This window comes from Homo sapiens, chromosome 1, assembly GCF_000001405.40.
Source record: "Homo sapiens chromosome 1, GRCh38.p14 Primary Assembly".
In the NCBI taxonomy this organism is placed as follows: domain Eukaryota; kingdom Metazoa; phylum Chordata; class Mammalia; order Primates; family Hominidae; genus Homo; species Homo sapiens.
In genome coordinates this window covers 157,216,947-157,361,125 of record NC_000001.11, presented here as the reverse complement: position 1 = coordinate 157,361,125, position 144,179 = coordinate 157,216,947, and the positions used below count along the sequence as shown (strand labels likewise).

The following is a 144,179-nucleotide window of genomic DNA, read 5'->3' as shown; positions in this document are numbered from 1 at the left end:
ACCTCCCTGGGGCATCCTAATCCCCCTAATTGGCTGTATTTCTTCTTTTTCACAGCACATGCTACCTTCTAAATTCTGACATAAGTTACATATTTATCATGTTTACTGTTCACTGTTTGTTTCCCCTGCTAGAATGTTGGCTCCTTGAGGGCACAATTTTTTTTATTTGCCTTGTTTACCAGTGTATTCCAAGTACTTAGTACAGCAAGCACCTGGCTCAGTTGTAGGTACAGAATATGAATACATATGAATAAGAATTCTCAGTTGTAGGCAAAACTGAGGATGTGCATAGTGGCAAGGTGGGTCTTCTTGATGACTTCTCAACAATTCTCAGTTGTAGGCACTGAATATGAATTCATACTAAATAAGAACACATACTCAGTGAAGGAATTTGCAAATGATAGTGAGGAGAGTGGAGAAGCTCCCACACTGCCTTGCCCCACGGTTTAGCTATTGAAGGTGACACCTGAAGGAGGCAGTTTGGCTAATAAGTACAGGGGGAAGACTCTCCTTAAGGGTAAGAGTGACAGGGAGGTCACTTTCAGAGTGCAAGAAGGGTGACAGGAAACATGAGCATGAGCAGGGCCTGAGGGTCTCAAGAGTCCCTTCCAGCTCTAACTTTCGGTGATTTCAGGCCAGGTGAGGTGCTGAGCTCCCTGGCCCCAGAGGCATTCCAGCATAGGCTGGCTGATGTCTCAGCAGGGATGCTGTGGAGGGCCCAAGCATGAGAAAAGTACAAGAAGTTGATTCCCTTCAAGGTCTTCTCTAATAATAAGACATGAAAATTAAACAACTCACCCCTCCCTGACCACTCCCACACCCCAAATCCTGAGGCCTGGAGTCCCTGGGCCAGCTGGGGAGGGTCCTCCTGTGCCATTCTCTGACCCTCCCTATGCACCTGTTACCTCATGGCTATGGCCACAGCACCTCCTCCTCCTTCCCTTCCCATGCAGAGCTCATTCTATTTTTGGTGAGGCCAGGTGACAGTGGTCTTGACAGAGAGCACAGCCTGGTCAGATGGAAGGAAGGCAAGTGAGGGGCACCTGCCTCTCAGCCTTACTCTCCCATGTCTTCTGCCATGTAATCCCTGAAATGCTGAATTTATGTATTCTCACACCTCCCATTCCTCTCACATTAAAAAGAATACCAGGTTATTTTCCATCATTTTCTTCTGAAGTATGCTTTTGCAATTCAGCAGCTGCTCCACTGTAATGATGGGGGAGGGACCAACAAAGGCAAACAGAAAGCAATGCAAACTTTGTAACAAACACAGGCACCTCCCCACCTGCTTCCATGAACACCTGTATGGTGTTTACTCAAACCTTACCTCCTTCCATACGTAATCCAGTCAAGTAGCTGTTATTTCTTTTCCAGTTTTACAGACAAGATAACCAGAGCTCAGAGAGGCTAAACAGCAATGGGTAGTGGCCTGTACAGGAGCCAGGCCTTCTGGCTCCAAGTCTGGTGCACTCTTTTCCTGCTTCACAGTTGCCTCTCCCCAAATAGGACTCTGTGGCCCATGATACTCACTGAGGACATTTGGTGAAGTGACTAAGCGTGGACTCCGGGGATGCACAGTCCTAGCTCTGACTTACTGTTGTGTGGCCTTAGGCTAAACTAATTTATTTATGTTTCAGTTTCCTCATCTGTAAAATATGGACAGTAATGGATATGTATTGCATAAGCCTGTTGTGCACGCTAAGTAAGATGATTTTGCAAAAAGCTTAACATAAGATCTGACACATTAATTCTTTAATAAGTAGTAGCAGTTTCCCATTTTTATTAAAAGAAAAATTATTGTAGGACTGGTTTGCTTTATTATACTTGGCCTAATTATTTGTATAAAGTGTAGCAAGAATAATTATTTTTACATAGGCCTTTTAAATTGGCTTTGATGGAACTTCGTTCCATAAAAGGAATCTGATATAGGACATTTTTAAAGCCAAGCCCAGCCATGGATTTATACCATCAATACCTATGAGTTGGGTGAATTCTTCTCCTCTTGAGGTTCCAAGATAACTTGGGGTTCGCAGCCTGTCAGAAAGTGACATTCATTACTTACCACAGATCAGAAACCCTGTACAGGGACTGTGTACACAAAATATGAGGCCTGTTTCCCAAGGGCTTTATTGGCTTCATAAGTCAAGTTTAATTCCTTAAAGGAAAGCATACCATCCCAGTAAAAGCCTTGGTAAAAATAACCAGTTTTTCTAATTGTGTCCTGTTACAAAAAAAACAGATTCTTATTGCACTTATGCAAATAACTATATTGCCACAACTTAAGAATACTCACAGATAGTTTCCAAATTCTGGAGAAAATCAGGCAGAGAGAAACAAGTATGCTTCAAATTTTGTTCAAAGGAGTATACTAAATTGTTAAAAGCTGTCAATAGCTCAAAAGAAAAGTTTATTTGACTCTGAGAAGCAAAATAAAGGATTAGTTATATTTTGAGCAAAAAGTCAAAAAGATGACTCCTGTCTCCTGTTAGCTCAGTTCATGCAGTTAATTCCTGCCCCACTTGATGTTGATGAACATTTTTAGCTCGTCAAGAGTCCTGAACATTTTTCCTCTCTTCTGCTGTCACAATCTCCAAAGTTATCAGAAACCTGCATTCAACAGCACCTGTTAGAGTTTTATAGCTGCTTATAAAACCACCTTCTAAAGAGGTACAAAACAAGAAAACATTTGTTTATGGATGACAAAAAGCTTTAGGAAGTAGCCATAGTTAAAGACATAATTGACAAGGAAATCTGTTACCTCTGTGGCACACAATAATTTAACATAACAATTATAATTATTACTGACAACAAACACTAAAATATCTGAGAATCACAGGAGTTTCCCATAATTTTGGAACACATACCAATAACATATTTATACAAATATAGCCCAAAGAAAGCCAAACACAATTTCGTATTTGACAATGCTTCCTGTATGATTTTTATACCAAATAAGCCAAATTTTACCTTTACATTAGTGTGCTATTGATGTTAAACCCAATTCTTAATAAAACCTTATAGACATATTTACCCAATTTTAATGTTTGACCATAAGGCAAGATTTTTATAGACTTTGTATAATCCTTTACAATTTTTGTTAAAGAGCAGGTTAGTGCTGTAAGAGAAACCCATTGTGGTTTAGTTTAATGCTTAATTTACAGAAAAACTGGATGATACCCCTTTAACTTTAGCCAATATGTTTACACACAGAAGTTCCTTTACAATCAACCTTCTACAACTTGCCTCAACCTTAATTTTTATTTTATCTAACTTAAAAAAAATCCCTTAATCTTTTAATCTAGGCAAAAATCCACATCCTCATGCCTCCTTATAATCTTTTTACCATAAGTATATTTTATCTCAGCAGGAAGGAACCCAGTACTTCCCATTTTCAAGTTTACATGATATCAAAGGGAATAAGACAGATATACAAATAAGTGGAGACAAATTTTGGACAACACAAGGGGGAGTGCACTCAGGCAAAACTGACTCAAAACCAACTCAAAATCTGATCTCAACCAAAATGCAAAGCTGGTGTATAAGTAAGCCCTATTGCTTCCCTTGGTGGTACCGGACAAATGACTTAACAAGCCCAGATAGGAAAACAATAGGCTCCTGGCATATGATCTGGTTAACTCACCCTTTGAGCACCTCTGCTCCTGATCTTCATTATTGCCCAGTAGTGAAGGGGACATGCAGATTTGCACATGGAACAGCCCTCGGGAGGATCCCCAGGGGAAACCTTACCCGACAGCTGCCGAAATCCTCCCCGAGACTGTCTTGTCACAAGCTGCCAGCCACTGAATGCAGCACCTTCCTTATCTCCTGGCTGGCTTGCCAAATTTTGTTCCTGGACCAAATTGAAAGTCAGGCTGCTATTTCTTGTGGCCCAATAATGAGATGCAGATGAACTCCAGAAGACCTTCTTCGGGAGCCTTAGTAAGCTTACTTAATCTAAATGGGTCCAGGTGCTGGGGTGATTATCCTTGTCTTGTGATTACCCTTGTCTTGTCTCCTGCTAAATCACAGAGGTTTGGGGAGTTCCTTCAGACCCCCAATAAAACTTGTTTACTCTTAAATGGGTCCCGTTAAGAATTCCTTTTTATTTTGTCATGCTTTAAGGCCCAAGAAAGGCCTAGGCAAAACTCTTGATGGATTTTTGTGATATTCCAACCTTTGTGTAAGGGTACTGGCTTTTCTAGCTTCTAATATTTAACTTAACCACTCACTCAGTGCTAAAACAGTTGTGATAGAGGCCTGTGTTAGTGAGATCTGGCCTGCCACAAGACATCAAAGAGGAGAGTGGACTTTGAGGAGTGACAAAAGACAAAACAGAGAGGAAGTGGGCATAATCTTGGACTAGCTTTCTTTTAACCGCAAATGTGAAGGAAGCCGAGCCTCTCTTCTCTTTGATGAGACCTAAAAGTAACAGCTCAGAGTTCTGAACCAACTGAAATAACCCAAAAAATGTTGTGGAGCTGAGAGACCACCTTCATGATTGTGACGGTTAAGTTTATGTGTCAACTTGACTGGGCAACAGAGTGTCCAGACATTTGATCAAACATGATTCTGAGTGTTTTGTGAGGGTCTCTCTGGGTGAGATTAACATGTGAATAATTAGACTAAATAGAGCAGATTGCCCTCCCTAATGTGGGTGGGCCCATCCAGTTTGAACTTACAGTTCAAAGATTAAATTCCCAAGGAAAATAAAGTAAAATAGTTCAAGCTAAAATCTTCAGTCATTGCCCTCGATGTCTTGTCTGGCTCTGTCCTAGCCAGGGAGTCCCTCACTACCTGGGCCAAGTAGAGGTTCTTTCCACCCTTGTAATGGGAGAGAATGGCTTTCAGGGCTGAGTGAAGTTCTATCAGGAGCTAGGGACCCCATAAATTCAACTCAAAGTATCTCGTGTGCTCCATTTTCCTTCACACAATATTTTATTTTTAACAAGTCTAAATCTCAGAAAACTTTAAAGAAAGACTAGTACAATCAACACCAGCCTGCCCTTTTCTGCATTCACCAATTGTTAACATTTTTTGGGTCACATTTACTTTATCTTGCCCTCTCCCTGCACACGCACACTTACACACACATTTTTTTTCTTATTTTTAATGAACCATTTTAAGGTATTTCACGTATTTCAAAAGCATTTTGAAAGTAATATTGAATTATTGATTTGACAATAATACTTGGTCCGTGTTCAGTTTTCCCTAATTGTTGCCAAAATTTATCCTGTGGGTCTTAGAAAACATCCAGAATCCAGTCAAGCTTCCTATACGGTTGTCAGGTCTCGTTAGTCTCCCTGAGTCCCACTGCCCTTTTGTTTCCATCTTTCAGGACACTTAACAGTTTTGAAAAGCCTCAGTCGGAAGGGTCCATGTTCTGGATTTGTTTCTCTCCTCTTGCAGTTTCTGGGTAAGCTTTTTTGACAAAAGTACTTCACGGGTGAGATTCTATGTCCCACTGCATCACATCAGAAAGCACAGGCTGCAGGTCTCCAACTACCTAGTGATGCTACATTTGATCAATTGATTAAGAGTGATCCTGCCAGAGCTCTCCATTGTAAAGGTACATTTCCCTTTTAATTAATTAGAACCAGGGTAATGATGCATTGAGACCATGAGGATCTCCTGTTGCCCAGTAACCTCTTACCCTCTGGTTTTAACATCCATTGGTAATCCTGGATCAATTATTACTATGGGATTGCAGAGTGATGATTTTCCAACATCAGCATTCATTCTATATTGGTCATCTGTTGTCTTCTGTGAAAAGGAGATTTCCCCTGCTCCTTTGTTTTGAGAATAATTATTTCATAAATTATTTTAAATTTTAATGTATTATAGCTGGTTACTACCAATATTTAATTTTTTTTAATTTTAGTTATTTTTTAACTATATTAAGTAAAATCAAATTCTTTTTATGCTCAAATTATCCCAAGTTTAACCAATAGGTATTGTGTCTTACTATTTAAAATATTCTAGAGATTTAATAGGTCACACAGACCATGTCAGCACTGACCATAGACCCCCTGACTTTAGAAAACAACCTAATTCGAAGCTCCTAAAACAGTTATCTCAATAAAATCAAGTTCAAAGAACTCAATCCTTAGCGCTGCCAAAGAGACCTGGGTCTGAATCATGGAGGGTCAACAGAAAATCTCTTTTTAATATTAGTCTCACCAGAAAGACATTGATCTACTAACATTTGTCTGGAGACTATGACCTTTAACTTCAACTCGTGGTGGAATTTGTTCTGCCACTGTGAAGTTATCATTCTGGGATGGTGGGGGTATGGTTCTTTCCCAGTGAGAAATTTTTGATTTCCTCATTTCAGCCTGGTGCTTCTACCTTCTCAGAGCTGCATTGGGTATGAGCTTCATTTGGTTATGTGACCTCCAGAATAGACTGTGAGCAGATTTTGTTTTTCTTTAATCCTGAGCCTACCCTTGCTGCTGTCCCCTCTTGACTTTCAACTTGGCTGAAGAAAGCGTCTTTGGTGGGAATATGTTTTCCTTGTTCCACCTTGACACTAGTTGTCTATCGGTTGTGAAGACAAATGCCTTGGCCTTGTGCTCTGCAGTACAGGCTCCTGTCTCAGGTGTCTGGTTTCCTTGTTGAGAGGCTCAGCTATGGTTGGGGCAGCAGACCCCGCCCTGTCTATCTGGGAAAGGCCCTGACACTTGGAAGCATGAAAAGCCATGTGGCACACATAGAACTCAGCTGCCTTGCACTGAAGTAAAGAATATTGCTCTGGCTCCCACTATGTCCGTGGATTTAACGAAAAAAGTGATTTTTATGGTTGAGTCTTTGCTACAGCTACAACTGCTCAAGAAAGCTATGTCAGTTCAAGGAAAAGTGGGTGCCTTTTCAAGGCTCCTGGCTTTGCTGAGGCCCTCACTATGCCCTCCCAAGTGCCAAAGCCTTTGACTGCCACCCTTGCTGAGGCTGCATGTCTGGCATCTGACTGCCAGGCCTCAAGTGACAGCCATTTGGCTGAAAGTCTCTGTGGCTTGAGGCCTATGGAACCTACTGTCTTAATTCTGGTTCCCTAGAAAATAGCTTGAAGCAGAGGCCATGTGCTTGATGGGTGAGTCTAATCCCGGGAAACAGGGATGAGAGAGAATGGGAGAGAGGCTAGGAATGAAGGAGAACACATATAAGGGTGTGTGTTCCCAACTTGGCCAAAGCTTTGCAACAAGTCGATTGCTTGATCTCCCAGGATGTCCTCATATGAAGCTTTTGCATCTCTGAACAGCATTTGTGGGAGTAGGGAAGCGGGGAGGAGAAAGGGAGAAGATTTTATCCACTGGCTCCAATATTTCATTTTCAAGGTCAACTTCCTTGCACATTTGCATCTCAGCCTGGTAGGGGAGCCCCAGAGTGAAAGTGTGAGGTGCACAGTTTGCATGAGAGAGGTGTTTTTATGTCATACCCCCACATGCCAGGAGGAATTGTTAACCCTGACTGGCAGATACAGCATCTTAAGTCTAAAACCACAAGCAGCAGCCATGGCTATGGCAACTCAAACAAGAAGAGTCCAGCACACCAGCTCAGCATTACTTAATGGTCAGTATGTACATTTCCAGCCCTATAGCTCTGGGACAAAGCCTTGTCCAAGTTTTAGCTACCTGCCACAAAACACTGCAGTCTAACTTAGAGCTCCTCTTCCAGGTTCAGTAGCCAAAAGCCAACTCAGCTCCCAGCAAAATGATGGCTCCAAATAAATTGCTTTAAAGAGCCATGGTAAAAACCCAGGCAAGCACCACCAAAGTGTAAAGCCATCTGCTTGGGTTGTGGTAGGAACTCTCATCCTTATTGTGCTTTCTGATTCCCTGAATATGTCTCTATTCTATCTCTCAAGGTTTGAAACCTTGTTTACTAGATATTGCGGCTGGAGTTACATACCTAAAACCACAGGCACCTCTCTGTAGAGGCATGTCCTTTTAAAACTTAGGGCAGAGGAATACATAAGCTCCTGTGGACTGCTCCAGGCCATGAAAAGAAAGACAAAGGGCCTGGTCCCTATGCCTACCCATGCTCTCCTTCTAGACTCACCAGGGAGCTAAGTAGCTGCTCCTTCTTGGGGGATTGAGGGAGGAGGGAGAGCAGAGAGAAGCCAGAAGTATTGTGCAAATGGATTCCTTCCACATGGGGGGAAATGACAGGACTGAGGAGGAGGTGCTCCCTTCTAACATCCCCAAACTCCAAGGCACTGGTTTTGAGATCTCCTAAATGCTCTCTCACACAGCTCTGCTGAGGGGCCAATTCAGAGCCACTGGGGGGGCCTGTGAATTCCTGAGCTAGCAAATTTTCCCTAGTGGTGAAGGAGTCTTCTATTCTCTAAGCGATTATCTAGGAGTCCTGTCTTCCCCTAGCTGGGTCAGGAAGGGAGGTACAATGCCCAGGGCCCCTCACTGGATCTCCATCTACTCCCCTGTCATCTCCTTAATGAACTCTAGACTTCAGCTGATGAGGGTGCATGAGGATCATGAAGCGCTGAAGGGTGAGTGAGGCTACTTTTTAGTCAATAGCATGGGATGTCATTAGAAGCTCCTCTTTAGAACATAAGAGTACTGTCAGCTGTGGAGCTCTGCTTTAGGGCTATAAGTACTTGGCATGGTTTGGATGTTTGACTTCTCAAAATCTCATGTTGAAATGTAATTCCTGGCTGGGTGCTGTGGCTTATGCTTGTAATCTCAGCATTTTGGGAGGCTGAGGTGGAATGATCACTTGATGCCAGGATTTTGAGAACAGCCTGGGCAACATAGCAAGACCTCATATCTGCAAAAAAATTTTAAAAATTAGCCGGGTATGGTGGCATGTGCCTGTAGTTCCAGCTACTCAGGAGGCTGCCGCAGGAGGACTGCTTGAACCCGGGAGGTTGAGGCTTCAGTGAGCTGTGATCATGCCACTGCACTCCAACTCGGCAACAGAGCAAGACTGATATGGTTTGGCTGTGTCCCCACCCAAATCTTATCTTGAATTGTAACTCCCACAGTTCCCACGTGTCGTGGGAAGAACCTGGTGGGAGGTAATTGAATCATGGGGGCAGGTCTTTCCCATGCTGCTCTCATGATAGGGAATAAGTCTCAAGAGATCCAATGGTTTTCAAAATAGGAGTCTCCTTGTACATGCTGTCTCTTCTCTTTGCCTGCAGCCATTCATGTAAGATATGAATTGCTGCTCCTTGCTTTCTGCCATGATTGTGAGGCCTCCCCAGCCATGTGGAACCATAAGTCCATTAAACCTCTTTCTTTTGTAAATTGCCCAGTTTTGGGTATGTCTTTATCAGCAGCATGAGAATGAACTAATATAGTAAATTGGTACCAGTAAAGTGGGGTACTGCTGAAAAGATACCTGAAAATGTGGAAATGACTTTGGAACTGGGCAACAGGCAGAGGTTGTAACAGTTTGGAGGGCCCAAAAGAAGACAGGAAATGTGGGAAAGTCAAACTTCCTAGAGACTTGTTGAATGGCTTTGACCAAAATGCTGGTAGTAATATGAACAACGAAATTCAGGCTGAAATGGTCTCAGATGGAGATGAGGAACTTGTTGGGAACTGGAGTAAAGGTGACTCTTGCTATGTTTTAGCAAAAAGACTGGCAGCATTTTGCCCATGCCCTAGAGATTTGTGGAACTTTGAACTTGAGAGAGATGATTTAGGGTATCTGGCAGGAGAAATTTCTAAGCAGCAAAGCATTCAAGAGGTGACTTGGGTGCTGTTAAAGGCATTCAATTTTAAAAGGGAAACAGAGCATAAAAGTTTGAAAAATTTGCAGCCCGACAATGCAATAGAAAAGAAAATCCCATTTTCTGAGGAGAAATCCAAGCTGGCTGCAGAAATTTGTGTAAGTGATGAGGAGCTAAATGTTAATCCCAAGACAAAGGAGAAAATGTCTCCAGAGCATGTCAGAGGTCTTCATGGAAGCCCCTCCCATCACAGACCCAGAGGCCTAGGAGGAAAAAGTGGTTTTGTGGGACAGGCCCAGGGTCTCTGTGCTGTGTGCAGCCTAGGGACTTGGTGTTCTGCATCCCAGCCACTCCAGCCATGGCTGAAAGGGACCAATGTAAAGCTTGGGCAGTGGCTTCAGAGGGTGCAAGCTTCAAGCCTTGGCAGCTTCCATGTGGTGTTGAGCCTGCCAGTACACAGAAGTCAGGAACTGATGTTTGGGAACCTCCACCTAGATTTCAGAGGATGTATGGAAATGCCTAAATGTCCAGGCAGAATTTTGCTGCAGGGGTGAGTCTCTCATGGAGAACCACTTCTAGGGCAGTGCAAAAGGGAAATGTAGGGTCAGAGCCCCCACAAAGAGTTCCTACTGGGGCACTGCCTAGTGGAGCTATGAGAAGAGGGCCACCATCATCCAGACCACACAATGGTAGATCCACCAACAGCTTGCACTGTGTGCCTGGAAAAGCCACAGACACTCAATGCCAGCCCATGAAAGCAGCCAAGACAGAGCCTGTACCCTACAAAGCCACAGGGGCAGAGCTGCCCCAGACCATGGGAACCCACATCTTGCAATAGCATGACCTGGATATGAGACATGGAGTCAAAGGAGATCATTTTAGAGCTTTAAGATTTGACTGCCCCACTGGATTTCAGGCTTGCATGGGGCCTGTAGCCCCCTTTTTTTGGTGAATTTCTCCCATTGGGAATGGCTGTATTTACCCAGTAACTGTACCTCCATTGTATCTAGGAAGTAACTAACTTGCTTTTGATTTACAGGCTAATAGGCAGAAGTGACTTGCCTTGTCTCAGATGAGACTTTGGACTGTGGACTTCTGAGTTAATGCTGAAATGAATTGAGACTTTGGGGAACTGTTGGGAAAGCATGATTGGTTTTGATGTGTGAGGACATGAGATTTTGGAGGGTCCAGGATCAGAATGATATGGTTCGGCTCTGTCCCCACCCAAATCTCATCTGGCATTGTAACTCCCATAATTCCCATGTGTTGTGGGAGGAAACTGGTGGGAGATATTGAATCATGGGGCTGGGGCTTTCCCATGCTGTTCTCATGATAATGAATAAGTCTCATGAGATCTGATAGTTGATAATGAATAAGTCTCATGAGATCTGATTTTAAAAATGGAAGTTTTCCTGCACAAGCTCTCTTCTCCTTCCCTGCTGCCATACATGTAAGACATTACTTGCTTCTCCCTGCGTTCTGCCATGATTGTGAGGCCTCCCAGCCATGTGGAACTGTAAGTCCATTAAACTTCTTTATTTTGTAAATTGCCCAGTTTCACATGTCTTTATCAGCAGCAAGAAAATGGACTTATAAAGAGACCCTGCCTGAAAGGAAAAGAAAGAAAGAGAGAAAGAAAGAGAAAGAGAAAGAAAGAGGAAAGAAAGAAAGAGAAAGAAAAAAAGAAGAAAGAAAGAAAGAAAGAAAGAAAGAAAGAAAGAAAGAAAGAAAGAAAGAAAGAAAGAAAGAAAGAAAGAAAAAGAAAGAAAAGAAATGTGATTTCCAGTGTTAGAGGTAAGGCCTGGTGGGGTGATTAGATCATGGAGGCAGATCTCTCATAGGTCATTTAGCACCATCATCATCCCCTTGGTGATAATTGAGTTCTCATTCAGTTATTTCACATGAGATCTTGTTGTTTAAAACAGTCTGGGACCTCCCCTCCTCTCTCTTGCTCCTGCTCTTGCCATGTGATACTACCTGCTCTCCCTTTGCCTTCTGCTCTGACTGGAAATTTCCTGAGGCCCTTACCAAGAATGGATGCTGAAGCCATGCTTGTGTGGCCTGCAGAATTATGAGCAAATTAAACCTATTTGCTTTATAAATTACACAGCCTCCAGTATTTCTTTATAGTGCTATAAAGATACCTGAAGATGTGGAAGTGGCTTTAAAACTGGCTAACAGGCTGCATTCATTCATTTTAACACTGCTATAAAGAATTCAACCTGAGACTGGGTAATTACAAAGGAAAGAGGTTTAATTGACTCACAGTTCTGCAGACTTAAAAGGAAGCATGGCTAGGAGGTCTCAAGAAACTTACAACCATGGTGAAAGGCAAAGGGGAAGCAATCGTGTCTTACATAGCAACAGGTGAGAGAGAGGAGAGAAAGAGAGAGAGAAAGAAGGAGGAACTGCCAAACACTTATAAAACCATCAGATTTTGTGAGACTCACTCCCTATCACAAGAACAGCATTAGGGAAATTGCCCCCATAATCCAATCACCTTCCACAAGGTTTCTCCAATGAAACATGGGGATTATAACTTAAGATGAGATGTGGATGGGGACACAGAGGCAAACCATATCACAGGCAGTGTTGGAACAGTTTGGAGGGCTCAGAAGAAGACAGGAAGATGAGGTAAGATTTGGAACTTCAGACTGGCTAAATGGTTGTGATAAAAATGCTGATAGAAATATGGACAATAGCAGTGGCTGGCAAATGGCCAAATAGGAACAGCTTCAGTCTGCAGCTCCCAGCGAGATTAATGCAGAAGGCGGGTGATTTCTGCATTTCCAACTGAGGTACCCGGCTCATTTCATTGGGACTGGTGAGCCAGTGGATGCAGCCCATGGAGGGTGAGCTGAAGCAGGGTGGGGTGTTGCCTCACCCTGGAAGCACAAGGGGTTGGGGAACTCCCTCCCCTAGCCAAGGGAGGCTGTGAGGATCTGTGCTGTGAGGAAAGGTGCATTCTGGCCCATATACTATGCTTTTCCCATGGTCTTTGCCACCACAGACCAGGAGATTCCCTCAGTTTCCTACACCACCCAGGCCCAGGGTCTCAAGCAAAAAATTGGGCACTGTTTGGGCACACCCAAGCTAGCTGCAGTTTTTTTTCATACCCCAGTGGCACCCAGAGTGACAGTGTGAAAGAACCTTTCACTCCCCTTGAAAAAGGGATGAAACCAGGAAGCAAAGTGGTCTAGCTCAGCAGATGCCAGCCCCAAGGAGCCCACTGACTTGTGGGCTAAGTTCCACTGACTTGAAATTCTTGCTGCCAGCACAGCAGTCTGAAGTCAACCTGGGACACTGGGGCTTGGTCAGGGGAAGGGCATCCACCATCACTGAGGCTTGAGTAGGTGGTTTTCCTCTCACAATGTAAACAAAGCTGCTGGGAAGTTCGAATCGGGAGGACCCCACTGCAACTTGGCAAAGTTGTTGTAGCCAGACTGCCTCCCTAGAGTCCTCCTCTCCAGGCAGGGCATTTATGGAAGAAAGGCAGCAGCCCCAGTCAGGAACTTACAGATAAAACTTCCATCTCCTTAGGACAGAGCACCCAGAGGAAGGGGCGTCTGTGAGCACAGCTTCAGCAGACTTTAACATTCCTGCCTGCCACCTCTGAAGAGAGCAGCAGATCTCCCAGCAGACCACTTGAGCTCTGCTAAGGGACAGACTGCCTCCTCAAGTTGGTCCCTGACCTCCATGCCTCCTGTTGGGGAGACACCTGCCAGCAGGGGTCAACAGACACCTCATACAGGAGAGCTGCAGCTGGCATCTTGTGGGTGCCTCTCTGGGGTGAAGCTTCCAGAGGAAGTAATAGGCAGCAAGCTTTGCTGTTCTGCAGCCTCTGCTGGTAATACCCAGGAAAACAGCATCTGGAATGGACCTCCAGCAAACTCCAGTGGACCTGCAGCAGAGGGGCCTGAGTGTTAGAAGGAAAACTAACAAACAGAAAGGAATAGCATCAACATCAACAAAAAGGACATCCACACAGAAACCCCTTCCGAAGGTCACCAACATCAAAGCCCAAGGCAGATAAATCCATGAAGATGAGGAAAAACCAGCACAAAAAGGCTGAAAATTCCAAAACCCAGAAGCCTCTTCTCCAAAGGATCACAACTCCTCACCAGCAAGGGAACAAAACTGGACCCAGAATGAGTTTGACAAACTGACAGAAGTAGGCGTCAGAACGTGGGTAATGACAAACTCCTCCAAGCTAAAGGAGCACATGCTAACCCAAAGCAAGGAAGCCAAGAACCTTGAAAAAAGGTTAGATGAATTGCTAACTAGTATAACTAGTTTATAGAAGAACATAAATGACCTGATGGAGCTGAAAAACACAGCACAAGAACTTAGTGAAGCATACACAAGTATCAGTAGCCGAATTGATGAAGCAGAAGAAAGGATATCAGAGATTGAAGATCAACTTAATGAAATAAAGCAGGAAGACAAGATTAGAGAAAAAAGAATGAAAAGGAATGAACAAAGCCTTCAGATAATATGGAACTACGTGAAAAGACCAAACCTACATTTGATTGATATACCTAAAAGTGATGGAGAGAATGGAACCACGTTGTAAAACACTCTTCAGGATATTATCCAGGAGAATTTTGCCAACCTAGAAAGACAGGCCAACATTCAAATTCAGGAAATACAGAGAACAACACAAAGATACTATTTGAGAAGAGCAACCCCAAGACACAAAATTGTCAGATTCACCAAGGGTAAAATGGAGGAAAAAATGTTAAGGGCAGCCAGAGAGGAACGTTGGGTTACCCACAAAGGGAAGCCCATCAGACTAACAGTAGATCTCTCTGCAGAAAGACTACAAGCCAGAAGAGAGTGGGGGCCAATATTCAACATTCTTAAGGAAAAGAATTTTCAACCCAGAATTGCATATCCAGCCAAACAAAGTTTCATAAGCAAAGGAGAAAGAAAATCCTTTACAGACAAGCAAATGCTGAGAGATTTTTGTCACCACCAGGCCTGCCTTACAAGAGCTCCTGAAGGAAGCACTAAATATGGAAAGGAAAAACTGGCACCAGCCACTGCAAAAACATACCAAATGGTAAAGGCCATTGACTCAATGAAGAAACTAATTGGATAAAGAGTCAAGACCCATCAGTGTGGTGTATTCAGGAGACCCATCTCATGTGCAAAGACACACACAGCCTCAAAATAAAGGGATGGAGGAACGTTTACCAAGCAAAAGGAAGGTAACAAAAAGCAGGGGTTGCAATCCTGGTCTCTGATAAAACAGTCTTTAAACCAACAAAGATCAAAAGAGACAAAGAAGGCCATTACATAATGGTATATGGATCAATTCAACAAGAAGAGCTAACTCTCGTAAATATATATGCACCCAATACAGGAGCACCAGATTCATAAGCCAAGTTCTTAGAGACCTACAAAGAGACTTAGACTCCCACACAATAATAGTGGGAGACTTTAACACCCCACTGTCAATATTAGACAGATCAATGAGACAGAAAATTAACAAGCATATTCAGGATTTGAATTCAGCTCTGGAGCAGGCAGACCTAATAGACATCTACAGAACTCTCTGCCTCAAGTCAACAGAATATACATTCTTCTCAGCAACATATAGCACTTATTCTAAAATCGACCACATAATAGGAAGTAAAACGCTCCTCAGCAAATGAAAAAGAATGGAAATCATAGCAAACAGTCTCTCAGAAACAGTGCAATCAAATTAGAACTCAAGATTTAGAAACTCACTCAAACCACACAACTACATGGAAGATGAACAATGTGCTCCTGAATGACCACTGGGTAAATAACGAAATTAAGGCAAAAAAAGTAAGTTCTTTGAAACCAATGAGAACAAAGACACAATGTACCAGAATCTCTGGGACACAGCTAAGGCAGTGTGTAGAGGGAAATTTATAGCACTAAATGCCCACAGGAAAAAGCAGGAAAGATCTAAAATCGTCACCCTAACATCACAATTAAAAGAACTAGAGAAGCGAGATCCAGACATTTGAGGGAGGAGCCAAGACGGCCGAATAGGAACAGCTTCGGTCTACAGCTCCCAGCGTGAGCGACACAGAAGATGGGTGATTTCTGCATTTCCATCTGAGGAACGCAGTTCCTCACCAGCAACGGAACAAAGCTGGACAGAGAATGACTTTGACGAGCTGAGAGAAGGCTTCTGACGATCAAATTATTCTGAGCTACGGGAGGACATTCAAACCAAAGGCAAAGAAGTTGAAAACTTTGAAAAACATTTAGAAGAATGTATAACTAGAATAACCAATACAGAGAAGTGCTTAAAGGAGTTGATGGAGCTGAAAACCAAGGCTCAAGAACTACGTGAAGAATGCAGAAGCCTCAGGAGCCGATGCGATGAACTGGAAGAAAGGGTATCAGTGATGGAAGATGAGATGAATGAAATGAAGCAAGAAGGGAAGTTTAGAGAAAAAAGAATAAAAAGAAACGAGCAAAGCCTCCAAGAAATATGGGACTATGTGAAAAGACCAAATCTATGTCTGATTGGTGTACCTGAAAGTGACGGGAGAATGGAAACAAGTTGGAAAACACTCTGCAGGATATTATCCAGGAGAACTTCCCCAATCTAGCAAGGCAGGCTAATATTCAGATTCAGGAAATACAGAGAACGCCACAAAGATACTTCTCGAGAAGAGCAACTCCAAGACACATAATTGTCAGATTCACCAAAGTTGAAATGAAGGAAAAAATGTTAAGGGCAGCCAGAGAGAAAGGTCGAGTTACCCTCAAAGGGAAGCCCATCAGACTAACAGCGGATCTCTTGGGAGAAACTCTGCAAGCCAGAAGAGAGTGGGGGCCAATATTCAACATTCTTAAAGAAAAGAATTTTCAATCCAGAATTTCATATCCAGCCAAACTAAGCTTCATAAGTGAAGGAGAAATAAAATACCTTACAGACAAGCAAATGCTGAGAGATTTTGTCACCACCAGGCCTGCCCTGAAAGAGCTCCTGAAGGAAGCGCTAAACATGGAAAGGAACAACCGGTACCAGCCACTGCAAAATCATGCCAAAATGTAAAGACCATCGAGACTAGGAAGAAACTGCATCAACTAACGAGCAAAATAACCAGCTAACATCATAATGACAGGATCAAATTCACACATAACAATATTAACTTTAAATGTAAATGGACTAAATGCTCCAATTAAAAGACACAGACTGGCAAATTGGATAAAGAGTCAAGACCCATCAGTGCGCTGTATTCAGGAAACCCATCTCACGTGCAGAGACACACATAGGCTCAAAATAAAAGGATGGAGGAAGATCTACCAAGAAAATGGAAAACAAAAAAGGCAGGGGTTGCAATCCTAGTCTCTGATAAAACAGACTTTAAACCAACAAAGATCAAAAGAGACAAAGAAGGCCATTACATAATGGTAAAGGGATCAATTAAACAAAAAGAGCTAACTATCCTAAATATATATGCACCCAATACAAGAGCACCCAGATTCATAAAGCAAGTCCTTAGGGACCTACCAAGAGACTTAGACTCCCACACATTAATAATGGGAGACTTTAACACCCCACTGTCAACATTAGACAGATCAATGAGACAGAAAGTTAACAAGGATATCCAGGAACTGAACTCAGCTCTGCACCAAGCGGACCTAATAGACATCTACAGAACTCTCCACCCCAAATCAACAGAATATACATTTTTTTCAGCACCACACCACACCTATTCCAAAATTGACCACATACTTGGAAGTAAAGCACTCCTCAGCAAATGTAAAAAGAAAGTAATTATAACAAACTATCTCTCAGACCACAGTGCAATCAAACTAGAACTCAGGATTAAGAATCTCACTCAAAACCGCTCAACTACATGGAAACTGAACAACCTGCTCCTGAATGACTACTGGGTACATAACGAAATGAAGGCAGAAATAAAGATGTTCTTTGAAACCAACGAGAACAAAGACACAACATACCAGAATCTCTGGGACCCATTCAAAGCAGTGTGTAGAGGGAAATTTATAGCACTAAATGCCCACAAGAGAAAGCAGGAAAGATTCAAAATTGACACCCTAACATCACAATTAAAAGAACTAGAAAAGCAAGAGCAAACACATTCAAAAGCTAGCAGAAGGCAAGAAATAACTAAAATCAGAGCAGAACTGAAGGAAGTAGAGATACAAAAAACCCTTCAAAAAATCAATGAATCCAGGAGCTGGTTTTTTGAAAGGATCAACAAAATCGATAGACCGCTAGCAAGACTAATAAAGAAAAAAAGAGAGAAGAATCAAATAGACACAATAAAAAATGATAAAGGGGATATCACCACCAATCCCACAGAAATATAAACTACCATCAGAGAATACTACAAACACCTCTACGCAAATAAACTAGAAAATCTAGAAGAAATGGATAAATTCCTCAACACATACACTTTCCCAAGACTAAACCAGGAAGAAGTTGAATCTCTGAATAGACCAATAACAGGATCTGAAATTGTGGCAATAATCAATAGCTTACCAACCAAAAAGAGTCCAGGACCAGATGCATTCACAGCCAAATTCTACCAGAGGTAAAAGGAGGAACTGGTACCATTCCTTCTGAAAATATTCCAATCAACAGAAAAAGAGAGAATCCTCCCTAACTCATTTTATGAGGCCAGCATCATCCTGATGCCAAAGCCAGGCAGAGACACAACCAAAAAAGAGAATTTTAGACCAATATCCTTGATGAACATTGATGCAAAAATCCTCAATAAAATATTGGCAAACCAAATCCAGCAGCACATCAAAAAGCTTATCCACCATGATCAAGTAGGCTTCATCCCTGGGATGCAAGGCTGGTTCAATATACGCAAATCAATAAATGTAATCCAGTATATAAACAGAACCAAAGACAAAAACCACATGATTATCTCAATAGATGCAGAAAAGGCTTTTGACAAAACTCCACAACCCTTCATGCTAAAAACTCTCAATAAATTAGGTATTGATGGGACGTATTTCAAAACAATAAGAGCTATTTATGACAAACCCACAGCCAATATCATACTGAATGGGCAAAAACTGGAAGTATTACTTTGAAAACTGGCACAAGACAGGGATGCCCTCTCTCACCACTCCTATTCAACATAGTGTTGGAAGTTCTGGCCAGGGCAATCAGGCAGGAGAAGGAAATAAAGGGTATTCAATTAGGAAAAGAGGAAGTCAAATTGTCCCTGTTTGCAGATGACATGATTGTATATCTAGAAAACCCCATTGTTTCAGCCCCAAATCTCCTTAAGCTGATAAGCAACTTCAGCAAAGTTTCAGGATACAAAATCAATGTACAAAAATCACAAGCATTCTTATACACCAACAACAGACAAACAGAGAGCCAAATCATGAGTGAACTCCCATTCACAATTGCTTCAAAGAGAATAAAATACCTAGGAATCCAACTTACAAGGGATGTGAAGGACCTCTTCAAGGAGAACTACAAACCACTGCTCAAGGAAATAAAAGAGGATACAAACAAATGGAAGAACATTCCATGCTCATGGGTAGGAAGAATCAATATTGTGAAAATGGCCATATTGCCCAAGGTAATTTATAGATTCAATGCCATCCCCATCAAGCTACCAATGACTTTCTTTACAGAATTAGAAAAAAACTACTTTAAAGTTCATATGGAACCAAAAAAGAGCCCGCATCACCAAGTCAATCCTAAGCCAAAAGAACAAAGCTGGAGGCATCACACTACCTGACTTCAAACTATACTACAAGGCTACAGTAACCAAAACAGCATGGTACTCGTACCAAAACAGAGATATAGACCAATGGAACAGAACAGAGCCCTCAGAAGTAATGCCGCATATCTACAACTATCTGATCTTTGACAAACCTGACAAAAACAAGAAATGGGGAAAGGATTCCCTATTTAATAAATGGTGCTGGGAAAACTGGCTAGCCATCTATAGAAAGCTGAAACTGGATCCCTTCCTTACACCTTATACAAAAATCAATTCAAGATGGATTAAAGACTTAAACGTTAGACCTAAAACCATAAAAACCCTAGAAGAAAACCCAGGCATTACCATTCAGGACATAGGCATGGGCGAGGACTTCATCTCTAAAACACCAAAAGCAATGGCAACAAAAGCCAAAATTGACAAATGGGATCTAATTAAACTAAAGAGCTTCTGCACAGCAAAAGAAACCACCATCAGAGTGAACAGGCAACCTACAAAATGGGAGAAAATTTTCGCAACCTGCTCACCTGACAAAGGGCTAATATCCAGAATCTACAATGAACTCCAACAAATTTACAAGAAAAAAACAAACAACCCCTTCAAAAAGTGGGTGAAGGACATGAACAGACACTTCTCAAAAGAAGACATTTATGCAGCCAAAAAACACATGAAAAAATGCTCGCCATCACTGGCCATCAGAGAAATGCAAATCAAAACCACAATGAGATACCATCTCACACCAGTTAGAATGGCGATCATTAAAAAGTCAGGAAAAAACAGGTGCTGGAGAGGATGTGGAGAAATAGGAACACTTTTACGCTGTTGGTGGGACTGTAAACTAGTTCAACCATTGTGGAAGTCAGTGTGGTGATTCCTCAGGGATCTAGAACTACAAATACAATTTGACCCAGCCATCCCATTACTGGGTATATACCCAAAGGACTATAAATCATGCTGCTATAAAGACACATGCACAGGTATGTTTATTGCAGCATTATTCACAATAGCAAAGACTTGGAACCAACCCAAATGTCCAACAATGATAGACTGGATTAAGAAAATGTGGCACATATACACCATGGAATACTATGCAGCCATAAAAAAATGATGAGTTCATGTCCTTTGTAGGGACATGGATGAAATTGGAAATCATCATTCTCAGTAAACTATCGCAAGAACAAAAAACCAAACACCGCATATTCTCACTCATAGGTGGGAATTGAACAATGAGAACACATGGACACAGGAAGGGGAACATCACACTCTGAGGACTGTTGTTGGGTGGGGGGAGGGGGGAGGCATAGCATTGGGAGGTATACCTAATGCTAGATGATGAGTTAGTGGGTGCAGCGCACCAGCATGGCACGTGTATACATATGTAACTAACCAGCACATTGTGCACATGTACCCTACAACTTAAAGTATAATAATAATAATAATAATAATAATAATAATAAAGAAAAAGATCCAGCAAGCTGCATTCCACAAAAAAAAAAAAAAAAAAAAAAACTAGAGAAGCAAGAGCAAACAAATTCAAAAGCTGGCAGAAGACAAGAAATAGCTAAGATCAGAGCAGAACTGAAGGAGATTCAGACATGAAAAACCCTTCAAAAAGTCAATGAATCCAGGAGCTGGTTTTTTGAAAGGATTAACAAAATAGACTGTAGCCACACTAATAAAGAAGAAAAGAAGAATCAAATAGATGCAATAAAAATGATAAAGGGGATATCACCACCAATCCCACAGAAATACAAACTACCATCAGAGAATACTATAAACACCTCTGCACAAATAAACTAGAAGATCTAGAAGAAATGAATAAATTCCTGGACACATACACCCTCCCAAGTCTAAACCAGAAAGAAGTCGAATCCCTGAATAGGCCATTAACAAGTTCTGAAATTGAGGCAGTAATAAATAGCCTACCAACCAAAAAAAAAAAAAGCCCAATACCAGACGGATTCACAGCCGAATTCTATCAGAGGTACAAAGAGAAGCTGTTACCATTCCTTCTGAAACTTTTCCAAACAATAGAAAAAGAGGGATGCCTCCCTAACTCATTTTATGAGGCCAGCATCATCGTGATACCAAAACCTGGCAGAGACGCAACAAAAAAAGAAAATTTCAGGCCAATATCCCTGATGAACATCGATGCAAAAATCCTCAATAAAGTACTGGCAAGTTGAGTCCAGCAGCACATCAAAAAGCTTATCCACCACAATCAAGTTGGCTTCATCCCTCGGATGCAAGACTGGTTAAGCATATGCAAATCAATAAACGTAATCCATCACCTAACAGAACCAATGACAAAACCACAGGATTATCTCAATAGATGCAGAATAAGACCTTCGATAAAATTCAACACCCCTTCATGCTAAAAACTCTCAATAAACTAGGTATTGATAGAATGTATCTCAAAATAATAAGAGCTATTTAACACAAACCCACAGCCAATATCGTCCTGAACAGGCAAAAACTGGAAGCATTCTCTTTGAAAACCAGCACAAGACAAGGATGTCCTCTCTCGCCACTCCTATTCAACACAGTATTGGAAGTTCTGGCCAGGGCAATCAGGCAAGAGAAAGAAATAAAGGGTATTCAAATAGAGAGGAAGTAAAATTGTCTCTCTTTGCAGATGACATGATTGCATATGTAGAAAACCCCATTGTCTCAGCCTAACATCTCCTTAAGCCGATAAGCAACTTCAGCAAAGACTCAGGATACAAAATCCATGTGCAAAAATCACAAGAATTCCTGTACACCAATAATAGACAGACAGCCAAATCATGAGTGAACTCCCATTCACAATTGCTACAAAGAGAATAAAATATCTAGGAATCCAACTCACAAGGGTTGTGAAGGACCTCTTCAAGGAGAACTACAAACCACTTCTCAAGGAAATAAGAGAGGTCACAAACAAATGGAGAAACATTCCATGCTCATAGATAGGAAGAATCAATATCATGAAAATGGCCATACTGCCCAAAGTAATTTAGAGATTCAATACTATTCTCATCAAGCTACCATTTACTTTCTTCACAGATTTAGAAAAAAACTACTTTAAATTTCATATGAAACTGAAAAAGAGCTCATATAGCCAAGACAATCTTAAGCAAAAAGAACAAAGCTGAAGGCATCACACTACCTGACTTCAAACTACACTGCAAGGCTACAGTAACCAAAACAGCATGGTACTGGTATCAAACAGATATATAGACCAATGGAAGAGAGCCCTCATTAATAATGCCATACATCTACAACCATGTGACCTTTGACAAACCTGACAAAAACAAGCAATGGGGAAAGGATTCCCTATTCAATAAATAGTGCTGAGAAACCCAGCTAGCCATATGCCAAAAACTGAAACTGGACCCTTTCCTTACACCTTACATAAAAATTAACTCAAGATGAATTAAAGACTTAAATGTAAGACATAAAACCATAAAAACCCTAGAAGAAAACCCAGGCAATACCATTCAGGACATAGGCATGGGCAAAGACTTTATGACTAAAACACCAAAAGCAATGGCAACAAAAGCCAAAATTGACAAATGGGATCTAATTAAACTCAAGAGCTTCCACACAACAAAAGAAACAATCATCACAGTGAACAGGCAACCTAAAGAATGGGAAAAAAAATTGCAACCTATCCATCTGACAAGGGGCTAATATCCAGAGTCTATAAGGAACTTAAACAAATTTACAAGAAAAAAACGAACAACCCCATCAAAAAGTGGGCAAAGTACATGAACAGACACTTCTCAAAAGAAGACATTTATGCAGCCAACAAACATATGAAAAGAAGCTCATCATCACTGGTCATTAGAGAAATGCAAATCAAAACTGCAATGAGATACCATCTCACACCAGTTAGAATGGTGATCATTATAAAGTCTGGAAACAACAGATAGTGGAGAGGATAGGAATGCTTTTACACTTTTTACACTGCTGGTGGGATTGTAAATTAGTTCAACCATTGTGGAAGACAGTGTGGCAATTCCTCAAGGATCTAGAACCAGAAATACCATTTCACCCAGCAATCCCATTACTGGGTATATACTCAAAGGATTATAAGTTGTTCTACTATAAAGACAAAGGCACACATATGTATATTGCAGCACTATTCACAATAGCAAAGACTTGAAACCAACCCAAATGCCCATCTATGATAGACTGGATAAAGAAAATGTGACACATATACACCATGGAATACAGCCACGAAAAAGGATGAGTTCATGTCCTTCGCAGGGACATAGATGAAACTGGGAACCATGATTCTCAGCAAACTAACACAGGAACAGAAAACCAAACACCGCATGTTCTCACTCATAAGTGGGAGTTGAACAATGAGAGCACATGGACACAGGGAGGGGAATATCACACAGCGGGGCCTGTCAGTGGGTTGGGGGCTAGGGGAAGGATAGCATTAGGAGAAATACCTAAGGTAGATGACAGGTTGATGAGTGCAGCAAACCACCATTGCACGTGTATATCTATGTAACAAAACTGCACGTTCTGCACATGTATCCCAGAACTTTAATTTTTAAAAATGTGTGGAATGAAGCTGAAGCAGTGCTTAAAGGGAAATTAGTAGAATTAAAGGCTTACATTAGAAAATAAGAAATATCGCATTTGAAATTTAAATTTGCACATTCAGAATAGAGAGAAAAATAAAAGAAACCCAAATAAAGTTGAGGGAAGGAAATAGAAAGATAAGAGTAGAAATGAATGATACAATAAAGATGCCCAATCTCACCACTTATTTTTAACATTGTACTTCAAGTTCTACTAAGTGCATTACAGCAAGAAAAAGAGACAAAGTTATACAGATTAGAAAGTGGTGGCATGCACTTGCAATCCCAGCTACTTGGGAGGCTGAGGCAGGAGAATCGCTTGAACCCGGGAGGCAGTGGTTACAGTGAGCCGAGATCACACCCTCACACCTCCAGCCTGGGCAACAGAGCAAGACTCCATCTCAAAAAAAAAAAGGAAAGTGGAGAAAATCCTATTGTTATCTGAAGATAACATGCTTGTCTACACAGAAAACTTTCTAGAAATAACAAATGAGTTTAGCAAAATGTACTAGGCCATTCTTGCATTAATATAAAAAGAACTTGAGACTCAGTAAGTTATAAAGAAAAGAAGTTTAATTGGCTCATGGTTTTGCAAGCTTTACAGGAAGCATGGTGCTAGCATCTGCTTCTGCTGTGGCCACAGGAAGCTTACAATTATAGTGTAAGCTGACAGAGAACCAATATGTCACACGGCTAAAACAGGAGCAAGAGAGAGAGAGGGGGGAGGTCCCAGACTCTTAAACAACCAGATCTCGTGTGAACTGAGTGAGAACTCACTTATCACCAAGGAAATGGTGATAAACCATTCATGAGGGATCCACCCCCATGATGGGATCACTTTCCAAGAGGCCTCACCTCTAACATTTGCAAAAGTTTGGATTCTCAGATTTAGGAGTCCATTCGAGGTTCTTAAAGGAGTGTGCAGAGAGGAGGATAATCTCTCTAGGCCTATATAATGGATTAGAGGGGAGGACAGGACTGTGGTGGCATGTAGCCCTGTTAAGCTTTGTAGCAATGATCATGGACTTGTGTACTCACTTCCAATCTCATCTGTCCCCCTTACCATTCGGTATAAATTGAAAATAGGAACCACTTTTTCAACCAAGTTGGGGACACTTTCTCCACAGATTATTTGGAAAATAATTAATAATAATAGTAATATCTACTATAGTTACTGTATCTCAGTGTCCCCTGGAAAGAAAAATACCTGCTTCCTGCCCACCAGCAAGGCTGAACTTCTGGAACCCTGTGGGAGAAGGAGCCGAGTTCAGAATATGTACTTGAACAATTTTGGGAGACCATGCGGCTCCCTAACCCATCCAGAAGGTGACTGGAAGGTGACTGTGTCCTCGGGTACTTAGAATCCTTGTTTAACAATCTTCATGGTTTGGGATGATCTCAGTTATAATTAACACACACTGGCATGGCTGGAAGCTGGTGTGTTGGGTTGTGTATTTGTATGCATGTATTTGTGGTGTATGTATGCATGTCCTTTGCAGAGGCTGGGAATAAGGGATGATAAATTTGCCTGGTTCCCTTTGATCTTTGGGAATCTGACTGCTGTAGGTGGAACTGCAAGCTAAGCTGGGGAGACTGAAGGGAAGAAACAAAAGAGACAAATTTTTTTCTTGTTTCCATTAAAAATTGAGCAAATGGAAGGTTGTCTGGTTTGCATGAGGAATAGAGGTGGTAGGTGGAGAAAGATGAGAGAGAAAATTTGTTGTGAAGAAGGTAATTTTCAATACTTTCATAGGCCCAGTTAAATTATCTAAAACTATTCCAGTCTTTCCCATGAGAGAAATATCAGTTTATTGCCAGATAGCACACAGAATGATAGCTTCTGCTTTCATTTTCTGTAAGAATATAATGCAACTTTCTTTTCTCCAAGTTCCATATAATAAAAAAAGGAACCTGGCGCGTTGCAAAATAGTGTGATGAAGGACAAGTGAAGGACATCAAAAGGGCCCATAAACTGGTCTGAGGCCAGGGAGATGGGTGAGGAAGAAGATGCCACAAAGTGTGGGGAAGCTGAGATAATGTGTTATGGCTTGGGGAGCTCTGCTACAATGTCCTCACCAGTAGGTACTAGAAACATCTAAAGTTTAATTATTTATTTCCTTTCTCTTAAGACTGTGACAATAAAATAAAACTATTGCAAGTGAGGTGCTTAGCAATGGATCTAACACATTGTAGGTCCTCAATCAACTGCCAAGGGATGGTCAGGGGAGGAAGGAGCCCAAGATAATACCCAGGTCCCTGGATGGGACAATGACCTGAGAATGAAAACACAGAAATAGACTAGAAGGTAAAGATAAACACAGCAGTGAACACACTGACCTTGAGGTGTCAATGGAGACATCTAGTAAAGAGCTGAATGCAGGGTCTGATGCTGAGCAGAGGGTAGGGGGTGGAGATACAGATGTGGGCATTAGCAGCATGGGAATGATCACTGAAGGCAGGGAAGTAGATGCACTAGTGAGAACATAAAATATGAGATGAAAATCGGCTCATGACAAGACCCAGTGCTTGAGGGGAGAATGGAGGTGCAGAAAGAGGAGGCAGCAAAGGAGCCTGAGAACGGTGGAGGGCAGGATCCAGGAGAGAGTGATATCAGGGAAACCAAGGAAGAGAGTTCTCAGAAAGAGAAAGAGGTCAACAGTGCCAAATGCTAGGCGGTTCCTGGTCACCTGGTGGAGTTCTCAGGGGTACTTGCTGGTGAAGGAAGTCCGAGGAGTGAGTGTCTTGGAGCAAGTGTAGAAGTGCAGCTGTGACATGGAAGATGAAGAAACAGCAGATAGTTGCAGGGTGAGGTTAAGGGGATGCTGAGAGGGGAGAGTCCTGAGAACGTTTAAGGGCTGCAGCAAAGGAGTGAGCAGGGTCCATGGAACACACCAAAGAAAGGGGAACTGCATCAGAGATCAGTGTTCCTGAAACAGTGGGAGGAAAAGGGACTTGAACCACAGGAAAAGGCACTCACTTTAGACAACAGGAGCACACTGCTTTGTGTGGGGACAGGAGAGAGTTAGGACAGATGAATATAAGGGCAGGTCAGTGAGAAATGTGCTGGTAGGAACTTGAAGTCATCACTTTCTCCCATTTATTTGTCTCCAAAAAAAATAGGAGGTTCTGTCATTTGCCATGAGTAATAAGGTAGGATGATGTCTTAGTCTGCTCAGGCTGCCATGACAGAACACCATAGACTGAATAGGTTAAACAACAGAAATTTATTTTCTCACAATACCGGAGGTTGGACATCCAAGATCAGGGAGCCAGCATGGTTGGGTTCTGGTGAGGGCTCTCTTTTCGTCTTGCAGATAGCTGCCTTCTCACCGTGTGCTCACAAGATGGCTAGAGAGTGATGGGGGTGGGCGGGTGGGGAGAGAGAGAGAGATAAGGGGTGCAGGAGAGAGAGAGACAGACATATCTTCATATTGTCTTCTTTTAATAGGTCATGAATTCCATCACTAAAGCCCCACCCTCATGACCTCATCTAACCTAACTACTTCCCAAAGGCTTGCTCTCCAAACACCATTGCACTGGGCTTTAGGGATCCAACATAAGAATTCTGGGGGACACAATTCAGTCTATAGGAAGTTTGGGAGACTGTGAGAAGCAGTCAGCAGAATGATGACAAAGTGGGCTTTAGATCCAAACTACTTAGATTTGAATCCTGGTTCTGATAGTTTCCAGCTGTGTGGACTTATGCAAATGACTTAGTCTTTCTGTCTCCTTATTCTAATCTGTAAATTGGGATAATACCTATCTCTCAGAGTGTTTATGAGGTTTAAATGAATTAAAACACAGAGAATTCTTAGAAGAGTCATGGCACATAGGAAGCAATCAAAAAGAGCTAGCTATTATTAATTTATATTACCTTTGCAGTCATGCAATTAACTGATTGTTGACTGGTGTTAATGACTGATTGAGGCCAGGTATTTTGAATTTATAGTAGTGTCAGACAGGAGGTTTGCAATTCTGTTAGGTAGTATGAGTGTTGTACAGAGGTTGGATCAATCCAAGGTTCATGATTTGCTAAGAAGGTGAGACCTAGTGATAGCAATACAAAGGTATTTAGGAGCCTGGCTGGAGTGTTTGATGTGCTCATGCATGAGATTTTAGAAGGGTAGTGAAAGAGGTGTAATAGATGTGGTGAGCAGGTTCTCAATGGAGTTCCTCTATCTCAGAGGCAGGAAAGTGAAGCTCACATTTACCACACTCCCTGGTAGCTGGGATTCTGAGTGTGATTTAAGTTTTATGGTCAGAGGTGGGCTTGGAGGTTGAAAGTGAGGCAGTAGCTAATCCTTTTCTTTTTCTGCTGTTTCTGTGTTAAGGACAGTGATGACATCACTGGATTTTCTGCAGTAGCAGAGGCCCCTGAGTGTCTCACTATACCTGTGAAAATGGGACACAATGTTTAAGGTTTCACTCTGTTGCCCAGGCTGGAGTGCAGTGGCGTGGTCATGGCTCACTGCAACCTCAACCTCCTTGGCTCAAGTGATCCTCCCACCTTAGCCTCCTGAATAGCTGGGACTACCGGCACACACCACCATGTCTGGCCAATTTTTGAATTTTTATTTATAGACACGAGGTTTTGTCATGTTGCCCAGGCTGTTCTCAAACTACTGGACTCAAGCAATCCTCCCACCTCAACCTCCCAAGATGTTGGGATTATAGATATGAACCACATGCCTGGCCCTGAGCTTGTCTTGGATGAGAAATGACCAGGAGGTTGGTACATAGATGACTGTAAGGAGGAGGTATACAGTGTGACATAGTCAGATATATCCTCAGAGGACTGGGTATTGAACATTTTGTGGAGAAACTGTGAACTGAATACAAGACGAGTAAAGAAAGCTTGACTACCTATCTATCCTAAGATATGTGAGTGTGATTACATGATTGCCAACTACTTGAGAGGTTCAGGGGAGGCAGAGGGAGACAGGTTTCAGTTAGGGCTAACCTTTATGAAATTAATAAAGTAATGATTTTACTCTTGTGAATTATATATATTTTTCCTTCAATTACACTTCCATTCAACTGTAAGTAATGTATTATGTATTTTGATATATTGATCTTAAATTCAGCACACTTAATGAAATCATTCTATATAAATGTTATATAGTATAATACTATTAATGTTTATATTAAGTTGGTATTAGTACTGTGAACCCCGAAAATTCGAGATGGGTCTCAGTGAATTTATAAAGTTTATTTGTCAAGGTTGAGGAGCGCACTCATGACACAGCCTCAGGAAATCCTGACCACATGTTCCCAAGATAGTTGGGGCACCACTTGGTTTTATACATTTTAGGGAGACATGAGACATCAATCAATATATGTAAGAACTACATTGGTTCTGTCCAGAAAGGCAGGGACCACTGAAAGCAAGTCCCCACCCCCTGCCCAGGGGCTTCCAGGCCAGAGGTATGTGGGAGACAAATGGTTGCATTCTTTTGAGTTTCTGATAAGCCTTTTCAAAGGAGGCAAACAGAATATCCATCTATCTCAGTGAGAAGAGGGATGACTGAATAGAATGGGAGACAGATTTGCCCTGAACAATATTCAGCCTGAATTTCCCTTTCAGCTTAGTGATTTTGGGGACCCAAGATGTTTTCCTTTCACATTTCTCCCCTTTTCTTTTAGAAGATATTTTGGAGAAAGCATTTTAGAAAAAAAATGAGTCTCTGGTCACAGGTTTCATCTAATCTCTCATGGCTAGGACGGTTTATTCCTAGATGGGTAGGTCCCAAAAGCTCATTTTTAGCAGGTTGCGAAGTCTCATGTCCTATGAATAGAAAATAGGGAGGAGGAAAGGAGAAAAAACAACAACAAACAAAAGAACAATCTTGTAAAAATCGATATAACGCCACATTATTTTGAAGTCCATACATTAGTAGGCAGGTATGAAAGTGGCTTATATATGTAAATAGGTTACTGTTACTTTCTTCTGAGGTTTAAGTTGTCTGACTTCAGTTTGCGAGACTTTAAGAAAGCACAGCTTAGTTTTCAGGGACTCCAAATTAGGAAAAATATGGGGGAGGAGGAAGAAAATATTGAATTTTGAAGACTTGTAGCCAAGAAAAATTACAATTTGGTCCAAACTGTAGAAAATAATAAAAACTGAAAAAACATGAGGCAAGGCTAGAATCTAACAACAGGTGTACTATAGTTCTTGAAACATAATTTTTCTCTCTCCAGTTTCACATTTTTGCTAAAGACAAATCATGGTACTACTGGTTTTGCTTTATTACACTTGGCCAAATTATTTGTACACAGTGCAGCAAGAATAATTTTTTTACATAAGTTTTAAATTGGCTTTGATGGAACTTTGTTCCATAGTAGGAGTCTCAGGTAAGACTTTTTTAAAAGCTGAGCCCAGCCATGGATTTGTGCCATCAAATACCCATGAGTTTGGTGAATTTCCTCTCCTCTTGATGGTTCCAAGATAAACCTGGGTCTTCTGGGACTGTCAGAAAGTGACATTCTTTACTTACCACAGGTCAGAAACAGGAACTGTGTACACAAAATAAGACAACAGTTTTCCAAAGTCTTTGTTAGCTCCATAAATCAAGTTTGATTCCTTAAGGGAAATCACACCATTCCAGTCAAAGCCTTGGTAAAATAACCAGTTTCTCCAATTGTGTCCTGTTACAAATGAAAACAGATTCTTATTGCACTTATGCAAATAACTGTATTGCCATAAGAATATTGACAAATAGCTTTCAAAGTCTGGAGAAATCAGGTAGAGAGAAACAAATATGCTCCAAATTTTGTTCATAGGAGTATACTAAATTGTTAAAAGCTGTCAACAGCTCAAAAGAACACTTCCAAGACTCTGAAAAACAAAACAAAGGATCAGCAAACATTTTAAGCAAAAAGTCAAAAAGATTAGTTCAGTCCATGCAGTTAATAACTGTTCTGCTTGATACTCATGAACATATTAGCTCCCCAAGAATTGTGAAAGTTTTTCTTCTATTCTGATGTTACTACCTCCAAAGTTATCATAAACCTACATTCAAGAGCACCTGTTAGAGTTTTATAGCTGATTATAAAATCACCTTCTAAAGAGGACCAAAACAAGATAACAATTGGCTGTGGATGACAAAGGTTTTAGGACAGCCATAGTCAAAGACACAATTGAGAAGGAAATTTGTTACCTCTGTGGCACACAATAATTTTAGCATAACAATTATGATTACTGATAATGTATGCTAAGTTATACCAGAATTATAGAAACACATACCAATAACATATTTATACAAATACAGCTCCCTATAAAACCAAACACCATTTCATATTTGAAAATTCTTTCTGTGTTATTTTTGTACCAAATAAGCTAAATTGTGTCATTTTTGGACTTTAGGAAAACTAATATCTTAAAGGATTAATTAGGTCAGAAAAAGAAATAATTTTTTATTTGATTTTGGAAAGCTTGTCCAATATCAAAGGTTTAAAAACACTTGATATCACAAAATAGAATCACAAGGCATTGTAAAATAAGTCATTCCTTTAACCAAACTGATAACTCAAGGATTTCAAGAAAAAAAAGGCAAAAGCTGGCCTTCTTTGAAAGAGGAGATTTAATTTCCAAACAGTAAGCCCTAATGAAAACAGGATGAAACCAATTAATTTTTTTTTCAAAATTTTATAAACTATCTATAAAATTTCAATCTTGACCATAAGATATACCTCCCATAACCCTTCTATAACATTTATAACCTGTATTAAGGAATCAGTTAATTCTTCAAGAAAACCTTGTTAATCTGACACAGGGGTCCATATGCTGGTCTTGCATCAGTGTGCCTTTGACATTAATGATTAATTTATAAAAGAAACTGAACTTATTTAATCTCTTAAAATGGGCCCTACAATCTCACACACCCATCTCTTCTGACATAGTCCTTGGGCCTTGAGCAGTTGAATGGCTTTAATTTCTGGCCCTCTGCCTTAGGAATGTAGTTTATTTATATTGGCATCTTCTCCAGGACCTGAAGATGAGGCTTGAATTGCTGTTAGTGTTTAAGATTTAACAATATTTGGTGTAATTTTTAGACCCAGGAGTCAAAGCCCTGTAACTCAATGTCACAAAGACTTTAAAAGCACATTCAGGAAGATACATGGATGTAATATCCTTAATTTAAATAAAAAAGGTTATCTCAGTTTCTTTTTCCTAAGCAAACCAAAACTTAATAATAATATGACAACTTGATCATATAATTTTTTTATATATAAATCCTCTTATGGTGCCTTACATCAACTGTTCAAGACATGTTTGGACTTTCTGGTTTGTCCTGAACATCCCTCTTTCTTAAACAATCAGCCATTTTATTTTAGGACTAAATTTACCATACAAAATTATTTTTTATATAAAATTACTTCTCTTTAAGCTTTCTTACCACACACAAAAAAAATCTTTATTTTTATAACTTTCTTTATGTCTCTTTTATTTCCTGATTCCTTTTACCTTGTTTTATACATAACCTTTAAATAAGCTTTGAATTAGACAAAACTTGTTCACCTTTTTTAAAAAATGACACACTTGTTTTCAGCAAGAACATCTTCCTATACTGTATATTTATCAGAAAATACTCAAATAATGAAATACCTATTATTTAATTTAATATAACCTTAACCTTAGATTCTAAATTATGACAAGTTTGTGTACAAGTATTTATCCCATTACATTTACCTAATTATTTTATTTTAAATATTTACCAAGATTATTTATGAAAACTGTAATAGTCATGATTTAAAGTTATGAAACCACCATGGCAAAATTATAACTGAGACAGTGAAAAAGATTTGACCTAACTGACTCCATCTTGCTTCTAATCTCCATGCTGTCCTTGTTTATTCCTGAACTTTGGGAGGAACTTAGTTTATAGTTTAGCTTTGAAACAAAGATGATAACAGTCCTTTCCCAAAACAAACTTCCTTCCTTCATGCAGACTAAACTGCATAAAGCCACAAGATTAGAAGTTATGGTACTCTTACTAAATTCAAGATGCAGCTGTTTTTATTAAATCAATATCAATGTCTTACTTATTAAAAATTATTCAAGCAAAGATCATTCTGTTTTGGGCTGGGTCATATCTTTTTCACTGTCTCAGTTATAATTTTACAATGGTGGTTTCATAACTTTAAATCATGATAATTACAGTTTTCATAAATAATCCAGGTAAACATTTAAAATAAAATAATTAGGTAAATGTAATGGGATAAATACTTGTAAACAAACTTGTCATAATTTATAATCTAAGGTTATATTAAATTAAATAACAGGTATTCATAGTTTTGCAACCCCTATGCCAAATTTTGACACCTTATAGTACTTGGCAGGGATAAGTATGAAATTACTTGATTACTAAATGCAAAACAAAAATGTATGCTGGAAATTCTTAAGACATTTCTAATATTACTTTGTCAATAATTTAAAAGCTAGCTTACTGATTAAATATTTTACTTAAGTTGCATAAACTTGAAAATGCATTTGACTACTCTTTTTTCCTGATAAAGTATTTGATTTAAGTGCTTTTGTTTTCCTTTAAGCCAATTAATTAGATCTCCTTTATATATTTTTAGTAGTGAAACAATGTGTACACAACACAAATAAATAGATGTATTAGGCATGCTGATGGAAGTACATTTTATAGATTTATAAAGACCCCTTTTTTTCTATCTTAGACTTTCAGATTCTTGATAACCTATTTTACAATCCTAGGCAGTTGTCAGCTAAATCGCTTAAATTTGCATATTAAAGGAAACAACTCAGGTGAAAATCAAATAGCAAAATTTACATCATAAGTTACAGAAAGAAAAAGTATGATGGTGCTAGAGAGAGACACTTTTATTTTTCTTTGAGCCAAATCATACATAAAATTATAGAAACTTATCAAAGAACTGTATAAGTAGACAAATAAACTACATTCTTTCTTAAAAACCTGAGTAGCCTCTGTTGCAATAACTATTTTGGTCAAAAAATCAGATGAAAAGAGAATTCAGTCAATTGAGAAAAAAAAAGTTTTGCTCAAAATAAAAAAGACAAGGTCTTAGGAAAGTAAAACAAAAAGAAAAACATGAAGGCCTTTTAAATACAAACATGAACACATACATACGTACACACACATCTTGGATGTTGGCATTTTAAGTAAGCTGACTTTTAGCCACTGAGCTCCTTTAAAAGAAATCTTTTAAAATCTCATCACCATATTCCAGCTATAACAAAATGCTGCTATTTCAGCAGTACAGCCATTGCTCTTTCAATTTGTTCTGGCTGGCAAAAAGGTGGCCTTGTTATGTAACTAAAGCCTCTTTCATAATCAAAGCCCACCTTTTGTGTGTATGTGTGGATCGGGGAGTAATTAGCCATTTCAGAGGCCTTGTTTCTCATAATTTAGAATTTGCCTTTGCATTTGACCAAGTCAGGATGTGTGTCAGACCCCAAATGTGCTGCTTGCAGACCTAGCTTTTCAGGACTGTTACCCCCTGAAACGTTTCGGTCTACCCATGTTGTGGTTACCTGGTACAGTGTGTCAGGGGCTCAAGGTGCAGAAGGAGTCAGCTCCTTATATGCACCTGCCAGCTGAGATAAGACCCTAAATATTTTCTTCTGAGGGGAAAACCTATTTAGACCCGCTGCACAGCTTTCGGAGCATTCCCCCCAGACACCCTCGCGTGATTCTCAGTTGCCTTGAGAATTCCCTGAAAGGCTGAGGGGAGCAAGGTGCTCTTATTTCTTCAGAGTGGAAGATTCCACACTCATGAGCTAGAGGGTTTGGAACTGGTCAAATCTAATAAGGGAAAGGACCAAAACACACAAACCCCAAGAAGACAGAAACAAACAATAAAACATTTAAGCAAAACTAACTGATTACACAAATTGTGTGATTTCTGAGTGCTTTAACTGTAAGCATAAGTTAACACCAGCTGGTTGTTAATGCTAACTTTAGTCATTTAAAAGGAATTTACAAGACAGAATCAAAAGCCAGTTTCTTACCAGGTGATGGGTCTCAGGCTGTAGACTGCTCTCTACCATTCTAGAAGCGGGGTAAAAAAAACAAACAAAGAAACAAAAAACAATTAAAAAAAACCCTTCATCTTCCCTATTGGAAGTGAGCTCAAACTCCATAAAAAGGTTACCTGACTTCCATGGTAATGGAAGCAGGAAAAACTCGCCTTCCTTGTGTTGAAAGTAAAACTCAAAAAAAAAAAAAGAATTGCACAGCAAAATCAACTTTAGATCTCGACCAAATTTTGGGAGTTCAGGGATTCTCTGGAGGGGGTGCTTTCCGACCTCAGCAAATTGTCCTATTTTTTTGAGCCATAAATAAATCTCCTATTGGTTACTACCAAGCACCGATAGGAGATTTGTCAAAGGTCAGGGGCATCTCACTCAGAATCCCTCTGTGGTTACCAAAGGATGAACCCCCAAAATTTGAGACAGGTCTCACTTAATTTATAAAGTTTCTTTTGCCAAGGTTAAGGATGCATGCCCATGATACAGCCTCAGGAAGTCCTGAGGACATGTGCCCAATGTGGTCAGGGCACAGCTTGGTTTTATACATTTCAGGGAGACATGAGATATAAATCAATATATGTAAGAAGTACATTGATTTCATCCAGAAATACAGGGACAACTCAAAGCAAGCCCCCTCCCCCCGAGGGCTTTCAGGTCACAGGCAGCTGAGGGACAAATGGTTGCATTCTTCTGAGTTTCTGATAAGACTTTCCAAAGGAGGCAATCAGGATATGTATCTATCTTGGTGAACAGAGGGATGACTCAACAGAATGGGAGGCAGGTTTTCCCTGAGCAGTTTTCAGCTTAAATTGCCCTTTTAGCTTAGTGATGTTGGGAACCCAAGATATTTTCCTTTCACAGTACAATCTAGATGTTTATAAATTAACATGTCAATTGAATCCCCAGTACAACCTCATAGAAAACAACAGGAAAATATAATAAAAGAAGACCAAGAAATGAAAATGATAGCATGGAAAATAATCATTGAACACAAAGAAAGTAGCAAGGGAGGAATTAAAAAATACATAAGATATACAGACAAGAAAATGGTGAATGTAAATCTGATCAATAGTTACAAAAGGTAAGTGAATTAAATTTTCAATAAAGGCAGATAGATTGTTAGAATAAATAAAATAGAGATCCATTTATATGATACCTACTGAGATACAAACAGATGGAAATAAGAGGATAGAAAAAATATGCCATTAAGTAGTATCCAGGATAGCTGGAGTGGCTTTACTACTATTATGCAAAAAAGACTGTGATAAAAATGGTTACTAGAGACAAAGAAGTATATCATATAATGACAATAGGGTCAATCCATCAAGAAGACATAATAATTATAGACATATATGCACCTAACAACAGAGCACTGCAGTATGAGGCAAAAACGGACAGAATTGAAAGTACAAATAAACAATTCAACATAACAGTTGGAGATTTCAGTGTTCCAATTTCAATAATAAACAGAAAATCTAGACAAATGCTCATTAAGGAAACAGAAGACAATTGAACACTATAAACTAGACCTAAACACATCTATTGAACTTCTTCTAACTATTGAGCAGATTATACATTCTTCTCAAATGTACATGAAATATACTTTGGAAAAGACAATATATTCAGTCATAAAACAAGCTTCAATTCACTTAAAAAGCATAAAATTATACAAAGTATGTTTTCCAAAGCCAATAGAATGGAATTAGAAATCAACAGCAGCAGGAAATTCAGAAAAATCACAGATCTGGGAAATATAAAAATGCACTCTTCAGCAACCAAAGAGTCAAAGAATAAATCACAATGGAATCAGAAAATACTTTAAAGTGAAAAATCCTAAAAGCACAACATACCAAAACTTATGAGATGTGTTGAAAGCATTACCTAGAGGAAAATTTATAGCCAAAAATGCATATATTAAAAGGAAAGATCTCAAATCAGTAATCTAACCTTGATCCTAGCTAAACTAGAAAAAGAACAACAAATAAAACACGAAGTAAATTGATGGAAGAAAATAAGAAAAATCAAATATTCAGTTGTATGGTTATACCATGTTTTCTTTATCTGTATATTAGTTGATGAACAATTTCAGTTATTTTTCTGTTCTTGGCTATTACAAATAATGCCATGTTTTGTGTGAACACGTTTACAATTTTTTTAGATGCTTTACCTAGGAGTGGAAATTCTGGGTCATATGGTAGCTCTATTACTATCATTTTGAGAAACATTCAAACTGTTTTCCAATGTGGCTGAATCATTTTACATTCCCTCCAGCAATAAGTGATGGTTTTATTTTATAACCTTGTTGTTACCCAATGTGTTTTACTATAATGATCCTAGTGGGAATGAAGTAGTATCTCATTTTGGATTTGATTTGTATTTCTCCAATGACTAATGATCTGGTGTATCTTTCTATTACTTTATTGGCCATTTTTATAAGTCCTTTGATGTCTACTCAACTCCTTTGTCATTAAACACATTGAATTATTTGTCTTTCTACTGGAGGTATAAGTGTTCTTGATAGTTTCCAGATACTAGATTCTTACCAGGTATATGGTAAAATGGACAAATATTTCATCCCATTCTCTGGCTCATCATTGGCTTTCTTGATAGTGTTCTTTTATGCACAAACGTTTTTAATTTTGTTGAAGTTTAACTTATCTGTTTTTTCTTTGGTTGTTTGAGGTGTCATATTTCAGAGACCATTGACTAAGAAATGAATACGTTCACCTACCTTAAAGAGGTAGCTCTCAGTTTTAGCTTGAATAACTCAGTGTTTAATGCATTTTGAGTCAATTTTTGTTTATGGTTCTGGGATAAAGGCTCAGCCTCATTCTTTCACATGTATGGATCCATTTTTCCCAGCACCATGCATTGAAAACACTATTCAACACTATTTTTCCCCATTTAATTGTCTGGGCATCCTTGTTGAAAACAAATTTATAGTTGATGTGTGGGTTCATTACCAAACTTTCAATTTTATTCCAGTGATTTTCATCATGTCAGTACTACACTGCTTGATTCAGCATTGTAGTAAGATTTGAAACTGTAAAGTGTGAGTCTTCCATTTTTATTCCTCTTTTTCAAAATTTTTGGCTATTCATATGGCATTTCTCTAGTAATTTCTGGACTACTTTGTCAATTCCTACAAAAAAATTCACCTGGACTTTGATAGGGATTGCATTGAATTGGTAGATGAATTGGGGAAATATTATCATCTTAGCAATATTAAATCTCCTCATTCATAAGCACGTCATGATTTTTCATTTATTTCAATCCTCTTTTATTTCAACAATATTTTGCATTTATCAGTGGACTTGTCTTGCACTTCTCTTGTTAATTTACTCCTAAGCACTTTTTCTTTTTGATCTTATTGTAATGGAATTGTTTTTTAAATCATCTTTTGATTGCTCATTGCTAATATAGAATACTATAACTAATTTTTGCAAATTTATCTTGCATTTTACAACCATACTGAATTTTTTATTAGCTCTAATAGTTTCTTTTGAATTTCTTCGAATTTTCTATGTATAAGACCATGTCGTTTTAAATATAGTTTTAAATATCTTTTTTAATCTAAGCACCTTCTAGTTGTTGTCTTTTTTATTATTATTATACTTTAAGTTTTAGGGTACATGTGCACAACGTGCAGGTTTTTTACATAGGTATACATGTGCCATGCTGGTTTGTTGCACCCATAAACTCATCATTTACATTAGGTATTTCCCCTAATGCTACCCCTCCCCTAGCCCCCAACCCCTAACAAGCCCTGGTGTGTGATGTTCCCCTCCCTGTATCCATGTGTTCTCCTGATTCAACTCCCACTTGTGACTGAGAATATGTGGAGTTTGGTTTTCTGTCCTTGTGATAGTTTGCTGAGAATGATGGTTTCCGGCTGCATCCATGTCCCTGCAAAGGACATGAACTCATCCTTTTTTATGGCTGCATAGTATTCCATGGTGTACATGTGCCACATTTCCCTTATCCAGTCTATTATTGATGGACATTTGAGTTGGTTCCAAGCATTTATTATTGTGAATAGTGCCAAATAAACATACCTGTGCATGTGTCTTTATACTAGCATGATTTATAATCCTTTGGGTATATACCCAGTAATGGGATCACTGGATCAAATGGTATTTCTAGGTCTAGATCCTTGAGGAATCACCACACTGTCTTCCACAATGGTTGAACTAATTTACACTCCCACCAACAGTGTAAAAGCATTCCTATTTCTCCACATCCTCTCCAGCATCTGTTGTTTCCAGACTTTATAATGATCACCATTCTAACTGGTGTGAGATGGTATCTCATTGTGGTTTTAATTTGCATTTCTCTGATGACCAGTGATGATGAGCATTTTTTCATTTGTCCGCCTGCTGCATAAATGTCTTCTATTGAGAAGTGTCTGTTCATGTCCTTTGCCCACTTTTTGATGAGGTTGTTTGTTTTTTACTTGTGAATTTTTTTAAGTTCCTTGTAGATTCTGAATGTTAGCCCTTTGTCAGATGGATAGATTGCAAAAATTTTTTCCCATTCTGTAGGTTGCATGTTCACTCTGATGATAGTTTCTTTTGCTGTGCAGAAGCTCCTTAGTTTAATTAGATCCCATTTGTCAATTCTGGCTTTCGTTGCCATTGCTTTTGGTGTTTTAGTCATAAAGTCTTTGCTCATGCCTATGTCCTGAATGGTATTGCCTAAGTTTTCTTCTAAGGTTTTTATGGTTTTAGGTCTTACTTTTAAGTCTTTAATCTATCTTGAGTTAATTTTTGTAAAAGGTGTAAGGAAGGGATCCAGTTTCAGCTTGCTACATACAGCTAGCTGGCTTTCCCAGCACCATTTATTAAATAGGGAATCCTTTCCCCATTTTCTGTTTTTGTCAGCTTTGTCAAAGATCAGATGGTTATAGATGTGTGGTGTTATTTCTGAGGCCTCTGTTCTTTTCTATTGGTCTATATATCTGTTTGGTACCACTACCATGCTGTTTTGGTTATGGTAGCCTTGTAGTATAGTTTGAAGTCAGGTAGTGTGATGCCTCCAGCTTTGTTCTTTTTGTTTAGCATTGTCTTGGCTATGTGGGCTCTTTTTTTGGTTCCATATGAAATTTAAAGTAATTGTTTCCAGTTCTGTGAAGAAAGTCATTGGTAGCTTGATGGGGATAGCATTGAATCTATAAATTACTTTGGGCACTATGGCCATTTTCATGATATTGATTCTTCCTATCCATGAGCATGGAATGTTTTTCCATTTGTTTGTGTCCTCTCTTATTTCCTTGAGCAGTGATTTGTAGTTCTCCTTGAAGAGGTCCTTCACATCCCTTGAAAGTTGGATTGCTAGGTATTTTATTCTCTTTGTAGCAATTGTGAATGGGAGTTCACTCATGATCTGGCTCTCTGTTTGTCTGTTATTGGTGTATAGCAATGCTTGTGATTTTTGCACATTGATTTTGTATCCTGAGACTTTGCTGAAGTTGCAGTTGCTTATCAGCTTAAGGAGATTTGGGGCTGAAATGATGGGGTTTTTTAAATATACAATCATGTCATCTGCAAACAGGGACAATTTGACTTCCTCTTTTCCTAATTGAATACCCTTTATTTCTTCCTCTTGCCTGATTGCCCTGGCCAGAACTTACCATACTATGTTGAATAGGAGTGGTGAGAGAGGGCATCCTTGTCTTGTGCTAGTTTTCAAAGAGAATGCTTCCAGTTTTTGCCCATTCAGTATGATATTGGCTGTGGGTTTGTCATAAATAGCTCTTATTGTTTTAATGTATTGTTGCAGGAAGTCAGGGACCCCTGAATGGAGGGACCTGCTGAAGCCGTGACAGAAGAACATAAATTGTGAAGATTTCATGGACATTTATTAGTTCCCCAAATTAATACTTTTATAATTTCTTACACCTGTCTTTACTGCAATCTCTGAACATAAATTGTGAAGATTTCATGGACATGTATCACTTCCCTAATCAATACTCTTGTGATTTCATATGCCTATCTTTACTTTAATCTCTTAATCCCATCATCTTTGTAAGCTGAGGATGTATGTCACCTCAGGACCCTGTGATGATTGCATTAACTGCACAAATTGTTCATAAAGCATGTGTGTTTAAACAATTTGAAATCTGGGCACCTTGAGAAAAGAACAGGATAACAGCGATGATCAGGGAACAAGAGAGATAACCATTAGGTCTGACTGCCTGGGAGCCAAGCGGAACAGAGCCATATTTCTCTTCTTAGAAAAGCAAATAGGAGAAATATCGCTGAATTCTTTTTCTCAGCAAGGAACAGCCCTGAGAAAGAGAATGTGTTCCTAGGGGGAGATCTCTAAAATGGCTGCTCTAGGAATGTCTGTCTTATACTATTGCAGATAAGGAATGAAATAAGCACTGGTCTCTTGTAGCGCTCCCAGGCCTATTAGGATGAGGAAATTCCTGACGAGTAAATTTTAGTCAGACCGGTCATCTGCTCTCAAACCCTGTCTCCTGATAAGATGTTATCAATGACAGTGCATGCCCAGTGGGACATGAAACTTCAATAGCAATTTTAATTTCACCCCTGTCCTGTGATCTCACTCTGCCCCCATTTGCCTTGTGATATTTTATTGCCTTGTGAAGCATGTGATCTCTGTGACCCACACCCTATTCGTACACTCCCTCCCCTTTGAAAATCACTAATAAAAACTTGCTGGTTTTGTGGCTTAGGGGGCATCACAGAACCTGCCAATATGTGATGTCTCCCCCAGACACCCAGCTTTTAAATTTCTCTCTTTTGTACTCTTTCCCTTTATTTCTCAGACCGACTGACACTTAGGGAAAATAGAAAACCTATGTTGAAATATCAGGGGCTGGTTTCCCCAATAATGTGTGTTCTATCAATACCTAGTTTATTGAGAGTTTTTATCATGAAGGGCTGTTGAATTTTATTGAAGGCCTTTTTTGCATCTATTGAGATAATCGTGGTTTTTGTCATTGGTTCTGTTTATGTAATGGATTACATTTATTGATTTGCATAAGTTGAACCAGCCTTTCATCCCAGGGATGAAGCCAACTTGATCATGGTGGATACACTTTTTGATGTGCTGCTGGATTCATTTTGCCAGAATTTTATTGAGGATTTTCACATCGATGTTCATCAGGGTTATTTGCCTAAAATTTTGTTTTTTTGTTATGTCTCTGCTAGGCTTTGGTATCAGGATGATCCTGGCCTCATAAAATGAGTTAGAGAAGATTTCCTCTTTTTCTATTTATTGGAATAGTTTCAGAAGAAATGGTACCAGCTCCTCTTTGTACTGCTGGTAGAATTCAGCTATGAATCCATATGGTCCTGGACTTTTTTCGGTTGGTAGGCTATTAATTTTTGCCTCAATTTCAGAACATGTTACTGGTCTATTGTGAGATTCAACTTCTTCTTGGTTTAGTCTTGGGAGGGTATGTGCGTCCAGGAATTTATCCATTTCTTCTAGATTTTCTAATTTATTTGCATAGAGATGTTTATAGTATTCTCTGATGGTAGTTTGTATTTCTGTTGGATTAGTGGTGATATTCCCTTTATCATTTTTTATTGCATCTATTTGATTCTTCTCTCTTTTCTTCTTTGTTAGTCTTGCTAGCGGTGTATCCGTTTTGTTGATCTTTTCAAAAAACTGGCTCCTGGATTACTTGATTTTCTTTCAAGGGTTTTTCATGTCTCTATCTCCTTCAGTTCTGCTCTGATCTTAGTTATTTCTTGTCTTCTGCAAGCTTTTGAATGTGTTTGCTCTTGCTTCTCTAGTTCTTTTAATTTTGATGTTAGGGTGACGATTTTAGATCTTTCCTGCTTTCTCCTGTGGGCATTTAGTGCTATAAATTTGCCTCTACACACTGCTTTAAATGTTTCCCAGATATTTGGTACATTGTGTCTTTGTTCTCATTGGTTTCAAAGAACATCTTTATTTCTGCCTTCAGTTTGTTATTTACCCAATAGTCATTCAGGAGCAGGTTGTTCAGTTTTCATGTAGCTGTGCAGTTTTGAGTGAATTTCTTAATCCTGAGGTCTAATTTGATTGCCTTGTGGCTTGAGAGACAGTTTGTTGTGATTTCTGTTCTTTTACATTTTCTGCAGAGTGTTATACTTCCAATTATGTGATCAATTTTAGAATAAGTGTGATGTGGTGCTGAGAAGAATGTATATTCTGTTGATTTGGGGTGGAGAGTTCTGTAGATTTCTATTAAGTCCGCTTGCTGCAGAGCTGAGTTCAAGTCCTGCATATCCTTGTTAATTTTCTGTCTCATTGATCTGTCTAGTATTGACAGTGGGATGTTAAATTCTCCCACTATTATTTTGTGGGAGTCTAAGTCTCTTTGTAGGTCTCTAAGAACTTGGCTTATGAATCTGCGTGCTCCTGTATTGGGTGCATACATAATATATATTTAGGATAGTTAACTCTTCTTGTTGAATTGATCATTTTACCATTATGTAATGCCCTTCTTTGTCTCTTTTGATCTTTGTTGGTTTAAAGACTGTTTTATCAGAGACTAGGATTGCAACTCTTGCTTTTTTTTTTTTTTTTTGCTTTCCATTTGCTTGGTAGATCTTCCCCCATCCCTTTATTTTGAATTTATGTGTGTCTCTGCATGTGAGATGGGTCTCCTGAATACAGCACAACAATGGGTCTTGACTCTTTATCCAGTTTGCCAGTCTGCATCTTTTAATTGGGTTATTTAGCCCATTTACATTTAAGGTTAATATTGTTATGTGTGAAATTGATCATGTCATTATGATTCTACCTGGTTATTTCATCTCTTAATTGATGCAGTTTCTTCATAGTGTCGACGGTCTTTACAATTTGGCATGTTTTTGCAGTGGCTGGTACCAGTTATTCCTTTCCATGTTTACTGCTTCCTTCAGGAGCTCTTGTAAGGCAGGCCTGGTGGTGATAAAATCTCTCAGCATTTGCTCATCTATAAAGGATTTTATTTCTCCTTCACTTATAACACTTAGTTTGGCTGGATATACAATTCTTGGTTGAAAATTCTTCTCTTTAAGAATGTTGAATATTGGCCCCTGCTGTCTTCTGACTTTTAGGGTTTCTGCTGAGAGATCTGCTGTTAGTCTGATGCGCTTCCCTTCATGGGTAACCCAACCTTTCTCTCTGGCTGCCCTTAACATTTTCTCCTTCATTTCAACCTTGACAAATCTGACAATTATGTGCCTTGGGGCTGCTGTTCTCAAGGAGGGTCTTTGTGGTGTTCTCTGTATTTCCTGAATTTGAATGTTTGCCTGCCTTGCTAGGTTGGGGAAGCTCTCCTGGATCATATCCTGAAGAGTGTTTTCTAACTTGGTTCCATCCTCCCCATCACTTTCAGGTACACCAATCAAATGTATATTTGGTCTTTTCACATAGTCCCATATTTCTTGGAGGCTTTGTTTGTTTCTCTTCATTCTTTTTTCTCTAATCTTGTCTTTATGCTTTATTTCATTAATTTGATCTTCAATCACTGATATCATTTCTTCTGTTTGATCAAATCAGCTATTGAAGCTTGCGTATGCTTCAAGGGGTTCTTGTACTGTGCTTTTCAGCTCCATCAGGTCATTTAAGTTCTTCTCTACACTGATTATTCTATTTAGCCATTCATCTAACCTTTTTTTAAGGTTTTTAGCTTCCTTGCAATGGGTTAGAATGTGCTCTTTTAGCTCGGAAAAGTTTGTTATTACCGACCTTCTGTAGCCTATTTCTGTCAGCTCATCAAACTCATTCTGCTTCCAGTTTTGTTCCCTTGCTGGTGAGGAGTTGTGATCCTTTGGAGGAGAAGCGGCATTCTGGTTTTTGGAATTTTCAGCCTTTCTGCTCTGGTTTCTCCCCATCTTTGTGGTTTTATCTACCTTTTGGTCTTTGATGTTGGTGGCCTACAGATGGGGTTTTGGTGTGGATGTCCTTTTTGTTGATGTTGATGCTTTTCCTTTCTGCTTGTTAGTTTTCCTTCTAACAGTCAGGCCCATCAGCTGCAGGTCTGTTGGAGTTTGCTGGAGGTCCTCTCCAGACCCTGTTTGCCTGGGTATTACCAGCAGAGGCTGCAAAACAGCAAATATTGCTGCCTGATCCTTCTTCTTTAAAATTCTTCCCAGAGGGGCACCTGCCTACATGAGGTGTCTGTCAGCCCCTACTGGGAGGTGCCTCCCAGTCAGGCTACACGGGGGTCAGGGACCCACTTGAGGAGGCAGCCTGTCTGTTATTGGAGCTTGAATGTCATGCTGGGAGAACCACTGCTCTCTTCAGAGCTGTCAGGCAGGGATGTTTAAGTCTGAAGAAGCTTTCTGCTGCCTTTTGTTCAGATATGCCCTGCACACAGAGGTGGAATCTAGAGAGGCAGTAGGCCTTGTTGAGCTGCGGTGGGCTCCACCCAGTTTTAGCTTCCCTGTGGCTTTGTTTACACAGTGAGCATAAAACCACCTGCTCAAGCCTCAGCAATGGCAGACACTCTTCCCCCCACCAAGCTCCAGCATCCCAGGTCAATCTCAGACTACTGCACTAGCAGCAAACAAGGGTCCGTGGATGTGGGACCCACCAAGCCAGGCATGGGGGAATCTCCTGGTCTGCCAGTTGTGAAGACTGTGGGAAAAGCACAATATTTGAGCAGGAGTGTATAGTTCCTCTAGGTACCATCTCTCATGGCTTCCCTTGGCTAGGAAAGGAAAATCCTCCAACCCCTTGCACTTCCCTGGTGAGGCAATATCCCACCCTGCTTCAGCTCACCCTCCATGGGATGCACCCACTGTCCAACCAGTCCCAGTGAGATGTACCAGGTACCTCAGTTGGAAATGAAGAAATCACCCATCTTCTGTGTCAGTCTCGCTGGGAGCTGCAGACTGGAGCTGTTCCTATACAGCCATCTTGGAAGCGACCCCCAATTGTCTTCTTACTTAATTGTTATGGTTAGAACCCACAATACAATGTTGAATGTCAATGTCACAAGCACATTCCCTTGTATTGTCTTTGGATTTAGGGGGGAAACTTTTCATTTTTCACTATTACATATGATGTAAGTTGCATGTTTTTCATAAATATCCTTTATTAGGTTGAGGGAATTCTCCTCAATTCCTACTTAGTCCATGGTTTTTCTTCATGAAAAGGTGCTGGATTTTGTCAAATACTTTTTTGCCTCTGCTGAAGGGATCATCCATTTCCCAATTTTTATCTACTCATATCTTCTATTAAGTTGATTAATTTTTGTATGTTGAACCATTCTGTATGCTTGAGATAAATCCCACTTGGTTGTGTTGTATAATCCTTTTTATATATTGGTGGATTTAGTTTGCTAGTATTTTGTTGAGAATTTTTGCATGTAAGAGATATTGGCTTTTGTTTACTTTTGATATCTTTGTGTGGTTGTGGTATCAGTGTAATTCTAGCTTGATAGAATGCGTTGCAAATATCACTTTCTTTTCTATTTTCTGCAAGAATTTGTGAAGGATTGGTCGTTTTTAATTATACATTTGGTGTAGTACCACAGTAAAGCCATTCTGTTTTTACTTTGTGGGAGTATTTTGATGACTAAGTCATTCTCTTAATTGTTACAGGTTTATCTAAATTTTTATTTCTTCTTGAGTCAGTTTTCATAGTTCATGTATTTCTAGAAATTTTTCTACTAACAACTTTATCTAATTTTTGTCATACAATTATTGTTAGTATCCCTTCATGATATTTTTTTTATTTCTGGGAAATATAATTACTACCTTTATTTATAGATTCCTTATTGGTTTAATATTCATTTAATGTCAATGATATACAAAAACTTTGATTCTACATTGCTGTGTTCTCCTATCCTCGTACTGTTATTCTTATCCAAATTACATCTTTTACCTCATGTACCCTTTAGCACACTTATATTTTTTATGTTAGGTAAGTTTATTTGAGGTGAGTTAAGAGAAAAAGCTATTATAAATAAAAAACACTCATATTGCTGTTTATATTTATCTATTTAATTACCCTTACTAGTGCTCATTATTTGTTCATATAGCTTTTATTGACTTTCTAGTGTCTTTCAGTTCAGATTGAATGACTCCCTTTGCATTTGTTATATCGCAAGTCTGCTAGTGACAAGTCTCCATTTTTGTTTCTGTGGGCATGTCTTAACTTCTCCTTGATTTGTGAAGCATAGTTTTGAAGGACAGCAAATTCTTAGTTGTAAGATTTTTTCTGAACACTTTGCATATGTCATTACAGTGCCCGTTGGCATTCTTGGAATTAGCTGTCAGTGTTATTGGGGATCCCTTGAATATGCAGCCTCACTTTTCTATTTCAGCTTTGAAGATTCTCTGTTTGACTTTGGCTTTTGATCATCTCATTTTGATATGTCTAGGTTTGGATGTTTTTGAATTAATCTTACTTTGGGTTCATTGAACTTTTTGATTGGGTAGTTTAGTGTCTCTCTGTAAAATAAAATTTGAGAGCAGAATATAGAGTAGGGGATGTCCCACTCATATCCTCCCACAGCAACAAGAATTTGAGAGCCTTCCACAGACCAAAGTACAGTTGTGAGCGTATTGGACTCCAGGTCAAAGGCAGCAAAACCTTAGGAGAGCCCAAGACTGAAGAGAGCTGTTTTGAGAGGGTGTTTTCACAACCAGGTAGCAGGCTCACTGTACATGTTCCTGGATACAGACCTGGAAACAACACTTTGCCCCAGTAAATCTGGATATAGCTCTCTTTGGCTTTGGTCCTGCCACCAGAACAATCTGCCAAGGGACCTGAGAGGAGTCATAACCACCCCTGCCTTGGGCGACAGGCCTGTTGACTTTGATCTTGACAGAGAACCCTGAAGCAAGGCACTTGGCATCAGCCCCTTCTGTCCTCATTTCCACCGTGACTATTGATTTCATTCTGAAACACAACTTATTCTCACCCAGTTGTGGGCAGAGAGTATTCCTAGCCACCCAGGAGCCCACTGGGAGATATGTCTGTCTGTGCTCATGTTGGTACATCTTCTAACTTTGGACTGATTGCAGATTCTGAAGCAGCCCTGCTTTAGCCCTGCTCAGTCATGGTCCAGGGGCAGTCTTTCCCTACCATGAACATGGTAGGAGGCATACCCGTCTAATCCTCCAGAGACCTGCTTGCAAATTGTGAACCCTGAAGCAGCCCTGTGACTCAGTTCCACCACTCTCAGTAACAGTACAAGGACAGTCTTGTCAATCCAGGGACCCATCCAGTGATCCAGTAGGAGCACTCCAGGGACTCAGAAAGAGCTACTGTCATCACACTCATGAAAACAGAACCACCATCTGCAGGCCCAACTGTGGAACCTTGAAACAGTGTAGCCCTAATGAACAAGATTTTAGACAAAGTCCAATGCACTCAAGGACCAGACAGAATCTACAGCCACTTGAGCTGCTGATAACAGTTCCACCAACGACGGACCATATTTGGACCCAGCTAAAGCCACATAACATGTCTCCAACCCCATTGAACTTAGAACTGAGAAGCAATCCTATAAGCCTGGAGACCAAAGAGGAGAAGGTCTTTGTCTTCCAAAAACAGTCTGTAAAAACTGGAAGATGTGTTTGCTTCTTCCAATCCACAAACACAAATGCAAGGCACATGGACAATAACATATCAGACTACCCAGAAGTCTCCACTTATCTCCCATCTGGCACTTGGTGACTCACACATTCTGCTGCTGCCTTCCTTTAACTCACCAAAACATTACCAGCATTAGGCAGTTGTGTGTAATTAACTTACCAAAATTCCCATGGTTGGGGTTTGTGCCCATGTACATGTTTATGCCTTTGCACAGGATGGCTGGGATGTCAAAAATGAGATTAGAGGTCTGGATTTTTAAACATCCCTGGTGTTTTGCCAGCATGGAACGTTCATTGCTGACTCTCTCCAGAGTTCCTGGCTTCTAGCCACAGGGCTGGTTTCCTCTCTGAAGGTTCATCTTTTGCATTCTCCTTCCTTACAAATAGTGTTCATAGCCAAGCACTTCTCAAAGAAGTTCAGTCTGGAGAGCTGTGGGCATAGGGGTGGGGCGCTTATGAGGTTTAATCCCCATTGCCCTGAGGGTGACCAGCAGATAAGCTGCCCAAATTTTGATTCCACACAAGGAGTTTCCAACTCTAGAACTCATGGACTGCCTTTTGCAGTAACTTCCTCATTACCACGTGGGGTAGTCAGAATCGAGCCAATCTTGAATATCCTCTCTCCTGGAAATCTGCAGAGCAGTTCTGGGTGAGAACAGAGGGTTCACTCAAGATGACGTGCATGGGGCCACATAGTGGGATGGGAGAGCGGCTGTGATATCAGTGACAAGTCCTGAGCTTGTGGTCAGGAGTCCAGACCCTGTTGCTTGATTAGCCATGTGACCTTTCACAGGTCGCATAACACCTCTGGGATTTGGGTTTCACATTGATTAAATGGGTTTAATACCCAGGAACCTGACTACCTTGAGATGGTCTTGGGGTCAGGCCTGCAGCTCCAGCCTTGGGGGTGTTCTGCCTGGGCAGCCATCAGGGGAGACTACTTGAGGAGAAGGAGGCGGTGCCTGGGGGTTAAGAAGATGGTGCTCCTCCCTCAGGCTAATGGGAGGGGGAGTTCTTAAATGTCCTGGAGTATCCAGGTCTGGAGAGAAGAGGACATCACCTGAGCCTCAGCAGGTAGTGGTGGGTTTCAGGCTGCTGAGGCTGTGGCAGAGGGAGTGTGAACTTCTCTGCCCCACCCCTTTGAAATACTAGGAGCAGAGCTGACACAGGCTGAAAGGAAAATTTAGTTGTGATGCAGCCAAGAGCCTGTCAGCTTCTGCAGGGGGTTCTTCTTACCCTGCGTGTATGGAGAGTTGATGACCCCTAGTGGGAGCTGAGAAACCACACAGCCGCCTGCAACAAGTAAATGCTGATATTTGCATTGGAGATGTGGGGAGTTAACACTCTCCACAGGAGATCTGTTCTTTTGCTTACAGCTTCTTACTTAGGCAACTGAGAATTGAAGTTTTTGAAAAATCAAAACAGAAATTTAACTTATTATGTGAGGTAGGGACAAAGTAAAGTCATCAAGTTCAGGAAGGGCATAGCCCAGCCTTGCTGTAAGAGGGTGACTTCTGTGCCTGACCATAGGCTGACACTGGTGACCACGGCCACCTGGGGCAGAGCTGTGAACCCAGAGAAGCAGGTGAGTGTCAGGAGAGGGTGTGGGAGGGAACACCAAGCTGGCTGTGCCCGAGAGAAGGGGGCCTGTCTAATACACTGCCAGGAACATCACAGAATGAGGTTATGCCTTTATTTCTTCTGCAATTACTTATTGACTATGTGTGGTACTGTGGGGACTGGGAGGGGAGGAAAGAGCTGAATGGTTTTCTCTCGACTCGTGGGCTGTCTCCCCAGTAGTAACTTGCTGGCCCTGCCCTTGAAGTGGGGAAACTGTGAAGGGCTCCTTGATCAAGCTCGTCCTCTTTTCTTACCTCTTCCTCTCTTCTGTTTCCGCTGCAGCTGAACAGGCCAGCAGGCAACCTGCCATGGGGTCCTGCTCCAAGAACCGGTCCTTCTTCTGGATGACTGGGCTCCTGGTATTCATCAGCCTCCTCCTCAGTGAGTGGCAGGGTCCCTGGGAAGGGAGGGCAATTGGAGAGGGCTGGGCTAGCTGGGCTCTGACCAACGGGTGGGCTGTTCAACTTCTGATGTCTTTGGGCAACAACACAGAAAAACACTCTGTTATGATTTACGAATGCAACATATTTGGTTGGAGTCCCAAGATGGAAAGAATGAAACATTTTTTGGTAGTGAGAAGGCTGGGAACCCCGAGCCAGGGCTACCTTCGCTGCACTGAGAGAATCGTCACCCACTGCATGGGCCTAGGGCTGCTCTCCAAGCAAATCATCACAAAAGAGAGGGACCTTGAACGTCTCAATCTTAAAGTCGTGTTTGTAATTTGCATTACTGTTCATTTTAAAAATTAAAAAGAACTTACCTTTGGGTAAAATGTGTATATAGTGGGCACCCTTCACATCCCTGTGAGGTGCCTTTTCCTCCACTGGGAAATGCTGCTCAGACCATGTTTATTACAGCACGGTTCTAGGAAAAACCCTAGAAAGAAACAGGAGGAGCCCATCAATTCAGGAACATGTGAACAAGTCAAAGAGTGTCTGTACCATTGCATATTATGGAGGTTACAAAAACAAATGTTCTAGTTATCTGGAAGGACTGTTCAACTTCCATGAATTAAGATGCATAGATTCCCATCAGCAAGACTCAGGAAACTGAATACAATACAATCTCGCTTCATAAAAGGAAACACAGTCACCAAAATTTAAGCATCTAAATGTTTCTAAGACTATGCTAAAAATGTGGAAGGAATCAGTAGATTGCCAACATGGGCTACGAGAGGACATAAAATTGAGGAAGAAAACACAGAGAGAGGGAGAAAGTAGAGAATACAGAAAGTTAAGCAAAAAGTGAACTGCAAAAAAGACTGTCCTAATCTAGGCTGTATATCACAATCATTATTTTATGAACGATTATATGGTTGTAAGTGTAATAAAATTAAATTTTAAAATGAGAAAATAATAAGATTTAGTGCATTTTGATGAAAGCTGTTCTTGTTATAATTTTTTGCTTTTATATCCCAGCCACTAATCGGACTTACAGGGAATTATATGAAATCTAATGGATTACAGAGCACTTGTAACACAGGAGGTCTTGAAGGAACAATGAGCTTTGCAATAGAAAGGGGTTAGATCTCCTTTCTATCAACAGCAAAACGCAGGCTTTCTCTGCTTATACGATGCTCTTTACCTGGAAATATGTCTAACTGGGTAGAGTTTTCTCCACTAGGCACTAGATTTGGAGGATTACTAAAGAAAGAAAGAGAGAGAGAGAGAGAAAGAAAGAAAGAAAGAAAGAAAGAAAGAAAGGAAGGAAGGAAGGAAGGAAGGAAGGAAGGAAGGAAGAAAGGAAGGTGGGAGGGAGGGAAGGAAGGAAGGAGGAAGGAGAAAGGAGAAAGAGAAAGAAAGAAAGAAAGAGAGAGAGAAAAAAAATAAAGAGAAAAAGAAAGAAAGAAAGAGAAGGAAGGAAGGAAGAAAGGAAGAGAGAAAGAAAGAAAGAGAGGGAGGGAGGGAAGGAAGGAAGAGGGAAGGAAAGAAAGAAAGAAAGAAAGAAAGAAAGAAAGAAAGAAAGAAAGAAAGAAAGAAAGAAAGGAGAGAGAGAAAGAAAGAAAAGGGAGAGAGGGAAGAGGGAGGGAGGGAAGGGGAAGGAAGGAAGCAAGGAAGGAAGAAGAGTTAGAGAGAAGAAAGAAGAAAGAAAGAGAGAGAGAAAGAAAAAGAAAGAAAGGAAAAGAAAAAAGAAAAAAGAAGGAAGGAAGGACTTAGAATTTCTCATTTTGGGGGAAGGAGATCTGTGTTCACAAAAAGAAAGTGATTATCTCAGGGAACCACTGTGAAGGAATGAAATTGAAATTGGTTGTCCAATTAGGCCTGACCTCTGTGGTATGAATGAGACAAGCCCCCAGGCAGTGGAGTTTGGTCAGAGGCTGTCCGTGGAAGGAACATTACCATGAAATTGCTCTGGATCCTCTGAGGAATCCTGAAGCTCCACAGTTGGATGCATTTTTTTTCTGTGGTTTCTGCATTGTCCCTGTTCCAGTTCACCCTTGACCCAGGGAGAGAGATGGATGGTGAAGTAGTGATGGTGAAGGTGGAAATGAGGAATTTGCCCCTCATCATTCTTAAACTCTTACACCCTTTCTGGACATGTGTTTGGATAGGAAAGTGTGGAAGGGAAGGAGGGAGACTGAGGGTGGCTCAGCTCACATATAATTTCCTAGAGACACAGTAAGCTACACATGAGGGTGGTCCTAGACTTCTGGCTACTCCCTGACCATAATAATAACAGCACTTACTGAATGCCCACCCCGTGTCTGCCAGCAGGGAGCTGGAGGAGAAAGCATCTCTGCATTAGGGGCTCCAGACAGAGACATGAGACAATGGAGATGGTACCAAGAAGTGCAGTTTGGACATCAAACATGAATCGTTGGTTTGTGAGTGTGCTGATGGGGGCTATGTCAGACAACTGAGCAACATTTTATGTTGTTTACAGGGCCTTAAATTTTATACAAATTGAATTAATGTTTAGCTCCACCTTGTAAATGACCACCTGCTCCCTGGCTTGTTTTTTCTTCTTCAGGATCAGCATCTCTGCAGATCAAAGAGCTCCTGCTGCCTTCCTTCCCTCTCTGAGTCTTCGTCTTCCTCCTGGCTATGCTCATCATCCACTTTCTGGGGCAGATCCTCCCTGGCAGCCTGAGGGCTGAGCCTCCTCTCTTCCCAGTTCCCTCATCCAGGAAATGGGGTCTTTCCAGGCTGCCTATTTAGCCCTCTGCTAGCCAGAAGTCCCTGCTCTGCTAAGCCACTGAAAGTACCTGCTTCCTTTTTCAGGAAAGGGCAGCTGGGGTGGAGACCTCAGCAGCTGCTCAGGTCCTGGTGGGTTCAGACAACAGTGTAGCTCAGCTCTGGGGAGGGCAGGGGAGGGTGGAAGAGCTCTTGGGCAGCGTCCTGCAGGGGAGGCCCTGGGCTGGGGGAGGAAAGTGGGCTCCAGGTGTGGCTCTGCCCTGTGTGACCCAGGAAAAGTCTACCCCCTAGAGAGCTCCCTCCTCTGTTAAAGCAGGGACTTGGGCAGAATCACCCCTGAGTCCCCTCCCAGCAGTGAGGTTCTGGGATACTGTGGCTTCATCAAGGCCTCTACTTTGTCTCTCCCATCCTCTCTTGTCCTATCCTGTGGCTTTATAGGCACTGAGAGCTGGTGAGCCTGTTTTGGGCTCCTTCAGAGAGAAAACTCTGGGTGTCCCTGTGGCCACTTCCTCAGCTCTTGAGGGAGGAAGGGACTTTTCCTCTCTCAGCCTCCTCTACCTGACCCTCTGCTTCTCCGCCTCTGCTCCTGAGAGGGGTCTCAGGGGCCAATGCCCTTAGACCACCTGCTGAAGGACATTAGTCCATTCTCTCATTGCTATAAAGAACTACCTGATACTGGGTAATTTATAAAGAAAAAAGGTTGAATTGACTTTCAGTTCTGCATGTTGTATAGGAGGTATGGCTGTTACAATCATGCCAGAAGGTGAAGGGGAAGGAGGCACGTCCTACATGGCAGGAGAAGGAGGAGAGAGCAGGGGCAGTGCTACACACTCTTAAAAACCTATATCTTGTCAGAATTCACTCACTATCATGGGAATAGCAATGAGAAATCCATCCCCATGATCCAATCACCTCACACCAGACCCCTCCTCCGACTTTGGAGATTATATTTTTACATGAGATTTGGGTGGGAACACATCTTTACCACTTTCCTTGCTATAAAGATGTTCTCAGCTTTTCAGTAACATGGTAATTGATGATGACAATGTGTGGACATAGAGCAATGAACTTCCTTTTAAACTCAGGGCTCTGGTAACCAAGTAGGCCCTGGCTAGACCTTGACACCCTGCAGCCACTTATGGCATTGAACTCAGATATGTTTAAATCCCTAGAACCCATCCCTGTACCCAGGAGGGGACCCCTGAGAGGGGCGGCTGCTGGGGAGGAAAGGATAGCAGCCTGGAAGCTGGGAACACCTGGTTCTGATTCCAGGTGGGCTTGGGCAACTAATACTCATCATGATAATGGGAGCAGCTAATATTAATAGGACAACTACTGAATACTGTGCTGAAAAATTTTTTCTATTTAAACCCAAAGAAGAGTCCAATGAGGTAAGCATTTTCATTTTTCTTCATATCACATATGAGACTGCTAAAGCCAGAGAGGTTAAATAACTGTTCAAGTTTACACAGCCAGAAAATGAAGGATCAGGACTTAAGTTTCATGGACTCTAAAGTTCAATCTTTTCACCACTTTGTGACACCAGTCATCTGTATCACCTGACTCCAAAATAAGTTTTGGGTGGATCTAAGAGTAAATATAAAATTTAAAGCCATAAATGCATTTAAAACAAGAGAGAATTTAAAACTCTCTCTTTGAATTGGGGGTACCTTTTAATTAAAGGTTTTAATTAAAACCTCTTTGTTTGAATTGGGGGTTACCTTTTGAAGGAAGATACAAAAAGAGTAAGCCATAAAAATGGATACATTTTACTTTATGAAAATAACATTTTGGCATTGCAAACAGTCTGTAAGTAAAGTTGAAAAACAAACTTAAAAATTGTAGTATGTTAGAATAAAGGCGAATGTTCTTAAAATATGTCTAACTCGTATAAACTAATAGAAAAGAAACAAGTATAGATGGACAAAAGACATTAGCAGACAGTTCATAGTTCACAGAAAAGGCAGCAAGAATGACATAGTAATGTAAAATGATGATGATGAATCTTGTTTATAGAAGAAATGCCCATTAAAACGATAATGAGATATTTTCCACTATCAACTTGACAGAGTTCAAAAAGTTTGATCATTAGGTATTGGTGACAGACCTAAATATTTGGTAGGCTTGTAGATAGGAACACTCTTTGGAGACAATAATATCAATCAAAAGTATAAGTACATGTGCCTTTGACTCATTAGATCCACCCTAATGATTTTCACTGTTATATACACATCCATGTGTGTAAAGGCACAAATATAAGGATATTCATTGCAACTTTGTGGTGTTAAGCAACAACTTAAATATCAGAAGCGGAGGAGGATTAGAGCCCCACAAGGAACAGTTTGCAGACAGGAGATGGGACACACCCATGTGTACAGATGCAGAGTGGGCTCCAACAAATGTTGCTTTGAGAAAAGACAAAGAGCAGGACAGTCGCATAGAGTGTGTTGTGTATGTGGAGATGCACATGTGTGTGTTTGAGTGCATAGACTATCTCTGCATAGTAACACAAGACACTGATAATAGTGCCTGCCTCTGGAAGCCAGAACCAGGCAATGGGAGTCAGAGACAGGAGTGACACTTCCTTTTTCAATCTCCTTAATTTCTCCCTCCTTTTAAAGCACCATATGAATATATAATCTGATTAAAATAAAAAAATTAAAAAGCCTCTTAGTGTTACTGAAATGCAACCTCCCCAGCCTTTGCATGGGGATAATAATCTGTAACCTCCCACCTTGAAGGGTTGTCCTGAGAATCATCAGATGTTCAGTATCTGAAGAAACCGATGAGAGGTAGAAACTGGGAATCAAGTTCATGGGGTATGGGCAACCTCTTTCCCCGACAGGGAAACACTGGGAGAAATCCAGCTACAGTACTGTGGCAATTCCATGGCAGGTGGGCCCTAATACTGGTAACAATTATAACAACTCAACTGTACAGTTGAGTGCTTTTTAAAAATGTATCATATTTTTAGTGCTTGTAGGAGCCCATGAGTACTTACAATTATTATCTCTATTGTTCATATGTGGGAACTCAAGACTTAGATTAGCAACTTGGTAAAGATCACTCAGCCAGTAAATATGGTGGATCTGGGATTGAACCCAAATTGTCCCACTCCAGAGCTTGTGCCTCATGTGACTTGCTGGCCAAGGGCCCAGCCCTGACTCTCCAGGAACCCCTGAAAGAGTTAACCTGTAATCCTTTGGTGCCACCGTCTTTGTCCATCTGTGTGGCTATAAATGAATACCTGAGGCTGGGTAGTTTATGAAGAGAAGAGGTTTATTTGATTCATGCTTCTTCAGGCTGTGCAAGAAGCATGGCATCAGCATGTGCTTCTGGTGAGGGCCTCAGAAAGCTTTCACTTATGGCAGAAGGTGAAATGCAGCAGACATCACATGGCAAGAGAGGGAGCAAGAGAGAAGTGAGGGAGCTGTCAGCTTGTTTTTCACATTCAGTTCTCACAGGAACTAACAGAGCAAGAACTCACTCACTACCACAAGGATGGCACCAAGACACAAGGAAGGCCACCAGGGCCCACCTCCAACACTGGGGATCTAATTTCAACATGTGATTTAGAGGGGACAAAGAGTTAAACTATATTACCACCTTTCCTGAGTTCCTGCATTAGATTCCTAGGACTGTGAGATAACAAGAACCGAGTGGCTGAAACAATGGAAATTTATTGTCACACAGTTCTGGAGACTAGAAGCCCAAAATCAAGGTGTTGACAAGGCCACACTACCTTTGAAATCTGCAGGGGTATATTGGTCAGCTATGGATACCATAACGAAATACCATAAACTGGATGGCTTAAACAACAGAAAGTTATTTTCTCCCAGTTCTAGAGGCTGGAAATTCATGATCAAGGCTGTGGCCAATTAAATTTCTGGTGAGGCCTCTCTTCCGGTTTTGCAGAAGGCTGTCTTCTATGTCCTCACATGGCCTTTCTCAGAATACGTGCATAGAGAAAACTCTCGTGCTTTTTGAAGTCTCTTTTTATAAGAACACTAACACTATTGGGTCATGGTCCCACCCTTATGAACTCATTAAACCTTACTTCATTAGAGGCCTCATCTCCAAATACAGTCACACTGGCTGTCAAGGCTTCAACATATGAATTTGGGGATACATAAATATTCATTCCATAACAAGGGAAACCTGTCCTTGCCCCTTCTTAGCTTCTGGTGTTTGCTGACAATTGGTGGTGTTCCTTGTCTTGTAGCTGCATCAGTCAAACCCTCCATCTTCATGCACCTTCTCCCTATGTCTCTTTTCATTGTCTTACCTCTGTGCATGTCAGTGTCTGTGTCTAAATTCCCTCTTTTTATAAGAACACCTGTCATATCGGATTAGAGACCACCCTCATGACCTTATCATAATTGGACTATATCTGCAAAGATCAGATTTCCAAATAAAGTTGCCTTCTGAGGTGCTGGGTTTAGGAATTCAACATATCCTTTATGGGGGACACAATTCAACCCATGCCCCACCTCTCCCTCAAAAACAAGCCCTCCTGACTGGGGGACACTAGAGTCTAATAAATATATCTGCAGCATCACCTTCCATGTATCCTGGGGTGCCCGCCTGGAGACTAAATTTGTATTTCTTCTTGTTTATAAATATTGAAAGGTGTGTCTGCACCTTGAAAGAGGTATTCCAAAAAATTTCAAGTATTCTCCTTTGGTTATGAAAGTATAGTATGAGCAGGTCACATTTGGGGGGGAAAGAATAAGGAACTAGAACTTTAGGATTTTAAGACACTTAAAAGTGCCCTCCTGTGGCGAGTATGGGAGTGGGGATGTCACTGTATATATGTTGGGTGCAGTGTGGGAGCTCATTGTCGGGGAGGGCAGGTGGCCCGAGGTTCTGGGTCTGTGAGGTGGCTGCCCTGGGAAGAGGCCGTGTGTGTGAGTTGAAAGTGGCTCTCTCCCACAGTTCCTGCATCTTTGACCTCTTTGGGCTGCTTCCCACTATCTGGGGAAGACCTTGGGACATAGGTGGCCAGATGGCCTTTTCCAGGAAGCTTCAACACCATGACCAACACCCCCCTTCAGAAATATTTGATCCTTGGATGGTCATCTTCCTACCCAAGGGAGATTTAATGAAGGTCCTGAGGGAGTTCAGCTCACCTGCCTGTCCTGTGGCACTCTGCCTGCACCTGGCCACAGAGGTGCATCTACATCTATAATTGGGGTTCAGGGTCCAGTGGTGTTGCAGTCTCACCGATGCACCTTAATGTAGAAGTTTCCCGTGGTCTGAACTAGTACCCTGGGTGTTTTGTCCTACCTCCAAGAAAATTAAGAAACATAGGCACAAAGGCGAGGTTGGAGCAAAAGTTTAATAAGTGAAAGAAAAAATATTCTCCGCAGCAGAAAGGGGAGTCTGAGTGGATTGCTGGGTTATATCGCTGAATTCAAAAGCTTTTTACAAGAAACTCCTCTTGTCTCTGCAGCAATTTAAGTAACTTCTTCTATCGGTAGGGCTGTCTGCACAACTCCCCCTTTTCTATGTAGTTGTGGGTATGTCTCTGGGCAAGCCCAAAGTACCACTTCTCTTGTTTATATGATTGTGGGTTTGTTTTAGGTAAGCCCCCCTTCTCCCTGTGCAAGTTCCCACCATGACTATGCCTGAAAAGGGAAAGAAACTTTTTTCTAGGAGCTTGCTAATAGACAAAGAACAAAAAGTTTCTGTGCTGGGCTCTGTTTGTTTATCTGTCCAGGTGCAGCTTGAGTTTTTTTCCCTTCCCGCTCCCAGGTTGTTTTATTTTTGCCTGTTGCTGTGACTTTTCAGGCAGGCTGCTTCTGCAGTGTGAATTTTTTCTCCAATCATTTTTCCTTTCCTTCTCCCTCAGTGGCAATGGCCACCCCAAACCTTGGCGGTCTCACCCCAGTCTCTCTATCATACCCCCTCTCCTTGGGACAGTCTTGAGCCCTGTGAATGGCTTTAACTTGGATGGGCTAGGCCACTTTGGTTTACAGTCACCCTCACTTAGTGTGGATTTGTGAACAGGGAGCCTGGTTCAGAGGAGGTGCAACTGCCAATCACAGGAGAGTCCTAGCACTCACTGCAATTGGAAAAGTGGAAATGTATTTGGCTTCTGTCCAAGTGACAAGATCCACCAGGAGCAGCCTATACTCACAGGGTATCACTGGTATCCATACCCCAGCCAGCACATTACTCCAGGACAGACTAGATTGGACTCCTCCCCATTGAGACTCCAGGAAACCTGAAATACTCAGGATCCTGTGGGTGCATAAAGGCAGGGGTTGGAGCTTGGAGGACAGAATGCACTTCTACCCTTTCTGCTACTGACAAATAGCCACCATGTCTCAGGACCAGCCTTTGTGCCCTGGCTTGTTTAGAGGGCTCTGGCAGCACAGCCTCATCTGGCTCTCCTCAGCAATATTTTGTGGGCCAAGTCAGGTGTCTGTGCTGCACCCCAGGATGTTCTGTGGGAGCGCATAAGCCCCCTCTTGAACCGGGTGTCAGAGGAGTGTGAGATGTGGGAGGAGGAATCGTGGAGGAACTGGAGGTGATAGGAGGAGGCTGGTGGCTGCTCACTTGCTGCCTCTCCTGTATGACCCTAGGCAGAACCGGACAGGGCACTGGCCCACTGATATGATTTGGATGTTGGTCCCCTCCAAATCTCATGTGGAAATGTGATTCCCACTGGGGATGAAGGGAGAATCTGGTGGGAGGTGATTGGATCATGGGGTCAGGTCCCTCATTAATGGTTTAGCACCATTCCCTCGGTGCTAGGTGGGGACTTGCTCAGTTAGTTCCCGTGAGATCTGGTTGTTTAAAAGTGTGTGGCACCTCCTCATCTCTCTTTTTTTTTTTTCTTTTTGTTGACTTTTATTTTAGCTGCAGGGATACACGTGCAAGTTTGTTATATAGTTAAACTCATATCATGGGGGGTTGTTGTACAGATTATTTCTTCACTCAGGTACTAAGCCTACCACCCAATAGTTATTTTTTTTCGGATCCTTTCCCTCCTCCCACCCTTTACACTCAAGTAGGCCCCAGTGTCTGTTGTTTCCTACTTTGTGTCCATGTGTTCTCATCATTTAGCTCCCACTTACATGTGAGAACATACGGTATTTATCTTTCTGTTCCTGCATTAGTTTGCTAAGGATGATGGTCTCCAGCTGCACCCCCTTTCCTGCAAAAGACACGATCTCATTCTTTTTTATGGATGCATAGTATTCTATGGTGTATATGTACCATATTTTCTTTATCCAGTCTACCATTGATAGGCATTTAGATTGATTCCACATCTTTGCTATTGTGAATAATGTCGCAATGAACATATACATGTATGTGTCTTTTGTTAGAATTTCAATTTGTTCATATATATATGTGTATATATATACATATATATACATATATATGTGTGTATATATACATATATATGTGTATATATATACATATATATATATATACACACACATATATATATCCTTTAAGTTCTGGGATACATGTGCAGAACATGCAGGGTTGTTACATAGTTATACTCATGCCATAGTGGTTTGCTGCACCCATCAACCCGTCATCTACATTAGGTATTTGTCCTAATGATATCTCTCCTCTAGCACCCCACCCCCCAGCAGGCCCTGGTGTGTGATGTTACCCTTCCTGTGTCCATGTGCTCTCATTGTTCAACTCCCACTTAAGAGTGAGTACACAGAGTGTTTGGTTTTCTGTACTTGTGTTAGTTTGCTGAGAATGATGGTTTCCAGTTTCATCCTTGTCCCTGCAAAGGACATGAACTCATCCATTTTTACAGCTGCCTAGTATTCCATGGTGTATATGTGCCACATTTTCTTTATCCAGTCTATCATTGATGGGCATTTGAGTTGCTTCCAAGTCTTTGCTGTTGTGAATAGTGCTGCAATAAACATACATGTGCATGTGTCTTTATAGTAGAATGATTTATAATCCTTTGCATATATATCCAGTAATGGGATTGCTGGGTCAAATGATATTTCTTCTTCTAGATCCTTGAGGAATTGCCACAGTCTTCCACAATGGTTGAACTAATTTACACTCCCACCAACAGTGTAAAAGCATTCCAAAATCTCCACATCCTCTCCAGCATCTGTTGTTTCCTGACTTTTTAATGATCCCCATTCTAACTGGCATGAGATGGTATCTCATTGTGGTTTTGATTTGCATTTCCGTAATGACCAGTGATGATGAATTTTTATTTATGTCTGTGGGCTGCAAAAATGTCTTCTTTTGAGAAGTGTCTGTTCCTATCCTTTGCCCACTTTTTTATGGGGTTGTTCATATTTTTCTTGTAAATTTGTTTAAGTTCTTTGTAGATTCTGGATATTAGCCCTTTGTCAGATGGATAGATTGCAAAAATGTTTTCCATTCTGTAGGTTGCCTGTTCACTGTGATGATAGTTTCTCTTGCTGTGCAGAAGCTCTTTAGTTTAATTAAATCCCATTTGTCAATTTTGGCTTTTGTTGCCACTGCTTTTGGTATTTTAGTCATGAAGTCTGTGCCCATGCCTGTGTCCTGAATGGTATTGGCTAGGTTTTCTCCTAGGATTTTTATGATTTAGGTCTTACATTTAAGTCTTTAATCCATCTTGAGTTAATTTTTCTATAATGTGTAAGGAAGGGGTCCAGTTTCAGTTTTCTGTATATGGCTAGCCAGTTTTCCCAGCACCATTTATTAAATAGGAAATCCTTTCCTCATGGCTTGTTTTTGTTAGGTTTGTCAAAGATCAGATGGTTGTAGATGTGTGGCATTATTTCTGAGGCCTCTGTTCTGTTCCGTTGGTCTATATATCTGTTTTGGTACAAGTACCATGCTGTTTTGGTTATGGTAGCCTTGTAGTATAGGTTGAAGTCAGGTGGTGTGATGCCTCCAGGTTTATTCTCTTTGCTTAGGATTGTCTTAGCTATACGAGCTCTCTTTTGGTTCCATATGAAATTTAAAGTAGCTTTTTCTAATTCTGTGAAGAGTGTCAATGGTAGCTTGATGGGGATAGCATTGAATCTATAAATTACTTTTGGCAGTATGGCCATTTTCACGATATTGATTCTTCCTATCCATGAGCATGGAATGTTTTTCCATTTGTTTGTGTCCTCTCTTATTTTCTTGAGCAGTGATTTGTAGTTCTCCTTGAAGAGGTCCTTCACATCCCTCGTGGATTGGATTCCTAGGTATTTTATTCTCTTTGTAGCAATTGTGAATGGGAGTTCACTCATGATCTGGCTCTCTGTTTGTCTATTATTGGTGTATAGGAATGCTTGTGATTTTTGCACATTGATTTTGTATCCTGAGACTTTGCTGAAGTTGCTTATCAGCTTAAGGAGATTTGGGGCTGAAATGATGGACTTTTCTAAATATACAATTATGTAATCTGTAAACAGAGGCAATTTGACATTCTCTCTTCCTATTCGAATAACCTTTATTTCTTTCTCTTGGCTTATTGCCCTGGCCAGAACTCTGAACAGTATGTTGGATAGAAGTGGTGAAAAAGGGCATCTTTGTCTTCTGCTGGCTTTCCAAGGGAATGCTTCCAGTTTTGGCCCATTCTATATGATATTGGCTGGGGGTTTGTCATAAATAGCTCTTATTATTTTAAGATACGTTCCATCTACACGTAGTCTACTGAGAATTTTTAGCATGAAGCGGTGTTGAATTTTATTGAAGGCCTTTTCTGCATCTATCAAGATAATCATGTGGTTTTTGAAATTGATTCTGTTATGTGATGGATTACGTTTATTGATTTGCATATGTTGAACCAGCCTTGCATCTCAGGGATGAAGCCCACTAGATCATGAAGGACAAGCTTTTTGATGTGTTGCTGGATTTGGTTTGCCAGTATTTTTTTGAGGATTTTCCCATTGATGTTCATCAGGGATATTGGCCTGAAATTTTCTTTTTTTGTTATGTCTCTGCCAGGTTTTAGTATCAGGATGATGCTGGCCTCATAAAATGAGTTAGGGATGAGTCCCTCTTTTTCTATTGTTTTGAATAGTTTCGGAGGGAATGGTACCAGCTCCTCTCTTTACCTCTGGTAGAATTCATCTCTGAATCAGTCTGGTCCTGGGCTGTTTTTGGTTGGCAGGCTATTAATTACTGCCTCAATTTCAGAACTTGTTATTGGTCTATTCAGGGATTCAACTTCTTTCTGGTTTTGTCTTGGGAGGGTGCATGTGTCCAGGAATTTATTCATTTCTTCTAGATTTTCTAGTTTATTTGTGCAGAGGTGATTATAGTATTCTCTGATGGTAGTTTGTATTTCTGTGGGATTGATGGTGATATCCCCTTTATCATTTTTTATTGTGTCTATTTAAATCTTTTTAATTCTTCTTTCTTTTCTTTTTTATTAGTCTGGCTAGCAGTCTATCTATTTTGTTATCTTTTCAAAAAACTGGCTCCTGGATTACTTGATTTTCTTTCAAGGGTTTTTCATGTCTGTATCTCCTTCAGTTCTGCTCTGATCTTAGTTATTTCTTGTCTTCTGCCAGCTTTTGAATTTGTTTGCTCTTGCTTCTCTAGTTCTTTTAATTGTGATGTTAGGGTGTCGAATTTAGATCTTTCCTGCTTTCTCCTGTGGGCATTTAGTGCTATAAATTTCCCTCTACACACTGCTCTAGCTGTGTCCCAGAGATTCTGGTACATTGTGTCTTTGTTCTCATTGGTTTCAAAGAACTTATTTATTTCTGCCTGAATTTCATTATTTACCTAGTAGTCATTCAAGAGCGGGTTGTTCGGTTTCCATGTAGTTGTGCAATTTTGAGTGAGTTTCTTAATCCTGAGTTCTAATTTGATTTCACTGTGGTCTGAGAGACTGTTTGTTTTGAATTCCATTCTTTTGCATTTGCTGAGGAGTTTTTTACTTCCAATTATGTGGTCGATTTTAGAATAAGTGCTATATGGTGCTGAGAAAAATGTATATTCTGTTGATTTGGGGTGGAGAGTTTTGTAGACATCTATTAGGTCCGCCTGGTCCAGAGCTGAATTCAAATCCTGAAAATCCTTGTTAATTTTCTATCTCGTTGATCTGTCTAATACTGACAATGGGGTGATAAAGTCTCCAACTATTATTCTGTGGGAGTCTAAGTCTCTTTGTAGGTCTCTAAGAACTTGCTTTATGAATCTGGGTGCTCTTGTATTGGACGCATATATATTTAGTATAGTTAGCTCTTCTTGTGGCATTGATCCCTTTACCATTATGTAATGGCCTTCTTTGTCTCTTGATCTTTGTTGGTTTAAAGTCTGTTTTATCAGAGACTAGGATTGCAACCCCGGCTTTTTTTTTTTTATTTCCATTTGCTTGGTAAATATTCCTCCATCCCTTTATTCTGAGCCTATGTATGTCTTTGCACATGAGATGGGTCTCCTGAATACAGAACACTGATAGGTCTTGACTCTTTATCCAATTGGCCAGTCTGTGTCTTTTAATTGGGACATTTAGCCTGTTTACATTTAAGGCTAATTTTGTTATGTGTTAATTTTATTCTGTCATTAGGATTCTAGCTGGTTATTTTGCCCATTAGTTGATGCAGTTTCTTCATAGTGTCAATGGTCTTTACCATTTGGTATGTTTTTGCAGTGGCTGATACCGGTTTTTCCTTTCCATATTTAGTGCTTCCTTCAGGAGCTCTTGTAAGGCAGGCCTGGTGGTGACAAAATCTCTCAGCATTTGCTTGTCTCTAAAGAATTTTTTTTCTCCATCGCTTACAAAGCTTAGTTTGGTTGGAGATGCAATTCTGGGTTGAAAATTCTTCTCTTTAAGCATGTTGAATATTAGCCCCCACTCTCTTCTGGCTTGTAGGATTTCTGCAGAGAGATCCACTGTGAGTCTGATGGGCTTCCCTTTGTGGGTAACCCGACCTTTCTCTCTGGCTGCCCTTAACATTTTTTCCTTCATTTCAACCTTGGTGATCTGACGATTATGTGTCTTGGAGTTGTTCTTCTCAGGGAGTATCTTTGTGTTGTTCTCTGTATTTCCTGAATTTGAATGTTGGCCTGTGCTGCTAGATGGGGAAGTTCTCCTGGATAATATCCTGAAGAGTGTTTTCCAACTTGTTTCCATTCTCCCCATCACCTTCAGGTACACCAGTCAAACATAGGTTTGGTCTTTTCATATAGTCCCATATTACTTGAAGGCTTTGTTCATACCTTTTCATTCTTTTTTCTCTAATCTTGTCTTCATGCTTTATTTCATTAGGTTGATCTTAAAACTCTGATATCTTTTTTCCTCTTGATCAATTCACCTATTGATACTTGTGTATGCTTCACGATGTTCTTGTGCTGTTTTTCGGCTCTATCAAGTCATTTATGTTCTCCCATAAATGGTTTTTCTAGTTAGCAATTCCTCTAACCTTTTCTCCATGTTCTTAGCTTCCTTGCATTGGGATAGTACATGCTCCTTTAGCTTGGAGGAGTTTATTATTACCCACCTTCTGAAGCCTACTTCTGTCAATTTGTCAAATTCATTCTCCATCCAGTTGTGTTCCCTTGTTGGCAAGGAGTTGTGATCCTTTGGAGGAGAAGAGGCATTCTGGTTTTTGGAATTTTCAGCCTTTTTGCTCTGGTTTTTTCTCATCTTCATGGATTTATCTATCTTGGGGCTTTGATGTTGGTGACCTTTGGATGGGGATTCTGTGTGGACATCCATTTTGTTGATGTTGATGCTATTCCTTTCTGTTTGTTAGTTTTCCTTCGAACAGTCAGGCCCCTCTGCTGCAGGTTTGCTGGAGGTCCAGTCCAGACCCTGTTTGCCTGGGTATCACCAGCGGAGGCTGCAGAACAGCGAAGATTGCTGCCTGTTCCTTCCTCTGGAAACTTCCTCCCAGAGGGCACCCACCAGATGCCAGCTGGAGCTCTCCTGTATGTGGTGTCTGTCGACCCCTGCTGGGAGGTGTCCCTCAGTCAAGAAGAATGGGGGTCACCCCCCCCAGGGGGACCCACCTGGGGAGGCAGTCTGTCCCTCAGCAGAGTTCAAGAACTGTACGGGTAGATCCACAGGTTCCTGCTGGCAGGAACCTTTAAGTCTGCTGAAGCTGGACCCACAGCTGCCCCTTCCTTCAGGTGCTCTGTCCCAGGGAAATGGGAGTTTTATCTATAATCCCCTTACTGGGGCTGCTGCCTTTCTTTCAGAGATGCCCTGCCCAGAGAGGAGGAATTTAGAGAGGTAGTCTGGCTACTGCGGCTTTGCCAAGCTGTAGTGGGATCTGCCCAGTTCAAACTTCCCAACAGCTTTGTTTGCACTGTGACGGGAAAACCACCTACTCAAACCTCAGTAATGGCAGATGCCCCTCCCCCTACCAAGCTTGAGCATCCCAGGTCAACTTCAGACTGCTGTGCTGGCAGTGAGAATTTCAAGTCAGTGGATCTTAGCTTGCCGGACTCCGTGGGGTTGGGATCCGCTGAGCTAGACCACTTGGCTCCCTGGCTTCAGCCCCCTTTTCAGGGGAGTGAACTGTTCTGTCTCACCTGTGCCACTGGGGTATGAAAAAAAAAACTCCTGCAGCTAGCTCAGTGTCTACCCAAATGGCTGCCCAGTTTTGTGCTTGAAATCCAGGACCCTGGTGGCTTAGGCACCCGAGGGAATCTCCTGGTGTGCGGGTTGTGATGACTGTGGGAAAAGCGTGGTATTTGGGCCAGATAGCACAGTCCTTCATGGCAGGGTCCTTCACGGCTTTCCTTGGTTAGGGGAGGGAGTTCCCCAACCCCTTGTGCTTCCAGCTCACCATCCATGGGCAACACCCACTGTCTAACCACTCGCAGTGAGATGAGCCAGGTACCTCAGTTGGAAATGCAGAAATCACCCGCCTTCTGCATTGATCTCACTGAGAGCTGCAGAACAGAGCTGTTCCTACTCGGCCATCTTCCTCCCCATCTCTCTTGCCCTTGCTCTGACCATGTAATATGCTGGCTACCCTTTGCCTTCCACCATGACTGTGATCTTTCTGAGGCCCCCACCAGGAGCAGATGCTGGCTCTACACTTCCTGTACAGCATGCAGAACTGTGAGCCAATTAGACATGTTTTCTTTATAAACTATCTAGCCTTAGATATTTCTTTATAGCAATGCAAAAATGGACTGACAAAACCACTAACTCACTGATGTGGATCCTGAAGGCCTGTGGTCCTGGTGCTAAGGGGTGCTGAGCCTGGGGTGGGGCCTAGTCCCTTGAGGGAGCTGAAAGGAGGGAGTGAGGCCTGGCCCAGAGGAGGGGGTTGGTGAACTGAGTTAGTGTATAACTGGAAACATAAATATTTGAAATGCTTCCACATCTAAGGATTGGCATGAGCTATTTGCTTTCAGTGAGAACCAGGAATGGGTGTAGGACAGCAGAACGGTGCAGGCTGAAAATGGGGAGGAATTTAGTCATTAGAGAGAGCACTGGGTGCCCTGCCACACAGCAACAAACCCAGATGGACCTGGTCCAGATTGGTCCCACCCTGGTCCCCAGGAAGGACAGAGGTCTCTGGGTTCATTGTGGATGTGCCTGATTGACAAGGAAGGGCTCAGAAAGAGGTGGAGCTGAGGCGGCTGTCCCCACTGGTCAGGGCTCTTTGGGAGACAGTGACTGAGGGAGACTGACCAGGGTCCTCAGGGGCACTGCATAGGGAAGTGCTCTTTTGGTGGCAGGGACAGAATGCCACCAAACAGTCCATCTGCTCCCCCACACTTTCAGCCCCTGGAAGTTAGCAGGGTCTCCTAACTAGTTCTGTCCAGAAAATATGGGTAGAGATTACATCACTTCTGGATGGTGCAGTGAATGCCCCACGGGTGCCTCTCTTATCTCCTTCCTTCTCTACTGTGGGGATGGAGGAGGATGTGATGAGGCTCTGGGTTCCATATGGAGCTGCTACAAGGTGTGGAGCCCCCACCCACGAGTGACATGACCCTTCTCTCACTATCCCTTGTGGGACATGTAATGTGAGTAATATACAAACTCCCTTTGTTCTAAGTCCCTGACTTTTGTAACTGTTGCCACAGGACAACCTGTATAATTCATGCCCTGTCTTATCCTGCCCTATCCTATCTGGGCTAATTCCCTTCCTAGAAGGAAAGGCAAAGGAAAGCAACCTTCATCTTTGCCTTAGTTGTGTATTGTGTGACCTGTAACCCTAGAACTTAGGGCCTTAACACAATATGGGACATGGTCTCACCGTTTATGGAGGTCAGAACCCAGGACCTGGTTCCTGTGGTTCATTGTCTCACAGTTTATGGAGGTCAGGGTCCAGGTGTCGTTCAGCTGGGTCCTGTGGCTCAAGGTCACAGAGACTGGAATGAAGGTATTGGTCGAGGCTGCCCTTAGCTCCCTGCCATGTGGGCCTCTCCACAGAGCAGCTCACAATGTGGTAGCGGGCTTCATCAGCCTGAACAGGAGAGAGTGATGGAGACAGAGGATGTGAGACAGACAGAAGGGACACTCCATCACTTTTGCCGCGTTTGCAAGTAATCAGTGCAGCCCATACTCCAGGGGAGGGCATTACACAGGGGTGTGCATACAGTGGGGAGGCATCCTTGGGAGCCATGTTAGAAGCTGCCTCCTGCAGTTATGCACTTAGCATATGCCAGAAAATGTGCTAGGTGCTTTTGATCTAGGGTCTCATTTGATCCTTACTCTCATTATGGGGCAGGTAAGAAAACCGAAGATCGAGGGGTTCAGGAACCTGTTCAAGATCACACTCCACTAGAACCAGGAGTGGATGCTAAAATTGCTTCAAGTCCATTGTACTAGGCAGCCCCCCCAGAATCAAGGGATGATTTTTGATGGATTTCTGTGACTCTGAACCAAAGTTCTGTGGTTCTCTCATTTGATCTTGATGAGGAAATACTCATGTTTCCTGTTTCTATGCCCTAGGTGTCTGCAGAACTGCAGCCAACACTTCTGGAGCACATGGCTCTGCAGGGAAGGATTCTGGAGCCCCCATTCATCTGAAGGGCATCCGAGGAGGTTCTATCTTGTTTAATGCGATCGAGAAGCTCAGAGTAGATGTAGGCACCGAGTTGGAGGAGGTTCTATGGGCTTTGGGCACTCTGACAGATCATACACAGTTGCTGCGAGTCCGCAGTGGGGCCGACTCTCCAACCTGGTTGAAACTCCAGGACAAGTTCAAGCAGAGGGTCCATGTACCCAGCATGTCATCCCTGAGGATTGAGAACCTGGCCCCTGAAGACAGTGGGCAGTACTTTGCCAACATCACCTCTACTAAGGGAGAGGGGATTTTCCAGGTTTTCTACCTCACTGTCTATGGTGAGTGACACCCCTCCCTCCCCCATCCTCTGGCTTACCTGCTTTTTTTGTCCCTAGAATGTCACATAGGCCCCATGCAGGGTTCCATTCAGACACCGACCTTCAGACTTCATTTTCTCCACTAAAAATAAGGCTTGTGAGGTCCCCAGACATAGAGAGCAGAGCTGAGATTCACACCAGGGAATGAAGCTCTTTCAGTGTTTTGGAAGAGGAAATAAAAATTCTGAAAAACAGCAATTTTTTCAATAACATTAATCGTCCTATATATGACTAATGTCAATTTGTATAGTAATTTTTTATTGCTGATGTAACAAATTGTCAAAAATTATTGGCTGAAAGCAAGATAAATTTATTATCTCACTGTGCTACAGGCCAGAGGCCTGACACAAGTGTCCGTGAGCTAAAATGAAGGTGGTGGCAGGGCTGTGTTCTTTATGGGGACTCCAGGGGAGAACTTGTTTTTTCACCTTTTCCACCTGCTAGTGGCTGCTGGCATCCCATGGCTCATGGCCATCTTCCTGTATCTCCTAATAGAACACTGATGTTAGTGTTTGGGAATTCAGAATCATCTCCGTATTTTAAAGTCAGCTGATTAGCCACCTTAATTCCATCTTAATGCCGTCAACCTTAATTCCTCCTCTCTAGCAGCCTAACCTATTCCCAGGTTACGAGGATTGGCCCTAGACATTTTGGAGGCCACTGTTCTGCCTACCACAGTTGGGAATCCCTGTGAATGGAGTCCTCCCAGTCCCCTCTCCTCTCACTCAGCCCCAGCCCAAAGCCGGCCTCAGTCACACAAGCCGCCACAAATCTAGCTCTCAAAGCCTCCATATGTGTAGGAGAAAGTTTACACCACAACACTTCTTAGGGAACCCATTTAGAAACTCTTTCTTTCCCTAAAGTTCCTCTCTGCATAGGGAAATATCCTGCCATGGAGAGAGTGGCTTTTGCAGCTTTAGGTCCCGTGTGATTTCTCAGGCTGGCCTGTGAATCTGATTCTTCTCTTCTGTCTGCAACACAGGTTCAGTGGCACTTTCTAAGCACACTCAGAGTCATTGTTCCCAGTCACTATCACCGCATCTCCCACAGACGTGTCTCCTTTAGGGATCATGGGCCTTTCTCTGGCCTCCCAGAGCTGACCTGATGTCCTGCCCCACAAGGGCTATGCAGTCTCAGGCATGGCCTCAGCTGGAGACACAGGGGAGGGACCCTGGTCCAGCACAAGCTTTTCTTCCCCAGACTTCTTCCCCTTCTTGGAAAGACCCTGATATTCTGAAAACCCTGCATCCTGGGAAGGTAGAGTCCAGATTTTGTTTTCTTTGGGACAGTTTTAAGACATGTTGAATCTAGAGAACCCACATGGAGCTGAACTCAGTGGCTTCCCTTCTTATTTCATTTGCTCAGTATTTAGCTTTGGGCAAATTGTGTTTCATCTGTAGAATACACCCACTTTCTTTATAGGGCACATGCCATGGCTGCAATGAGAAAATTATGAAAAGTGAGACGTGCAATGTTCTCCACACATGTGAGATTCCCCTCTTTTGTCCCCCTCTGCCCCAGAGCCTGTGCCTCACCCTGAGTTCCTGGCAAAGTCACTGTCTATCACACCAGACCTGTGTAACGTCACCCTGGAGTGTAGGGCTCCAGGGGCCACAGAGGACCTGAATGTGACTTGGGAGAGCAAGGGCCTCCTCAGAGAGCTGGAGCAGAGAGAAACACCAGGACCAGCCCCCAACCCCTGGACACTGGCTGTGAACCTGCCCCTGTGCCAGTGCAACACCCACCTCACCTGTGTGGTCAGCAACCAGGTGGATCAGAAAGCTGCAGTCTTAGACCTTAGGAAACTCTGTGTCCAAGGTGAGTGGCGAGTGTAGCCTGCAGGATAGGAGGGGCTGCCAAAGCTCAGGTAGCACTGGGGTCTGAGGGTTCTGGGCTCTCTTCTCTGCCATGTGCATTAGCACCACCTTCCACGTGCTCACCACACACAGCAGTGTGGGAGTCACATCACCTTCGTTCTGCCTTTAATCATCTCTCTCAGCCATACCCTCCTCGCCACATCCCCACCATGTCCCTGCCGATTAGGAAAGCAGCCTTCCAGGAGCTGTCTCACCCCATCCATCCTCCACTGAACATCCAGAGTGGGCTTTGGGAAAAGTGGGTCAAATTGGGTTGTTGTCTGTGTCTTCTGTGTGATCTGGCCTCCAGTTACTCCCCCATGGAATTTGGGGCTCAGATGCTCCTTTGCCCATGTTTCTGGCTTCACCTGTGCACTTCACACCAAACTCCTTTCTTTTATTTCCCAAAATATGTCCTGCTTTCTGTAAGCTTCTGAGCTTCTGAGCATGCTGTTTCTTACCCCATCAGCCCTCCCACACCCAGTGACTGATACTTCCTCTTTCATTCCTTTCCAAGCATTCCTCTAACCTATGACAGGCTTTATGGGCACAAGACAGATGCAGTCACACAGGGTCCCACACTTCACAGGATTCCACAATTGGTTAAAACTCTGCTATTCCTTCCTTGAAGTTTTTAATCCTTTTTAATCAAGGGAATTTAAATTTGCATTGCACAGGGCCCTGAAAATGATGTATCTGGTCCTGCCCTCAGGCCCCACCTCCTTAGGGAGCCGTCCATGGCACCTCACACTGAGTAGCAATGACCTGTTTATGTCACTGTCTGCCCTGTAGACTGCAATGTCTTGATGTTTTCCTTTGAATCCCTGTGCCAAGCATAGCTCCTGGCAACATTTGCTCACAAGCAGTATTCACTGAATGAATGATACCCTGTGTGCAGCCTCATCCTCTCCAACCCTCCCTCCAGGAGCTGCTGGGGGATCTGATGTGTCAGCATCACTTTAAACTGCCTGCCACCTCCTCCCTCACCCCCATCCTGGAGTGTTCAGCACTTAGCATGACCACAAGGCCCTCCGGGCACAGACTCTTGCCTCCGTCTGACTCCCCTTGCCACAGCTCCTCCCTGCTCTGTCTCTCTCCTGCTACAGTGGGGTGCCGGCAACTCCCAGGGCTGGTGTTTTGACACAAACATTTCCCGAACTTGGTGCTCCTATTTCCTTGAATTCCCCCATCCTGAATATCTGAGAATCTCACACTCGCCCTTAAGCCTCACTTTAGCCAGCACCTCCTCTGGGAGGTCCTCCCTGAAGACCTTGTACAAGGTGGAAACCACTATTGCAGCTGCGATCCCTCTGTCTGTAAGTTGGTATTTTCTGTCTTCCTTCCTGTGTGCTGGGCTGCTGTGGACATTGTCTTGTGCATCTCAGCATCCCTGGTACCAAGCAGCAGCTCCTAACCAGTTGAATGAATGGATCTGCCATGCTCCTCCCTCTTCAGCTTTGGCACCAGGCTCCTTCCCACTGCTCCACCTGCTTTCTCCCTCTGTCTCCTCTTGGCAATGAGTATCTCAAGTTACCTCCTGCCTTAACATTTTCCACTCTCCCCATGTGACAGAAACAGGTTCACACAACATGGTTAGACTGCTCCCAGGCATCCTAGGGGCTGTTGTGGGTATGCTGTTGGTCCTGGGAACTGGGCTGTATCTTTTGAAGACATGTGGGAAGAAGAAGAAGAAGATGATGAATATAGGAAGAGGCAAGTTGAATTTCTCCTTCCATACCCAGACACCTCCACTCCCTCACTAGAACCCCAGCTTCCTTTCTCCTGAATTTTTCTTCCAGGGAGTGGACTCTGCAGAGGGATGGTGGGTGTGACCTTGGCCTTGGGGTTCGTGGCAGTGGGGAGGGATACAGGTTTCTATGGCACAGATTCAAGCTTTGATTTTCTCAGGTAGAGAATTGCAGGAGAACCATGGGGTCGATGATGGTGTCAACCAATATGAAGATCTCAGGCAGCAAGTGTTTCCGAAGGGCAAGGACAAGGTAAGGGCTGGGGCACTGCCCACTCTGGCAACTCCCAGGTCTCTCTGTCCAGCCTTGGGCTTCTAATTCCAGGACCTGCCATTTCTGACCACACCGCCTGTTTATCTGTATCTGGACAATCAACAGCGTTTACTAAGAAATTTGCATCTGGGTGTGATGTAGTGCTGGGCACTTTAGAGGAATTCATGAGCTGTGCATGGCAGTGGGTATTGGCCCTGTGGGTCCCTCCACATCGTTTCTATCCCTCAGCTGATCCAACAACCCTCTGTCTTGTATTCCAGGGCATCGGTGAACAATATCTGGAAAAAAGGGAGTCTCTCACTCCTATCTACAGTGAGGTTCATTATCATTGTCCAGGCCAGGCCATTAAGATCATTCGATTGGAGGAAGCAACAGGATCTGGCACTCCCAGGACACCTGTACTCTGAGCCTGAAGCCTGCAGATCCCCGCCTTTCCCAGTGCTGGTTCAGTTTCCGCTGCCCCTAGTCTGTGTTACTCTGATCTCATAGCTACAGTTCTACAGTGTACCCATGGCCTGTTCGCATTCTGTGACACCTCCCAAAGATGCACTTACACTTGGGCAAAGATTCTTCCCTTGTCATTGACATTGCTCCTGACCCCTCTCTTTCAGAAGCCTTCCCAAGGGGACCCTGTCTGATTGCACAGGTGGCAAATCCCCACCACCTCTGCCATGTCACTTGTGTGTGTAATTCTGAGGACACAAGCCCAGACATGGGAACTGTGCAGAGGTGTTGACTGTGCTGCAGAGGAGGGACATAGACCTGGCTTCTGGATGCTGAGTTGGAGGATATCGTGGGTGGGTAGAAGCCCACAAAGGAACACGCCGAGGCTTCCTTTGCAGATTTTGTGTAGGGCTCCCTTGCGGGTATCAGGCAGTGCGTGTGTGCATGCAGGTTGGTGGTGGAGGGGGGTGTCTAGTGCACATTATACAACTGAACCAAAGCCACCTTTCTTTTCTTCTGTGCTAATCTGAACTTAATCTTCAGCCTCAGCCTGTGGATCCAAACTCAACTTCCTGTAGAGTGGAAAGAGAAATTTTTATCATCTCAAAACCTTCCTAGCCTCAGTGTCTCAGAGAATGACCCTAAGAGGCCACAGTTGGAGGCTGTCTTAGGAACACAGCCTCAGCTCTTTCCTTGGCCTAGTATAAGGCACTTGGCTGTAAGAACAGAAGTGTGATATCCTTCCACACCCACTTGATGAGGGCTACTTGGGCTCTGATGGGTGAAGCTGTTGAGAAGGTCTGACTCAGCCCTCTCCAACCTCTTCTTATTCTGACCCTTAATACCCCAGTAGCCATGCTGGCCCCAAACCCTAGGTCATCCACTTCTTTGCTCACTTGCATCCCTCTGCCTGACATGAAAGTTCCTTCTCCCTGTTCCTCACCCTCACTCCCGCCTGTTGAAATACTACTGTGCTTCTCAAAGCTCTTCCCAAGATGCTTGTTCCATGGAGCTCTCTGGATCTTAAAGGTTTAGACATGATCTCTCCCACAACTGACTTTTCTGAACACCTTGGACACTATGTACGGTCCCTGCCACAGTTTGTCCTGGGATGGTCATGAGTCTTCCTGCAGGACTAACCTGGGCTCTCTCAGGAGGATGTGGGGCTGTGGGGTAATAGGGCTGAGGAGACCATTGGTGCAAATGGTCTGGGCCACCTTGTTCCCAACCCATGGGGTCAGCAGAGGGAGATGCAGCACAGGGGCTACTGACAAACTCTCTGGTGTGGCTCTACCTGGAAACAGGGATGGACACAATGACCTCCCTTGACTATGCGTGGCCTGAGGTCCTAATTGGAGACTTCCTTACTCCCTCATCCACCTCTTATTGCGAACCTGGCCATTCTTCCATCATGGTATGTGGGTGTTTCTTTCCTCCTGAGGGGTCCTCAGCTTCTTGCAGCCTCTGCTTCTTATTTGAGTCCCAGCTTTTATGCAGAGATGACCTAACTCTAGTACCATGAGCTGCTGTGGCATGTCTGGTGGCCTAGACCCTTGGGCCTCTTAGTTTCCCTCATGGCTCAGGTGAGCTCATTTCCTCATTGCCACCCACAGAAAACAAAGATCTGAACAGAGTCCCTGCTAAGAGATGGAGCACTAGAAAATAGTGCTAGGTGCCTGCTGGATGGTGGGTGGGTGAGGCAGGAGGGAGAGGATCCATAGCAGGGCTTCATTTCTGCCGTCTTTCCCTTTAGGCTGAGCTGAAGGCCGAGGGTGTGCCAGTCTCTTCACTGGCTTCCCAGGTGACTGGACATTACTGGGTATCAGTGCACATTAACCCTGGGGCAGCATAAGATGTGATCACCCAACTAACTGACCTTCCCACTGCACCAAAGGCAACAAAAAACCAAACCAAACAAACAAAAAAGAGGAACAAGGCTTTTGAGGCTGTTTTGAACCAGTTTTTGTCCCAGGCACTTTGCACATATTATTCTTTTTAATTCTTCTTTAAATACATTTTTAATTTTAAAATACTAAATGTTTTACTCTTCTTGTTTATGATTTCTTCCAATGATATCAAACTTAAAATTCCTCTGCATTCAAAGGACCCAATAAATTTTTATTTATATTTTCTTCTGTTGAAAACATTACATTATAAATACACATTTTACTCTGATATTCCTTTTAATTGTTATAAGAACCTACTATAGTTGGTATAGGTCAACAGTATTCAAAACTAGTTGGTGGCAGAGCAAAGCCTTAGATCCAACACTGGATGATTCCAAAGCTCCTATCTTTTCCCCTCATGACAATGGTCACTGAAGACCGTTGCTATGGTTTGGATGTTTCATGTTGGAACTTAATCCCCAATGCAAAAGCATGAAGAAGAGCCGGGTTTTAGGAGGTAATTAGGTCCCAAGAATGGGATTGGTACTCATAAAATGGCTTGAGGACAGTGTCACCCCTTTTGCCCTTCTGTCACTTCAACCATGTGAGGGCACAGTGTTCCTCCTTCCACCATGTGAGAATACAGTGTTCCCCACTTCCACCATGTGAGGACACAGTGTTCCTGCCTTGGATCATGTGAAGACATTGTGTTTCCCCCTTCCACCATATAAGGACATGATGTTCCTGCCTTTCACCATGTGAGGACACAGTGTTGCTCCCTTCCACCATGTGAGGACATAGTCTTACCCCCTTTCTCCATATGAGGACATGGTGTTCCCCACTTCCAACATATGAGGACATGGTGTTTCTCCTTCCATTATGTAAGGACATAGTGTTCCCTGCTTCCACTATGTAATGACAGAGTATTGCCCCTTCCACCATGTGAGGACACAGTATTGCCCCTTCCACCATGTGAGGACACAGTGTTCCCACTTTCCATCATGTGAGGACACAGTATTTCCCCTTCCACCATGTGAGGACACGGTGTTCCTGCTTTCCATCATGTGAGGACACAGTATTGCCCCTTCCACCATGTGAGGACGCAGTGTTGCCTGCTTCCATAATGTAAGGACATGGTGTTCCCACGTTCCATCATGTGAGGACATACTGTTCTCCCCTTTCACCACTGAGTGCAGTGTTTCCCCCTCTGCTATGTGATGATGTCACAATAAGATGCCATCTATGGAGCTGAAGGTGAGATGAAGAGACCCTGAATCTGCCTTACCAGATCCTGAATCCACTGGTGCCTTGATATTGGACTTCTCAGCCTCCAGACTGTGAGAAATAAATTTCTATTATATACAAATTGCCCAGTGATTTATACATCTAAGGTATTTTATTATAGTAGCTAAATAGACTAAGATACTGTTGGAATCCTGGAGTATTCTGATGGGATTATCCTCCTGTTGTCAATCTCCCAAGGATCCTGGCCTCCTGACTCAGGTGCCTCAACTGAGGCTAAGCTTCTTGGTGCTGGAACAACTAATGATTGAAAGAGAAATTACCCCTTAAGTGGCAGTAGGGCCCTGATTGGGTGGAAGACACGGAATAAAGGACATTGCACTCAAATGCAGACAAGACATTCAGAGAAGAGATATTTTCTTCCTTGGTCTTTGTCCAAGTTCCCTCCTGCCCATGTCAGGGATAACAGCATCACATCCTCAAATCACCTTCCACTGATGATATTATTATTCATAAGGTCATTCAGTAGGCTTTTCATAAGTCTCTCATTTGCAGTTTCTACAACTCTATGAGGCATAAACCCCCCATTGTACACATGAAAAAGCTAAAATCCAGAGAAGTTAACTACTTCATACAAGTTCTCCTGGGTGTAAGTAATGGAGATATGATTTGCATCCACAGAGAAGCATAATTTTGCTCATTTTTGACTCCTTCTTACTCATTTCAGATGCCCAGTCAGTCAGTTTGTTCCATTGGGTTATCTGTCAGAAAGCTTCTTATATTCCATCTCCCTCTCAATACTTCATTTCCGTTTTTCCACCTTCACCTTCACCATTTTTACATTCCACCAGCAATGTGGGAGAATATCTCCATATCCTTCCCAACCCTTGCTATTGTCCATTTCTTTGATTATTGCCTTCTGAGTGAGTGTGAACTGGTAACTCATTGTGCTTTTGATTTTCATTTCCTAAATGACTAATATTGGTGAACATCTTTCCACGTTGCACAATAACCATTTGTATACCTTTTTTTTTTGGAAAAGTCCCTTCTGTCTTGAATTCTCTTCTGTCATGCATTGCCCCCACCACTCCATTAAAACTGCTCAGGTCCAGGTCAGCAGAAAACTCCATGTTGCTAAATCCAATGGTCAATGCTCAGTCCTCATCTTCCTTGATGTGTCAGCAGCAATTAACATACCCTCCCTTGAAACTGTCTTCACCTCCAATTACAACTCACCATTCTTTTCCTTCTACTTAGAGGCTGCTCCTTAGTTTCCTTGCTAGTTTCTTTCTTATCTCTCTAACCTCTATATTCTGGAATATCCTCAGGTTTACACCCAGATGATCTGTCTTCATTATCCACTCTCATTTTCTTTCTGAGATTGTGGCTCTGCACTAATTCCTGGACCATATGCCAATATAACCTTATGGCAAAAGGGACTTTGCAGACGTCATCAAGTTTAAGGGTCTTGAGATGTGAATTATCCTGGGTTATCTGGGTCAGTTCAGTATAATCACATGAGTCCTAAAAATTGGAAGAAGAAGAAAAGTAAGTCAGAGACATAGAAGGTGAAAACTTGTTCCACTGTTTTTGGCCTTGAAGATGGAGTAAGGGGACCTCAAGTCAAGGAAATGCAGTAGGCTCTAGAAGCTAAGAAAGGATCTCAGTTTATATCCAGCAAGAAAATGAGGATCTCAATCTTAAAACCACAAAGAACTACATTCTAACAATAGCCAGAATGAGCAAAAAGGAACATACCCCAGCGACACAAGGACTTTTTTCCAATTAGACTTGTACCAGAATTCTGACCTCCAGTATTGTAAAATAATAAATCGCTTTTGTTCTAAGTGCCTACATTAGTGCTGATTTATTGTGACAGAAACAGAAAACTAACAAAGCTGCCATACTGTCTCATGGTTTTAAAAACATTGGCTACTCTGTCATTTTCAGCCAGATCCCTCCTATGGATGCCACATTGTGAATATCTAACTTCTTACTTGACAGCTCCACTAGGACGTATAACAGGAATCTCCAGCTTGGCTTTCAAACTCCCCAAACACGCTTCCCATACAGTCTTCCCATCCCAATAAATGTCATCTCTATTACTCCATTTGTTGCAGCCACAAAATCTTGGTGCCATCCTTGACTTTGTTCTTTTTCTCACACCCCACTCTCCATTAGCAAAAAATATTTTTTATTCAATGTATATATTTATAGTATAACTATTTACCATATGACCTTCGTCTCTTACCTGGACTATTGCATAGCCCCACAGTATCCCTGTGCCTATTTTTGGCCTCCTAATGTTTACTCTCAAAATAGTGGCAAGTGATATTTTCAAAACATCAGTTCTATCATATTCCTTAGCTCAGAACTTTCCCGTGGCTCCCACTTCACCTGCAAGGCCCTGCACCATCTGACCTCATAGCCCATGCTCCCCTCTTTCCTCAATCTACTCTAAGACACTGGGGTTTTTTCTATTTCCTTCAACAGACCAGGCATGCTCCTGCTTCAAGGCCTTTGATTCTGTCTAGAATTCTCTTCTTCCAGGCGTTTACCTGTCTCATTTCCTGTCCTCTTTCAGGTCTTTTAGGAATGCTCCCTTCTCAGTGGGATCTACCCTGGTCCTTTCCTCCCCATTCCATTTAAAGCTACATCCTCCTCCTGTTTTCCTGCTCCTGCTCCCTTCTCCCTGCTCTACCTTCCTCAACACCACTTATCACAGGGAAGTGAGGCAGGGTGCATTTTATCCTGGCTGTCCTTTAATGACAAATATGCAAAGAAGACCTCAACAAGTGAGCCACAAATTCTAGCCTGCCAAAATCATTATTATGGCCAGGAAACTGCAACACTGATAAGTTAAGAATCTTGTCCAAATTCTCATAGTTACTAAGTGGCAGAGCTGGGATTCAAGCATTGGAGTTGGGTCCTATAGTTCTTGCTCTTGACCACCATATCACACTAGCTAAATCAGTTATAGTTTATCCACATAGTAGTGTACTATTTAGGTGATTAAAAGGATAAATTACAGTCATAAACCACTTAGCAACGTTTCAGTCAATGATGGACCACATATACAATGGTAGTCCCATAAGACTATAATGAAGCTGGCTGCACATGGTGGCTCATGCCTGTAATCCCAGACTTTGGGAGGCCGAGGTTGGAGTATTGCTTCAGCCCAAGAGTTCAAGACCAGCCTGGGCAACATAGGGAGACCACATCTCTACAGAAATAATCCAAAAGATTACCTGGGCATGGTAGTAGGTGCCTGTGGTCCCAGCTACTTGGGAGGCTGAGGGGAGAGTCTCCAGAGCCTGAGAGTTTGAGGCTGTAGTGATCCGTGATCATGCCACTGCACTGCAGCCTGGTTCTCAGAGTAAGACCTTGTCTCAAAAAAAAAAAAAATGACAATGGAGCTGAAATAATTCCTATTGTCTAGTGATGCTGTAGTCATTGCAATGTCTTAGCAAAATGCATTAGCCATGTGTTTGTGGTGATGCTGTTGTACGCAAACCTATTGCACTGCCAGTCATATAAAAGTATAGCACACACAATTATGTACAGTGCAGAATGCTCGATAATTATGCTAAAGTGCTATGTGACTGGTTTATGTATTTACTATATTTTTATTGTTATGTTAGAATATACTCCTACTTATTAAAAAATTAACCGTAAAGCAGCCTCAGGCAGATCCTCCAGAGGTATTCCAGAAGAAGGCATTATGATCCTAGAAGATGACAGCTCCATGCATGCTATTGCCTCTGAAGAACTCTCAGTGGGTCAAGATGTGCGGGTGGATGACAGTGTCATTGATGATCCTGACTCTGTGTTATGAGTATGTTTGTGTCTTAGTTTTTAACAAAAATATTAAAAAGTAAAAAATGTTAACATAGAAAATAGCATATAGAATAAGGATGTACAAAGGAGAAAATACTGTATATAGCTGTATGTTTTTGCATTTTAAGCTGTGTTGTTATAAAAGAATTATAAAGTTAAAGAATTAAAAGTAAAAAAGTTGCAGGAGGCTACAGTTAATTTATTACTGAGAAAAAAATACTTTAAAGTAAATTGAGTGTAGCCTAAGTATGCACTGCTTATAAAGCCTACAATAGTGTACAGTAATGTCCAGGTCTTCACATTCACTCACGACTCACCCACTTCTCAGACCAACTTCCAGTCCTACAAGCTCCATTCATGGTAAGTGCCTTATACAGGTGTTAGGGACAAACTGCCCCCAAAAAGCTTCTTGAAATGTCTCCGTGCTGCCCTCCGCTCCCCACTCTGCAACTCCTTTCCATGCCGCCCCACTCTTTCCCTCAAGCCTGTTTACATTTCTAAGCCCTTATCTGGGTGCCAGCAAACTTTGCGGTGAAGCCAGCAAACTTCACTTATCAGACCCCGCTGCTGTGAGCAAACCCCAATTACAAACTATCCGGACCACACAGGGGGAGGTCGTGGGAAGCATAAACAAACTTTACCCTCCTGTAAGTTCCTGCTATCATAAATGTCACCAGGTGATATTTGGCAAAATTAACCAGCAAACACCCCCAGGATGCGGCCGTACCAAAAAACTCCCTCAAACTCCCTCCCCAGTATAAACCCCTCATTCTGTAAGCTTGGCGCTACCTCCTCTGAGTGTGGTGGAGTAGCCCGGCTGGTTCAACAAAGTTACTCGCCTGACTTTGGGTCTATTCTTCCTTCCCTCGGCTGCCCTTACATTCTGGTGCCGAAAGCCCGGAAGGGGATAGACTCTGGCCGGGACTCACTCTCTCCTCTCTCTCCCTCCCCATCACCGCTCTCCTGGCCATTCTCACCTTTCCCCAACCTGCCGAAGACCCAGAGAATCTCCTAGGTTCTCCCTTTGCTGGCGACCTCATCCACCATCAAAACCTCCGCCAGGGTGAGTAAAAAGAGACTGTTGCCCTTCCCCGGAACCCGTCCGTCTCTCCGTTTCCGAAAACCCCAGCGCTGGGCCAAGGGCTTCCTCTGGCCTCCGGGCCTCTCTCTGGTCCCTCCATTTCAGGGACGCCCGACACGGCGGTTACCTCCTCTATTCCGGGCAAGCTCTCCCGTCGTCCTTGTCACCACCAGAAGTCTCTTCCTCTACCACCCACCCCCGCCCACCACGCTCCATTCGCTATGAGAGCCTCTCAGTCTACTCCTAAAACTACCCAGCTTAGATGTCTCCTTCGCAATCTCAAGGCTGTCGGCCTCCGTTCAGAAATCTGCCCTAAGAGGCTTATTTTTTACTTCAATACCGCATGGCCTCAATGCAAATTAGACCGTGGCTCTCAATGGCCCAAAAATGGCACTTTCAACTCCCACGTGCTCGGAGACTTAAGACAACTTTTGCTACCGCAATGGGAAGTGGTCTGAGATTCCTTATGTTCAGGCTTTCTTTACTCTCCTTAGTCATCCTTCCCTCTGCCAATCCTGCTCTACTTTTCGAATTCTCCTCATGCGCTCCAAACCCCACTCGCCCCCTGCTCCCCTCAACCCAGTAGCCCCAGCCGACAACTCCTCTTCCTTTGACTCGCCGATTTTCCTCCTTCCTAACAGCATCATAATCCTCCACTGGAACAGCATGATCCCCCGCTGTATGTCTCTGCTCAGGCTCTCTCTCTCCCCTTCTCTCCAACCATCCTGCCTCCGACTCTGAGTCCTCTCCATCTCTGCCTCTCACCTGCTCTTGGGCCCAACATGCTCAGCAACCAGCTCCCTTGCTTCCCCTTCAGGAAGCAGCAGGAGCTAAAGGTATTGTTAAAATTCCCTTCTCCCTCACTAATCTCTCTCTAATTAACAAAAGACTCCGTTCATTTCCAAAAAACCCTACCTCTTATATTAAAAAGTTTCAGTACCTTACCCAGTCTTATAAACTAACTTAGCATAACCTCTATGTTATCCTCTCTTCCACCCTCACCCCAAAAAAGCAGAACCGTTTCTAAACCCTAGCTCAGGCACATACTGATACAATTCGTCACCAAGCTCCTACCCAGCCTACTAGCACAGAGGCAGTCCCCAACCAGGAACCACAATGGAATGATCAAACAAGGCCTCTGGGCACTGCCATCAAGACCACACAATTATATATCTGCTTGCAGGGCTCAAAAAGAGTGCCCATAAAGCAGTAAACTACAAAAAAACTTTCAGAAATCACCCAAAGTCCTGACAAAAACCCAGCCCTTTTTCTCTCTCGTTTAACTAAAGCCGTAAGCCTATATATCAGGCTAGACCCAGCCAGCCCAAAAGGAACCACTATCTTAAACCTTCAGTTCATCTCCCAATCCACTCCCCAATATTCGGCACAAGCTTCAGAAGGTTGACAATGGCCCTCAAACCCCACAACAAAACCTTCTTAATTTAGCCTTCAATGCCTTTTAACAATCATAATGAGGAAAGTAAAGGACAAAAACAGGCAGAGTTTCAAATGCTTGCCTCTGCCGTCAGAGGCCCTGCAGGCCACTGGGCCGCGGCTCTACATGGAAGCCTCCTAATAATCCACCTCCACCTGACTCCCGTTTCAAATGCGGTCATAAAGGCCACTGGCCCAGACAATGCCCATACCCAGGTAAGCCCACCAGGCCGTGCCCCCTCTGCGGAGGACACCACTGGAAGTTGGACTGTGAGCTGCCCCAACAAGGACCACCCCCATCCCTTCCTGAGCCGGCCAAAACCTCCTACTAGGAACTCATTGGCCTTGCCGCTGAAGTCTAACAGTGCCCTGGAATGGACAGTCTGGCAACTACCATCTCTTCATCCGAGCCAAGGGTAACCCTGATGGTGGCAAGTAGGCCAGTATATTTTTTAATGAATACCAGGGCAACCTATTCTGCTTTACCTAATTTTTCAGGACCCACCCAGTCCTCCCAAGTCTCTGTTGTGGGAAATGATGGACAAATCTCCAAACCCCAAGCCACCCCTCCACTTTTCTGCTCCCTACACACCTTTTCCTTCACTCACTCTTTCTCAGTCCAGCCCTCATATCCAATTCCACTCCTAGGCAGAAACATCCTTTCAAAACTCCACACTACTCTCCACTTCCACATCCCCTGTAGTACCCAACACCCAACACAGCCATCCAGACCCCTCTAATATTTCCAACTTTCTTCTACTCCTCCAACCTCCCACCTTAAAACATGCAACCTTTCCTTATTCCCCATCTGTAATTAACCCCATCCAGTTCCTGACACAAAAGCAGTATTCCGTCCCCCAAGCAGCTCTCATAGGCCTAAAGCTTACCATTTCTCACCTCCTCACCAGTCACTTACTCCACCCAACAGACTGCCCTTTTAACACACCAATTGTACCTGTTAAAAAGCCAGATAAAACTTATTGCTTACTCCAGGACCTCAGGTTCATTAACCAAGCTGTACTCCCAGTATGTCCAGTATTTCCTAATCCATACACTTTACTTTCCACAATTCCCTCCAATACCACCCATTTTTCTATTCTAAGCCTAAAAGATGCTTTTTTCACAATTCCTTTACACCCTGATTCCCAAAACCTCCTTGCCTTTACATTAAAAAACCCCAACACCCACCTTTCACGTCAGCTTACCTGGTGGGTACTACCTCAAGGCTTCAGAGACAGCTCCCATCTTTTTAGGCAGGCCCTTGCTCACGACCTCTGTACCTTATCCCTAAAAGCATCCATTCTCCCTCAATGTGTTAATAATCTGCTCCTGTGTAGCCCCTCTCAAAAAAACTGCAACGCCCAGACTATCTCTCTCTTTCAAACTTCTTAGCAGAACAGAGGTATTAGGTCTCCCCTAAAAAAACACAAATATACACCCCCTCAGTCACCTACCTAGGCCTAGCCCTTACCGTGCCAACCTGAAGGCTCACAACCCACCGCATATCCCTCCTCCAGTCCCTCCCACCTCCACAAACTAAACAAGAAATTCTCTCTTTTCTAGGACTAGCAGGATATTTTAGGCTCTAGTTTCCCTCCTTTGCTCTACTTGCCAAACTGTTATACCAAGATACTAAAGGCCCTCTCCATGAGCCTTTAAACTCTGCATAGCCTATTACCCAGCCTTTCTGTCTCCTCCAAAAATCTCTCACCTCAGCCCCATCCTCACTCTCCCAGACCTCACCAAACCTTTCTCCCTCTATACCAACGGATGGCATAAAGTTACACTGGGTGTTCTAACCCAGTCTAAAGGACCCATCCTCCAGGTTGTTGCCTACCTCTCTAAACAGCTTAAAGCCACAGTTCTCAAACGGCCTGCCTGTCTCCAAGCATTGGCAGCAGCTGCTGTCCTCACCTTAAAAGCCTAAAACCATCTCTCCATGCCAACCTAACAGTTTATTCAACCCATAACATCAAAAACATGCTAACTCACCACAGTGTACTAAGTTTCATCTCCCCCTCACAGCTTCTCCAACTGTATGCTCTATTCATAAAAACTCCCCAAATCACCGTGCTAACCAGCTCTCGTCTAAACCCAGCCATGCTCTTACCTGAAATTTCTACCTGTCAAGACCCTGCACACTTCTGTGTAAACACTGTTCAAACCTTTCTTATACCCTTTCCAAACCTAACAGACCAACGCCTTCTAAATACTTCCTTTACTTAGTTTGTGGACAGCAGCTCCTTAACATTCAGCCAAAATACCACCGTCCACAGTCCTCATAATCTACAAAATCTCCTTTCCTCCCAAGCATTAAGCTCCCTTCCTCCTTCCCGGATTCAATTACTCCATGCCCTCTTTATCAAAAATCCTGAATTCAAGTCTTGCCAAAAGTGCTCCTCTCAACCCAGCATCCTTACTCCCCGTATCCTCTTCCCCTCCTACTCATTCTTGCACTGACATCCTGGATCACCTACAGCCACACTTTCCAAACATTTCCTCCGAGCCTCTCACCAACCCCGATGACCAGCTATTTATAAATGGCTCCTCTTCCGGGCCCACTGGCTCCCCAAAAATTGCTGGGTATGTGATTGTTTCCCTTGACTGAGTAACTAAAGCTAAACTCCTACCTCCAGGAACCTCCTCTCAAAAAACAGAACTCATAGCTCTCACCAGAGCCCTAACCCTTTCCAAAGACAGATGAGTCAACATTTACACAGACTCCAAATATGCATATCACATTTTTCATTCCCATGCTGCCATCTGGCAAGAGAGAGGATTCCTCACTGCCAAAAGGCCCCATATCACTAACAGCCCCCTTACTTACCAACTCCTTCAGGCCACACACCTCTCGACTGAAGCGGGAGTTATACACTGTCAAGGACATCAAACAGGGTCAGATAAAATCTCAAGAGGGAACAAAAAGTCTGATGATGCAACAAAAGAAGCCTTCCTGTCTTCCACTCCTGCCTCCCTCCTCCTCATTATCCCTACAATCCAACCTCAATACTCCCCCACTAAAACAGCCTTATTACTACAACAATGAGCCTTCCTCCAGGGGGACTGGATAATTAAGGACCAGAAGCCAGTCCTTCCCCAGGGCCAAAAGAACAAAATCCTAACATCTCCACCAATCTTTCCGTATTGGTGCACGTCCCCTGTATCTCCTCCTCCACCCATATTTCTTATCCCCTCACCTATTCACCTCATTAAAAAACATAACTTCAAACTGTCATATATGCTCTGTCACCTCCTCTCAAGGAGCCCTCCACTCCCCATCTATTCCTACACACCAGCTAAGAGGAACACTCCCAAGAAAGAACTGGCAAATAGATTTCACCCACATACCTATGAATACATAAAAATAACAAAATAATACATCTTTTTAGCATACACAACCAGTTGTGTCTACCAAGCCAAGGCATACTTTTCCTATGCGGTACCTCAACTGATATTTACCTCCCCTCACAGCCAAAAATGGAGAACTCTGCCCTTTTCTAAATAAACAATGTTACTTTTATCTTAACCCATCTAGCTTAATACAAAATGCTGTAAAAAAAAAAAAAAAAAAAAAAAGGACCAAGCGCGCGCGCGCGCGCACACACACACACACACACACACACACACACACAAAGTCTCCCGATGGCCAGTGTGGCCCTCCTGGTCCTTTAGTGCCTGGTTTCCATGGCTAACGCCCCTCCTAGACCTGGCCATAACCATTCTTCTTTTTCTAGCATTCAGCCCTTGTCTCTTACGCCTTCTACCCCAGTTTTACAGGACCGTATCAGAGCCCTCACCCATGGGACAGTACAAAATATGATGCTGTTCCAGGAATACCAATGGCTCCAAGAACAGCAGTCCCTACCATCCAGCCTTCCCCCATAACCGTCGCCCCTTCCCAGCAGGAAGTAGCCAGACAATGGCATCCCTCTTCTGTTACCTATTAAAAGGCTGGAATGTTAGGGACAAACTGCCCCAAAAAAGCTTCTTGAAACCTCTCCGTGCTGCCCGCCCATCCCCACTCTGCAACTCCTTTCCGTGCCACCCCCCTCTTTCCCCCAAGCTCTTTACATTTCTAAGCCCTTATCTAGGCGCCCCAGTGAAGCCAGCAAACTTCACTTTACAGGCCCTGCTACTATAAGCAAACCTCAATTACAAACCATACGGACCACACAGCGGGAGGTCATGGGAAGCATAAACAAACTTTACCCTCCTGTAAGTTTCTGCTATCATAAATGTCACCAGGTGATATGTGGCAAAATTAACCAGCCATACCAAAAAATGCATGCGGCCATACCAAAAAGCTCCCTCAAACCCCCTCCCCAATATAAACCCCTCATTCTGTAAGCTTGGCACTGCCTCCTCTGAGTGTGGTGGAACAGCCTGGCAGGTTCAGTAAACTTACTCGCCTGACTTTGGCTCTATTCTTCCTTTCTCTCAGCTGCCCTTACAACAGGTGTACCATATTTCATCTTTTATACCATGTTTTTACTGTACCTTTTCCACATTTAGATATTTTTAGATACAAAATTCTTGCCATTGTGTTACAATTGCATATAGCATTCAGTACAGTAACATGCTGTACAAGTTTGTAGCCCAGGTGCAATAGGCTATACCATACAGCCTGGGTGGATAGTAGGCTGTACCATCTAGGTTTGGGTAAAAACACTCTATGATGCTCGCACGACGATGAAATTACTTAATGGCACATTTCTCAGAACATATTCATGTCACTGAGTGACACATGACTATATTTTTATATATTTAAATGGGAAGACATCAGTGAAATGTTAATTGTGGTATGGAACAGCATGTGTGCATGTCTATGTGGGCATGGTCAGGGTTGAGCACTGAAATCTGATCTATATGGAGGCTTCATAAAATTTAAGCTGGAACATACGTGGTAAGCAGAGGCTGAGAGTTTGCCTTTTAAGATAATAATCCTCAGAACACAGCCCAGTAAATGTTGGTTGAGTGAAGGAATGAATCATGAGACCCCTCAGGTTATCATTACTTTGATGTGTTAACCAAGGTTCAGAGTCTGGCCCTCAGACTCTAAAACTGAGCCCAGAAACTTTATCTCATCCATTGCCCAGCTCTGGCTTTCCTTGGGGATGCAAAATTTTGCTAACAAATGCCATGAGACATGGATAGACAAAACTAGAATGCTTGTTTATTAATTTACAGTAAGAAGTATGCTTTTCAACTGGACTGGATATTCCTGTTAGCCTGACCAGTGCATCCTGTTCCCAAAGAAAGGCCACACAGGAAGCTGCCTTAGTCCATTTGTGCTGCTATAACAAAATATCTGAGACTGAGTAATTTATAAATAGCAGACATTCATTTGTCATAGTTCTGGAGGCTGGGAAGTCCAAGATCACAAGGCACTGGCAAGATTGGGGTCTGGTGAGGCTGCTCTCTGCTTCCCAGATGGGCCCTCATGGCTTCATCCTACAGAGAGAGGGATGCTGTGTCTTCATGTGGGAGTAGGGATAGAAGGGCAAGAGAGTACTCCCTTCAACCTGGAGCCCTTTTATAAAGGTACTAATCCCATGCATCAAGGCAGAGTCCACATAACTTAATCACCTCCCAAAGACCACACCTCTCAATACTGTTGCCCTGGGGATGAAGTTTCAACACAAATTTTGGAGGAGGCACCATCAGAAGCCAAGACATCAGTGGGCTGCTTGGAGATCCAGGAGTCAGGGAAGGTAAGTAGATGCTGCTGGTATGGAATTCACTGGCCTTCTGGAGTCTGAGCCCTCTATTTTCATGGTAGGATTTACCTGATCAGGGCACTGTTTCTCCTGCCAGCCTAACAGACCACTTCATTTATCTTTGTCACTCACCTTTCTATGTTCTATTACTTATTAACCCTCCTTCGGATGACATATTTTTTCTTTGATCGTGTTCATCGTGAGATTAAGTCAGCTCACCCAGCTGAGTGAGCTAGAATCTCTGTACCTCTCCTATGTTTCAGGTATGTGGCATTTTATTTGATTCACAAACAGCACCATCAATAACAACACCAGAAACCCCAATCCACTATTATCTTCCTCATTTCCAAGTTCTAGCAGAGGGTGTGGAGGAAGTGGACATCTCTTAATATACCACATAGCACCAGCTGAACCACCAAACTGCACTGGTAAACAGACTCAATAAGAAAAACTGGACTGGTGAATGGAATTCTGTAGCTCTCAAGATTGAAATCTTCACCTAATTGATCATTGAGCCTTTCAGCAAGATCCTCTCATATTTAGGAAAGCAAAACAACACCAACAAGTCTCTAAGAGGATGTAATACATAGTTAATGTCTATTCAAGTTTAAAACAATCATGAAATGATAATTTCTGGAAAATCCTACATTACAAAATTGATTTGCATGTGTTTACAAACCTCAAAAAACATCCAGACAACCTTGTGAAACTGATATATTTTCCCTTCAATGGCTTAAGGGCCAAGTTTTATTGCCAGTGGATTCCTTCAAACTATTAATGAATAGAGAGTTTTTGTGGTAACAAATATGTTTTAAAACTTGGCAGAAGATAGAAAGCTTTCATTTGTGATTTAGGAAACTTGATAGAGCATAAAGAATAGGAAGTAAAGTCTTATTCAGTGGTCAAGGCTGCGTGAGCAGCTCTCACTTCCCTTCTTCCGCTGGAAACTTTTTCCAGGTGAGCTCAACTCCCAGCTTCCCTAGGACCCCAAGGAGCAGAAGGTCTTTGGCCTGCATCATTCACAGTAATGGGAATAAGAGTGGAGTTCCAGTCCCTGTTGGGTCAGACAGGGAGCAGAGAGAGAGAGGCTGCTGGGTGCCTGGGTCCTGGGGCTGCCACACTCCCTGCAGGGGGTTGGCTCAGTGCCAGGCACTCTGCTCACCTGAGGGTTTGGGACTGGGAATAAGCCTATGTGATTTTGCCAAAGAGAGTTTTCTAGACTCTACGAATGTGTTGTCAGAAGGAAATTATCCATGGAGTCTTGCTGACTCCCGCACTTATAACACCTGCACCAAGTGACCATCTCTGTGTCCCAAAACTTTCATTTCATGTTTGTAGGACTCTAGAAAGCTGTCCTCTAATGTCATAAGTAAAGTGCTCAGCCCTCTACCTTTCTCTGCTGATACTGGCTTCCCTTTTGAGGCTACTCATTACAAATAGGATTCTACGTCCACTCAAAGTCACTTCAAGAGGGATTCACCAGTCCTGGCAATCTTTTCCTGTCTTAAATGCCCCGATTTCTCCCTCCCAATCCCCCTCCATAGTTTCCTAGGGCACATGCCAACTTTTACTATCTCTGTGTCTTCCCAGATGGCATAGTCCCAGGAGCTAGGAAGGTTGGATATTACATTTCCTGAACATGGTGAGCAACACCTCACCCTACCCTCAATCTTCTGGGAAAGGGGTGCCTCCAGAACTAGAACCTGCCCTTGCTGGACAATTTTTTGAGTTAAACACATTTCCCCCAAGGTCTGAGGTGGCAGTTTTCTGTTCCTCGTGGTTGCTGATCACACAGGTCAGGCTGGCATTGCACTGGCTCAGTGGCAGGCTCACGGCCAGGGTCCCGGGGTTGTAGGCTGGTCCTGGCATCCCTGTCTGGTCCAGCTCTCTGGGGAGGCCTTTGCTCTCTCTCAGGTCACATTTAGGTCCTCTGTGGCTCTTGGAGCCCTGCCCTCTTGGGTAAATTTTCAGCAGTCTGGTGTGATGGACGGTGACCTGGTTGGGACCTGGAAAAGGGGCACAGGCTCTGGGGTAGAATGGGACAGAAGAATTAATGCACTTGTAGAGCACACTCCTCATCCATTATCTCAATACTTTCAGAGCACCTACTGGGCAGGCAGGGCACTTTGCAGCCAGAGAAACAGGCTTGGGGAAGTGAAACAGTTTACCCAAAGTGATACACTGAGAAAGTGCCACAGAGCCCCAGATTTAGAGAAGAGACGGCAACCAAAGTCTCTCAGCTTCCTCCACCACCCATACTCCCTTCTCTTGTTCTGCACACACGTCATCTGATCCTTCACAACTCTCATAGCACTTGGAAGGTAAATTCAAACCTCTAGGGAAAATACCTGCCACATACAGAATTTACAAAGGAGTTTCTGAAAACTGGTTTTAAGGCCCATAAGCTGTCACCTATACCAATGACATTAAGAGATTAGAATTTGGAGATACGGTGGAAGGTGGAGAGAGTTATGCTGCAAGTCCCCTTCCCACCTCATGGGTACCCACCCCTCCCTTCGATCCTAGTGAGCAAAGTTCAATGATACCATTCAGACAGCTTGATATGTCCCATGCGGATTGGGGATGCACTGAACGGTGTCTGATCCATACCTGAGATAGCCAAGGGGGGAGATGCTGCCGAAATAGCCTATGGTACCAGAGTATTGGCTGCCACTAGGGAAGAAATTGCAGTGCCATTGATGAACATATTTTTCATCGTCCAGATGCAAGTACTTAACAGAACTGTGTTGAGAGCCAAAAGGAGGAGTAATAGAACCCCAGTAGAGAGATTGTGTAGAAACGGACTAGCTATGGGCTGGGCACAGTGGCTCACGCCTGTAATCCCAGCACTTTGGGAGGCCGAGGTCAGGAGATGGAGACCATCCTGACTAACACGGTAAAACCCTGTCTCTACTAAAAATACAAAAAATTAGCCGGGTGTGGTGGTGGGCACCTGTAGTCCCAGCTACTGGGGAGGCTGAGGCAGGAAAATGGCATGAACCCTGGAGGCAGAACTTGAAGTGAGCCGTGATCACACCACTGCACTCCAGCCTGAGTGATAGAGCAAGACTCCATCTCAAAAAAATAAAAATAAAAAAATAAAAAAGAAAAAAAGAAAGAAATGGACCAGCTATGTACCAGGGGTAAAAAAGACAGAAATGCTCACCCCTTGAGTATATTACCTGTAAAGGAATAGATGGCAGATTCCCAGCACGAGGGAGGAGAAGTATCTAAAGAACCTATGAAAATGCCCCATGGGAGAAAGAATCACGCTAATCACTGTCGAATCCAGAGGACGAACTGCTTGATGACGACAACGGGATGAGCCAGGGAAGGCTCTTCCCGACTCCTCAACTCCATCCTCTTTTCTGCTCCTCTCTCCTTTCCCATCCCCATGGACTGGGGAAGGGAGTTCCCCCACATTGATATTATCTATAATTAATAAAATACTTCTCTTGCTCATTTTGAAAGTCAAAGATGAACACTGAGTTCTGCATTCTCTGTGGCCTCCACCTGAAGCAGTAGCTGCCTGGCCCAAAAGTGTTGGAGGTTTTTGGGCAACAGAAAATATAAGAATAATAAGGACATTTTGGAAACTCCCAGACAAGAAGGCACTTCAGCTGACTCAGGAAGCCCCTCCTAATGATCTGATGATAGAATATGCTCAATAAAAATATAATAAAAATGTTTTGTATAATTTAGTTTCAACAAAACTCCAGTTATGGAGAGTTCCAAGGGAGAATTTTGTGCTAAAGAGATGAATGGAATTTGAAGTTCTGGTGGCTCCAGGGGGTATCAGAAGCATACGTTAGAGGCCCATGTTAAACGACCCTACATGGAATGATGCCTGGGCTCAGGGTTCCAGCATGTGATAAGAATTCACACCCACACCATGCACAGTACAGTGCAGCTGTCAGCCCCCTTAGCTGATTTCCCAGGCCAGAAGACAGAAACCTTCCCATCAGAGTTTCATCCCAGTTCCTCATCTGCCTTTCTGCAGCTTCTCTACAAGCACAAGCACAGCCTAGGCACAGTGGAATCAGGCGCCTCCAGGAACCACAGAGGTGGGAGGTGCTCCAGCCCCAGTGGTGGAAGCAGGAGGCTTCATTAGCCCCAGACACCTACCCTAGACATGGGCTGCCTGGTTTTCCTAAGGGTCTTTAATCTTTTCTTATACACATTGTTTTCTTGGAAGCATCGACTGTGTTCTTTATCTCCTCCTAATATATTCATTGGTCTTTCTCAGATCCTCATTCGACGCTGGCTTTGGGGCAGTTCTCCACCTAAGCTAAATGTATTACAGCTTAGGCACACACCATAGACAAAGATAAAATTGTGTAAAAGCTAGAGGTAGAAAAGACAGACCATCTGCAAAGCAATGTTGAGAAAATGATAGCCCAGCAGTAATGTATATTGTATGATATCTTCAGTGGTTTGTAGAAAATAATTGCCAGCTTTAAACTGTATACCTGAGTAAACTATCTTCAAAAATGAGGGCAAAACAAAGGCATTTCCAGTCAAATTAAAACTGAGAACATTTATCACCAACAGACAATCACTAAAGGACTACTTTGTGAAGAAGAAAAATGGTCTGGAAGAAAAGGTTGAAAACAAAAGGATTGCTGAGAATAGAAAGTGGTAAACAGAAAGGATACTTGACCACTGGTTGCATAAAAATAATAAAAGTTTATAATTGTTGCAGTGAAAAATAGAAGAGAGATATTGGGTAATGATAATATTTAGGATAAGAAGAAAATGAGAAGAGTGAAAGTGCTGTTAGTTCCTTTTCAATTTCTGGAAGTGGGTGGAGATACTGATTTAGAATTTGAATTAGGTATATGTGTTAATATATTAAGTCAAATCCTAAATGAAGAGAAATGCAGTGTATAACTTCTACAAAAGCAGAGGAGTAACTAAAGTAAAATTTTAAACTTAACTACATAAAGGAAAGTAGAAAAGACACATAGAGAAAACAGAAAAATAGAAAGATATAATAAGATGAGAGAAATAATGCCATATGCATCAGCAATCACAATACCTCAAATGGAAAAACATCTCACTAATTAGACAACTGAGATGAACAGATTAGAGAGAAAACTCAATCCAGCCATCCACAATCCAGCTATTTAAATATGGAAATCCAGAGTTTACAGAAACATTATTAGGGGGAAAGGGAATCATACAACAATTCTAAATATACCAGCAATGTGTAAAAATGCTTTCAATGACACACTTTCATAATATATAATGCAAAACTCACAGAATTGCAAGAAGAAAACGACAAATCTATTTTCACAGTAGGCAATCTTAACACAAGTCTGTTAGTAATTGAAAAAGCATACAGACAAAAATTAGGAAGAAGAGAGAAGATTTGAACAACACAATTGACTGATTTGATTTAATAGATAAATACCAAACTTAATACCCAATAATGAGATAATGCATATTATTTTCAAGTTCACGTGGAAGATTCATAAAATTTGGCAATATACTGAGGCAAAATCAACTTTCAATAAATATTGAAGAGCTAGTATTATTCTTTTCCAACTTCAATGCCAGCTGTACAGAAATCAATAGAAAATTATGATATAAGTCATCATTTTTGGAAGTTACAAAACAATTTTCTAAATAATAATAATAGTATATGTATAAATTTATGGGATATAGTTGAAATAGTATTTAGAAAATTTTTTTAAACTTAGAAAACAAAAAGGGCTACAAATTACTGAGCAACTTGTCCACTTCATAAGATTAGAAAGAAAAAAACTGGGAGAATATAAAAGAAATTGAATATAAGAATAAAAGGAAAAATGAATGCAACTGAAATAAAGATACAGCAGACCTGGTCAACAAAGCCAAATGCTGGCTTCTTAAGAAGACAAAACAATAGAAAAAAACCTATCAAGAATGACCACAGAAAAGAAAGAGAAGGCCTACAAACAATACAATTTAGAAATAAGAAACAGAACACAGCAATAAAGGCAGCAGAGATTACAAAAACAAAGCTAATACTGGAAATAACTTAGGCTACTATATTTGAAGACTTTAGTGGATCATTTTCTAGAAAAGTATAACCTATTAAAACAGTCCCAAAAAGAAATAAAAACCACAAAGTGCTATTATTAAAAAATGTACAAGTTACAAGTCTACACCAGGAAGAACAAAATCAAAGCAGACCCAGTTTTAGAAGTAAATTAATTCAATTATTCAATAGTTTTTACTTAAACATCTATGAGGATAGAGGTAACATCCATCAGATGATGTCCTTTGTATTTTTGTGGCCACACAGGAAGATTACATTTTCCCTAGACTCTCCCAAAGTCTGGTGAACTATGTGATTGAGTTTTGATCAATGAAAATTGATCAACATCCAGGCTGAGACGATTAAGAGATGTTAAATTGCTTAACATCCAGGCTGAGACGATGAAGAGATGCCTGACTTTCCTTGTCCCAGTGGCTTGAAGCAAAGGACTCCCGTGGGGTATTGCCAGGTAATGGAAGGAGCCCATGGGCCAAGTCACGGCTTGATGGTAAGCTGCCAAGGAGAGCTGCTCAATGTGGCAGAAATGATGAGTTGCCACCCCTGGGGACTTGCGGCACAACTGTGTAGTCGGACTAAGGTCCAACGCCACACAAAACCTCCACCAGCTTGGCTCCTAGAGCTACTCCTGACTTTTTGATCACATGGAACAAGAAAGAACCTCTTTGGATTCCCTTTAGAAGAACGTGGGCTTCAGAATCCTTCACTCCAGAACCATGTGACCCAGAAATGTTGGCTGTGCAGGTGCAGACACCTAGGGCATTTGAAATAGGAAAAAGGGGTGTTTTCTTAGTAAGAACAAATGAGAGAACCACAGAACTTTCCTTTTTAAATGAAATCCACCCCTTCTATCCCATTGATTCTAGAAAGGTAGCCAAGTATAGTAAAACTGTGTTCAAATTTCAAATTTAAGCCACAGCTTGCTCTTCTGCAAACTGGGGCTGGTAAGGCTTCCCTCCCTATGTTGCTGCTCTGGTGAAATACGATAAAGTCCCAAGCATCTAGTGTGCCATGTCTGGCACCTAGAAAGTGCTGGATCTATGGTTTCTCTTTCTTGGGATCAATGCCCTAAACAATCCCAGCCAGGGTGCCATCCAGGCTCCCTCACTTCCTCCAGCTGCAGAGTTGTGACCATGAACTGCATCAGGGCCTCATTTGAGCCCTAACCTGCCCCACAGCCACTACCCTAGGCCTCTGATCAGCCCCAGGGAGCTTGATGAGGTCTCCGTCCTCATTCTGTTCATCTCTCAGATCAGTGCTGGACCAGGGGAAGGCACCACAGAAGCTACCTCCTCTCTCCTTTCAAAGATGTGGTGTTTGTTTGGTTTGCCATTGCCTGTTAGTGTAACCAGTTTACTGAGTCTGTAAGTTCTTCCTTGTATCTGACCTGCCTCCCTCCTGCTTAACTTAAATTTAACAATTCCTTGTCTTCACTGGGGGCAGAGAATTACTTATGCCATGGCTTCAAGGGCAGCACCCTGTCAGATAGGTTCTTCCTACTTATTAATTAATGCACTCAACCAAGCCTCTACTAGGATCAAGGCCCTAGGGACATGTCCAGGAGTCAGATGTGATCAATACCATGGGGAGTCACATTCACATTGGTCTGTAAAGACTCAGTATGAAGCATCCTCATCACAAGGTTTAATCTCACAAAAGCTGTATATACAACAAATGATGCAAAGCAGTTCAAAGGAGAGACAGGCCACTCTCACTGGTGGAATCAGGAAAGGCTTCATTATGGAGGTGTTACGTGGGCTCCTCCATGCTGAAGCATCCAGTCCCTTCAGCTCCCCTCAAGGTGAACTGAAGGTGTTGCTTTCAGGACCTACATCACTGGGGTCAGTGCAGTGCCTGTGTCTACCTTTGGCCATGAAAGTCAGTGTTCTCCCAAACTCAAGGCCCCTCTCCATCTCTTCCTGCCCTTATCCCATTCCTTCTTCTTCTTGTCCAGTCCAGGAGGTAGTTTTTGTTTGGGAATTGTTTGGTTTGGAAAACTATATAAGTGAGAGGTTTGGGGAAGGAAGAACCTGGAGAGAGAGAATTAGCTGTGTGGCTGGAGACCAGTGTCACTGGAGAGTCAGCCAATAGACATTCAATACTGCCAAAATGACAGGGCTTTTAATCTAATCTCAGTGTTCATTTATCCTGTCCAAAGACATACACATGCACACACACCACCTGCAGAGCCTTTAGTAAGACTTTATATATTCAGCAGCCTGGTGCCAGTAATATTTTAGGGATATAAAGGAAGGCAGACCTTGATCTGATCTGAAGCAGCAGAGTGTGTGTATGTGTGTGCGTGTGTGTGTGTCTGCATGTGTGCATGTGTGTGTGTGCATGTGTGTGTATGTAACATATAAGAGAGCAATGTAAAGTTCAGTGTGATGGAGAGTCAAGAACAGAGATTGAGAGGTGACCATGGGAATATAAGCTCCTAGGAATTCGCAAATGTATAGATAAGGCTCTGGACCTCTATAAGACATGGGATGGGTGGTCACATATATTTTATTTGAATCCCAAATAACAGGACACTCAAGCTGGGAGTTGGGTTACAAGAGGAATATATTTATTGGATATTTACTATATCAGTGGGTTTATATGTATTATTTTAATGGATCTACATTATATATTAAATTGAATTCTCAAAATAACCCTGTTGACTAACCATTACATTAACCTTCTAGATAATATATGCTATGGTTTGAATGTGTCCCTCAAAGTTCATGTGTTAGAAACTTTATTCCCACTGTAACAGTGTTGAGAGGTGGGGTCTAATGGGAGGTGTTAGGGCATGAGTGCTCCACCATGAATAAATTAGTTGCTAATTATAAAAGAACTTGAGGTTGAGAGTTCAATCTCTTGCTCTCTCTTGCATGTGCTCAATTGTCCTTCTGCCTTCTGACATTGATGATGCAACAAGAAGCTTCTCACCAGATGGAGCCCCTTGATCTTGAACTTCCCAGCCTCCACAACTGTGAGCCAAATACATTCCTATTCCTTATAAATTACCCAGTCTCAGGTAACCTGTTGTTGCAGCACCAAACAGACTAAGACAATATAGGATCCTGGATGTCCAGAGAGATCCCAATTGTCCAAGTTCATGCCTAGGGTAAGTGGCAAAGGCTTTATAACATCAGCCCAGCCACAGACAGATGCCAGGAGGGAAAGAAGACTATAGATTCTGAGAAACTCAAGACATGATCGTGAGACTCTGGGTTGAGACAGAATGGCTGTTTTTTGATGTGAGAGGGAACTGCAGCCCTAGGCAGAAGTCTAGGTGTCTAGGTAGAGGAAAGGTTGGAGTAGAAGCTCTGAGTTATGGCCTTTTCCTGACCTCCTTATCTGGATTAAAGAGAAGAGTCATCAGTCTAGCCTGTGGGGTTTGCAGCACGGTAGTCCCACAGCTGGGTTGGGGGAGAGAAGCAGACAGCAGTAGATGTAGACTGACAGTTGACCTTTGATATCCTTCCTTTCTTTCTTCCCTCCTCCTCTGTAACCCAACTATGTGTTGGTAGAATTTTTTGAATTAAAAAATAATTAAAATATTAGAAAACAATAACAGGATGGTGTATCCTTTCAATGGATCCTTAGAGAATAGTACAAAATTACAGAACAACAGTAGCAATAAATAGAAAAAAACAAAATTCAACATATGTTAAAATATGAAGTGTAAAAAGATAGTTTAAGGAAATTTGAGGAAATTTGAAAATTCTCTTTTTCTTAAAAACAGCAAGAGAGCAAGAGTACCTACTGATTTTATAGAGAACATTTTCAAAGCTCTGACAATTAACCAATGACTTGCAGGAACCTGAGAACTGGACATTATGTAGTGTTCTAACTTTCCCTAGTCACAGCATCACTCTGCAACTCCACTGTAGCCTTCAGAAGTAACAGCTTGCTTTCATGATGAAGCCAGAAGTCTAGCATGCACCTGAGGGAGCAGAATGGAGCTGGAGCTCTCTCTAAGTCTCATTCCCAATGAATTGTTATTATTTCACCTGTCTTGTGGTACCTTGGAAGACCCCACTTCCAAGTATATGTGTGTTTCACCTGACTGAGAGCCCTCTTACTTCTAATAGCCCTTTACCTGTGGGGCACTTGAGGAAAGCAATTACAGGCAATTGTTAAACTTTTTGGCTTCCTGAAGCTGAGAATAACTGTTGATGCAAACAATAGACTCACCACATATCTTAACAGGAAAAGCTAAGGAATGAGATGTCCATAGACGGTCATATGCAATTGTGGGATTGTATGCATTTTTAGGTCTGTACGCCTGCCTAGGAAAAATCTGAGAAGACCCTAACCTCTCATCATCTCTGACCTTGAAGCTCTGCACAAGCAGGAAGTGACAGTAAGACAAAGTAGTCAACTTCCTGGCTGAGTGATAAAGTTATGCCCTGTACACCAAGCCCCTCAGCAATCCCTGGGAGACTTGGTGGTTCCAGATGTGTGTTTTAAAGGATTTTTACCTTTCCCAAAGAGAGGTCTGACTTCTTCTCTTGGCTTCTGGGAAGCAATCTTTTACTCCTTGGATCATCACACCTGATAGGAGCATCTGTTTGCCAGGAGCTTTGGGTCACTGGTAGCATGAATTAAGTATGGTTGATCATATCAGAAAGACCAAAAAACATGATTTAAAGTAAGAGTTTGAATTATGCAATATCAGTTGATCTCTGGAGTAGCTGGAAACTGATACCTGTCACCTGGAAAATCAATTATCATGCCTACCTGATGGAACTCCAACAAAAAGTCTCAGCATTGAGGCCTGAGTGAGCTTCCTTGGTTGGAAATACTCTAAGAGTATCATCATACATCAATGTTTGGAAAGGAAAAGTGTCCTGACTCCATGAGAAGAGAACAACTGGAAACTCTGCATTTGGTACTTTTTGTGGACTCTGACTTATGAATTTCTTGCTATGTCGGATTTTAATCTGTATTTTTCCCAATAATCAACCATAACCTTGAGTCCAGTAGCTTCAGTAAGTACTTAGCAACGCTTTAGCAAATTATTGAACCTCAGGGTGATTTGGGAACTCTCTGAACTTGCAGTTGAAGTAAGAGAAGTCTTGGATAGACCCCAACATAAAACCTAACTACACAAAGTTTGTAGCAGGTCCAACTCTCATCGTTTGCATCAGAAGTGGATTGACTAGAATGACCCTGACAGAAAAATGTGTAGTCTGGGAGGAGGAAGAATGAGAGGGTAAGGGATAATGAACCTTTGGTTCCTGCATGGAAACAGGGTTATCTATGGTATGGAGCTGCACCTATGTTATGATTATTTACTAGATGTAAAAGTTGGTAGTAGAATTTAGAAATGATGGATTCAGCTCATGAATTGGAGGCTCACTGGATGCATAAGGAAATGAAAAGTACCAAGAAAAAGGCTAAAAATATAATCTCTTGGTTATTTTCATCTGTAAGAGCTCAACTGAAAGTAAAGGAGAATGTTAGAGTGGATTCTGATATTGAGTGAAGCTGAGATTCTAAGAGGGCCAAGCTATAGTCTGTAGCCTCAGGGCCACTCCTGGTAGGAAAAGTCACAGTAAAAGTAAAGTAAAGCACCTGGAGTAGATCCTAGTGCTGAGCCAGGCTTAAAAGTCTGAGCTACAGCTGCTAGCCTCGGGACCACTACCAAGTAGAAGAGTTATGCCTGAACAACAGACAATGAAGAGACTTAGAGTGATTTCAGTGAGAATGGGGAAAAGAAATGAGAGAGTTGAGCGACATGGAGGGACTCTATCTAGGAGGCTAAAAATTTTAAGTGTTTATTAAGAAGTGGGAAAAAGAAAGAGAACTTTAATAGAGCTAAAATAAGGGTCTTAATGCAGCACGTTTGGACATTGGGTGGAGCAATGTGAGTCACTGCTAGCTCTCCAATATTGAAGGGCCCTAAACTAATCTGTTTATTCACCCAACTGTGCTGAAATTTTTTTTTATACTTTAAGTTTTAGGGTACATGTGTACAACGTGCGGGTTTGTTACATATGTATACATGTGTCATGTTGGTGTGCTGCACCCATTAACTCGTCATTTAGCATTAGGTATATCTCCTAATGCTATCCCTCCCTCCTCCCCACACCCCACAACAGTCCCTGGTGTGTGATGTTCCCCTTCCTGTGTCCATGTGTTCTCATTGTTCAATTCCCACCTATGAGTGAGAACATGCGGTGTTTGGTTTTTTGTCCTTGCAATAGTTTGCTGAGAATGATGGTTTCCAGCTTCATCCATGTCCCTACAAAGGACATGAACTCATCATTTTTTATGGCTGTATAGTATTCCATGGTGTATATGTGCCACATTTTCTTAATCCAGTCTATCATTGTTGGACATTTGGGTTGGTTCCAAGTCTTTGCTATTGTGAATAGCGCCACAATAAACATATGTGTGCATGTGTCTTTATAGCAGCATGATTTATAATCCTTTCGGTATATACCCAGTAATGGGATGGCTAGGTCAAATGGTAGTTCTAGTTCAAGATCCCTGAGGAATCGCCACACCAAGATCCACAATGGTTGAACTAGTTTACAGTCCCATCAACAGTGTAAAAGTGTTCCTATTTCTCCACATCCTCTCCAGCACCTGTTGTTTCCTGACTTTTTGATGATCGCCATTCTAACTGGTGTGAGATGGTATCTCATTGTGGTTTTGATTTGCATTTCTCTGATGGCCAGTGATGATGAGCATTTTTTCATGTGTTTTTTGGCTGCATAAATGTCTTCTTTTGAAAAGGGTCTGTTCATATCCTTCGCCCACTTTTTAATGGGGTTGTTTGTTTTTTTCTTGTAAATTTGTTTGAGTTCATTGTAGATTCTGGATATTAGCCCTTTGTCAGATGAGTAGGTTGCAAAAATTTTCTCCCATTCTGTAGGTTGCCTGTTCACTCTGATGGTAGTTTCTTTTGCTGTGCAGAAGCTCTTTAGTTTAATTAGATCCCATTTGTCAATTTTGGCTTTTGTTGCCATTGCTTTTGGTGTTTTAGACATGAAGTCCTTGCCCATGCCTATGTCCTGAATGGTATTGCCTAGGTTTTCTTCTAGAGTTTTTATGGTTTTAGGTCTAACATGTAAGTCTTTAATCCATCTTGAATTAATTTTTGTGTAAGGTTTAAGGAAGGGATCCAGTTTCAGCTTTCAACATATGGCTAGCCAGTTTTCCCAGCACCATTTATTAAATAGGGAATCCTTTCCCCATTTCTTGTTTTTGTCAGGTTTGTCAAAGATCAGATAGTTGTAGATATGCGGCATTATTTCTGAGGGCTCTGTTCTGTTCCATTGGTCTATATCTCTGTTTTGGTACCAGTACCATGCTGTTTTGGTTACTGTAGCCTTGTAGTATAGTTTGAAGTCAGGTAGTGTGATGCCTCCAGCTTTGTTCCTTTGGCTTAGGATTGACTTGGCAATACAGGCTCTTTTTTGGTTCCATATGAACTTTGAAGTAGTTTTTTCCAATTCTGTAAAGAAAGTCATTGGTAGCTTGATGGGGATGGCATTGAATCTATAAATTACCTTGGGTAGTATGGCCATTTTCACAATATTGATTCTTCCTACCCATGAGCATGGAATGCTCTTCCATTTGTTTGTGTCCTCTTTTATTTCCTTGAGCAGTGGTTTGTAGTTCTCCTTGAAGAGGTCCTTCACATCCCTTGTAAGTTGGATTCCTAGGTATTTTATTCTCTTTGAAGCAATTGTGAATGGGAGTTCACTCATGATTTGGCTCTCTGTTTGTCTGTTATTGATGTATAAGAATGCTGTGATTTTTGTACACTGATTTTGTATCCTGAGACTTTGCTGAAGTTGCTTATCAGCTTAAAGAGATTTTTGGGCTGAGAAGATGGAGTTTTCTCGATATACAATCATGTCATCTGCAAACAGGGACAATTTGACTTCCTCTTTTCCTAATTGAATGTCCTTTTTTTCCTTCTCCTGCTTGATTGCCCTGGCCAGAACTTCCAACACTATGTTGAATAGGAGTGGTGAGAGAAGGCATTCCTGTCTTGTGCCCGTTTTCAAAGGGAATGCTTCCAGTTTTTGTCCATTCAGTATGATATTGGCTGTGGGTTTGTTATAGATAGCTCTTATTATTTTGAGATACGTCCCATTAATACCTAATTTATTGAGAGTTTTTAGCATGAAGGGTTGTTGAATTTTGTCAAAGGCCTTTTCTGCATCTATTGAGATAATCATGTGGTTTTTGTCTTTGGTTCTGTTTATATGTTGGATTACGTTTATTGATTTTCATATGTTGAACCAGCCTTGCATCCCAGGGATGAAGCCCACTTGATCATGGTGGATAAGCTTTTTGATGTGTTGCTGGATTTGGTTTGCCAGTATTTTATTGAGGATTTTTGCATCAATGTTCATCAAGGATATTGGTCTAAAATTCTCTTTTTTTGTTGTGTCTCTGCCAGGCTTTGGTATCAGGATGATGCTGACCTCAAAATGAGTTAGGGAGGATTCCTTCTTTTTCTATTGATTGGAATAGTTTCAGAAGGAATGGTACCAGCTCCTCCTTGTACCTCTGGTAGAATGCTGCTGTGAATCCACCTGGTCCTGGACTTTTTGTGGTTGGTAAACTATTAATTATTGCTCAATTTCAGAGCCTGTTATTGGTCTATTCAGAGATTCAACTTCTTCCTGGTTTAGTCTTGGGAGAGGGTATGTGTTGAGGAATTTATCCATTTCTTCTAGATTTTCTAGTTTATTTGGGTAGAGGTGTTTATAGTATTCTCTGATGGTAGTTTGTATTTCTGTGGGATCAATGGTGATATCCCCTTTGTCATTTTTTATTGTGTCTATTTGATTCTTCTCTCTTTTCTTCTTTGTTAGTCTTGCTAGTGGTCTATCAATTTTGTTGATCTTTTCAAAAAACCAGCTCCTGAATTCATTGATTTTTTGAAGGGTTTTTTGTGTCTCTATTTCCTTCAGTTCTGCTCTGATCTTAGTTATTTCTTGCCTTCTGCTAGCTTTTGAATGTGTTTGCTCTTGCTTTTCTAGTTCTGTTAATTGTGATGTTAGGGTGCTGATTTTAGATCTTTCCTGCTTTCTCCTGTGGGCATTTAGTGCTATAAATTTCCCTCTACACACTGCTTTGAATGCGTCCCAGAGATTCTGGTATGTTGTGTCTTTGTTCTCATTGGTTTCAAAGAACATCTTTATTTCTGCCTTCATTTCATTATTTACCCAGTAGTCATTCAGGAGCAGGTTGTTCAGTTTCCATGTAGTTGAGCCGTTTTGAGTGAGTTTCTTAATCCTGAGTTCTAGTTTGATTGCACTGTGGTCTGAGAGACAGTTTGTTATAATTTCTGTTCTTTTACATTTGCTGAGGAGTGCTTTACTTCCAAGTATGTGGTCAATTTTGGAATAGGTGTGGTGTGGTGCTGAAAAGAATGTATATTCTGTTGATTTGGGGTGGAGAGTTCTGTAGATGTCTATTAGGTCTGCTTGGTGCAGAGCTGAGTTCAGTTCCTGGATATCCTTGTTAACTTTCTGTCTCATTGATCTGTCTAATGTTGACAGTGGGGTGTTAAAGTCTCCCATTATTATTGTGTGGGAGTCTAAGTCACTTTGTAGGTCACTAAGGACTTGCTTTATGAATCTGGGTGCTCCTGTATTGGGTGCATATATATTTAGGATAGTTATTTCTTCTTGTTGAATTGATCCCTTTACCATTATGTAATGGCCTTCTTTGTCTCTTTTGATCTTTGTTCATTTAGAGTCTGTTTTATCCGAGACTGCCTTTTTTTGTTTTCCATTTGCTTGGGAGATCTTCCTCCATCCCTTTATTTTGAGCCTATGTGTGTCTCTGCACATGAGATGGGTTTCCTGAATACAGCACACTGATGGGTCTTGACTCTTTATCCAATTTGCCAGTCTGTGCCTTTTAATTGGAGCATTTAGCCCATTTACATTTAAGGTTAGTATTGTTACGTGTGAATTTGATCCTGTCATTATGATGTTAGCTGGTTATTTTGCTCGTTAGTTGATGCAGTTTCTTCCTAGCCTTGATGGTCTTTACAATTTGGCTTGTTTTTGCAGTGGCTGGTACTGGTTGTTCCATGTTTAGTGCTTCCTTCAGGAGCTCTTTTAGGGCAGGCCTGGTGGTGACAAAATCTCTCAGCATTTGCTTGTCTGTGAAGTATTTTATTTCTCCTTCACTTATGAAGCTTAGTTTGGCTGGATACGAAATTCTGGGTTGAAAATTCTTTTCTTTAAGAATGTTGAATATTGGCCCCCACTCTCTTCTGGCTTGTAGAGTTTCTGCCAAGAGATCAGCAGTTAGTCTGATGGGCTTCCCTTTGTAGGTAACCCGACCTTTCTCTCTGGCTGCCCTTAACATTTTTCCTTCATTTCAACTTTGGTAAATCTGACAATCATGTGTCTTGGAGTTGCTCTTCTCGAGGAGTATCTTTGTGGTGTTCTCTGTGTTTCCCGAATTTGAATGTTGGCCTGCCTTGCTAGATTGGGGAAATTCTCCTGGATAATATCCTGCAGTGTTTTCCAACTTGTTTCCATTCTCCCTGTCACTTTCAGGTACACCAATTAGACATAGATTTTGTCTTTTCACATAGTCCCATATTTCTTGGAGGCTTTGTTCATTTCTTTTTATTCTTTTTTCTCTAAACTTCTCTTCATGTTTCATTTCATTCATTTCATCTTCCATCACTGATAACCTTTCTTCCAGTTGATTGCATTGGTTACTGAGGCTTGTGCATTCGTCATGTAGTTCTCGTGCCGTGGTTTTCAGCTCCATCAGGTCCTTTAAGGACTTCTCTGCATTGGTTATTCTAGTTATCCATTCATCTAATTTTTTTTCAAAGTTTTTAACTTCTTTGCCATTGGTTCGAACTTCCTTCTTTAGCTTGGAGTTGTTTGATCTTCTGAAGCCTTCCTCTGTCAACTTGTCAAAGTCATTCTCCATCCAGCTTTGTTCCATTGCTGGTGAGGAGCTGCATTCCTTTGGAGGAGGAGAGGCACTCTGATTTTTAGAGTTTCCAGTTTTTCTGCTCTGTTTTTTCCCCATCTTTGTGGTTTTATCTACCTTTTGTCTTTGATGATGGTGACATACAGATAGGTTTTTGGTGTGGATGTCGTTTCTGTTTGTTAGTTTTCCTTCTAACAGTCAGGACCCTCAGCTGCAGGTCTGTTGGAGTTTACTGTAGGTCCACTCTAGACCCTGTTTGCCTGGGTATCAGCAGTGGTGGCTGCAGAACAGCGCATATTGGTGAACCACAAATGCTGCTGTCTGATCGTTCCTCTGGAAGTTTTGTCTCAGAGGAGTACCCGGCTGTGTGAGGTGTCAGTCCGCCCCTACTGGGGGGTGCCTCCCAGTTAGGCTACTCGGGGGTCAGGGACCCACTTGAGGAGGCAGTCTGCCCATTCTCAGATCTCCAGCTACATGCTGGGAGAACCACTGCTCTCTTCAAAGCTGTCAGACAAGGACATTTAAGTCTGCAGAGGTTATTGCTTTTTTTTGTCTGTGCCCTGCCCCCAGAGGTGGAGCCTACAGAGGCAGGCAGGCCTCCTTGAGCTGTGGTGGGCTCCACCCAGTTTGAGCTTCCCAGCTGCTTTGTCTACCTACTCAAGCCTGAGCAATGGCGGGTGCCCCTCCCCCAGCCTCGCTGCAGTTTGATCTCAGACTGCTGTGCTAGCAATGAGCTAGCACAAACCACCTTGCAGTTTGATCTCAGACTGCTGTGCTAGCAAAGAGCAAGGCTCCGTGGGCATAGGACCCTCTGAGCCAGGTGCAGGATATAATCTCCTGGTGTGCCATTTGATAAGCCCATTGGAAAAGCACAGTATTAGGATGGGAGTGACCCGATTTTCCAGGTGCCATCTGTCACCCCTTTCTTTGACTAGGAAAGGGAATTCCCTGACCCCTTGTGCTTCCCGGGTGAGGTGATGCTTCACCCTACTTCAGCTCATGCACAGTGTGCTGCCCCCACTGTCCTGCACCCACTGTCCAGCACTCCCCAGTGAGATGAACCCAGTACCTCAGTTGGAAATGCAGAAATCACCCATCTTCTGCGCCACTCATGCTTGGAGCTGTAGACTGGAGCTGTTCCTATTCGGCCATCTTGGCTATCTGTACTGTGCTGAAATTTTAAAAGCCAGAGGGCAAAGATGACAATAAGAAACCAGTCCTCCAAATGCTGAGGGTGATTGATGTTTTCTCAGTTTTCTCACAATAAGGCCCGGGTATATGTGCTCAACACAGAGTGAGGACTCAAGATTATAGACACATGACTGTGTAAAATGCCTAGTGGGTGGAGAAGAAAATGTCTGAAACTCCATAACCTGGATGAAAATCAGAATGTTTAAACAGACTTCATGTGAAGTTGTTGCAACTCTTGGAAGAGGCAACAGGAAAGCCTTTCCTTGACTATTCCTATTTTGGTCAACAAGTAGTTCATGCTCTAGGATTGACAATGTTTAGGTTTACCCTTTCTGTCATGTAGCATTTTTATAAGTTTCTTGGCTATTCCTCCTTCCCTATGTTGAGGATCTGTCACCTACCTTCTCACATGTAATGCACTCTCAGAGTGGCCATTTGTTCTTTCTCTTTTGTCCCTGGTTCTTTGATACAGCTTGGAGATGCACTGCACAGGTGCCTGACTCACACCTGAGAAACAAAGAGGGAGATGTTGCTGAAACAGCCAATGGCCACAGAGTCAGGACTGCCAGTGGGGAAACTGCATCCCCATTGAGGAGTCAAATGCACATGCATCAAACTCTCTGAATGGTCTCATTGACGCCCCTCTCACCAGGCTTGAGGTGAGGGGAGGCAACCATGGGTGGAATGGGATTCATGGCATAGCTTTCTGCAAATTAATTCTCTTCCTCTTATCTTCACATCTTAACCTTTTCTGCTGTCAATATGAATGAGAGCTTAAGAGTCTTACAATAGTTTCCAGAACCTGCTTTTCAGATTTTGCATGTGGAAGCTATTTCGCAAAAGGCTTCATTGTACCCTCTAAGTGCTTCAGGGTTTATAAAGGGTCTGAATATAAGTGTGGAGAACAAACAGATATGAATTCAACTGTGTGGTGTGGGCAAGGTGTACAGATGATGGAAAGAGCTGAGAGGCTCAGCTATGTTTCCTTCCCTAAATCTGGAATTTTTTCAGTATATGACTTCGAGCAAACTATTTCACTTCTCCAGGTCTCAGTTTCTTTGGCTGCAAAATGCCCTGTCTGCCTAGCAGGGAGCTCTAAAACTATTGAGATAATACATGAAGAATGTGCTCCTCAAATGCAATAATAATTCTTTTGTTCCCTTCTTTCCCAGGTCCTGGCTGAGTCATCATCCATCACAGCAGGCTGGTACAACATCACAGTGGAGGACAATTCTCTAGGGACCACAGAGGATATGAATGTGACCTGGGTTAGCAAAGGCCTCCCCAAGAAGCTGGAGCAGAGTGGGGCACCAGGATCAGCCCCCAATCCCTGGACCTTGGCTGTGAGCCTGCCTGAGCCTGAGCCAGTGCAATGCCGGTCTTCTGTATGTGGTCAGAAACTTCAGACACCAGAAAACTGTCACCTTAGATGTTGGAAGAGTCTGTTGAGCTTAACAAATTGCCAGCAAGGTGAGTGTGCCCAACTCTGGAGACACTTCTTTCCCAGGAGATTGGGAATGCAGTGTTTTGGTGCTCACCATCTCCAGGAAACATTCAACCTTCTCAGCATGTATTAGTTCATTCTCACATTGCTATGAAGAAATACCCTAGTCTGGGTAATTTTTAAAGAAAAAAGGTTTAATTGACTCACAGTTCCACATGTCTGGAAAGCCTCAGGAAACTTACAATCATGGTAGAAGACTAAGGGAAAGAAAGACACCTTCTTCACAGGGTGGCTTGAAGGAGAAGTGCCAAGCAAAGGGGGGACATCCCCTTATAAACCATCAGATTCCATGAGAACTCACTATCATGAGAACAGCATGGGGGTAACTGCCCCTATGATTAAATTACCTCGAACCAGGTCCCTCCCATGACACATGGGGTTTATGAGAACTACAATTCAAGATGAGATTTGGGAGGGGACACAGCCAAACCATATCACAGCCCCTAGGACCATACAAGGTTGGGAGATTCAGAGAAACCACAGTTGGCACACGTGTCAGGAAACTATGTGGAAGGAGAGAAATCAGGGTTTTCAAACAAGAAAAGAACGGTGATACCAGGCACTTATGTCTGCTCTGCTCTGAACAGCACTTGAAGAGCCATTCAGTGAATCAGGAGTCTTATTTGTAAGGAGTAACCTCCAGTTGGAAACTAGTATCAGAAGAAGATAGAGGGAGGAAGGTTTTGACTCATATTAAAGACAGTTTTCTGTAGTCTGAGTCATCCAAAAAATAAAAAATAAATAAATAAAAGCTTTGGGAAACAGTGAGGTTCCTGTCACTGGTGTAGTGTACACAGAGGCACAACCACTTGGTAGGGGTCCTAGAAGTGCAGGAGGAAGTTGGACTCCTAGTGAATTTTCTTCCAATGAAACAGAACAAATAGTACCCACACACACACACACACACACACACACACACACACACATATTCTATGTATTAGCTCATGTGATTATGGATGCTTGGTGAGTTCAAAATATGTTGTGGGAGGCCACGAGGCTGGAGAGTCAAGAAATACTGGAAGTTTGAGTCTAAAGGCAGAGTGTGCTAGAAAGCCAGGAAGAGGTGATGTTGCAGATGAAGTCAGAAGGCAAACTCCTAGAGAAGTTTTCTTGCTCAGGGTTGTCAGCCTTTTGTTCTATCAAGGGCTTCATTTGACTGAATGAAACCTCCCAGTATTACGGAGGGCAATCTGTTCTATTCAAAGTCCACTGATTTAAATGCTAACCTCATCCCCAGACATCCACACAGAAACATCTAGAATAATGTTTGACCATAAATCTGGGCACAATGACCCAGAAAATTTGATGGGACTTTATTTCATTTTTTTGGGGATATCTCAGGTTTTCCAAGACACAAAGAAACCTATCTTCTTCTGACAAGCTTTAAAACATATTTGTTAGAACAGAAACTACCAATTCTTTAAAGGTTTGAAGCAATGCACCAGTAATAGGATACTTACATAAGTTTTACACTTTCTATGTTGTTTTTGTGAGGTAAATCAATTTTAGTGATATATATTTTCCTAGAAATTTGTCATTTCATGATTATTCTTAACTTGAACAGACATTATATATTACATTTTTCTAGAGTTTTGTTGTTTTCGTTTTGCTGTCTTAAATATGAAAGGATCTTGCTGAAAGGCTAAGTGATAAATTAGGTGAAGATTCCAACATTGTGAGCTACAGAATCCCATTCACCAGTCCAGTTTTTCTCACTGAGTCAGTTTACGAGTGCAGTTTGGCGGTTCAGTTGGTGGGATGCAGCGTGTTGATGGATGTCCCCTCCCTCTACAACCTCTGCTAGAACTTGGAAATAGGGGAGATAAAGTGTGTAGGTTTTTTTGTTTCTGGAAAGTAAATATAAAGCCACCTACTTGATCACAGAATAGGTATGGAGATTCCAGCTCACACAACAGGGCACAACTCAGTCTCACAGATAAACATGACCAAATAAACAATATATTGATCTCAGGGTCAGGGTAGGAGATCAGTAAGAAATGGAGCATAAAGAAAGGTGAATGGTAGAGATAGCTGAAGGAGAATTCCAGGCCCCAGGCAGGTAAATCCTACTACGGAATGGAGAGCTCAGACTCTAGAAAGCTAATGGAGTCAACACCAGCTGCATCTGCTCACCTGCCCTGACTCACAACTCCCCAAGTAGCCCGTCGATGTCTTGGTTTCCCATATGGCCTGCCTTTGGGAACAGGACATTCTGGTCAGGCTAATGAGAATTTCTTTCTACCCAGTTGACAAGTATACTTCTTACTGTAAATTAATAAATAAGCAATGTGGTTTTGTCAACCAGTGTCTTATGACATTTGTTAGCAAGATTTTGTTTCTACAAGTTACGTCAATTCTAGAGAATAGATGAGATACAGCTTCTGGGGATCAGGCTCACAGTCTGAGGCTCAGACTTTCAGTTATGGTGAATACATCACAGAAATGCCAATCTGTGGGCTCTCATCATTCATTCTGTCCTTCATTCATAGAACATTTACTGTTCTATACACAGAGGACACACTAAGGACCACCTTGGAAGACAAACTTCTCCTTGCCAAGAATGTGACCATTTGAATTTCACAAATACTCCAATAGGCCAGTGTTTTCACTTCTCAATCTTGATTATGTGTCAGAATTACCTTTTGACATTTAAAAAAATTACAGATGATACCTAGTTTGGGGACAGGGCCCAGGCATTCGTTTTTAAGAGCTCCACAGGTGGTCTGATGTACAGCCAGGCTTATGAGCCATTCATGGGGATTTCCCATTTGGATCAGCTAGACCACATTTTCCACTTTGCTGGTATTGTTTAGACAGGTCCAGAGATGTTTTGGAGTGATTTCAGTAAAGACTGTGAATGGGTCATTTCAACACAATAGGAAGTGAAAGTTAGAATAAACACTTTCACTGGTTTCCAAGATGATCATCTTCCTGTTGTCGTGCATGTGACTTAATCTTTCTGAAGCACAACTATGATCCTGTCACTGCCTTTCCCAAAAATTTTAATAGATGATCTTTTTTCTAAGTGTTACAGACAATCTAATGATACAGAGAAAGAGACAGATCCCAGAAAATAGCCACTGTGGACTGTTTCACAACTTTTAGACTTGCTTTATGCCCAAGAAAACAGATGTGACTATATATTTATAATACCAGGATAATACTATACATGATGCTCCATAGCACACAATATTTCACAGACACATTCCCATTTACATAATTACATATTAAAATGTGAATTACATATTAGAATGTAATTTATCCTTTTTATTACCTAAACAGTACACTATCATGTGGAAAGACTATAATTGATTTAACCAGTATAATGTAGTGGTGAGGAGCCAGGATTTTAGTCTGAATCCCAGCTCTATCACTGAATTGAGTCTTGGATGAGTTCATTGACTCATCACTATTCCAGTTTCCTGAGAATAACAATGGTATCTACATACTAGGATGTATAGCTTACTCTTTGAGTCCTCATTGGCCCATTTGTTTTTGGGGTTTTTTGTTTATATGTTTGTTTGTTTGTTTTCCATAAGTTATTGGGATACAAGTGGTATTTGGTTACATGAGTAAGTTCTTTAGCGGTGATTTGTGAGATTTTGGTGCACCCATCACCCAAGCAGTCTACACTGAACCATATTTGTAGTCTTTTATCCCTCACCCTCCTTCCAATCTTCCCTCCAAGTCCCCAAAGTCCATTGTATCATTATTATGCCTTTCTGTCCTCATAGCTTAGCTCCCACATATCAGTGAGAACATACGATGTTTGGTTTTCCATTCCTGAGTTACTTCACTTAGAATAATAGTCTCCAATCTCATCCAGGTCACTGCAAATGCTGTTAATTCATTCCTTTTTATGGCTGTGTACTATTCCATCATATATATATACCACAGTTTCTTTGTCCACTCATTAGTTGATGGGCATTTGGGTTGGTTCCATGATTTTGCAATTGTGAATTGTGCTGCTATAAACATGAGTGTGCAAGTATCTTTTTCAAATAATGACTTCTTTTCCTCTGGGTAGATACCCAGTAGTGGGATTGCCGGATCAAATGGTAATTCTACTTTTAGATCTTTAAGGCATCTCCACACTGTTTTCCATAGTGGCTCTACTAGTTTACATTACCATCAGCAGTGTAGAAGTATTCCCTGTTCACCATATCCATGTCAACATCTACTGTTTTTTTTTTTTTTTCGATTATTGCCATTCTTGCAGGAGTAAGGTGGTATTGCACTGTGGTTTTGATTTGCATTTCCCTGATCATTAGTGATGTTAAGCATTTTTTCATATGTTTGTTGGCCATTTATATGTCTTCTTTTGAGAATTGCTCATTCATTTCCTTAGACCACTTTTTGATGGTTTTTGTTTGGTTTTTTTCTTACTGATTTTTTTGAGTTCGTTGTAGATTCTGGATAGTAGTCCTTTGTCAGATGTATAGATTGTGAAGATTTTTCTTCCACTGTCTGGGTTGTCTATTTATTCTGCTGACTGTTCCTTTTGCCATGCAAAAGCTCTTTAGTTTAATTAGGTCCCAGCTATTTATCTTCGTTTTTATTGCATTTGCTTTTGGGTTCTTGATCATAAAATCCTTGCCTAAGCCAATGTCTAGAAGGGTTTTTTCAATGTTATCTTCTAGAATTTTTATAGTTTCAGGTCTTAGGTGAACAATCCAGACTAAGTACACCCTGATTCACATTTCTGTAATAAGTGCTGTGAATGAACATTCAAGGAGGAGGGAGAAGGGCACCAGGAGGAGGTTGCAGTTTTAAATAGGATGGTCAGGGTAGACTCCGCTAAGATAACATTTGTACAAAAACCTGCAGAAAGTCAGGAAATGAGACAAGCAAATACCTGGAGAAAGGGAATTCCAGATAGAAGCAAAGGCCCTCAGGCAGAAACATGCCTTGTCTGCTGAAAGAATAGCAGGGTGGAATAAAGGCAGAGAAGGTGGGAGATCTGGTTAGATGGTGCAGGGCCTTGCAGGTAAAATGGAAGCCATGGAAGGAATCATGTAGGTTATAGCCATGAGCTAAGGAGAGGGTAATACAATATAACCTACATGTAGGTTATAGCCGTGGGCTAAGGAGTAAGTAATATGATATAACCTACAGTTTTCTAAGAATTACTCTAGATGCTATTTTGAGAATAAACTTAAGAGGCTAAAAATAGAAGCAAGAAGACTGTGAGGCTACTGCAATACTGCAAGAGAGTGATGATGACTATATGACCCAGCAATTCTATTCCTTGGTATATATCTAAGAGAAGTGAAAACAAATAAAACACACATCTACACAAAATGTACATGTACATGAATGTTCATATCAGAGCCTAAAATCAGATACAATCCAGATTCTGCCAACTGATCAATGAATAAACAGTTGTAGGCTGGTTGTGTTGGCTCATGCCTGAAATCACAGCATTTTGGGAGGCCAAGGTGAGTTCACTTGAGCCCAGGAGTTTGAGACCAACCTGGGCAATTTAATGAGACCTCGTCTTTATTCAAAACAATAATAAAAAAATTTTAAAAACAAGTTGTGGTATATCCACACAATAGAATATTATTCATCCACAAAAAGGAATGAAGTACTGATACATGCTACAACATGAATAAATCTTAAGAATATTAGGATAAGTGAGAGAAGCCAGACACAAAAGGTCACACATTGTATGATTCTGTTTATATGAAGTGTCCATCAAAGGCAAATCCACAGACACAAAAAGTAGATTAATGGTTGCCAGGTGGCATAGGAGAGGGAAAGGGAAAGTGACCACTAATGGGTATGGGGTTCTTTTGGGGGTGATGAAAGTGTCTGAAATTAAATAGTGCTCATGATTGTACAACCTTGCAAATATACTGAAAAGAACTGCATCGTACCCTTTACATTCATGAATTTATGGTATGTGAATTAGATCTATCGCTATTTATAAAAGAGACAAAGGCAGGAAAGGAGTGGGTTGGAACTAGGAAATATAGATAATTATTTCAAGAAAAATTGCTACAAAATGGTGAAGAAAAATGGGACAGTACTGGAGGGAGTGTGAATTTGTAGGATTATTTTACGTTTTTATGCTAATGAAAATATTTCAATAAAGATTGGGAAAAAAATAAGAATACTGGAAAGAAGAACTTGTAGGGAGATGTCACTGAAGTAGCCAAGTGGAGAGAAAATCTGGTCCAAGAGGAGCACCGGACCTAACAGGAACAAGAACTGTTCACAGTCACAAGGTGAAGGCAGAAGGTACAGGATCAGATACAGGGTGGCGGGTAGGCTTGGCCCTCTCCTGGGAAGGAGAAGCAGGCACCTTGAGTGGCTGAGCAGAGCAGGGACTTCTGGTTAGCTGAGGGTTGAATAGTCAGCCCTGACAGACCCCACTTCCTGGAAGAAGAAACAAGGCTCAGCCCTCAGGCTGCCAGGGAGGATCTGCCCTAGAAACTGGATGGTGAGCACAGCCAGCAGGAAGATGAAGAAAGACTCAGAGAGAGAGAGAGAGAGAGAAAGAGAGAGAGAGAGAAGGAAGGGAGCAAGAGCTCTCTGACCTACAGAGAAGCTAATCCTGAAGAAGAAAAAACAAGCCAGACAGGATCTGGTTATAATTGAGGTGGAGTTAAAAATTCATTTAAATAATATAAAATGTAACTCTCACACATAACAAAGTTTTGTCCACTTTTCTGACACTTCCTTTCTATCATTACAATGGAAAACCAACAGTAGTTTCCTCTCAACTCATGTATGACACCAAAACTCTTCTCCCTGGTGCTGTCTCCACTGTCCCCACGTCTCTGTCTGGAGCCCATAATGGCAGGGACTTTCTTCTCCAGCTCCCTGTGGCAGATGTAGGGACACTCCAGGCTCTCTTACCGTCCCTGCTAATGAAGCCGATGTGGCCTCACCTCCCTAGTAAATGTGCCCTTCATGCAGCCAAGACTGCCCTGGCTCAGGGTTGCCAGCCTCCTCGCCACTAAAGGGCCATTTCCAACCAAATATGCTGCATTTGTAAATCATAACAGAGCGCTCTTTTCTTTTTATTCCCCAAAGACAGCAGAATCTGAACAGCCCACCCAGTGATCAGGACCCAGCTAGCCCAGCCCCACCCAATTGCCCTCCCTTCCCAGGGACCCTACCACTCACTGAAGAGGAGGCAGATGAATCCCAGGAGTTGGGAGGCCCAGTGAGGGGCTGGTCCTCAGAGCAGTAGCCCATGGTAGGCCAGCTGCCACCTGTTCAGCTGCAGAGGAAACAACAGGAAGGGACAAGGTAAGAAAAGAAGAAAAGCTTGAGCCTAGGAGGCCTTACACAATCTTCCAGGATGGAACTAGCAATATTTGACCAAAAAAAAAAAAAAGGTCAAACTTTGTAAAATATTTGAAGAGGCTTATTCTGAGCCAAATGTGAGGACCATGACCCATGACACAGCTCCAGGAGGTCCAGAAAACAATGCCCAAAGTGGTTGGATTAGAGATGGATTTCATACATTTTAGGGGAACAGAAGTTACAGGCAGACATCAATCAATACATGTGAGGTATACATTGGTTTGATCCAGAAAGATGAGACAACTTGAAACAAGGGCTTACAGGTCATGGATGGATTCAAAGATTTTCTGATTGACAATTGGTTGAAAGAGTTAAATTATACCTGAAGACCTGGAATCAATAGAAAGGAGTAGTGGAAAGATCAACAAAATTGATAGACTGGTAGTAAGACTAATAAAGAAGAAAAGAGAGAAGAATCAAATAGATGCAATAAAAAATGATAAAGGGGATATCACCACCGATCCCACAGAAATACAAACTACCATCAGAGAATACTATAAACACCTCTATGCAAATAAACCAGAAAATCTAGAAGAAATGGATAAATTCCTCAACACATACATCCTCCCAAGACTAAACCAGGAAGAAGTTGAATCTCTGAATAGACCAACAACAGGCTCTGAAATTGAGGCAATAATCAATAGCTTACCAACCAAAAAAAGTCCAGGACCAGATGGATTCACAGCAGAATTCTACCAGAGGTACAAAGAGGAGCTGGTACCATTCCTTCTGAAACTATTCCAATCAATAGAAAAAGAGGGAATCCTCCCTAACTCATTTTATGAGGCCAGCATCATCCTGATACCAAAGCCTGGCAGAGACACAATCAAAAAAGAGAATTTTAGACCAATATCCTTGATGAACATTGATGCAAAAATCCTTAATAAAATACTGGCAAACCAAATCCAGCAACACATCAAAAAGCTTATCCACCATGATCAAGTGGGCTTCATCCCTGGGATGCAAGGCTGGTTCAACATATGAAAATCAACACGTAATCCAACATATAAACAGAACCAAAGACAAAAACCACATGATTATCTCAATAGATGCAGAAAAGGCCTTTGACAAAATTCAACAACCCTTCATGCTAAAAACTCTCAATAAATTAGGTATTGATGGGACGTATCTCAAAATAATAAGAGCTATCTATGACAAACCCACAGCCAATATCATACTGAATGGACAAAAACTGGAAGCATTCCCTTTGAAAACGGGCACAAGACACGGATGCCCTTTCTCACCACTCCTATTCAACATAGTGTTGGAAGTTCTGGCCAGGGCAATCAAGCAGGAGAAGGAAAAAAAGGACATTCAATTAGGAAAAGAGGAAGTCAAATTGTCCCTGTTTGCCGATGACATGATTGTATATCTAGAAAACCCCATCTTCTCGGCCCAACATCTCCTAAAGCTGATAAGCAACTTCAGTAAAGTCTCAGGATACAAAATCAGTGTACAAAATCACAAGCATTCTTATACACCAATAACAGACAGAGAGCCAAATCATGAGTGAACTCCCATTCACAATTGCTTCAAAGAGAATAAAATACTTAGGAATCCAGCTTACAAGGGATGTGAAGGACCTCTTCAAGGAGAACTACAAGCCACTGCTCAAGGAAATAAAAGAGGATACAAACAAATGGAAGAACATTCCATACTCATGGGTAGGAAGAATCAATATCGTGAAAATGGCCATACTACCCAAGGTAATTTATAGATTCAATGCCATCCCCATCAAGCTACCAATGACTTTCTTCACAGAATTGGAAAATACTACTTTAAAGTTCATATGGAACCAAAAAAGAGCCCACATCGCCAAGTCAATCCTAAGCCAAAAGAACAAAACTGGAGGCATCACACTACCTGACTTCAAACTATACTACAAGGCTACAGTAACCAAAACAGCATGGTACTGGTACCAAAACAGAGATATAGACCAATGGAACAGAACAGAGCCCTCAGAAATAATGCTGCATATCTACAACTATCTGATCTTTGACAAACCTGACAAAAACAAGAAATGGGGAAAGGATTCCCTATTTAATAAATGGTGCTGGGAAAACTGGCTAGCCACATGTAGAAAGCTGAAACTGGACCCCTTCCTTACACGTTATACAAAAACTAATTCAAGATGGATTAAAGACTTAAATGTCAGACCTAAAACCATAAAAACCCTAGAAGAAAACCTAGGCAATACCATTCAGGACATAGGCATGGGCAAGGACTTCATGTCTAAAACACCAAAAGCAATGGCAACAAAAGCCAAAATTGACAAATGGGATCTAATTAAACTAAAGAGCTTCTGCACAGCAAAAGAAACTACCATCAGAGTGAACAGGCAACCTACAGAATGGGAGAAAATTTTTGCAACCTACTCATCTGACAAAGGGCTAATATCCAGAATCTACAATGAACTCAAACAAATTTACAAGAAAAAAACAAACAACCCCATTAAAAAGTGGGCGAAGGATATGAACACACTTCTCAAAAGAAGACATTTATGCAGCCAAAAAACACATGAAAAAATGCTCATCACTGGCCATCAGAGAAATGCAAATCAAAACCACAATGAGATACCATCTCACACCAGTTAGAATGGCGATCATTAAAAAGTCAGGAAACAACAGGTGCTGGAGAGGATGTGGAGAAATAGGAACACTTTTACACTGTTGGTGGGACTGTCAACTAGTTCAACCATTGTGGAAGTCAGTGTGGCGATTCCTCAGGAATCTGGAACTAGAAATACCATTTGACCCAGCCATCCCATTACTGGGTATATACCCAAAGGATTATAAATCATGCTGTTATAAAGACACATGCACACGTATGTTTATTGCGGCACTATTCACAATAGCAAAGACTTGGAACCAACCCAAATGTCCAAAAACAATAGACTGGATTAAGAAAATGTGGCACATATACACCATGGAATACTATACAGCCATAAAAAATGATGAGTTCATGTCCTTTGTAGGGACATGGATGAAACTGGAAACCATCATTCTCAGCAAACTATGGCAAGGACAAAAAACCAAACACCACATGTTCTCACTCATAGGTGGGAATTGAACAATGAGAACACATGGACACAGGAAGGGGAACATCACACACCGGGGACTGCTGTTGGGTAGGGGGAGGAAGGAGGGATAGCATTAAGAGATATACCTAATGCTAAATGACGAGTTAATGGGTGCAGCACACCAACAAGGCACATGTATACATATGTAACAAACCTGCACGTTGTGCACATGTACCCTAAAACTTCAAGTATAGTAATAATAAAATTAAAAAAAAAAAAGAAAAGGGGTTTTGGAGACCAAGGTTCTTATTATGTTGAGGAAGTCTCATAGGTGGCCACCCTTAGAGGCAATAGATGGCAAATGTTTCCTATTCAGACGTTCAAAAGGTGCTAGACTCTCAGCTAATGTCTTCAGGATCAGCAAAGCACCTGGAAAGGGAAGGGGGTTCTCTACAGAATGTAAATTTGCCCCACAAGGAACAGCATTGCAGGGCCATTTCAAACTACGTCAAAGAAATATATTTCAGGGTAAGCTATTTTTCTTTCAGGGCCTGCTGTCCGTCATTTTGTGATGTTTCTTATTGCTACAAAGAGTCAGTTTTGTCACTCTTAAGATCTGTTTTAATGTTAATGCTGGCTAGTTGTGCCTGAATTCTCAATGGAGAGGAGTACAATGAGGCATATCTGACCCCCCACTTCCTATCATGGCCTAAGCTAGTTTTTCAGGTTTTTTTGGAATCCCCTTGGCTGGGGGGTGGGGGTCTATTTAGTCATTTGGTGGTTTAGAATTTTATTTTTGGCTTACACAAGTTAATTCTTGTTTGACCTCTGGCTAGTTAGTTCTGTTGTGACAGCCCACGATTTTAAAGAAAGCTCTTTCAGCTTATTCCAGCACCTGCAGTGTATACTCAGTAGGTAACTGTAGAATAAATGTGGAAAGAACCTCACTCTGTAGTGTTCCTGGCACTGCACTGAAGAGCCCCTCTCCGCACGCAGCCCGTTGGTGTTCTCGCACACACCTCCCCCTGCTTGCCAGCTTCCCTGTGTTCACAGCTCTGCCCCAGGTAGCCCTGGTCACCAGTGTCAGCCTATGGTCAGGCACAAAAGTCATACTCTTATAGCAAGGCTCAGCTAGGCCCCTCCTGTTTTTAGTGGTTTTCCTTTGTCCCTACCCCAATTAATGATTAATTTCCTTTCTGGTTTTCCACAAACTTCAATTGTCAGTTGCCTAAGTAACAAGCTGTGGGCAAAAGAACAAAGGCCTTTGTGGGAAGTGTTCACTCCCCCCATACCCAATGCAAATATTGGCATTTATCTTTTGCTGGGAACCAGTATCCAAAGTCCTACAGTCTATCGTCCTGGAGGCTTAGCTCCACTCCCACACACTCAGACCACTACTTACAAACTCATTTTAGGGATATGCGGCTTGAGACACAGAGAGGTTATGCAATGTGTAAAAGGTCACACAGCTAGTCAAGGGGCAGGATCTGGCTTCTAAGGACAAGCTTGAGGCTCACCCTGCAGTCTCACAGCTGCTAGCCCATCTCACTGTGTGACTTCATGTAGGTCACCTGGAGTCCAGTCTGTGCTCTCCCCCAAACTGCTCTGCAACATCTTAGAAGAAATAACGTTTAATACTGGCTTAATTTCCATCCTATCCTGCCTACTAATAGGTAAATATCTTCCACAGGCCATTTGTGCATCCTGGCCACAAACTTTTTCTATTGGAGCAAACTCTGAGCAGCTCACCCATTGGTCACCCTCAAGTGTTATGGGGCCAGTCCCACACATGTCACTGCACCTCTCCTGAGAGGTCTCTTTTTTGGGGAACTGTTTGAAATGGAAACCATTCTGTGATAGTAGGAAGGAACAGCATGGAGAGAAGGAACTGGCAATGTAGCACAGTCTGGAAACAGGAAGAGAGAGTCAACCCCAATATACACTCCACACTGGCAAAAGACCAGGAACTGACAAAAAAAAAAAAACTCCAGAAGACTAATCAGTTTTTCAGCATCCCTTCCATTCTGTGCTGAGGCATGTCAACCTAAAAAGAGGAGGCAGAGGCACAACATATTATTGAAAGCCTTTACTTGAGCCAAAGTGAGGACAGTTGCCTGGAAGACTCAGACCCAAGTAACCTTAGACGTGTGCTCTGTTCACCCTTTGTTACAAGCAGCTTTTTAAAGGCAAAGCAGGGGACAAGGATGGGCTGATACAAAGTTGCTTGTCAGGAATTCTGCTTGGTTTACAGAAGTAACATTGATCAGTGATTGGTTATACACTGTTTAGCTGTAAGGTATGAGTTATAGTGTCTGGTGTGGCATAGTTAGGTTAATTTATAGCTACTTGTCCCAATAACAAGCAGTTTCAAGAGATGAATACATAGCTCAAGGGGGAGAGAAGGGCATGAATGCTGTCTTATTTTAATGTTTCTCTGTGCCTGATACTTTAAAAGGACTGGCATTCCTCAGATAAAAGTTTTTTGTTTTTTGTTTTTTCCTTTCTCAGGCATATCACGTGCACTTTCACACACACCAACCACAAGTCCTTTGGTAAGAGTTTACTTCCATAACTTCGTGGTGCTGTTACAGGTAGTTAGAGAGGCATGAGCAGGCAGGAGAGGGCTCTCCTCTGACCAGCTAGGAATGTCAGGTGATGATTCCACAATTATCACACTGTCTCTCTAAAAATGATAATTCGGTAGCCAGGGAGAGACAATCTCCTGATGGTCCACACCTGTTAACATTCAAACTGTTCATTGAATGCAGGCCCCAGGGAGAAGCAACTTCCTGGGCATGCTTGTGAAGAGAAAAAATGAGGGCAGGATGATATCCCAGGTACAATCTACCAAAAAAAGGAAGAAAGCCTCAGACGTGCATGCATGTAACTCCCTAAACACACTGTGTGTGCTCAGTTGCAAAGGGTAAGGAGAGCACTGCCCATGCAGAAAGCCCACCCTAGGGGAAGAGTCATGGGAAAGAGGCAAGCCTATAAAGTCCCAGGATCAAGGTTAAAGGCCCCTTTTTGCTCCCATTTTCTCTCTTGGAACTTCAGGCACCCACTTGCGTCTCTTCCAAGTGAATTTTCCTTTCTTTCCTGTTCTAAAGCCTTTTTCAATAAACTTCCACTCCTACTCGGATACTTGCTTCAGTCTCTTTTTCTGCTTTATACCACCCAGTCAAATTCTTTCTTCTGAGGAGGCAAGGACTGAAGTTGCTACCCCACTGCTAACTCCAGATAACTGGGATCTCTGCCATCACTAACGGTGCTTGCTGGTAATGCTTTGGGGAATTAAAGGAAGACAGATCTGGATCTGTAGCAGCAGACTGTGTGTGTGGCGGGGGAAAGTGCCACATAGCAGAGAAATGTTGATCAAATGTGATTGAGTCTAGGAAGAATAAGAGGTCTGCAGGACTTAGTGACCCTGAGAACCTAAATCCCTGGAATTCAGAGAAATTCTGGGAAAGGCTCTGGATGTCTCTGTAATATGGGATGGGTGGTCACATTTATTTTATTTGAAACCCGAACCATAAGAAGTGCCAGATGAATACTAGGGTACATGAAGAATGTAATTACTGAATATTTGCTATATCCTGTGGCTTTATATGCATTATTTTAATTAATCCACAACATACATCAAATCATTCTCAAAATAACCCTGTTGTCTAAGCATTACACGCACCTTCTAGGTGGTACAGCATCCTAGATGTCCGGAGAGATTAAGTAACTCACTCCAGTACACACCTATGGTAAGTGACAAGGTGCACAGCTGTCAATGAAACCATCCTCACAGCGTTAATAAGAATGATGTGTGGGGTTCTGGGCAGAAATATAGTCACAGTGAAGCATTAATCAGGTGCACTTTGACCCACTTCCTTGTAACTGAAATTCAAGTAGCCCTAGATCCTATTTGCATCCTTATTGTTCCTATAGATAGAATCACTGGTGTTAGAATCATAAGGCTTTCATTAATAATTAATTAAGACTTTTTCAGATCCTGATTTCCAGCTGACACCAATCAGTTTTAAGATTCCCAAAGAAGCTGGGTACCATGGCCCACGCCTGTAATCCCAGCACTTCAGAAGGCCAAGGCAAGCAGATCTCTTGATTTCAGGAGTTTAAGACCAGCCTGGCCATCATGGCAAAACCCCATCTCTACAAAAAATACAAAAATTAGCCGGGTGTAGTGGAGGGCTCCTGTAATCCCAGCTACCTGGGAGGCTGAGGCAGGAGAATCACTTGAACCCAGTGGGCAGAAGTTGCAGTGAGTTGAGATCGCGCCTCTGCAGTCCAGCCTGGGCAAAGAGTAAGACTCTGTTTCAAAAAAACGCAGAGACACTAAATCAGCATGAGAATGCAGTTTCTTCATCTCTGCATCCCATGGCTTCACTCTGCACTGAGAGCAATCAATGATCCCCATGCCTTGGACCATTCCAAAGCCCTTAACTTTTTGGGGAGGTATATTTGAGGTTTGCTCCTGTCTCCTCATTCAGCAGGCTTACAATTAAAACTCTTTCTCAGGATAGTCCCTAAATATCTGTTCTTCCTTCTCTCCTCCTCTAGACCCAACTGCCTATTTGCTGATAAATAGTACTAATACTAATACTGATATTTAGGTTAAAATATGTTAGAGCAAAAATTTCAGAAAATAAATAATGGGTGGTTGCAATGGATTATTAAAGGAGGGGTATACAAATACTGAATAACTTTAGCTTTAATATTAAAAGCTTTATAATTCAACATATGTATTAGAAATGATGGAGTAAAGAGCCCCAAAAAGTCTATCTTCTGAGTGCTTTTCCCTACCTAAGATCTGAGTTAGTCAAAACAAAGACTAATCCTTCAGGCAGCCTCTATCCAGTTAGAACCTTGTGAACAAGGTGTGCTGTGCTCCCTCTCAGTTGAAGGAAAGAGTTGGCAACCGGGATGCTAATTTAGAAGTTCTAAGGTATTCTCCACCTGTAATCTATTGCTCCAGAATTCTGCAGGTAAGTTTCCCTTCTCCCTACCTGAGATTCCTCCACTAGGCAGCACCTGGACAGATTAGAACAGTGTGAATAAGGTGTGCTCTGCTCTCTCTCAAGTTGCCTCTCTCGAGTTCTCTCTCTCGAGTTCAACTTGAGATAGAGAATTGAGAATTGGGATGCCTCCTTCCCAAGACCAAGAGCATACCTATCAGGCGTTGGGGTGAGTTCATAAAAAATTGCAATGGAATTTCCTATTAATTTGAATGTGGCTTTTTCTTGTTTGGATCATCATTTGGTTGCTGGAGATCTTTGATTGTTTTTCAGTAAAGTTGGCTCCTATTTAAAAAAAAAAACCCTCTCTTTTGTAAAGCAATGAGAAAACTTGCTAACTTTGGAGGGAACTTTTTCAGAATTCTGAAAATTATCCAACAACTTGCAGCAATTCAAGAAAAGTTCTAATCTCAATAAGAACAGAGAGCTTTGTGTTTTATAACTTTCTCCAGTCCCACATCCCACACTCCAACTCCACTGTAGCCTTGAAATGTATCAATGTGCATTCATGGTGAAAAACAGCAGTCTAGTAGCTACTCAAAGGAGCAGAAAAGAGTTGAAGCTCTTTTAAAGGTTTATTCCCAAAGAAATGTCATTCTTTGATCTCTTAGTGGTTCCCAGGAAGACCCTACTTGCAATGATGTCAGTATTCGATGTATCTTGAAGCTCTCCCACTACAAAAAGCCCTTTGGTTAGAAGACATTTGTTGAAAGCAACTATTAGTAATTGTTTAACTTTGTGGCTGTGTACTGCAATGGATAACAATAAATGCAAACAACAGAGTAGCCAAAAAGCTTGAAAGGAAAAGCTTTGAATGAGTTGTCCACTTGGGCTTTGAAAAGCTCTCACATATTTCTCAGAATCTAGAAGACCACGCACATCCCTTTACTGTGTGCATCGCACGTACTGTGTTGATGCTTAGTAAAGGCTTCAAAAAGCCCTACACTCTCACCATAGCTGAAACTGAGGCTCTGTGCAGGCAGGAGGTGCAGACTAAGGAAGATTTGTCAACTACTCAGCTGAGTATTGAAAATATACCCCAATATGCATTTGGTGCCTCTCAGCAATGACTGGTGTCAACGAAAAGAATCAAACTCAGTAAAATATTTGAGGAGATTTATTCTGAGCCAAATATGAGTGACATAGCTCTTGGGAGACCCTGAGAACATGTGTCCAAAGTGGCCAGGGCGCAGCTTCATTTTATACATCTTGGAGAGACATTAGACATCAATCAAATACATTTAAGATATACATTGGTTTGATTTTAAAAGGCAGGACAACTCAAAGCAGGGACTTCCAGGTTGTAGATAGATTAGGCAATTTTCTGATTGGCAATTGGTTGAAAGAGTTATTATCAATAGAAAGGAATGTCTGGGTTAGGATAAGAGGTTGTGGAGACCAAAGTTTTATCATGCAGATGAAATTCCAGGTAGCAGGCTTTAGAGAGAAGAGATTGTAAATGTTTCTTATCAGACTTACTACGTGAATGTTAAATGCTGATAGGCTTTTTCTGAATTCCAAAACAAAGGCGGGCATAATGAGGCCTGTCCGACCCCTACTTCCTGTCATGAACTGAACCAGTCTTTGAGGTCAAATTTGGAGTGCCCTGGCCTAGAGAAGGAAGTCCATTCAGATGGTTTGGGTTGGTGTAACCACCCAATGGGTTCACCTTGCCCGCTGCCTACACAGAGCCAGTTGATCAACACAGGAGAATTGCATTGGCAAAAGAGTAATTCACACAGAGCCGGCTGTGCAAGAGGCCAGAATTTTATTATTACACAAATCAGTCTCCCCAAGCATTCGGGGATCAGAGTTTTTAAGGATAATTTGGCAGTTGTGGGCTCAGAAAGTGGGGAGTGCTGATTGGTTGGGTTGAAGATAAAATCATAGGAAGTCAAAGTGAGTTCTTCTTGCTGACTTCTGTTCCTGGGTAGGATTGCAGAACTGGTTGAGCCAGATTATCAGTCTGGGTGGTGTCATCTGCTGCATCGGAATGCAGGGTCTGCAAAATATCTCAAGCACTGATCTTAGGTTTTACAACAGCAATGTTATTCCCAGGAGCAATTTGGGGAGCTTCAGACTCTTGCAGCCAGAGGCTGCATGGCCTCTAAACCTTGATAACTAATCTTGTAGCTAATTTGTTAGTCCTACAAAGGCAGACAGGTCCCCAGTCCCCAGGCAAAAAGGGGATTTTCAGGAAAGGGCTATTATCCATTTTGTTTCAGTTTAAACTATAAACTGAATTCCTTCCTAAGGCTGGTTAGGCCTATACCCAGGAATGAACAAAGACAGTTTAGAGGTTAGAAGGAAGATGGGGTTGGTTAGGTCTGATCTCTTTTACTGACATAATTTCCTCAGTTATAATTTTTGCAAAGGCGGTTTCAGTGGAGGGCTTTGTATTTTACTTTTGGTTTACACTGGGAGAAAAATTGGTTCCAGGTGTGTATGCAAAAAGAATTTAACCTTGCTCAAAGTAAAGTCTGGTTTTGCCCTTGGCTGGGAGGTAATCTTTAATTCCTTGGAATGTCATGCCTGATAGGAGTTACTTTGATTTACTGGAGGCCTTGGATCACTGGATCACCAAATAATATGATTTAGGGTGGGTGCTAGCCACACCAGATAGTCTGGCCATGCCAAAAGACCACCAATGTGATTTAGGGTGGAAACTTTGGTTCACCTGCTATCAGATGACTTCCAGAATGGCTGAAGTTAAACATGTGGGCAATTAATCAGGCCTACATGATGGAGCCCGAATAGTAACTCCGGTCATGGAGACCCAGGTTGCTGTTGTGAAAAAAAAGCCAAACTCTGTAAAATATTTAGAGGGAGACAGAAGTTACAGGCAAAGACATAAATCAATACATGTAAGGTGTATATTGGTTTGGCCTGAATAGATGGAACATCTCAAAGTGGGGGAGCTTATAGGTCATAGGTGGATTTCTGACCGGCAATTAGTTGCAAAAGTTAAGTCTTGACTCGAGAGTTGAAGTCAGCAAAAAGAAATGCTTGAGTTAAGGTAAGGAGGGGTTGTGGAAGCCAAGATTCTTGGTATGTAGATGAAACCTCTAAGTATTAGGCTTCAGAGAGAGTAGATGGTAAATGCCACTTTTTGGACCTTAAAAGGTGTCGTACTCTTAGTTAAACCTCGCCTAGATTGGGAAAAGACCTACAAAAGAAAGGAGATTCTCTACAGAATGCAAATTTCCCTCACAAGAGAAAACTTTGCAGGGCCATTTCAAAGTATGTACTGGGGCAAAAGACTGATTTTCTTCAGGCCCGGCTATCTGTCATGTGAGGCTATACCAGGGTCAGGTTGGAATTTGGTATCTTATTGCTATAAAAAGTCTGTTTTGTCAGTTTTATGATCTCTATTTTAATGTGAATGCTGGTCAGTTGTGTCAAAACACTAGAAGCAGGCTGTATAATGAGATGTATCCAACCTCCCTTCCCCTCAGGGCCTGACCTAGTTTTGCAGGTTTCTTTGGAATCCCCTTGGTCAAGTAGGGGTGGGAAGGGTCCCTTCAGTCAATTGAGGAGCTTAGAATACTGTTTCTGAATTACAGTGGCAAACTGCACATAGTGTTCTACATTCATGCCACCCAACATGGCACACACTACAGATACCACTGAGCTGATTTGTTTTTACCTTCTTCAACAAAAGTGGCACCCTCCCAAACAGGATGCACCTTCTCATCTTGAAACCGTTAAGCAAGCCATTCATTAACCAAGCAGATCTTTTTTTTTTTTTCTTTTTCTTTTTTTTGAGACAGAATCTCACTCTGTCACCCAGGCTGGAGTATAGTGGTTCAATCTCTGCTTGCTGCAACCTCTGCATCTTGGGCTCAAACAGTCCTTCCATCTCAGCCTCCTGAGTAGCTGGGACCACAGGTGTACACCACCACACCTGGCTAATTTTTGTATTTTTGTGTAGAGATGAGATTTTGCCATATTGCCTAGGCTGGACTCAAACTCCTGGGCCCAAGTCAATTGCTCTCCTTGGCCTCCCAAAGTGCTGGCATTAAAGGCATGAGTCATTGCACCTAGCCTCCAAACAGATTTTTATTGAACCATAGAGTAGTTCATAGGGCATTTCCAAAGGGATCCAAGTGGTCATGGGTTCCAAAAGCTCCTCAAGGGTTTCCAAATTTGGCCCCTGCGGAAAAGAACCTATCTGCTCATGAGTACTCATGATGTTACAGTAGGTAGTCAGGCAGACAGAAGCAGGGCAGGAGAGGACTCGCCTAACTAGGAATGTCAGGTGACCATCAATGATGGTCAGGCGGGTGTTACGTTGTGTCTCTAAAATAATAATTGGTCACAGCCAGCACCAAAAAAAGACAGTCTCCCAATAGATGGGAAAAACTTTAAAATGGTGATAAGCAGCTTCCCAATAAGATCACAGGAGTTGGGCAAGTGGGCTTAAGCATGTGCATTAAGAGGCAAAATGGTGGAGTTTAACTGGTATGTGACCTTCTAGGAACATTTGAACTGGTAAGGAAAGAATGCCTCAAGTGAGCATGTGTACAACTCCAGTAAACACACTGTGCATGCAGCCTCTCCCAAATTCTGGCAGGCTACTGGGCATGTGGAAAACCCATCCCAAGAGAAGAATCACGGGAGAAGGAATGCAAGAACCCAGAAGCATGCCAACATATAAAACCCTGAGTCAAAGATCAAACTGGGAACTTGGATCTCTTAAGTCACCTGCTTGGCCCTTTTCCAAGTGTACTTTACTTCCTTTCATTCCTGCTCTAAAGTTTTTAATAAACTTTTCCTCCTACTCTAAAATTTGCCATAGTCTTTAACTCTGCCTTATGCCCTGTGGTCAAATTCTTTCTTCTGAGGAGGCAAGAACTGAGGTTGCTGCAGACCTATACAAATTTGCCACTGCTAACAAGGAGAGCTCCATCTCTAGTCTCTCTCTCCTCCCCAGAGGTTGGGATAAGGGTGGAGTTGAAATTGCCAACTCTCTAATCACATGCACGGTTCCTCAAGCAACCAGTCACTATCCTGAAGCTCTGCAGGGACCTGCCAAGAGTCAACGCATTAGTGTACACTCAGATATGGTCAAAAGGGGTTCGTGTGAATAATAAAGACATTCCTGTTCCTCAGAAAATTCTAAGGGTTTGGAAGCTCCTGGAAAATTATAAATCTGGGGTTGATCCAAGTGTCCATCTCTGCACAACACTCATGCTGCCTGACACAATCATCAGCCTCTCAGGTGACACCGTTATAAATTCATGCAGCCAATCCCAAGCAAACTTTAACACCACTCAGCAATGTTATGTGCATGACAGCTATTGAAAGATAATATAAATTAATAATAGTGCTTATTGAATGCTTCTTATGTGCCATGACTCTTCTAAGCATTCTGAAGGTTTTAACTCATTTAATCCTCATAAACACTCTATGAAATAGGTTTCATTATCCCCATTTAGAAAATAGAAAAAGGAGACATAAGAACACCAAGTCATTTGTTCAAGTTCACACAGCTGGGAAATATCAGAACCAGGATTTAAATGCAAGTAGTTTGAATCCAGAGCCCACATTTTCATCATTCTACTGATTCCCTCTCACATTCTCCCAAACCTCTCCATATTCTCAGCAAAACCTGAACCCACCCTTGCAAAAATTAAATCACTGAGAAAATCATAACAGTAAGGTGAACTAACTCTCCTCTCTACTCCCCTGCAAAACTTGCCTTTCCCTTAACTATTCCTACGCTATTGGGCTGAGCTAACTTTTGAAGACATTTTTGGCTACAGTCAGGGATTTCCAATCTTCTGGCTTCCCTGGGTCACTTTGGAAGAAGAATTATCTTGGGCCACACATAAAATACTCTAACACTAATGATAGCTCAGGAGCAAAAAACAAAAACAAAAAAAAAAACAAAAAAAAAAACAATATTTTAAGGAAGTTTACAAAAATATGTTGGTCTGCATTCAATGGGGCTTGCAGGGAAGCTAGGAATGATAATAGGCCTTGCCCAAAACTCCACTGCTTTTGTAAAGCTAATGCAAGACCATGAGGCTGAGGAGAGGAGAGGACCCTGAGTCCTGCTAAGGTGCAGGCATAAATGATTCCAGAGGTTATAAGATATGCAGCTTTCCCAATTACTCCTGCAAATAACACCAGTATTGTAGATTGACCTTTCGAGATATCTTTCCAGGTTTTTTGCGTGTCTGACACCCACGGCTCCATCTGGACTGCCAACCCTGCTCTTATGGCCCCACCCATAAGCAATTCAGCTCTCAGAAGGACAGCTTCCACCCCCTGTGATTTTATCTTTGTCCCAACCAATCAGGAGCAAGCACCTGTTACCTGGCCACCACCAACCCTTCACCCAAACTGCCTTTGAAAAACCCCTAACCTATGAGCTTTGAATTAGATTATTTGAGTACAAACTCCATCTCCCATGTGGCATGTCTGGCCTTATGTCTATTAAACTCTTTCTTTACTACAATACTGTGGTCTATCTGTATGCAGCAGGCAGGAAGAAACCCTCCGAAGGTTGTAGCATCTCCATAACCTCACACTTTAACTATCATCCTGTTTCTTGATCTTCCACATCACAGCAATGCCTCTACACTTGCTCCAAGACACTCACTCCTTGGCCTTCCTCTACCAGCACACTTCAGAACACAACCAGTTGACCAGCAACCACCCAGGATTTGGCACTGTTTACCCCTTTCTTTTTCTTCTTCTTGAGAACTCTTCCTCAGTTTCCCTGACATCACTCTCTCCTGGATCCCCTTCCTCCTGCTGTTCTCCTCAGGCTCTTCTGCTGCCTCCTCTTTCTCCACCTTCACCCTTCCCCTGAATGGTACTTCTAAGGGCCTATCATAAGCCCGTTTCTCTCTCTCTCTCTCTCTCTCTCTCTCTCTCTCTCTACCCTTCTCTCTTTCTCTCTCTCTCTCTCTGTCCCTCAGACAGAGGGTCTTGCTCTGGCACTCAGGCTGAAGTTCAGTGGTATGATCATAGCTCACTACAGACTCAAACACCCAGGCTCAAGTGATCCTCCTGCCTCAGCCTCCCGAGTAACAGGGACTATAGCTAGGTATGTGCCACCAAGCTCGGATAGTTTTTTAATTTTTAATTTTGTAGAGACAGGGTCTTGCTATGTTGCCCGGGTTGGTCTCTAACTCCTGGGCTAAAATGACCCTCCCACCTCAGTGTCCCACAGTGCTATGAATGCAATTGTGACCCACTGTGCCCAGCCTTTTTTAATCTTCTCACTGGGACATCCACTTTTCTGCCTTCAATGATCATCCCCACGCTGCTAATGCCCAAGTCTGTATCTCCAACCCCCATCCTCTGCCTAGCATCAGATTCTGCATTCAGCTCTCTACTAGACATCTCCACTGGTGCCTCAAACTCGGTGTGTCAAATGCTGCGTTTATCTTCATCTTCTAGCCTATTTCTGTGTTCCCATTCTCAGGCAATGGCCCCAACCAGGAACCTGGACCTTGTCTTTGGCTTCTTCCTCTCCCGACCTCCTTGAGAAGACGATAATCCCTGCAATGTGTAAGATCCATTTTAAGCACCTTACATGCAGCAGTTTTATTTTATTGTCACAATCTTAAGGAGGAAGAAAAAAGAGTGATTCTAGCACTTACTGGTGAGGAAATTTAAGCAGCGCTCTCTAAGCCTCAGCTTCCCTCCCATTTTGTGCCATCTGAAGCAGGTTCCCCTATTCTCATCCCTCTCCCTGTCCCCAGTCCACGGGAGATGCTTCTTTTATGTTCTCCACTCCTTCTCATCACACTATATTGCAATGTGCCACGTACCGTTTTTGTATCCTATGGACACGACACAAAAGATGATGGATTATTCTTCTCCCACAGGAAATGAAAGCAGAAGCAATTATTATGTATACTATCTGGTAATAAATGTGTGCTTTATTTCATGGAAAATGTTGGAATAGTTTCAACTGGTTTACGTGGGCTTAAGAAAAATTACTGAAAAGCACATTTTTTGTTTTCGCTTATTCAGTTCTTATTCCCCTCCATCTCTGACTCTCCTGTGCTCAGTGAGGTAGAAAAGTTTCACTCACCAGAATTCCCAGGGGGAGGCTGCAGGGGCTGGAAGCCTGGACAGTCAAAAATTAGATACAGATTCTGGTCCTGTGGCTTGTTGGATTTCAAAGCAGGTTGAATCCTCAGCCTTCTGAATTTTTTTCTATTAAAAGGCAGCACATTGATGAAGAAAGAATAGAACCCTGAGGATTAAGGCTTCCCTTACCTGCAGACATGGCCCCTACTCTCATCTGGAAAACTAGTTCTGCCTTACCAGTCTGTAATAACCTCACTCACCTAGGATCCTCCTTTCCTGAAAGAAGATACCAATTTTCCTTATGCCTCAACCTCTTACTCCTTATTCCTCCAGGCCTATAAACTAGGTCACTGCATATCCCCTGGGTCAATAAGATAGTCAGACTTCAGAGGAGTAGGCTTTCACACCAAAAGACTTGCCAGTTTTTGTTAATTTATTTAGCAAAGATCTGCAAAATACTAATGGTAATAGATTATGAAGGTATTATACCCAGAAGGGAGAAATATAACAGACAGCTTCATTGTATCCCATTCCCTTTGCCATCATGCTGATCTACCATAGGGATTACATTATGATGATCTGATGATGTAGTGAGAAGCCAATAGCAGATACGCTAGAGGCACAAAAGTACCAAGATAAATCTCATGAAAGTTAGGGGGCCTGACACCTTAGTAATGTTTCTAGGAGTCCAGTCATTTGGAGAATATCAGCACATTCCCTCAAAGATAAATGCAATCTTGCTTCACCTTGAATGCACTGTCATTAAGAAAGAGACATCATACTTCGTAGGTCTTCTTGTACTTGGAGACAATATACATCGCAACTAGGTGTATTATGTCAGCACATTCACTAGCTATAAGACAATCAACTTTGAATGGGCCCAAAGCAAGAGAAGATTCTCCTGCTCGTTCGGGCTACAATGTAAGCATCTCTGCCATTGGCCCTTATGGCCTTGCAGACCTAAATGTGCTTGAGGTGACCTGGAGCCGTCTGATTTCTCCTTGAAGGTATGGCAGACTAAGATAACAACAACAATAAAAAACTAACAGATGTTCGTTGAATGTTAAGCAGAACCACATAATCTTAAGAAAATAACTCTTTTCTGGTATAGCTTTAGGTTTGCTATACCTGACTGATATGGTTTGGATCTGTGTCCCTGTCCAAATCTCATGTCAAATTGTAATTACCAGTGTTAGAGGTGGGGCCTGGAGAGAGATGATTGAATCATGGGAGAACTTTCTCATAAACGGTTTAGCACTATCTTCTCAGTGCTGTCCTCATGATGGTGATTGAGTTCTTGTGAGATCTGGTTGTTTCAAAGTGTGTAGCACCTCCCCCTACCCCTTGGCCCTGATCCTGCCATGTAAGACATCCCTGCTTCTCCTTCACCTTCCGCCATGATTGTAAGTTTCCAGAGGCCTCCCCAGAAGCAAAAGCCACTATGTTTCCTGTACTGCCTGCAGAATCCTGAGCCAAGTAAACCTCTTTTCTTTATAAATTACCCAGTCTCAGGTATTTCTTTATAGCAGTGCAAAGACTAATACACTGACTATGAGACACACCAAATGACTATGCAACCTGAGCCACCCTCAACTGGGTATTTTCTAATTCATGCACCCCTATAATCAGGTATGTCCAACAGCATTTTATCATCAAGTGGAAGTTACATATATATAAGAACAGGCTCAAGCAGGACTTGAAAACACAAATGAGTTGCATAAGCAGGCAGCTTACAATAACAGTGCACCTACTCCTGCTGCCAAGACCATCTCTAACATTTGTGGAACCCGGGGAAAGGGTACACATGGAGATGCAATCACCATCATATGTCTACATATAAAAAAATTATAAATTAAGCTAACACATGTTGAATAAAGTATGTTCAGTTCTCTGATTTTGAAATATTGTCATGTGATCACAGCAGAATGAGTAAATTCTAAGAAATTATTCATGAAGCTGCAAGGTGGAAATTGGTGTTTACCCAATGGAACCACAAATTCTTGAGAAACTGGAAACTTTCCTGGAAGGGGAATGGAGGTCTGTGGTCAACACTGCGCTTACTTGGGCCTCCTTGCTTTACTTGATAGAACAGAATTTCCTGAACACTGGACTGTTTCTGCTGGGGGAACAACTGCCAGGAAAGTCACAGGGCTATGCTGAAGGAAACTTGTTCACAAACAAGAGACGCTTGCAGGAAGCACAGTGCCAATGACGAAGTGACGTAAACTAAGAAAGTGTCTACAATGACCAGTATTAGAAAACATATCTGGGTTTACAGCCACAAATGCCTCCTTCTCTGTGAAGTCAATGCCTAGCAGGGGTCTCACAGGTGTTTGGTAACGTCCATAGTCAGAGAGACTCATATGCTGGGTTTCTGACCACACATCAACCGAAAAGAAGAAAAGGCCTCTATACAGGTGTTGAGATTAGAGAGATGTATTCAGTGAGATGCCACAGGGGACAAGGGGCTTGCTAGCTAGACCATAGCATTATAGAAGAATCGATAATGAAGTTTTATAAAGAAGCCTGAACTACACAAGAGGGGTCTCTATCGGTCTTGGTGAAGCTATTTGAGAAACATGAAGAGATGGTACAATATTTGTCAAATAGACCAAGTGATGGGGTTGGAATGGGAGTCATCAGTTCTGATTTAGGGATCTGAAGGCAATGTATATATGTTCAGCCCCTACAGTTACATTTCTGCAAAGCAATGTTCTTCAGGTGGGGAAATAAAGAACTTCCACCTCTAGCCAGAGAAGAAGCCCAGACCACATGCGTAAGAGGTATTGTCATACACATTGTCTACTGATCTTCATGCATGTTTAGTGGGGTCAAGGAGTTATCACAGGTGTGACCACTCAGATTTTAGTACCCAGCAGTCCTAGTATATGTGGAATGGATTCAGATAAAACAATGCACTGCCTCAATCCTGGGAGTCAGAAATTCCCACATGCTTGATTCAGGCAAGAAACAAACCATTTAAGGAAAGAAAGGTAAAACCATCTTTGCAAAATTAGTAAGAGAAATCTGACATAGTTGACTCCTTCTTGCTTCTAGCTTTCAAGCTGTCCTTGGTCATTCCTAGGCATTGGCCAAGCTAATTTTGGAAGGATTTAGTTTATAGTTTAACCTTAAAGCAAGGATGATAATAGCCCTTCCCAAAACTAAACTGCTTTTGTAAAATTAATGAGAGGCCAAAAGATTAGGATTATGCTGGGGGCTTGAATTCTGCTAAGACATAGGCATAGTTAAATAACAACCAGCCATTGTTCCAGAGGTCACAAGATTTGTAACTTCTCCAATTACTCCTATAGATGGCATCACTATTGTAGAACCTAAGATTGCTCTTTTGAGATATTTTTCAGACTTTGCATTTTGGCAACTGACTGACTCCACCTGGACTCATGACTCAACTGGTCTTGTGGCCCCCAACCAAGAGCTGGGCTCAGCACATGAGGATGGTTTTCCACACCCCTATGATTGCATCCCCAACCAATCAGTAGCACTCATTCCTGAGTCCCGTACCCACCAAACTATCCTTGAAAAACCTTAACCTCCAAGCCCTCAGAGAGACTGACTTGAGTGATAACTCCATCTCCCATCTGGCCTGCCTCACATTAATAAAACTCTGTCTCTGCTGCAATAGCATGGTTTCAGTGAATTAGTTTTGTCTTGGTGGGCAGGAAGAACCTGTTGTGTGACTACAAAGAGTGTCATGTAGCAGAGGGCACCTGGAGCCAACTCCCACCCAAGGAATTCAAAAATGAAAGTCAGGAAATGAGAAGGGAGTTACAGTGAAGAATAGTTCTAGATTTAGAGGTCAAAGAACTGAGTAGATAAACTATTCTACTCTTCTTATAAGAGGAAAAGACCCTGGGGAGAGGGGCCAATGCAGGCAGGGCACCTGATAAATGATGCTCTCTTCCAGAAAGCAGGAGTATGATACCACGGTGGTCCCTGACTCTAAAGAAGACATGTGGCAGAAACCCAGCTCTAAATTCAAATGAGACATGTTTTTGTCAAACAATAGTTACACACTTCCCAGCTTGAACCCCCTAGCACCTCCTAATGATAAAGAGAGACCCCTGCCTGGCTGGGTTGCAGGGATAAAACCAGATTTGGTGAGCTGGTGCCCCCAAAGGAAACCAGGAGACATAAAAGACCATAGAATTACAGGATCATTGAAAGTACCCAGAGGAATGTTTTGTCTCCACCAGTAGAGAAGATGGGGAGTGTGATACTACAAAGGACAGAGGAGTCCTGTGTCACAAATATATATTGTACTTTACTTCTCCTTTCTCACCCTTGGATGAGAGCATTTGCAAGGAGTTACAAATGTTATTTTGAGAAGATGTAATGAGATGGAGAAAGTTTTATTCACCAAAATTCCAAAGAGGCTGAGGAAGGCAGATTAGCTTAAGGAAGACATGAGACAAGCAACTGGAGTAGAGAGGCTGTACTTCCCCTCCAAGTGGGCTGTGCCTAGTGCAAAGAGACACTGGTCAGGAGAAGTCTCTGAGCCTTGGTTTTCTTAGATGCTAAAGGAGGGTAATGTCACCTAGTTAAGAAGACTATGTATAAAGCCAGATTCCCAACCCATGTCCCAGGACCTGGTGCTGAGTAGAGGTTCCCATTGTCTTGGCCCTTCCTGCCTCACTGTCCTTCCCAGCCTCACAGGTACCATATGGCGTATGAGGTTGAACTAAGATCATACATGCAACATCTCCAATATAGATCTTGCATACAGCAGATGCTCAACACATGCTTATTCCTCTCTTTCCTTCTTACCAAGTCCTTTTCATCTTCTCAGCTCAAGAAAGCTTCTCAGTTAACCAGCCAACATTGCTTACCTAGAGCAGTAACTGTCACCACCTTAGAACTGGTTTTGCTGTATGCAAGATGTATATTGGGGATGTTGAAAGAATCCTTCCCAAACTCTTCTAAAAGATTGAAGAGGAGGGAACCCTTCAAAAACTCATTTTAGAAGTCCAGCTCCACTCGAAGCCAGAAAAAGACACTACAAGAAAAGAAAATTATGGGCCAATATAACTGATAAAGATAGATGCAAAGAAATCTAGAAATACTAGCACATTGAATACAACACAACATTAAAAGGATCATACCCCACAATCAATTGTGATTTATCCCTGAGATACAAGGCTGTTTCAATATATGTGAATCTATAAACATGACACACCCCATTAGCAGAATGAAGGACAAAAATTATATGATCATCTCGATAGATGTAGAAAAAGCACTGGACAAAATTCAACATATTTTCATGATTAAAAAAGAAACCTCTCAACAAATTAAGTATACAAGGAATGTGCCTCAACATAATAAAGACTAGGTATTACAATCCCACAGCTAATATCATACTTAGTGATATAAAGCTGAGAGCTTTCCTCTAAAGTTAGAAACAAAAGAAAGGATTTGAACTCTCGCATCTATTTAATATAGTTCTGGAAGTCCTAGCCAGAGAATTTAGAGAAGAAAAATAAATAAAAGATATCCAAATTGAAAGAAAGAAGTAAAATTGTCTCTGTTTGCAGATGACATGATCTTATACATAGAAGTCCCTAAAGATTCCACAAAGAATTCTTAGAACTAATAAAAAAAATTCAGTAAAGTTGCAAGATATAAAATCAACATATTAGTGTATGCTTCCATACACTAATAACAAACTATCCAAAAAAGAAATTATGAAAACAATCTTATTTATGATCACTCCAAAAAGACATAAAATTCTTAGGAATAAACTTAAGGAGGTTAGAAAACTACACTAAAATTTATAAAACTAATGAAAAAATTGAAGACACAAGTAAATTGAAAGGTATCAGTGTTTATGGATTGGAAGAATTCATATTGTTAAAATGTTTATACTACAGAAAATTATCTACAGATTTAATGCAATCTATATCAAAATTCTAATGACTTTTTCACAGAAATAAAAAAACCAATCCTAACATTTTTATGGAATCACAAAGAACCCTGAACAGTCAAAGCAATCTTGAGCAAAAAGAACAAAGCTGGACACATGATACCACTTGATCTCAAAATATACTACAAATCTGTAGTAACCAAAACAGCATGGTACTAGCCAAAAACAGACACATAGACCAATGGAACAGAACAGAGAGGCCAGAAGTAAGTCCATGCATTTACAGTGATTTTTGATATCAGTGCCAAGAACACACACTGGGGAGAGAGCAGTATTTTCAATAAATGGTTTTGGGAAAACTTGATATCTACCTGCAGAAGAATGAATAGAACTCTTATCTCACACCATGTACAAAAATCAACTCAAAATGGATTAAAGACTTAAAATGTAAGACTTGAAACTATAAAGTTACTAGAAGAAATTATAGGACAAAAAGTCTATAATATTGGTCTTGGCAATGATTTTTTTGGATATGAGCCCAAAAGCACAGAAAACAAAAGCAAAAATGAACAAATGGGACTATATAAAGCTAAAAAGTTTCTTCACCACCAAGAAAACAATTAGCACAGTGAAGAGACAACTTACAGAATGGGAGAAAATATTTGCAAATCATACATTCGATTGGGGTTAATATCCAAAATATATAACAAACGCAATAGCAAGAAAACAAATAATTCAATTTTAAAATGGACAAAGGATCTGAATAGACAATTCTCAAAAGAAGATACACAAATGACCAACAGGTATATCAAAAATGCTCAACATCATTAATTATCAGGGAAATGCAAATTACAGCCACAATGAGCTGCCATCTAACACCTGTTAGAACGGCTACTATAAAAAAATGAAAGATAACAAGTATTGGTGAGGATGTGGAGAAAAAAGAACACTTGTACACTCTTGCTGATAATTTAAATTAGTACAGCCATTATGGAAAACAGTATGGAGGTTCCTCAAAAAATTATAAACAAAACTCTATATGTTCCAGCAATCCCACTTCTGGTATATATCTAAAGGAACTGAAATCAGTATGTCAAAGAGATATTTGCCCTCTCATGTTCAATGGAGCATTATTCACAATAACCAAGATATGGAATCAACCTAAGTATTCATCAGTAGATGAATGGACAAATAAAATGTGAGGGGTGTGTGTGTGTGTGTGTGTGTGTGTGTGTGCGCATGTATGTACACACAGTGGAAAGCTATTCAGCCTTAAAACACAAATAATTCCTGTCTTAATTGACAACGTGGATGAAACTGGAGAACATTATGTTATTGAAATAAGCCAAGCAGAGAAAGATAAATAAATATGTGGAAGGAATCTAAAAAAGTCAAACTCATAAAAATTGAGAGTAGACGGGTCATTGCCAGGGGCTGGGGGTTGGGGTGGGGATATAGGGAATACTGGTCAAAAGGTATAAAAAATCACTTAGGATGAGTAAGTTCAGGAGATCTATTGTACAACATGATGCCTATAGTTTATAATAATGTATTGTATACTTGAGAATAAGGAGAATAGATCTTAAACATTCTCACAACAGAGCATAATAAGTGTATGAAGTGATGAGTATGTTAATTAACTTGAGTTAAGCATTTTCACAATGTATATGTATATGAAAACATCATGTTGCACACTGTAAATATATTCAATTTTTATTTGTTAACTGTATCTTAATTAAAATAAATACAATAGAGGTACTAAAAAAGTTGAGTATGTTTCAACCCAGGCTTTATCCCTTAGAAGCTTATTAAAGATACACTGTCTAGTCCCACCCCAGAAATTCTGATTTGATTGTGTCTCTGTTGGGCCTTAGGTATTGGAGTTTTTAAACAGCTCTTGTGGTACTGCTAAAGTGCATCCAGGGTTGAAAATTATGATTTAGTCAGGTTTCACTAGGTTCTTGCTACTGAAAATGTGGTCCAAGAACCAGCAGCATTAGCCTCCTTTAGTAGCTTATTAGCAGTGCAGATTCTCATGCCTCACCCAGACCTATTGCATCAAAATATGCATTTTAGCAAGATCCCAGGTGATTCCTAAGTATTGTAAATGTTTAGCATTGTTACTCTAGGCACAGTGCTCTAGGTGTTCTGCTGGGTTTCCATTTCTTCCTGTTACTGATGCCCCTTAGCTGTGTTTATTTTTCAATTGCTTACCCATCAGTCCATTTACCCTCAGTAGTCAAGAGACCTGTGAGGGCCTCTTAAGCATCAGCAAGCCAGCTGTGATAAGAGCTATGGCAGCCTCCACTCCTGGAGCCCACATGGTACCAACTGCATGCACTGAAAGAACACACTCTCCTGTCACGCCAGCAGTGAGCCTCCCAACTTCATGGGTTGGACTCAGCCTGGAGCATCTGTGTAGTCCGACAATTCCTCTGAGCCATGAGATGATGAGCCTCGGGGCTGGAGCATGGATGTGAAAAAGGAAGATGAAGACAGAGAGGTGGGCGCTAGAGAGATCCTGAGGGGAGTGCTCAGCTTGGGGTCCTGGGGAAGAAGTGCAGGGAGGAGACCCCAGAAAAAGTGAGCAGACTGAGGATGACAGTGGGCAGATAGAGGCTCACTGACCTCTCCTGTGAATCAGCCCTGGCAGAAGGCTGGGGAGCAATGCTGAGAGTAGGAGGTGTGTGAATGACCAGAAGTAAAGGGTGGCAGGTGTTAGGGACTGAGCAGAAAGCTATGGTGCCCTTACATGGGCCTGATAAGGTGTCACCTCACTTCCACATGCCCTAGGTGAGCATCTGCTGCATGCAGGTGGATCCACTCTCCTGCCAGTGGTGCCATGCTCATGCTCAGCGGCTGCTCCCCAGGCCCTTCCCACACGGGACATTGCTAACCTGCAGACTAGTGAGATTGACAGCCACCACCCTTCCTATGTGGAGATCAGCCTCCTGAGGCTCCCTAGGGTGAGCATAACAAAATGAAATCGGGGCAACTGGCACATGTTCAGAGGCCAGGAGTCCTTGGAGGCCCAGGATACTTTGCCCCACAGTCGGGCTCTGGGTCCAATCCTTTCCTTGGACAATATGGTTGCACACCTAGGTAGCCAAAGCATGTTAAGAGCTGCAAGATAAGTGACTTGCACGTACAATACATTTGTAATCTCATCAGTGCCTTTCTGACACCCAGTGAGGAGCAATAGCAGAGGAGAGGATGGGGTACTGAGGCTCCCTGAGGTGAAAGACTCACCAAAGGGCCCACCTCTTGGCAGTGGGGAATATGGCCAAGAACCCTGGAGAGGCTCACCATCCACAGGAAGAAACTCAGGCCACAGGAGAGGTGAGTGTAAATGATCAGGTGTCCGGTAGGACTGAACTGTCTGTGCAGGACCCAAAGGAAGTAAAAGTAGAGGGCCTGGCAGGTCCTGGAGGCAGGGCAGATACTAGAATCCATGGGCATCAGAAAAGGCCAACTTTCTCCCTCCCCTTTCCAGTCCCTCCCATCTTCCCTACTCCAGAGCCTACCATGAATGCCCCTGCAGGTATAAAGGCTTTGGCCCCACTGATAAAATGCCCCTGGGAGAGCATCTCATATGGCCGCTGGCCCTTCATTGGAAGTTGGTGCTATGGTCCCCCATGGAGTAATTCTGCCTAGGGGGAGACCTGGAAGAGCCAGAGGAGCAGAGGGCACTGAAAGGGCTTCCCAGAAGCAGTGGCTCCCAGACAAGTATGATCAGAATCACCTGGAGGGCCTGGTAAGACAAAGACTGCTGGACCCACTCACGGTGTTTCTGACTCAGTGGGTTGAGGGTAGACCCGAAAATTCCCATTTCTACCAAATCCCCAGGTGATGCTGACCCTCCTGGTCTCATACTTTGAGAACCGCTAGGCTAAAGAGCAGACAAGGCAGACAAGCAGAGTTTAGCCGAACCTGACTCCTTGTTCAGCCTGGACTCTCAGGAAGAGCCAGTGGCTGGGTCCTCTCCTCTTTCATCCTTTGACTTCTCTAAAGAGGGAGTAACTAGATCGTTGAGGCACAGAGCATCAGAACCTTAGAAATCCCCTAATTGGTTGCAGTCATTTATGGTGGGGGAAAGTGGGGTCCAGAAGGAACTCTGGGGCTTACCCAGAGAACCATGGCAAGCACAAGGCAGGACGGGGCCTCCTCACTCCCAATCCAGTTCTCTGTCCACTGTCCCCACCTGCCTCAGTGCCTGTCACATTGTGCCTTCCCAACTCGGCCCTTCTGATGTATGTCCTCATCTGTCTTGGGCCTCAGGGAACTCAGAACATAACTCTTTGGAATCCAAGCCCCACTACCCCCAACTAGAGAAACACAGAGGTGGGGGAGGGGTACAATTTTAACACAAGGGAGCGGAATGTGGGTCTGAGATAGAGAAACGAATCAAGTGACGTTCGACCCAGATACTCAGTCCTATTCTGAAGCCCCCTGCCACCTCAGTCCCTGTCCTGGAGGAGCTCCCAGACTGCTGGAGAAAATGAATACTTCCTGGGATACAGGGAGAGGACCACAGAGGTGGGAGTGGCATGAAGATACAGTGCCAGGAGAGATGGATGTGTGACCCAGCTCTGATCCTGACTTCTTGTTCAACCTTAGAAAGTTTCCTTTACCTCCCTGGGTCTCATTTTCCTCTTTTGCATAATATGGATTAAAATAATAGTACCTTACATTTAGCTTGTGCTTTGTAGTTTTCCAAAGCAACTTTTCAATGAGAGTAGTCATAGCAATTTACAACTTTGTCCAAGAAATATTTATGGAATTCCTACTGTGTTCCTAGAATTGTTCTCATCTAGGTTACAGAGGTCCAGATCAAAAAAATACAAAAGAATAAGAATCCTTTCCCTATAGAATATACATTTTAATGCAGGTAGAGATGGGGTAGAGAGAATGACAAAAAAAAATACGAAGTGTTAGAGAATGACAAGTGCTCAAGAGAAAATAAAGCAGGAAAGGGAAATAAGGAATATGATGGGAGTGTAACTTTAACTAAGGCTGTCTGTCAGGGAAAGCCTCACTGAGAAAAGAAAGCTTGGATGAGATGAGGGCGTGAATAATGTGGAGGTTTGTGTGGTGGGAGAAGAATAGCATCCTGGGCAGAGGACAGAACAAGTGCAAAGACTCTACAGAATGTACGAAGCTTGAAAGGGGTCTCAGTTGAAGTTTATTATGGGGAGATATCAAGCTTCATAGCCAAAACTAGGTGGTTGAGGACAACAAGCACAGGAAGACAGGTAGCCTGGCTGGCTCCTCTACATAATTCTTAGAAGCTGACCAAGCCAGCTCCTCAATCCCACCAGAATTGCAGAATGACATGAAGAAGAGAAGCTGCCATGCACAGAGCCCCACGCTGGCTCCAGCAGTCCACACTGTGTATGACAAGATCTGGACAAGCCCAGAGCTCCGGAGTGTGCCTAGACCATGAAGACACTGGGGCAATGAAGGGACTTGGTAAGATCTTCCCACACCACCCTTCACCCCAGGGTCCTCGACATCCTTCCTTAATGTGGAGCTGAGGCCAGAGACCCAGGTCTTCCTGCCTCATCCCACGGAGACAGCAAGGCAGCATGAGCTGCTCCCATGGGTTCCCCCACAGGTAGGAACAGTGACTCTTATTCAAACATCAAAGTATGAAAGGTGAACTCTTTAGTGATCAGCCAGACTTTGTTGACCTGTGACCCACTTAATCCCTGTTAGTGGAACACCCATGGTCAGGCAGGACCTGTATTGGGATGTTCAAGGAATAGTGTCAATTTCCCAGTATATGGAGGGTCCTGGGGCTTTTGAGAAAGATGAGTCTTGGGTGAAGAATCTTTAGGATGTTACGACCCAGCCCGAAACACTACCCAAAAATAGAGAGGTGTGGCCCTTGACTTTGGGAAGGCATGAGGTCTGCAGATACAAGATTAAGGGTCAGCTGCAGTGTGGAAGTGAATGGTGGAAAGGGAAGAAAATGTTTCTCAAGCTCTATCACCCACCAAGATTAATTCTAAGCACAGGACATGTACCATCTCAAGATTTCTCAAAATTCAAGTAATTCACAGACCATCTTACTTTTATTATGTAACGTATACATACAGTACACAAGTCAAAAGGCATCTCCTATTGAAATTATGATCT

At 42.1% G+C, this 144,179-nt stretch overlaps 3 long non-coding RNA genes across 6 annotated transcripts, besides 3 other annotated features; 2 read left to right on the top strand and 1 right to left on the bottom strand.

Annotated features, from left to right (window-relative positions):
- The first annotated feature begins 49,823 nt into the window (after positions 1-49,823).
- LOC101928202 (SLAM family member 5) lies at positions 49,824-75,868 on the top strand. Its single transcript, XR_001738254.2, has 6 exons — positions 49,824-50,127; positions 50,445-50,543; positions 69,144-69,536; positions 71,097-71,393; positions 73,004-73,431; positions 73,713-75,868. It is a non-coding gene; the product is annotated as an SLAM family member 5 (long non-coding RNA).
- Positions 50,154-51,353: an enhancer, noted in NCBI's record as "BRD4-independent group 4 enhancer chr1:157279563-157280762 (GRCh37/hg19 assembly coordinates)". NCBI's record gives its function as "activates an origin of replication core promoter dependent on BRD2, P300/CBP, MED14 and CDK7 cofactors, and independent of BRD4, by STARR-seq in HCT116 cells {active_cell/tissue: HCT116}" and the evidence as "EXISTENCE:reporter gene assay evidence [ECO:0000049][PMID:35650434]".
- A 1,291-nt stretch (positions 75,869-77,159) lies between the features above and the next one.
- LINC02772 (long intergenic non-protein coding RNA 2772) lies at positions 77,160-86,031 on the bottom strand. 4 transcript variants are annotated; one of them, NR_183766.1, is made up of 3 exons: positions 84,582-86,031; positions 80,273-80,407; positions 77,160-78,548 (listed from the first exon to the last, which is right to left on the bottom strand). It is a non-coding gene; the product is annotated as a long intergenic non-protein coding RNA 2772 (long non-coding RNA). The 4 variants fall into 4 exon arrangements; NR_183768.1 differs by having other exon boundaries at positions 86,007-86,031; NR_183767.1 differs by lacking the exon at positions 80,273-80,407.
- On the top strand, positions 81,713-135,803 carry LOC105371456 (uncharacterized). The gene is made up of 4 exons (XR_922183.3): positions 81,713-81,924; positions 108,423-108,720; positions 134,844-134,943; positions 135,526-135,803. It is a non-coding gene; the product is annotated as an uncharacterized LOC105371456 (long non-coding RNA).
- Positions 85,942-86,440: a transcriptional cis regulatory region, noted in NCBI's record as "candidate enhancer chr1.9249 targeted for multiplex CRISPR interference". NCBI's record gives its function as "positively regulates RRNAD1 gene expression with high confidence in K562 cells {active_cell/tissue: K562}" and the evidence as "EXISTENCE:mutant phenotype evidence [ECO:0000015][PMID:30612741]".
- Positions 87,203-87,745: an enhancer, noted in NCBI's record as "NANOG hESC enhancer chr1:157243171-157243713 (GRCh37/hg19 assembly coordinates)". NCBI's record gives its function as "activates a minimal SCP1, AML or CMV promoter by ChIP-STARR-seq in naive H9 embryonic stem cells {active_cell/tissue: H9 hESC(naive)}" and the evidence as "EXISTENCE:reporter gene assay evidence [ECO:0000049][PMID:30033119]".
- Positions 135,804-144,179: the final 8,376 nt, after the last annotated feature.